The 144,179-nt window shown below is 44.1% G+C and overlaps 3 protein-coding genes across 3 annotated transcripts; all 3 read left to right on the top strand.

The window, feature by feature from the left end:
• Positions 1–38,781: 38,781 nt before the first annotated feature.
• On the top strand, positions 38,782–42,343 carry LOC130124560 (cAMP-dependent protein kinase inhibitor alpha-like). Its single transcript, XM_056293965.1, has 2 exons — positions 38,782–38,992; positions 42,270–42,343. Exons 1-2 carry the CDS (start codon positions 38,830–38,832, stop codon positions 42,341–42,343), a joined length of 237 nt encoding a protein of 78 aa, XP_056149940.1. The 5' UTR covers positions 38,782–38,829.
• A 2,812-nt stretch (positions 42,344–45,155) lies between these two features.
• On the top strand, positions 45,156–113,283 carry lyn (LYN proto-oncogene, Src family tyrosine kinase). The gene is made up of 13 exons (XM_056292630.1): positions 45,156–45,289; positions 58,708–58,842; positions 60,595–60,649; positions 60,973–61,078; positions 63,629–63,727; positions 63,986–64,089; positions 64,595–64,744; positions 67,419–67,571; positions 94,949–95,131; positions 98,600–98,676; positions 102,890–103,043; positions 107,195–107,326; positions 109,789–113,283. The coding sequence occupies exons 2-13, from the start codon at positions 58,717–58,719 to the stop codon at positions 109,989–109,991; spliced, it is 1,542 nt and encodes a 513-aa protein (XP_056148605.1). The 5' UTR covers positions 45,156–45,289; positions 58,708–58,716; the 3' UTR covers positions 109,992–113,283.
• Positions 113,284–121,630: 8,347 nt separating this feature from the next.
• On the top strand, positions 121,631–133,542 carry urod (uroporphyrinogen decarboxylase). The gene is made up of 10 exons (XM_056293281.1): positions 121,631–121,792; positions 123,909–124,021; positions 124,805–124,884; positions 125,585–125,647; positions 126,695–126,892; positions 128,688–128,849; positions 129,744–129,878; positions 130,251–130,351; positions 131,275–131,341; positions 132,230–133,542. The coding sequence occupies exons 1-10, from the start codon at positions 121,752–121,754 to the stop codon at positions 132,392–132,394; spliced, it is 1,125 nt and encodes a 374-aa protein (XP_056149256.1). The 5' UTR covers positions 121,631–121,751; the 3' UTR covers positions 132,395–133,542.
• The last annotated feature ends 10,637 nt before the right edge of the window (positions 133,543–144,179 follow it).

Genomic DNA, 144,179 nt, shown 5'->3' with positions numbered 1-144,179 from the left:
CTTGAATTAAAAAAAAACTCAGCTCATCCTTACTCATGAAAACACATAGGCAGATTAAAACCAGTTCCAGCCAGTCCAGTTTTTTTTTTTTTAGCAAACACAGACCAGTGGCCAGAGAGATTCACTGTGATTGGCTGGTAGTCTTCCTTAGCGTTGCCATGGGTGACCCCTGCTGGCCGGTACACGGCACAGCAGCAGGAACCGCTGAGGACAGGAGGAAGGGATGGAGAGAGAGAGAGAAAGAGGGAGAGAGAGAGAGAAAGAGAGAGAACGACAGAAAGAGAGAGAGAGGGATATGAGGGGAAAGAATTGGGGCAGGGAGGCAGCATAGGGAGAGAAAGATAAGCACTATGAGGGTGAAGAGGCAGGAGAGGAAAAGGGAGAACAAGAGAAAAGGAAAGTGTGTGAGAAGGGGAGAGAGGAAAAGAGAACGACAGAAGCAAGCCCTGCGCACCGTTTATGTCAAACTAGCTGTGTAAGTAAGTGACCTCCACACAATGCAGTTCACTGCTAATTTCCTGTTATTGATAACCACACACACACACACACACACACACACACACACACACACACACACACACACACACACACACACACACACACACACACACACGTTCATTAAGGGCACCAACGTCACTTGGTGATAAATCTCTGAAGTCACGCATCCATGAGAGGAAAACACGCACACAGATCAGCGTGTTTACTTCCTATGATTCTGTCTGTCTAAACACAATCGCTTCTATGCAAGTTTCAGAACATTGCAAATAAGAGAATAACACTTCGCCAAGTTTCTTAATAATTAAACGAGGGGCTAGATTAGCACTTGACTATACTGAAAAGAACACATTGGACTATTTCTGTCTAATAATGCTACAAAATTTAACAAGTCTCTGATCACCACTGCGGTACCCCGCTTTAATATTGTAGCGAGGGGCAGCCGGGAACCGCCATATCCGGGACGCGAACCCCGATCTCCCGCACCACGGGCGACTGCGCTAACCAATCAACTAAAGGGTCCGACCCGTTAGCCAACGGGCTAGCAACTCTATTCATCCGTGGTCGTTACACGACCCTCCTCCTTCGGGAAACGCGTCAGCATACCAGCTCGCGCACGCGCTTTCGATGGCCTCACGGTCTCGCCATCCCACTTCTGACACCAATGTAGCGAATTCAGGGAGCAGCCGGGAACCGCCGCAGCCGGGACGCGAACCCCGATCTTCCGCAGCACGGGCGACTGCGCTAACCAGTCAACTAAAGGGCCCGACTCGTCAGCCAATGGGCTAGCGAGTGTATTCATCCGTGGTTGTTGTTACAATATCAAAACGTGGACCTTTTCACTATCAAACATGTGTAATGCAGGCAAATGAGAGAAATGATGATGATGTGAGACATTCAAGTTTAGGACGGGGATGTTGCGGCCCAACCCGGAACACCACAAACCTAGCCGATATGTGTACACTGAGAAAAACAGTAGAGATACTAAAGATAGCTAAACAATATGTGCATGATATTGACCTTGGATAAAGACGGAGCTAATTCCGTTAGCTTTGAAAACACTTAAGCAGGTACTTGAGAGGAAAACAGAAACACTCATCGCAACCTCCCAACGGACACCCTTAAAATTCAAAGGGGGAGAGAGAGAGAAAAACAAAGCCTTTTTTCACCCAAGGAACATCTACCGGGTCTTCGTTATGAAGTAGCCCTTTAACGATACATATCCATCTCCAAACAACAAACAAGAGCGCCTGTAATTAAGACCAACATCATGAATTAAACATGCTTCCCGGCGGATGCTGTGGGGGGGAGACGGTGGATGCAACGCGCCCGCCGGCCTCGCCGCGCACAGTAATTACAGAGGTTACAGCGGCGGAGATAAACACAGGGCAAAGACCACTTCAGATTTGATGGCTTGAGGTCCGGCCTCCTTCCTGCCAGACCAAAAAAGGAATATAAACCCCTTAATGTCTGAAGTGGCAAAACAGTGACAAAGCAGTTTGGCAAGTGAGGGAAATAAAATCAAAAACGCACTTCCAAGTTAATACAGCTGACGTCGGCGTAACTGATCATACTGCAGTGTTTCGTCAACAACCGACGAGGAGGCCTGGTGTCACAGATGTGACGCACAGCTCTTAACGAAATACCGTGTTCTGCTGTTTGTGTTACACAATTCTGAGAGCTTTCAGTGCATTTGCCCCGTTATCTCATATGTGCGCGCATAAACTCACACTCACACACACACACACACACACACACACACACACACACACACACACACACACACACACACACACACACACGAAACAGTTCTAAACAGTTTGTGTTTGTTGTGAGCAGAACGACACAAGATCACTATCTTAAGTTTGTATTTGGAAGCAGGTCTGCAGTATTGACGGCGTATTTTCATCCATCCATTTTCCAAGCCGCTTATCCTGCTCTCGGGCTCGCGGGGATGCTGAAGCCTATCCCAGCAGTCATCGGGCGGCAGGCGGGGAGACACTCCGGACAGGCGTATTTTGAGTTGAGTAGCCAACATTACTGTCATGGCCGCTCCCGGTTCTGGCCACTCCAGCCCTGGTTTCTACATCTCCTGTCTTGTCCTGCTGTGACAACCCCATCCCAGTCCGGAGTCCTGCCCAGTTCCCCTCTTGTTACCCATTTGCCCCATTATTCAATCAAGTTTCTGTGTATTTGTTTGCCTGTTTAGTTCGTCCGTTCGTTGCCGGAGCGCACCGTGTCTCCGTCATGTTCTCGTCACGTGTGTTCCTGCCTCCCCCGTGCTTCCTGACAAACAGTAAGTCTTTTGTTTCAGCTGTTACTGCGTCTGTAATTGGGTCCTCAATTGTTGCTCCCGCCGTGACAATTACATATAACTGACATCACATCCTGACTGGACGCTCAACATTGACGTTTGCTGCGGTTCAACAGAGCTAATGTTAGCTAAGCTGAATCGTGCCCGCCCACCCCCCGTTTTCTTCCCAATTGTATCCGGCCAATTACCCCACTCTTCCTAGCCGTCCCGGTTGCTGCTCCACCCCCTCTGCCGATCCGGGGAGGGCTGCAGGCTACCACATGCCTCCTCCGATACATGTGGAATCGCCAGCCGTTTCTTTTCACCTGACAGTGAGGAGTTTCACCAGGGGGACATAGCGCGTGGGAGTATCACGCTATTCCCCCCAGTCCCCCCCCCCCCGAACAGGCGCCACAACCGACCAGAGGAGGTGCTAGTGCAGCGACCAGGGCAAATATCCACATCCGGCTTCCCACTCGCAGACACGGCCAATTATGTCTGTAGGGACGCCCGACCAAGCCGGAGGTAACGCGGGGATTTGAACCGCCGATCCCCGTGTTGGTAGGCAACGGAATAGACCGCCACGCTACCCGGACGCCCCCATCTGAATCATGTTTTTAGCTAACCAACGACCCAGAAAAAACAGGCTGACACATTAGAAACACAAACTTTTATCCGAAGATTGATTTGTTCGATCATGTTAAAGGTGACAGAGAACGTCTAACTTGCATCTCTTTCGATGGCGTTTCTGTGAAATCCTACCTCGAATGAGACCACATGGACAATAATACCAAGTGGTACTAGAATACAAGGGTCAGACTAAGACAGAATAGTGGTGGGCATGCAATTTTCTCACCAATAAGGATTATAATGTTAATTGGAAAAAACATAAAATCTCAAAAGCCTTACAACAGATTATACATATATATATTTTAGATACACTCACACACATTTCTGGAGGGGTCACAACTTCCACTCCCAATGCTACACAGATCTTCTTCTTTCTGCTTTTTCCCCTGTTTTTCAGGGGTCGCCACAGCAGATTTTATAGTTTCCATCGGTACAATGTGAGGGCACAACACCAATGGGGGCCGTTGTTAACCCAGGCCTCGACTGATCCGGTATGGTCTTGTCAATCCGCATACTGATTTGGCAAAATTTTACGTCGGATGCCCTTCCTGACACAACCACTAACCCTATGGATGGGGACACAGGTTAAGTGCTGGATGTCATCCCAGTATTCATGGACTTGTGCCCATGCTTGTCGCATTACCTGATTCTACACAGATGGTACAGCCTAACTTTAGACTAAATATCGTTTTGTGAGTAAACAAGTTGGAGGTGCAGCATATGAGGTACTCAGCATATAAAATCGCCACCAGACCAACTGTTTGGGTTGTCTGAGCCAGAAAATACGAGGATCTTCTATGTCATGAAGGTAACCTGGTGTGATGGGATTTGCCTTGTTATTTAGAGAGAGGGACTCTACTGTAGAAACAGTTTTCTGGCATAACAGGATATAATTACGTGTTTACCTGTGTTCAGTCAGAGGCTGACATTAAATCTTCAACATCCACAAACGTTACCTGAGGCACGGGACTCCTACCAGCCAAAGCAGCGCTGATCTGCAGCTGACCTTGTATTTCACCCTCCAACCGGTACTCGCCGATCCCATTCCCACTCCCGTTATATCATGTACCACCCCGGGCATGAGGAATGATACAAGTGTTACACCAGATGAACATTTTACAGTATATTAACATTTTACACATTTGGCTGATCGTCTTGTCCAGAGAGAGTTAAAATGTCTGTATCGCTCGAATGGTGAAACAACTGGTCTGTTAACTCCAACTGTAGTTCTAACCACAGGTACCAACACGCATTCACTCCCAAGGGTTTCACTATTGACAAATATGGTCTGGCCCTATGTGATGATCGATGGGCCACATTAGAAACTAATGCTGAGAAATAGTATAGTATTGCCTTGAGCAGCACTGAGAAAAATACAACAAAATCAACGTGAAAGAAATAACAAGATCATAAAAGTACTGTTAGTCATAGTATTTGTCCAACTATTTCTCAATTGCTAAATTTACCATTTTCACTGCCACAGGTCTACAAAAGTGCAAAATATTTGTAATAGAGATTGCCCTACTCATTGCAGGTATGGCGCTCAGTAACATCATGATAATTATTCCACTTTTGCATTCAAAACACCATAAATAAGGATTACAATATAAAGTGTTTCTGCTGCAGGTACATGGTGTTTTCAGCATGGTCCATTACTTGCTCTCTATGATGCACCCTCAACAACAGTGTCATATTTCATGCATAACTAAGTCCCCCATACATAGAAGGGGGGGGGGGTCGACCAACGCCTGTAGTACAAAGATAACCCATTGCTATTCTCATCGCTTCATGCATCAACCCTTACCACCACGGAGCACTACTAACACACTAGCTAGCCACTGTAGGCCCATACATAATACATCAGCCTGACTTTGAAGGGCTTTTCTCTGAAGAAATGACATCACTGAAGAAATCTCTTCTGAGGCAGCATCAAAGAGACACATCCACACTATACCCAGCTTTGCCTTGGACTATAGCTAAATTACACTCAGTGCAAAATAACAACATCATTAATGGCACTTGAGATAGTGGACAGGGCGGCATAAGAAGATGAGGAAGGTGAGCTTGATTTTATTCTGTAGGAGTAAAAGGTTTGCCAACAAAAACATGCACTACAGGTAGACGACACAGAGTTTCAGCATCGATGTCGCAATGTACACATGCGCATTAATCACATCGCAGAGGATGCAATGTAATGCAAACTGGGTCCACTTTGTAACTGCTTGCTAGAAAAGGAACACCAACGAGACTCACATTTTTCATTGCTAATCTTGAAGAAAAGCAGTCTAGTCCATCCGATCAATAGCATAACTGAGTCATTCAATTCTTCTTGGTTACTGGTCTTGCATGCATGCTCTGCATTGATTCACAGACAAGTTCCCTTCCTTAAAGGGAAATTTCACCCATTTTCAACCACATCTCTAGCTATCTGCAGCAGGGATGGCACACGAAAGACACCTGCAGTTGTTCTGGATCGTTTCTGTGCAATGTCAGTTTTGTTTTGTTTTTTTTGTTGTTTTTTTTTACAATACCAATCAGCCCTAATATTCACCCAATTGGCACTAGTGTTGCTATGTTGGAAAAATCTAATTAGAAATCTAAACAAAAACTCATGTCGACACTCGTCTCAGAAAGACAAACCAAACGTTTCACCCACGTCCACAATCTGAGTAAGCCACAAACTAAGTTAATTAAAATGCACCTGCATCCAGTTGTATGGGGAATGGAGTGGATAAGATGGAAAGGCTGTGATAGCATCAGCAACAATTTCCTTATTTTCAAAAGACTGGGTCCTTACCAATCTGGGACTCAGAGGGCTGCAAAACGAGAAAGCTCTTTTTTATGTAAAAACTTGCACACAAAAAAAAGAAAAGAAAAAAGCTTTACATAGAGTCACATAGTCACTGTCAGGGTGCCTGCACCGGTCTATATCTTAGTATGACAACACAGGTCAGAGTTTAAGCTGTACATCCAACATGACGTCCCTCCTCACACTAGCTTTGCTCTTTATTTTTGAAAGTTTGGACACAGTGTTGGACATACCGTCCCAAAAGCATCGAGACATCCAACCGCTGACCGATATCACAATAATAATTTTACACAATATATATCACTATATCTGCTTAGATATGCAAAAATACTATGTCTAGCGGTCTAGTCTGTTGCCTACCAAAACGGGAATTGCCGGTTCGAATCCCCGTGTTACTTCTGGCTTGGTCGGGCGTCCCTACAGACACAACTGGTCGTGTCTGCGGGTGGGAAGCCGGATGTGGGTATGTGTCCTGGTCGCTGCACTAGCGCCTCCTCTGGTTGGTCGGGGAGCCTGTTCAGGGGGGAGGGGGAACTGAGGGGAATGGCGTGATCCTCCCACGTGCTACGTCCCCCTGGTGAAACTCCACACTGTCAGATGAAAAGAAGCGGCTGGCGACTCCACATGTACCGGAGGAGGCATGTGGTAGTCTGCAGCCCTCCCCGGATCGGCAGAGGGGGGTAATTGGCCGGATACAATTGGGGAGAAAAAAGGGGGGGAAAGCCAAAAAAAAAAGTTTTTTTTTCATCACATTGAACTGTGTGGTAATAAGGGAGTACAGTATAAAAACAAAAGTACTTTTCAGATATTACTCCTCAAACATTTCAGACTTCATTTGGTGAAGAAATTCTTGTTTTTGTCAGTTTAGACAGCAAAATGATGCATCATGATTTGACAGTTTCCAAATTTCCACTGAAAAACGACAAACGATAATATTGGATTATTGCCCGGCCGCAAGACATCAGCATCTTTTCTAGCAGTCAGAGCACCAGATGCTAAAAATTACAATTACTTTCATTTTGAGCAAAACAGCGCTGCTCCATTAAATAGTCACATACCAACAACAAAAACCATATCTAGCACTTCCCTCCATCTGTTTAGCACAGACTGCTAACAAAGAGGTGCCTGTCAGGCACGCTGGGATTAGTTGTGCAGGTTGTAGTTTTGAGAAAAGTTGAACAGGTCCACACACAAACAGTGAATCCTGAACTAATACTGCCCTGTACCATAAAGCACAAGCATGTGTGAATTCTAAGATTTTGGGTGCCACTCTTCTTCAGCAAATGTGAAAAATGATGCCAAGCCTCCTTGATGTGGCTGCTCTCTCTCTCCCTCTCTCTCTCTCTCCCTCTCTCTCTCATGCTATAAATAGTGGAGAGTGCCGCTGTCTCTCATATTTCATGTGTCAGTGGCTCCCATACTCACTAGCGAAGAATGTTAACTGCACACATAAAGCCGCTCCTCCCTCCTATGTGAGACAGAAGCGGCTATCTCGCTCTATCCACTCCTATCCTCCAATCTCCTCCTCCTCATCTCTATCCTATCTCCCTTCCCACCTCTCCCCTTTCTACGTTCCTCGGCTCTTCTCCCTTTGCCTCGCCCCCCCCCCCACATCCCTTCTCACTCCTCCTGCACACCAAATAATATACGGATAATTACCCGGCTATTATTCTCGATTTCATTTTTCATAGGAGACGTTTACAAAGTGCTTCACAATGCAGGGCTGCAGGATTATGACCCAAAAATGCCAATCCCAATTATCTTGCTAAGTATTAGCAGCAGGATTATAAATCATGATTATTAGTCTCGGTTTCAAAAAGAGAAATTACTTTGTCATACGTTTGCAATTTATCATAACACCGGGCCTATCTGTTCTTTTTGACACTACAAATCAACATATTTTCCAAAAATTCACAATCTTGGGGCGTCCGGGTGGTGTAGTGGTCTATTCCGTTGCCTACCAACACGGGGATCACCGGATTGAATCCCCGTGTTACCTCCGGCTTGGTCAGGCGTCTATACAGACACAATTGGCCGTGACTGCGGGTGGGAAGCCGGATGTGGGTTTATGTCATGATCGCTGCACTAGCGCCTCCTCTGGTCGGTCGGGGCGCCTGTTCAGGGGGGAGGGGGAACTGAGGGAAATAGCGTGATCCTCCCATGCACTACATCCCCCTGGTGAAACTCCTCACTGTCAGGTGAAAAGAACCGGCTGGCGACTCCACATGTATTGGAGGAGGCATGTGGTAGTCTGCAGCCCTCCCCGGATCGGCAGAGGGGGTGGAGCAGCGACCGGGACGGCTCAGAGGAGTGGGGTAATTGGCCGGATACAATTGGGGAGAAAAAGGGGAGAAATAAAATACACAATTTTGCGCCCCGTTTTCTGACCTTTCTCGTTTTGGTCACATGGTAACAATCCCTGGAAGGCTATGATTGGTCAAGCAGAAGAAACGGGGACTTTCATAGTCATTGAAAATACAATTTAAACACTTCAGTATCGCCCTATTACACAATTAGAATATTAATTGTAGAAAAATAATCCGGATTTCTGAATATTTATGATTAATTATGCCACCCTATTCACAAGTAAGACCAACATAAGAAACCGCAACAACGGTGGTAAATACACAGAAATAATACAAACACTGGTTAAGGTGAATATCCTATGATTCCTTTATGGCTTCATCGTTCCTTTTTCTTTTCTCCACACGTCCGACTTTTTGCACTCCTCTTCTCTACTTTCATTTTCAGTATCCTCCTCTCTACCTTTCATTGCTTCCGTCCATTCCCTGTGCCGCCCCCTGTCCTCCGTGATGCTTCCCTTTGTAATAATCAGGCCTGACCCACCGTGTCCTTGTTTAGAGTTAGAGAGTCGCCCCTTAATACAGGCCAACAGCCACACCACATTATTAGCAGGGTTAGACTTGAAATGGGGGTGTCACTGAGACTGGGCAATAATATCATCATTTGTCCTCTTTCAACGGTATTGTGTCGACATGGACTTTGGATATTGTCATATCATGATACACAACTCTGTTCTCTATATGAATGACAACAAGAATCTATTGCTTAAAATTTCTCACAGAATGAGATCTGAAATATATAAAGAGAGTTTTACTCAAAACTAGCATTGGTTTGATATTATACTTTACCAAACAGTTCTGCATCTGCAAGCATATATAATAATAATAATAAATTAAACTTATATAGCGCTTTTCTAATACTCGCTTCACAATAAACGGAGTGAAACAAGACGACAAATAAACATAACACAGGCCTACAGGGGTGGCTGGGAAGGGGGGCTACGAGAGGGAGAAGCGGTAGCCACACACGACGATGTGTGTATATATATATATATCCAGGCCCACCCACAGAAATGCCTGGGCCACTGAAAAGGTCCAGTCAATGCCCCCCCCCAAAAATCTGTTTTACTCATATCAACGCATGCGTTCTCACTCCTACTAAACACATACATGTAAACTGAGGGAGACTTACTCACTAATGGGGGCTACACAGGCATAGGCAAACACACACACACACACACACACACACACACACACACACACACACACACACACACACCATAATAGAACTCTTTAACACACTTAAACACACCAAGGTGAACAAAGATCTGCTATACTTACACCACACATTTCTTGGTACAAAATGCAATTCTTACCATATGACTTCATCTTTGCCTCATACAGCCATCTTAATTGACTTTTAAGTCCTTTATGATATTTTTAAGGCCCATCTATTTAGCCAGTTCACACTAGACTTGCCAGTATCATTGCTTATATTTAGGATGAACATGATTATCGCTGGCTTTCATAGGCACCCCCCCTTGCAGCTGGGCCCTAGAAAGCCCCCCCTTTATGGGCGGCCCTGCATATATCATGTAAAATTTCGTAGAGGTTATTGTGATAATGTGGCAATATTTTCCATATCACCCGTGTCACTTCATTCATGACATTCCTCTTATTTCACATGAGAAACACCAATGACCTACCTCCTATCACCTTCCTCTACAATTTGAGATGATGCACACACCCAGCATACAAAACACCCATGACTTGACTCTGCATGCTTGAAGCTCAGATTCATCATGCAATACTTAACCAAGCTAGTATTTCACTACTCAAAGGCTTGTTGCAAGCTTCTAAATCACTGGGTTATTCAGACCTCAGTTATGTTACTTTTGCTTCCAAAAAAACAAACGAAAAAAGGTCTCATACACTGCTTTAAGACATGCCCGGCCCTGACTCAAACACCCCAACACATGGAATGCAGCATGTTAGCCAGTGGAGCGAATTTGTATCTGACCTTCAGCCAATAAACCGAAAGCAACCCTGACATCTCAGGCAGACGCAAAGCTCAGTCAAAACACAACCTGACGAATCCTCATTAGACGAGGGGGTAAAAAGGGTCTCAGAGGAGATATTTAGGTTGAACCCTGTTGGGGAAGCTAATTGTGTTTTACAATTCTGCATGGAGGCTTTTGTGTGACATTTACTATCAACAACTGAAATACTGAAAGCTGTTTTGCCTAACTGGCTCTTGGCAATAAAAAAGCCTGACAACCACAGTCGCATTTCATCGGTCTGACAGAGCTGTTTCACCGGGCAGATGGGGGAGTACCAGATAGTTGATCCACACCAGTCATAAAAATACAGGCATCTTTGATTTCGTTCCATATGTATCTCGCTCAATTTCGCCAAGTGGAAACGGCCCATTTTCTTTCTCTGCATAAAACTTCATGAAGGCACCTCAATCCTTTTTGTTGTGCAAAAATTGAGAAATACCGACCGTCTTTCCTTGCTGTCCTGATGCATGCTCAATAAGGGGCGGGGATACCAGCAGTCAGTTTAGACAGAAGCTGTCACTTAGGTGAGTGATGAAACATATCTGTCAAGAAATGTTGCATCCAGATGAACTGATTCAACTTTCTTTGAGATTCTTTCCTTGCTGTATCATTAAAATGAAGTCAACCCTCAAAGGCAATACGTTTCCAAAGGTGCAGAGTTGCCCACATCATGCTTCTCCAAACAAGCTGGTGCTAGCATTTTGGTGTGCCGTGATTCTTTTAGAAACCAAAAAGAGAAAAATCTGAACGAGGTTGCTCAATTTTGTGTAGCTTTGAATACGACTGCTGAAAACGGCATGTCTTCAGTGGGCATGCAGATAAAATTAGGATGGCTCATCTGGACTATAAAGGGACACCTGCAATCATCTAAAGAGAAAAAATCATGATTTTCAACATTACATTTATATATGTTGTAGTGAGGCGGCACGGTGGCGCAGTGGTTAGCACGGTCGCCTCACAGCAAGAAGGTCCTGGGTTCGAGCCCCGGGGTAGTCCAACCTTGGGGGTCATCCCAGGTCATCCTTTGTGCGGGGTTTGCATGTTCTCCCCGTGTCTGCGTGGATTTCCTCTGGGGGCTCCGGTTTCCTTCCACAGTCCAAAGTCAGATGAATTGGCCATACTAAATTTTCCCTAAGTATGAGTGTGTGTGTGTGTGTGTGTGTGTGTGTGTGTGTGTGTGTGTGTGTGTGTGTGTGTGTGTGTGTGTGTGTGTGTGTGTCTGTCTGTCTGTCTGTCTGTCTGTCTGTCTCGGCCCTGTGGTGGCCTGGCGACCTGTCCAGGGTGTCTCCCCGCCTGCCGCCCAATAACTGCTGGAATAGGCACCAGCATCCCCGTGACCCTGAGAGCAGGATGAGTGGTTCAGATAATGGCTGGATGGTGATGACACTTCATTTGCTGCCATAATACTGAGCAGTCTTCTGTGAGTCTCCATCAAAATTGTGTCCGCCAAGGAGCGTCCGGGTAGCATAGCGGTCTATTCCGTTGCCTACCAACACGGTGATGGCCGGTTCGAATCCCCGTGTTACCTCCGGCTTGGTCGGGCGTCCCTACAGACACAATTGGCTGTGTCTGCGGGTGGGAAGCCAGATGTGGGTATGTGTCCTGGTCGCTGCATTAGCACCTCCTCTGGTCGGTCGGGGCGCCTGTTCGGAGGGAGGGGGAACTGGGGGGAATAGCGTAATCTTCCCACGCGCTACGTCCCCCTGGCGAAACTCCTCACTGTCAGGTGAAAAGAAGCGGCTGGCGACTCCACATGTATCGGAGGAGGCATGTGGTAGTCTGCATCCCTTCCCGAACCGGCAGAGGGGGTGGAGCAGCGACCGGGACGGCTCAGAAAGCGGGGTAATTGGCCATGTACAATTGGGGAGAAAAACGGGGGGGGGGGACTGTGTCCGCCGCTGACGTCACTGGCAGACAATCCATGAATATGAACATTTACTTTTTGGTTTACCAATAGATTGCATTACGTTATTATTAGCATTTTCTTACTTGCATAAAAATGCTAAATAGCATTCTTATTCACATTTTTTTAGATAATGCAGTCTTATCAGCAAACCAGGACATTCAGATTGTCTACCAGTGGCGTCAGTGGAAAGCACTTTTTTTGCGCATTTCCAGCAGCAGTTCGGAGACACACAAAAGACTGCTCAGTATTATGTCTGCTAATGGAGTGTTATCCCTATATAGAGCGATATAGAGATAATGCTGAAAACCACGATTATTTCCCTTTAACATCAGCCTATTCATAATATGCATGTTTTTCGACGATGATGACGTTGACACAGTTTTGTGCCTTATGCTGTATATTGCAAAGGGTCTACTCTATTCTTTCTCTGACAAGAGAAATTGTATGACAGAGCGGCAAGTTTCCAAACGACGGCTGTGACTCATAAAAACTGTTAATTACATTACCCCAAGTCTGTTTTTGCACCCAAAGTGCCTGAACTGTTTTACAGCGTTAATTTACAAATAAAGGGTCATTCCTGTTGCCACAAATGACTCTCGGTGACGTCCCTTTTACAAGCTATAGACTTGATGGTAAACGGCTTCTTACCTGCCACCGACCCCCTTGTTGAGGAGGAATGAGTCACAGCACTTCTGCAGGCTTTTGTTTGCAACTGCAAACAAACACGGGGTACGGAGTCCTGCAGGTGGAATGGATGAAGAGAGTAGCGGAGAGACGAAGAACCAGGGATAAGCGGGCACCACATGAACCTCCAAATGTAAAACTTTGTTAAGGCCGATATACACTGTGCGAATTTGGGCCGTCTCGGACAAAAGATGACTAAACGTGGCGATATCTTTGGTCGTGGCTCCAAAACGGTGGTCCTACGCCGCCCTGTGACACAGGTTCAAAGACGGCCGTTATTACGGTCTTGCGACCGAAGGTAACCTGCGGCAAAAGCCTGTCAGTGTCAGAAATTTAGGACGACTATCTCACAATGCGACTGCTGCTATGGCCTACGTCTACTAACCAACCAATAGAAATGCAGCACGAAATGACGCACTGATCAACGCGACGCAGAATCTTTGCTGGTGCTAAACACAAACAAACAGGCTGCTAGCATCGGTGACCCAAATAAGATGGATTCAACAAAACGAGCTGCGGCGACTACTGAAAGGACGACTCCTGCTTGGCGTCACGTTGCTCTACCAGCGGCGTAGATTAATTACGCGCGCTGATGCGGCACGCACGCTGGTGACGTTTTTATGGACTTGCGTCATGCCTGCGATTCAGTAGGCGTTATCGTAGTCTACATACGTCAAACTTGATGTCGTACCCAAGTTTATTAGCTCCATATCGCAGTGTGGCTTGCAATACACTTATAGGATTGCTAACGTCACAGTTTGTAGGAGGAGGCTTAGAAATGAGCCGTTTGATTATTGAATAAATAACACATTAACTAGTACGAAAGAACTCCTTGAGGCAAGATACTTCATGGTTAGCAGAGAGTATGTCTTTTAATATCGACAACGAAAAAGTATTGGATTAGGCCTAGTTGTTTTTACTTATTTATTTGCCCCCCCCCCCCCCAAGTGTACCCGGCCAATTACCCCACTCTTCCGAGCTGCCCCGATCTCTGCTCCACCCCTTCTGCCGATCCGGGGTCTCCTCTGGATTCATGTGGAGTCGTCAGCCGCTTCTTTTCACCTGACAGCGAGGAGTTTCACCAGGGGGACATAGCGCGTGGGAGAATCACGCTATTCCCCCAGTCCCCCCCCCCCCGAACAGGCGCCCCGAGCCACCAGAGGAGGCGCTAGTGCAGCGACCAGGACACATCACAGAGAACCAGCATTTCTGACATTTCCATGCCGTCGGTGTATGGCGTGCGTGCGTGTGTGTGTGTGTGTGTGTGTGTGTGTGTGTGTGTGTGTGTGTGTGTGTGTGTGTGTGTGAATTAATTAATTAATTGTAAAGCGCCATGAGTGGCTGTTCCAGCTAGAAAAGCGCTATAAATGCAACTTGATTGATTGATAGATACCCACATCCGACTTCCCACCCGCAGACACGGCCAATTGTGTCTGTAGGGACGCCCGACCAAGCCGGAGGTAACACGAGGATTCGAACCGATAATCCCCGTGTTGGTAAGCAACGGAATAGACCGCTAAACTACCCGGACGCCCCCTGGTCTAGTTGTTTTTAAAGACCACCCCCCCTCCATGTTCCCTGACGAATCTGCAGTATTCATAAATATATATCCAATAAACGTGGGATGTAATTTCATGTGATTACATGTTTTTGCAAGGGGACAGTCTGAAGGAGCAGTTTTACAGGTTTGGTTATGGACCGCTCACTTGGTGAAAAAAAATCCAATTAGAAAAATGACTATCCTCCCTTTTGAAAGGAGAACTGGCCCTCGTGCTTTTAGCAACATGACGTCATCTCTACCACCGGGTGGCAAAGTGCGGTTAAATGGAGGCTCGGCACCCAGCTAACATGTATCCCAGAAATGCATCTGGCAACAGGTCACAGACATCAATGTTAAAAACGTCCTCTACATACTCAACAAATCCTTCCATCACACCAGAGGACAAAAATATGACCGTATGATCACTGAGCAGGTACAGAAAAACACGCTGCCCCTGTTGGCCCACCGCTTGTAGATTCCAGCCTAGGCTAGTGTTAATTCGTCCTCGCCGGTCAGAAGCACAATGAGGTAAATTAAGATAGCACGGGGATTGGCAGCCGACTAGACATGCTGGGCCACTGCCCAAAACCCGCCACTTCCGTCACCGTTTGAGCTGGACACCAGACTGCTGAGCAGGCCTTTAAGATAAAGAGGAGATCAGCGGCTGTCAGGGTGCTGCGGAGATTTGAACAGGGTGAATAGAGAGGTATTAGGACCAGACAATAGCGAGACTCCACTGACCAGACGCCACTTCCCGCGCCGCACATGCACACACGTGTTGCACACACTGTCACCAATGCAAACGTGCATGCATCCAAATTAACCCTATTCTCTCCCCCAGCAATTGAGAGCAATACAGTTTTTATTAAGTAATAGTTTGAAATTTTTGAAGTCTGTCCCTATTTCATGCTCCCCGCTCATGCAGTACATCGGTAGGTTTCAATTTCATAGCCATCCATACTCGTCTTCATCCTATTGATGCAACAAAGGAGGGGAAAATCCATAATCTTCGTTCAGGGCAAAAAGGCTCTCCACAATTCAGCCAAAGGTAAAACTGGGCTACAACGGTGTATAATAGTGACTTTTTTGTGCTCAGTTTAAGTATTTACAGTTTTACGATCGGTCACACTTGTTTCCTACCGTGTTATTTCCTGCAATACAGCCTACACATGATTACCAGCTGAAGTCGCTCTGCCACTGCGCAGCAAAGCAGACACTAACAATATAAATGGACGTAAATGTTTAAAATGACCAATCAAATTCGCTATAATAGACTCCTGTAGCACCGTGTTAGCTTTGGCCGAGTGAATCACAGCAGACGAACGAATTGTTATTCAACTTTATTCAGCAACACCTAACCTCAATCGCATACGTAGCTTCCATCCAACTTTTTGTCATCGCTATACTTGTTCTTCTTCTGTCTCTTCGCAGCAGTCTTTTCCCGCTATCCACCGTCTCACAGAGCCACCTGCTGGTGATGGAATGTAGCGTCTATAAACGCAACAGGACTAGGAATTCCCCCCCCCCCCCCCCATTAAAAGCACTGAACTCTGGATCGTAAACTGGAGCTGTGTGTCCAGTAAGGAGAAAAGGATGGATGACTGTGTCAATGCAACCTAACTGTGTACTACTTGAGCGGTGGGTATAAAACGGGGAGATTTTTCAAAACTTCCAAATAATGAGGAGCCAACAAGACGCAGACAGAGAGGTATCGCAGGCTAAGAATTGTGATTTTTCAGCATAGTGAGAAGTGATGAATGCGTGTCCAACTGCCATGCTCAGTAATTTCTAACTTCACAGCTAAAAAAAAAAAAGACTCTGCAGGTCATCCTGGCCTTCCCAGAGGGGAGCTACGGTTTAAGCAGCTCACTTATAATACACATTAAATCATATGGGCAAGCAAAATTGTAAAAGCCTGGGAGAACAAAGAACAGTGGCTGTCCAGCCCCCAGTGATGCATCCACACCAAGACACCATGAATACTAACACACAAATGACCAGAGAAAGGACACAAAGAAACACACCTAGCCTTGGGTGTAACATAAATCAGGACTGCTGTTTGTGTAACATATTGTCCCCAGATGTATGCAGGGGAAAGCTCTCATCTCTTTTTGTTGTACGTCATCTTTTGAATTCCCCTCAGTGCTTATGAGGAAATGTTAGACTGTTTAAACCCCGACCATGTGACAAAACCTCGTGCACTATTGCAATTCAAACAGAGTGTACATACATTCATGCAAGTATGAACGAACACACACACACACACACACACACACACACACACACACACACACACACACACAAAGGCACTTGGGGTGGGGTAAACTGTGCCTTTCAGCATACCTCGCTTATTCCGGTAGAAGGGCTCAAAATGAGATGGAGAGATAACAAGGGAGATGCCACTCTGCGACCTCAGACACAATAAAGCCCCCCCACCATGACAGCGGGACCTTGCTCGTTATCACGAACAAGGAACCGCCTTGTTAAAGTCAAATCTGCCAGACTACACCTGGCTGACATCACACGAGCCCAGAGTCTCTGTTACCGCAGCAACCACAACTTGGCATCCGCAGCTTGGCAACATCCCTCTCCGCAGGGCATTGATTGGGCGAGGAGCTCGGTGAGAGGTGGATTAAGAGGAGTATTATCTTCGCCGGAGCAGGAAGACACACTGAGGTTTTGGATGCTGACAGACATTCAGAAGATGCTGGTGGGCAACTCGCTGAAATTAGGACAACCTTGGCCTGAACTTCAGTTCTTGCAAAAATAAAATACATCCTTCGTTATTGAGAGGAAAGGGGCTGGGGTGCTCTTTGGGCTGAACAATTGAAAAACATGTTACCCTGTAATTCAGGGCTGCGCAAGTACGACTTAAAACGAACCATACGGTGAGAATGTGTGTCCCTAACTGTTGGCCATTAATTAACTTTACTGCACATATTGCTTTTTATATCTCATTCCTGGTTGGTTTGAACTACAGTGTGCACTTGGCAAAATATCCTGCAGTGATTTATCGTAGAAGGTAAAACCGTGATACACGATGATACAGGGCAAATAGTGCCACTCTCATTAATTTGCATTCAAATCTGGACCAACGCATGTCTTCCACCTCCCATCTCTCCCATCACTCTTCACTTTAGCTGTTGTATTAGCTACCGAGAGAAATAATAATTTAACTTCTAATGGAAGCAAAACTGCCGCAAATGAATGTTGCTTTTTAAGATAGCTCACTTGCATTTGCTTAACAAAGGAAGGACATGTCCATCCGGTGTCTCTGTAAAACCAGTCTGGCCACACCCTGCTCGCATCACCCGCATTTTATGAACTATGACACGTGGAAAATCTCAAGAAAACGTGCACTGTTTAGTTAGTAAAGTGATCCACCAGACGCCACCCTACATACAAACAATCAGATGCAATTTTACTAAAAAAATAAACAACAAAAAAACAGGCTTTTAGTATACAATCAAGCTGCAGCCCCCCCCCCCCCAAAATATATGGGCATGTGAGCAGCTTTGCCCGCTGAAACTTTTCCTGTCATATTTCACCATATGCACTCAAAACGTACAACCCCCCCCCCCGTGTTTAAAAAAAAATCCCATCCACTATATACAACCATTACCTTCCTCATAACTACCACTCTCCTTTCTCTACCACCTCTTCTGGGTGGAGGCAAAAACCACTTGGGTGCCCAAGAAAGAGTAGCAAAGTGCAGCTGTTATTTACCACCATCCATTATTAAAGGAGCTATAGGCCAGAGAGCGCTAGTTTCGGAGACAGGAAATGGTTGTTGGGTCGAAAATAGTCGGTTTGCACACTTGGAGTTTGCACTTGCCCCAGTATGTGGTTATATTCATACAAAAGGGAATGAAAAAATAATATCGGGGGGGGGGGGGCAGCACAGTCATTGCACCTCACAATGTCTGACTCCCATCAGCCATGTCCGCCACTCGCCCTGTGCTTCTCTTCCCCTTTCCAGGTGCCTGCTTTCGCTCTTTAGCTGCTCAAGTAAGAAATAGGTTGTTGACCTGGCTACCTATCTTCCCCATCTGTCTGCTGAGAAAGAAAGAGAGAGAGAGAGAGAGAGAGAGAGAGAGAGAGAGAGAGAGAGAGAGAGAGAGAGAGAGAGAGAGAGAGAGAGAGAGAGAGAGAGAGAGAGAGAGAGAGAGAGAGAGAGAGAGAGAGAGAGAGAGAGAGAGAGAGAGGGTTACTGACAGACAAAAGAGACAAAGACAGATGGAGATAGAGAGAAGGGGAAAAGACCGAAGCAAGCTGCGATATAAATCAGACGCTGCCTTGATTGGAATATAATGACGTGGCCACACAGACAATCACAATCCTTCTTCTTCTCTCCCCCCCCCCCTTTCTGAGCAAGCTTATCATAGTAGCTCATCGGGTTAGGACAACGGATGGCCGATACGACTGGTTTAGTGAGGTGGCTTCAACACAGAGCGTTTAGCAATCAGCGCATATGTGCAGCCACGCTCTCCGTCTTTATATGGGAGCTTGGTGGGATTTTAGAGACGTGAAGATTAAAACAGAATGAGAAAATAAACACATCATATTTTTTCTATACTTGAAAAGTATTGCTTCTTCTTGCAGTACTCAGCGACAAACGGTAAATTGTGCACACTTGCAGATATGGTGCGCATGGGCGCATTTAATGCACGGGCTTACCGGGGCTTAAGTCCCGGGGCCCCGGGGCCCCGGGGCCCCGGCCGAGGACCAGCCGCCTCACGAAGCATGTTTTCCCAGGCAGGATGTCGGAGTATTTTAACCTGCTCGGTGATGTGCCTTTTACACGTAAAAATGAATCAAACTGGGCTCGTTTACAAGGCGGGATGTCTGAGCACGTTAACTCGCCATGTGATGCTGTTTGCACACTCGCAGAGTGAATAGAGCCGTGTTCGTTAACATGGCGGGATGCTGGAGCACGTCAAACACGCTCAGTGATGCGCTTTTACGCGTAACAAAATGAACAGAAATGGGTGGCTTACAAGTCGGGATGTCAGGTTATTTGAAACGAGCTTGATTCCGTTTCATTATGCGTAAAAAATGGATTGAACCAGGCTTATTTGCAAGGCGGGATTTCGGAGCATGTTGACCACGCTTGGTGATGCAGTTTTCCGAGTACAAAATGAACCGAACCGGTTTACGAGTCGAGATGTCGGAGCATCGGGTGGACACAGCTAGCTTCATGTGTAAAGATGAATTGAACTGGGCTTGTTTACAAAGCGGGATGTTGGAGCATGTTGACACGCTTGGCGATGCGCTTTTAACACATAGAACAAGGATTATTTAGGGGGGGGGGGCTCCAAAACATCCGTAGCCCCAGGGCCCTAAATAATGTCAAGGCGCCAAGATGGTACGGTACTTTAACTGTTAGGAAAACTACTCCAAGTATCCTTTTCTTTTGGGGGGGGGGTTTCCCCCCTTTCCCGCCGATCCAGGGAGGGCTGCAGACTACCACATGCCTCCTCGCATACATGTGGAGTCGCCAGCCGCTTCTTTTCACCTGACAGTGAGGAGTTTCGCCAGGGGGACGTAGAGCGTGGGAGGATCACGCTATTACCCCCAGTTTCCCCTCCCAAACAGGCGCCCCGACCGACCGACCGACCCGACCGACCGACCGACCAGCGGAGGCGTTAGTGCAGCGACCAGGACACATCGGGCTTCCCACCCGCAGACTTGGCCAGTTGTATCTGTAGGGACGCCCGACCAAGCCGGAGGTAACACGGAGATTCGAACCGGTGATCCCGTGTTGGTGGGCAATGGGAATAGACCGCTACGCTACCCGGACGCCCCCATGGGTACAGCACCTTTAACAGGTTAGGAAAACTAGGTTCGGATCCCATTTTGGCCGCTGCTGCCCCCCCCCCCGGATATTAGTATTGTAGCCGAATTCATGGGGCAGCTGGAATCACCGCAGTCGGACACGAACCCGGGTCTCCGCACCGCGGGTGACTGCGCTAACCAGACAACTAAAGGGTGCGACCCGTTAGCCAAGCGCTAGCGAGTCTAGTCATCTGTGGTCGTTACAATATAATCTCATTTTTCATACACACAATATTTTTCCTGCCTTCTGCGTCCCTTCTTGTGCAACAAAACCCGCAAACCCCCAAAACAAAAACAAAAAATCCGTCATCACACAAGAAAAGGTCACCAAAGTAATACTACCACAATGTGTCTTGCTGAACAAGCGATGAACAGGGTTGATGAAGAAATGAACAAGCACCCTAAGACTTAAAGTGTCAGTTCAATTAAAAAAACAAAAAAACATGGCGAGACATTTCATTTTGCAGAGGTATCCACAATCGTTTTCAATGATTCATGATTAAGCTAACGATAAGCTAACCAATCGTGTTTTTCCAGGCCTTTGACACTCACACTTACAGCAAAAGTGCAGCCCATGTTTTGGATCCAGCTCAGAAAGTCGTTCTTAGAAGTTTTGTTGTATATTTATCCCCCCCCCCCCCACACACACACACACACACACATCACATGTATCATCTTCCTAATCTAAAAACTTAATGAGCCCTGTCGAGGCTGGTGCAGATGAGGCGGAGCTATTGAAGAAAGATGATAACCCGCTCTTAACACTTTCTCCCAGAGGTGTTGGAGCGCAAGGCTTTTAAAACTTTTCACCAGATGATGTAGCTGTAAGACACACACCCCTCCCCACCGCCAACACCACCTCCATCTCCAACCAGCATGAATCAATGTAATTAGGCTCGGAGACAGGGATACTACATTATGCACGACGCAGGGTAAAGTGGTGGACGTACTGCAAAGACTGCCTACCGTACATCTGTAATAGTAGTGCACATGGTTGCATCTACAGGAAGTCTCACACACACACACACACACACACACACATTTTTCAAAAAATATGCTTTTTGATCCACTCAATGCTGCACGGCCAGAAGATTGGTGGCAGATTTGACCTCAGTGCCCCAGCGGTATGTCTTGATGCGTGCTCAATAATCCAGGTGAGAAGATCAAAGGGCGGTTGAATCAGTTTCATCTGGATACGACGTGTATTGACAGGTACGTTTCATCGCTCAACTAAGTGACCTCTTCAGAACCTGTCACTTAGTTGAGCGATGAAACATATCTGTCAATAAACGTCGTATCCAGATGAACTGATTCAACCTTCTTTGAACCCCCCACCGATATGATTCAGCGGACGACGCAAGTCTAGCAGGTGCCGTCCACTGAATAACACACCGGGGGTACATTCAAGAGTTAGCGTTCCCTGTAGGGGAGCGGACGAACACTGGAGATGAGTCTGACACTATTCTTATCATCGCAAGGGCGGTGGGATGATCAAAGAGCAGGCTTGCCAGAAAGTCGGTCTATTCCTTCGACACTGGAGCCTGGAAAGCCCCTGATATCACCTCTAATTAGACGGGGCTGGGATCAGGTGCGTTCCCCCCCCCCTCCCATGTGAAATGTCAGTGGTCTGACGTAGGACATTTGTAGAAGACAAGTCAATTCAGATGCGCCTTGCGTGCTCTGTCTTTCTGTTTTACCTTTCCTTGAAACCGGGAGAAGATAAAATATCATTCTGGAAAAAAAAACCAAAACATTACCGCCATATGGACAATGGGTATTTGTCATGTGATAATTGCCCAGTCCTCTTTTATACAGACTCCAATGGGCTCCGTGACAATTGGGAGCTATGGAAACCTCTATTGACCCAATGGCAGACGTCTGGGTTCATCCACAGGGCCAAAGGTCACAGTATGAAAAATGATGCTTTGGCCGTGTTCCTCTTTGAACAGGACACAACCATCACAAAACGTGATTTCCTGAGGATGGTTTTCTCGATTCATACTGACCCCGGCCATGCATATGCATTTTCATCTTTCCAAACCTATAATACATACCTAACACATACCCTCTGGTGAATATGATGATAAAAGCTTACCATCAACAACATATAGCATGAGCAACCAAGTGATATAACCCATGTGCGGCTTCACCTATCATAGATGTCCATCCCACCACAACCTAAGCACTCCATCTTGGAAGGGATGGGATTTACAAGATGTGAAAGATGCTAATTATTTCCATTCAGGCATCGAGGATACGGCTATCATAGCTAATTCGGCAGGCACGCGAAGGCCTAATTTCTGTCAGGTCACAGAGCAGAATTTAGCACAATTAACACCAGCAACAATATTATGATGTACTCTCTGGCAGCAGCCATGCTCGATATTTAGTGTCGTTGAAACACAGTAATTGTGCAACATCGCATACAACAACTGTGGCAATTTGATGAATGAGGTTAATTACTACGTGGGTAAAGACAGCCTTGAGCCCAACAGAAATCTGCTATGGTCCTTTGGCGATGAACACGGGACCGATTCGCAGCACAGAATAAAAGGGCTGGGGTGTAAACGAGACACTCTTCATTCATTCACATGCAAAAGCATCATATAGAAACAAACATTTTTATGACGGCGTCATGCGTCCATTTGTTTGAGCACTGCCCCACAAAAGACGTGAAAAAGATGGTCATGGGGCGAGGAGCTGCTGTCGACCATCATAATCTTGTAAATATCGTTGAAAATGTAGGTCAATCGCAAAGTAATACGTTTTCGCATCAGCCCCCCCCCCCCCACACACACACGTCTCTCTCTCTCCCCCTCTCTCCCCCCCCTCTCTCTCGCTCTCGCTCTCTCTCTCACCACACACACACACACACACACACACACACACACACACACACACACACACACACACACACACACACACACACACACGCACAGACATGCGCCGCCTTTGGGTGGTGATTCCAGCCGAAACGGTGCTCCATTTGCAGCACACAATCAATGCAAGCGCACCACAGCCCTTTTAGCGCACAATGGAGACGAAAAAACCCCTTCTGCTCGCCACCTCTCAAAAACACACAGCTGTCAGACACGCAACCACGCAGAAACTAAACGAACACATTCTATGACGCTGTGTTGGCGGAGTGAAAAGGATGACTAACACTGTAAAGGAAAGCACAGCTGGAATGACATTGCGCTATGTGGCTTACTGTAAAAATTTCCCGGGGATGGAAAATCTCTTCCCTCTCGACTCCCCCTTCGAATCTGCGGGTCCCCGGAATTCAAACCATGTAAAACAGGTAGTCACTCATTTCCACCTCCGGAATAACTGTCCGCCAAAGAGAGAGAGAGACAGAGAGAGAGACAGAGAGAGAGACAGCGAGAGGGAGAGGGAGAGGGAGAGGGAGAGAGAGCTCTATATGGAGAGAATATGGCAGCCAACATCCGTCTAATAGAAAGTAGATGGGAAGAAGGAGCGGTCGGGGCAGCGCGCTGCGCACGGGAGGAGGCAAGCGAAGCGGCAGAGGTGCTTTCTCTCTCTTCCCTTCCCTTCCCTTCCCTTCCCTTCCCTTCCCTTCCCTTCCCTTCCCTTCCCCTCTCTCTCTCTCTCTCTCTCTCTCTCTCTCTCTCTCTCTCTCTCTCTCTCTCTCTCTCTCTCTCTCTCTCTCTCTCTCTCTCTCTCTCTCTCTCTCTCTCTCTCTCTCTCTCTCTCTCTCTCTCTCTCTCTCGCTCTCTCTCTCTCGCTCTCTCTCTCTCTCTCCTGCTTCACAATAATACAACATCCCCCATCCCTGCCAGCCAAACGGACGTAGCATTTATACCAACAGCTTGGGTACCAGCGTCGGCAGCGACACCCGCTGGTGATGAGAGGAATTGCGCGAGGTACCGGCATAGCTGTGTTTACTGACCAAAGACCCCCACCCCACCCACCACCATGTCTAGAAATAGGATGGATAGAGTTGCCAATCTCATAGTCTCGCGATACCAGGCCACAAGACGATGAGACGACTTGGTGGTCTCGTCTGGTGGCAGTTTCATCAGACTGGGCAGACCGGACAGAATGTGCAAAAAATAGAAGAGAGGTAGGTTTTATTATTCAATATAAGAGACTGTTAAAGGCACAATCTTTGATTCAAATGTAAATGAAAAAGGTCGCCCACTTCCAAAATACAAAACACAGGATTGGAGCCTGCTATCACTTCTAAATTAATTGACGGGTCTCTTAACACAAGGACTAACACTAAACAACAAATAAATCTAAGTTTCTAATGTCTTCTGATGCTGTGGAAGGGTTGTTTACCTCGGTAATAGCTGTAACCATTGGGGTAAAACAGGCCTACTACTACTACTTTTGGCTGATCCCTTTAGGGGTCGCCACAGCGGATCGTCTGTTTCCATTTCTTCCTGTCTTCTGCATCTTCCTCTGTCACACCAGGCACCTGCATGTCCTCCCTCACCACATCCATACACCTCCTCTTTGGCCTTCCTCTTTTCCTCTTCCCTTGCAGCTCCATATTCAGCATCCTCCTCCCAATATACCCAGCATCTCTCCTCCACACATGTCCAAGCCATCTCAATCTTGCCTAAACAGGCGCATATTTTCAATTATGATTAGTTAAGAAAGATACAAAATGTGTATTTTCAAACTGCAATGTAAACTCTTCAGTTGGGTATGTAAACATACCTCACATTTATATAGTCAAACGAATCAGTCATTGGGCCTTCAAAAGAAAAAGTATATGGGACTCAACAGGAAAGATGCAGTTAACCTAACTAGACAAACAGGCTAGCTGTTCAGGAGTAAACATCCGGGTGGGCTGTGTAGTAGTCCACAAACAGTGCAGCATGAAACATACGGCAAAGAGATAGAACAGTTTAATATGGAGTTAACAGACTTAGGAGTCCCCTCTTTTTCTTTTGAATCTCTGCTGTCTCGCAGAAAGTTCCACCAACTTATTGAAAAAGCAATTTTATGTTATTTGCACTGCACTGGCCTTCATTCAGCAACCCAATGAAGAAATGACACACAGTGAATTTTGTTGACTGAAGAGGGCAGCAATACCCCCTGCAGCGTCTAGCCCGCCGGAGATAAATTAGAAGAAGAAGAAGAAGAAACGTTTCATTTTGCCCCGTCGCTTCCTCTCGCTGGACAGCAGCAACATTTTGATTTCAGGGTGCAGTTCACATAAAATGCTCTTTATGTGAACTGCACCCTGAACCTATGCTGCACCTGTTCTGGCAATGTCGTTATACTGTCAAATTCTGGAAAGACCTATCACGATATGTTATTGATAATTTTGACCCTGACTTTTCTCTTTATTGGAAAAATGTATTGTTAGGTATTCACGTTAATAATAGTAACAAAAGTAAAGAATTCTATATCATAAATTTATTATTATTATTATTGATTATTTTAGCAAAGTACCACATTCATAAGTCTAAATTTTGCCATTTTAAACACCACCCCATTTGAAGGCACGATCAGCACTTTAATTGCAGACCCAAGAAGAGGTCCGCCAATCTCATTGAGTTTAGCAAAGATGGCTGCCGTATCACACTGTCATCAAAAGGAGTCGAAAATTAAACTGGTACAATTACCCAACTGAGAAAAACCCATAGTAACTTTTATTAAAATGCATATATCTAGTCGTGTTTCAAGGGTAACAGCCTTTACTTCTATTTATTGGCTCTTGATTTGCTATAGTTAATCATGGTCTCTTGTGTTCTAATCGAATCCTTGTTATTTTGATTCATGTTATTTTTTTCATCATTCTTTGACATTTTCCCCTCTATCTCATTAAGGTTGCTTTTAATAATCAATTTCTTTATCCCGTTATCGTTTATCACTGCTTTCTTTTTATCGGTGCACTTTCAGTTAATGTAAAGTCCAATACATTGCATTTTAATGTACCTATGAAATTACATCGTATGATTTATTCACTGATTGATAACACCACGTCCTTCAGAGTGTTTTTTAAACACGTGATTTTTGTCTTCACATGGGCCTCATAAGCAAAATTCAGAATCAGAAACACTTTGTCATTTAATTTCATGCACTTGCGCACATGAAATGAAACGAAACGTCGTTTCCCCCAGCCCACAGCAGTACAACTCAAAGACAAAACAAGAACACATATATCCAAAACTAACACATGTATCTAAACGAAACAAAGAAACAAAAAAACAAAAAATTACTGTCCAGGAGAACCAACGCCAGCCAGGATGACCGTCGGAACTGCCGGTCTGCGTGGGCTAGCATTTAGCTTAGCCTGCCCCACTTCTGCATCCTGTCAGACTGCCCTCGGTGTTTCCTCTTTGGGCGCAGCTCCAGTCAGGGCCGTGGTCCTTGGGCCCACAGGATGCAGCAGACCAAACTTCCTCAGCCGGTTCAACGCCAGCTCTCCTAGCCAGACACATTTGACACACCTCCCCGCACTCCACATGACGACACTGAAAACATAGTAAAGGCTAGGCGAGGCCGCCGCTAGACCGCCCTCGGTGTTGTCGGAACTGCCGGTCTGCATGGGCTAGCAGTTAGCTTAGCCTGCCCCGCTTCCACATCCTGTCAGAACGCCCTCGGTGTTACCTCTTCACGCACAGCTCCAGGCAGGGCCGTGGTCCCTGGGCCCACAGGACGTAGCAGACCAAGCTCTCCCAGCCGATCCAGTGCCAGCTCTCCCAGCCATTAGACAAAAACAAACTTAGACGCAGATGTGGACAAAGGCACTGTATGGACAGAACTGGGTGCGGCCGCCACAAACGTGAATTCGCACTGCCATCTTCCCACACCGGTACTGGGCGAGGCCGCTGCAAATGGGAATTTGCACCACCATCTTCCATCATCATTAGGCAACTGATATAAAATTTTCCATATAGATTTTGCAAACAAAGATAACAGGATGCCGTAAGCTACTGGTGCATCTATTTAAGCGCGATCTGCATAAGTGTTCTTTCTGCATTGCTTTCTTGCATAATTGACTCCGTCCTTGTCATGCCGAATGGCACAAAAGCCTCAAAATGTCTTTATGCATGCTCAATAATCCAGGTAAGAAAACCACAGAAAAGTGAATCAGTTCATCTGGACACAACATTTATTGAGAGAAAAACGTTTCACCACTCATCTAAGTGACCTCTTGAGTCTCAACTGGCTGCAGGTATCCCCACCTTATAAACAATACAGTGGCATGACGACCAAAACTGCAGTCAGTTGATACCGAAGAGGTCACTTAGATGAGTGATGAAGCGTTTTTCTCTCAATTAACGTTGCGTCCAGATGAACCGATTTAACTTCCTGTGAAAAGCACCAAGGTTCCACAGCTTTCCCTATTTTAGCAACTTCCCTTCATCAAGAGCGTCGGTCTGAAAGTCATATTTAAACCCAGCCGCAAACCATCCATCTATGTGTTCATGGACATAAACACATGCAACTGAATTGACTCACCTCTCATTCCTCCCCTCTCTCACTCATCTCCCTCCTTCTCTCTCTCTTCCCTGTCTGCATGTCTTTCTCTCCACTGCCCTCCCTATCCCTCTCTGTTCTTCCCCTTCCCTCCCTCTCTGCCCCCCCCCCGTTCCTCTGTGTATAACAGACTACTGTTCAGTCAACCATAAACTATTTCCAAATGCCACAGTCAATATAAATAAATCCCCCACATAGTGTTGTTGCATGGACCACTTGCCTCTCAGTGAACAAATGAAATGTTTCAATCTTTTGCATGCTGAGACCATCTACAGATCATGGTCAAAAGTGCATGCATTCGCAGCAGAAGTGGTGGCATTTAACTGATACTAAACCTTTAAAAAGGGGGGGGTGCCCCCAAAGCAAGCAAAGGGGCTTAACTGTTTAGTGACCACTAGTTGGAGAGAGTGGTTTAACCGGGCAGATGCCAGCAGATCTAAAAGTGTGTGTGAAAGAGGAGTGATTTTCTTTTAAGGATATTTGTGAAAATAAAGCAAAATGTTTGTTGTCATGTATAAAATGCATTTAAAAAGGTTGGTGGTAATGCACGAGGTAAGGTGAGATACTTGTCAGTTCTCTGCACAGCAGCCTTGTCTGAGCGGAGCCCGCCGACAAAACAACAGCATAGCACCCACCCACCATATCAGGCTGGTATCATGTGATTTGAAACTTCACCCCCCCCCTCACACATACACACACTGAAGAGAGTAATCCTCAGCTGATCATCTGGCAGGCGCCCAAGTATTGAGGTCTCCTGCATTGAGAGAGAGAGCGGGGGGGGGGCGTAGATTAAATCAGTTAACCCCCAAGAGTTAATGCATTTAACCATATCTCTCTCTCTCTCTCTCAGCTGTCTCTCCCTCTTTCTATATCGCTCTCTTTATCTATCTCTCTATTCTATCATCTATTCTGCTTCCTTCTCTCTGCCCCTTTATCAGACTCTTTCCCCCCCTCTCTACAATCTCTGTTCATTCATTTGAAACCTCGTAGAAGAAATTAAAGAACAAAAGGCCAAGGAATAGACCCATCTACAGATTATGTGTGCAGTTTGCCCATCCATCCATCCATCCAATCCATCCATCCATCCATCCACCATCCATCCAGGTTAGAGTGGTGTGAGTTCAGGTGTTGGATTTGATTTTGAATATTTAGTTTCTCTGGTGGTTTCTCTGCTCTGTAGGTGTTTCCTAGAGTGGGGGATGTGGTGAGGGCAAAGCAGATATCATCAGTAAAGTTTCATCCCCCAACAGTTTGTGATCATATCTCTCTTCTCTCTCCCTCTCTCTCTCACACACATCCACTGTATCAGTGGCAGCTATCCCATCTGGACTTGAATCAAAACCTGTTGTACACATCTATTAATTAATTATTGTTGCATATGACGGGTTGTAAATTGCATTATTATATCAACAAATGCTTACAACTCATCTGGCGAAGTTCTGCTCAATTTAGTTTTCAATGGGTTTCCCAGTACATCGAGAATCAGAAGCACTTTGTCATTTCATGTAATTGCGTACATGAAATGAAATGAAATGTTGTTTCCCCCAGCCCACAGCAGTGCAACACAAAGAAAAAAAACACATCCAAAAACTACAAGAACACACATATCCAAACTAACACATATAGCCAAACTAAAAAAAAAAGAAAAAAGAAAGAAATCACTGTCCAAGGGAACGGATGCCAGCCAGGACGACTGTCGGAACTGCCGGTCTGCATGGGCTAGCAGTTAGCTTAGCCTGCCCCACTTCCGCGTCCTGCCAGACCGCCCTCGGTGTTACCTCCTCGGGTGCAGCTACAGGCAGGGCCGTGGTCCCTGGGCCCACAGGACGCAGCAGACCAAGCTCTCCCAACCGATCCAGCGCCAGCTGACCCAGCCATCAAACGAAGACAAACCTTAGACGCAGGCATGGACAAAGACATTGCATGGACGGTACTGGGTGAGGCCGCCACAAATGTGAATTTGTGCCGCCACCTTCCCACATGCACATTTTATAAACTTTGAAGAAACTTTTCCTCGTGAAAGCCTCTTTAATTTCCTCTGCAGGAGGAGTGGCTCAGCTGGGCAACGAGAGCCACGAATGTCACTAAACTGAGACAGGAAGACAGACACGCAGAGATAGAAAGAGAAGCCTGGCGAATCGCGGACTGGCTGGTGTGTTGTTTTGTTTTGTTTTGGTAAAGGCCATTTTGAACTGTTTCTTCAAGCCAATGCAAAATGTTATAAAGCACTGTGCCCTGTACCTGTAAAGGGGATTTTGACTGTGTGAATGCTGGATCTCTGACAGTTTTGTTTCATAAATACTATGTGGCTCCAGAATGCTACCCATTGTTGTGTTCGTCCATTCATATTCTGTTCTTTAATTGAACCAAGAGTAAAATGAAAAACAACAAAGCAAGAAACAGGTATTTGTGCCAGTGAGGTAAAAACTCTGGAGTGGCTTATGCACAAACTTTCCTGTAATTTTTCAGCTAAAACAAAATAATCCATCTAAATATATGCTTACACGCACATTCATGCATGAACACACAAATATACAAATACAGGAAAAGAATATCAAATAAACTCTAACATCTTATAATTTTACAGAAGCGCACATTTCCATGCACTGTGAAAGGGGGGGGGGGGTATATGCTTTGCATGCCTACATATAACGCCTTACACCACCGCATCATTCTCTGCATCCAATCCATTCCAACATTACACCACGACCGTACTGTAAGTCTATCATCCGTTGTGGATCTGCCATAAACGTCAATACAAAAATCTGTTATGTTTTTTGTTGTGTATTGATAAATGTTCTATCATTCACTGTTGATACGGAACTACTTATTGTTTACATGTTGTTGACCGGATGTAACCCCGCCCAGAAAGGAGATAAATATTAGGTGCAAAAGCGCCAAAACCCAGAACTGCGCTCTCCAGTGCCTTGACAGTCAGGTGGACATGTACAGCCGAGAGATATGAATAAAAGCTCATTTACATAAAGTCATCTCCGGGTACTTTGTCAATAAGAATGCAACATTTTTCACTATGACAAGGAGCCCATCCAGTCTCGAAAAAGAGGTTATGCTGCAGCAAACAAAACCTCCCCAGGGAGTAACAGAACATATCTGAAATAATAACTGCAAACTCTGCACTTCAGCTGGTTTCTCAAAAGTTTACAGTACAAGAAGTTCTAATATTTGTCCACCTGCGCCGGTACTTCTTATTGCACAGAGGCACCCCTTGTTTCATCTAGGTACTTATTGTTGGATGTTCCCTTTATACGGGAGTATTATACTGCACCTAGCCTGATATATCAGCACACACGGTCATTTGAGAGTTTGCTAGTGCAAAATAATCACTGTTTGAAATATACCCCTTCTGGACAAATGCAGGTGCACAGGTATGATTTGTACAGAGACTGCTCAGTAACTACCTTTACCCATGCGCAGCCACAGCCGCTGATAAACAGTACAGAGTGCCTTTGCATTGATTAAAATGAGAGGCTGATGATGCAGATTGCAGTTTTAAAACATTTTATAATCTCCATTCATACTTGAAATTTGCTGAGAGTAGATGTGCATGTTCCACGGAAAAATGTGCTGCATGCAAATTTTCATGAATTTGTGCAATCCCTTGAATATCATCGAATCGAAGATGATTCAGACCGGTTTGGGAGCATTGTGGGTTTTTTTATTATAGCTTTATAGTAGCATCGAATATTTGTCAGTGCAAGCCCAGGCTTGTGTTTTAAATAAATGGAAAAAGCAAAAACTAATTATTCCATCATTTCCACATAAACGAAACAGTCTGGGGCCACATTTTCCATGGGGAAACAACCATTTTTGAAAACCATAGCGTTTTCCATCCATCCATCCATTATCCAAGCTGCTTATCCTGCTTAGGGTCACGGGATGCTGGAGCCTATCCCAGCAATCATTGGGCAGCAGGCAGGGAAACACCCTGGACAGGCCGCCAATTTAGTACAGCCGATTCACCTGACATACATGTCTTTGGACTGTGGGAGGAAACCGGAGCACCCGTAGGAAACCCACGCAGACACAGGGAGAACATGCAAACTCCACACAGAGGACGACCCGGAACAACCCCCAAGGCTGGACAACCCTGAGGTTCGAACCCAGGACCTTCTTGCTGCGAGGCGACCGCGCTAACCACTGCGCCACCGTGCTGCCCACCAAAGCATTTTTTTTTAAATCACACATGTACAAACTTACGGAGCCCCTAAGCGGACATGGGCGAATTTTTTTGTTAACTATCTCGTGCTCACAAGATAGTAACTTGTGCTCACGAGATAGTTAACAAAACAAAACAAAATTCGCCCATGTCCCCTTAGGGGCTCTGTACTAACTTGTTGCGTAACGAGATTTTGCCCTTCAGTCCTGGGGATTTTTCCAGATGTGGTGAGACAGGTTTTCAGGTCAGAGCTAACAGTATTTATTTGAATGAATTAACATGCCGTTACTTTTTTACAAAGGTTATACGCCGAGTCCCGCCTGTTCCCTCTTTTGTAGACGGAAAGCTCATCTTTCCCAGAGGGACCTCGCATAACCCTGCACCCACTGACTGAAATATCCCAACTACTAGCTCTACCTGCCAGCCAGAAGTAAAGAAATAACATAAAATGAAACAAACAAAAAAGTCTTCATATCTCTCCTGAGATTCTTATTCTCTCTCTTTTCCAACACCAATGTCATGACATACAGCAGTCATTCAATGCACAATGTAGTAATAGACAATGTGTATAGCAAGTCATTTGTCTAGAGAGTGAGACTTCGTGCCATCTGCAAACCAAAGCACTGGGAGGACGCCTCTTGTTGGTAAGTCATGAATGTGATGTCCACAGAGGATGTCTTAGCAGGTGACTGCAGGCTCCATGGAGTCATTGTAAATCATCACAAACTGTCTGTTTGTCTGAAACAGCACACATATAGGAGTTCAGCTCAGACGAGGGTGCTGCTCACATCCCTCACAGCCTTTGGATTTGAAAATGCAGAATTTTGATTTGTTTTGCTCTTTCCCCGAGATGACACAGGAAAATGCTCCTGAGACGGGGGGAAAGTTATTCTGGACAGAAAAAGAAAACACATCAAACAGCTGCGACCTGCCCTAATGGTAGGACTAACTTTTCACCTAAGGACTGATAGATGATGGTTGTTTTACGATTCAAACCTGTGTTGTTGTTTTTGTGTGTGGGGGGGGGGGGGGGGGTATTCAGTCCAAGTTATCAATGGAGCCAGTAAATCATGAAGATTTTTGACCCCGTACTAGAGATGGACAAAAATGCATCGGATGAATCTTCCTGCAAATGATATACACCGATCAGCCAAAACATTAAAACCATTGACAGGTAAGTGAATAGCACTGATTATCTCATTACAATGGCACCTGTCAAGGGGTGGGATATATTAGGCAGCAAGTGAAGAGTCAGTTCTTGAAGTTGATGTGTTGGAAGCAGGAAGAATGGGCAAGCATAAGGATCAATCAATCAATCAATCAATCAATCAATCAATCAATCAAGTTGCATATCTGAGAGACTTTGACAAGAGCCAAGTGATGGCTACACGACTGGGTCAGAGCATCTCCAAAACATCAGGTCTTGTGGGGTGTTCCCGGTATGCAGTGGTCAGTACCTACCAAAAGGGGTTCAAGGAAGGACAACCGGTGAATCGGCGACAGGGTCATGGGACCCAAGGCTCATTGATGTGCATGGGGAGCAAAGGCTAGCCTGTCTGGTCCAATCCCACAGAAGAGTTACTGTATCTCCAATTGCTGAAAAAGTTAATGCTGGCTATGATAGACAGGTGTCAGAACACACAGTGCATCACAGCTTGTTGTGTATGGGGCTGTGTAGCAGCAGACCGGTCAGAGTGCCCATGATGACCCCTGTCAACCACCGAAAGCACCTACAACGAGCACATGAGCAATGGAAGAAGGTGGCCTGGTCTGATGAATCACGTTTTCTTTTACATCATGTGGACGGCCGGGTGCAAGTGTGTCATTTACCTGGGGAAGAGATGGCACCAGGATGCACTATGGGAAGAAAGCAAGCCAGCGGAGGCAGTGTGATGCTCTGGGCAATGTTCTGCTGAGAAACCCTGGGTCCTGGTATTCATGTGGATGTTACTTTGACACGTACCACCTACCTAAACATTGTTGCAGACCAAGTACACCCCTTCATGGCAATGGTGTTCCCTGATAGCAGTGGCCTCTTTCAGCAGATAATGCGCCCTGCCACACTGCAAACATTGTTCAGGAATGTGTTGAGGAACATGACAACGAGTTCAAGGTGTTGCCCTGGGCTCCAAATTACCCAGATCTCAATCTGATCGAGCATCTGTGGGATGTGCTGCAAAACAAGTACGATCCATGGAGGCCCCACCTCGCAACTTTACAGGACTTAAAGGATCCGCTGCTAATGTCTTGGTGCCAGATACCAGAGGACACCTTCAAATGTCTTGTGGAGTCCATGCCTCGATGGATCAGAGCTGTTTTGGTGGCACATGGGGGACTTACACAATATTAGGCAGGTAGTCTTAATGTTTTGGCTGATCTGTGTACAATAAAATTAAATATAAATGATATGTGAATAAGGGAGTAATATGTACATATATGTAATATATACATTTAACAGGTACGTTTTAGCATTCTTTCAACTCAAATATTTCCACCAAACTTTAAAAACTTACATATGAAATTTGGCAGAGGAATTATTGAATCAGATCCCTCTATGCTACAGCAAACTGTGCATTTCTGTTCCTTTATGGGCTTCCCAGTGCTAACGGTGCAGCCCATCTGGTTTGGATTTGACCTTTTGCGTTGCATTTGAAGTACAACTTGAGGTAATATTTGCATTTATAAGAGGACATGCTTCTTTCAAGAGGTTTACTGAGTAGTGCTGAGTAATCTGGGTCAAGTACAAAAATAGTCCTTCCAAAAGTATCATGAAACACAACACCCCCCCCCCCCCCCAAACCACCACCACCACCACCAGAGCTTAATATAAATGATAAAACACTAGTTATCTCTGGGAGCAAGTGAGCAAAAACAAATGTAAATGAAGGGTAAAAGAGTTTGAAAATGATGCTAATGAGCACCAGAATAGTCTCACGTTTGGCTGCGAATTTCAATTTATCATGAAGAGATATCAAGTCTGGAAAAGTGAGGACATCTGGATTAGCACTGATGCAGGCAAGAGGAGGAGGAGGAGCACACAAACAAAGCAGTGGAATTTTTCTTTGGAAAATTACTGCAATGGAAGTCAAAAGCTGCAGCACTGATCTTAAGGCTTCAGATCTGACAGCCACACACACACACACACACACACACACACACACACACACACACACACACACACACACACACACACACACACACACACACACACACACACACACACACACACTGAACGATTTGAGCTCTCAGGATGCTACTGAGCGGGCTGTCAAAACAGTCTCTGACTCAACTGCAAATCTTTTTAATAATTCACTCCCGGATTCTCTTCCCCTTCCAATTGGTAGTACAATCTGTCTCTACAGTGTGTAGATTATAAAACGTATTTCTACTATATAGAGGAGCAGGGTGAGAGAATCGCCATTAAGGATGATTCATGAATTATCGCAATTAAGAATCACAGTGCCATCCCAGAGCACCAACCATGAGTCCACTGAGATTTTCAAAAATAGACTTTTTGGGAAAAAAAATCAATACATTTATTTCCAACAAATAAGTCTATTGATGATGATAATACTCGCCGATGTGGATTTCATTGCACGATACAGTATGAGTCTTCAAAATTAAGTTCAGACATGGGGTTTCAGAGTTCAGGTGTTTGCGAGCAGACGTTTAGTTTAAATTGTGCTTATACAGAGAGTGGATGGTTTGATTTGCTAGGTGAGACATGGAATACACTGACAAGCTCGTGGTACGTCACAAACGCTTGTATACTTGAGTAACGAGGTACATTTACATACATTTATATGCAAATGTATCCAGTTACATAAAACTGTAACTGGGCACATTTTATAGGCTTTTTGTCCGCCGTAGACTATACCAATAATTTATTTTGGCCCAAAGGGCTGTGTGTCAATTTATGGGCATATTAGCGCCACCCTATGGTTTAAAGGAGTAGGCTACTGCAAAGAAACATGGCATTACCTCATTATCAGAATCACCTACCGTTTCTGATCTCTGAAACTGATTTGGTATAACGGGAAATCACATTCAGCATTACACACTGATATCAACACATGCGGCACCTCCGTGTCAGCCTGCTATCATTAAAACAAACTACCAGCATGGTTTTAACACTCAGTTTGTTTATCATGCAGAGTATTATTGCCAGCTATGGGGATTTGAAAAGCAATTTCTTCATCGTTGCAGATTAACGAGAAGGGATGCTGGGGAGAACGGCTGTAACTAAAATACTCGGAACTGTGACTTGTGGAAAAAGTCCGATGAAAAGAGATTAGCTATTAAAACTAAAGCATGACAAAATAAGATCCGTCGTTATCATTTCATTGCCGACATGATTTTTTTTAGGCGGCCTTGGCGCTACCTTAGCGCTCTGTTCTGCCAAATGTCGTATCCCCAAAGTAATATGTAGGCCTACCAAGATGGGCGGTGGGCGTGATCACGTGGCCGCGATGGGCGTGGCCTCTAGTACAAGACATTCAATGTCAACGAACAGTAACAGTTACGGTATCGCAGGTGAAAGTCAAAACTCAGCGCTAAAATGTGTTATTTGTGTTCATGAACATGAAGTTGACGGTCCGTCATTAGGAGAAAGAAACACAATCACTGTGTTGTATGTAACAGTGTGTAAATCATCCGTTGCATAAAGTTAAATTTATTTATTCGTTTTTGTCAGTGCGATACCTGTCACATCTCTGCGCGACGCTGCGTGCTGCTATTCTTTCCTGTCTCGTGACCTCAACTTGCCATGCGTAGTCGTTTAGCGGCGCTACTGTACCCGGCGGAAAAAACAAAAAAACTACAACAACCATAATTCATGTTGGCGACGGCCGCGACAGTGCCCGTTTGCAGGCGACACCAAAATAATGTTTCACAATGGTCAGTATTTAATGTTTTATTAGGCTATAACTACTAACAGGTTAAGTCTAATTTTCGGGACGAAGAGGGCAGGATTCGGGATTCCTTGTTGAATTCGGAGAATCTGTTACCTTTCCAATGCCGCTGGTAGACCGCATCTTCGCAATGCTAGAATTTTAAAACGTGCCGATGATCTAAAATTGTGAGGGGAAAAAATAATTGATGCTTCTGTTAGCATGATGCTAACATGAAATGAAAATCTATATTTAATAATTGAGTGGCGTTCGCTTCGTACGTTCCGGCGACGCCGCAGATATCTGGGCCAGGCCTGGATATTCTGTTGGGGGTGCTACATTTGCCAACACACCTCACTCCTCTCATCCCTTTGTGTCTGCGGTCCAATGGCCGCTCAGACGCGGCTCGCTTTGTCTCCCATTGGTCGCAAATGAGGAAGATGCGACGGCAGTGAGAGGTGGCTGTTCCTCATCATTTTAAAAATCATCTTACACTGATGTGCACGGTGTTATTCTCGAAACACGTCCAGGCTTTGATTTGTGTCGGGGGTTTTTTTTCCATTGGTGGCTATTTTTTAAGATTTGTGCATTGTTCATTTCGGCTGTGTTTCGGATGATGGGACATTATCAGGCCCACCGCACTTCTTTGTAGGTGTACCTCCCTCCATTGGACATATTATATTATAGGTTCAATTTGCAACGCTGGAGGAGTTGTCGCTAGAGGTAAGACAGTGACAGATACCCTAACAGGACTTGGCCAACGAATAACGAAGTAAATGACTGAATAGGCCTAAATATGAAAAAAAAGATACCATAGTGAGAATCCTGTTTTAGGTGTGGTCCTTACTAGATGATGTTTTTGGCCGTCTGTCTTGTTTTAAAATGGTGTTTACTTTCACATAAAGTAGCACACCAGGACCCTTCACAGTCTGAATTATTCAAACATTAAATAATTCAAACGCCTTCGTAAAGTAGGCCACAACTGCTCGCCAGGTCAAATACAGTGTTCGCTGTTCGGCTCAGTGTGAGAAAGTGCCTGAGTGGCTCACCACATTTAACTTAGGGATATAAAACTATTTTGTGGTTGCTTTGATTATCTTATTGCATGATGTATGTCTCATAGTGTTCAATGAACACCTTACCCGAAGAAGGGTGACTATGAAGTATTGTTTTTTCCCCCATCTAATCAATCAGTCAGACAATCAATCAATAACTTCATTGTCCAGACTGAGAAACTTGATGCAGAACTAAAAAACATACAAGAGATGCAGTAAAAACCAGCACCCACAGATCAACATATTATAATTGTTCACAGCACATTTTTATAAATGTGTGCAAAAGTGTATTATGTGCAACAAAAAAATGCTATTTTATGTGCAAAGGGTCAAGGACAGTAGAAGTGAATAGGCTCATTTACCTTTTTTGGGGGGGTTGACATCTTGACAACTGTCAGAGAAGGGCGTTGATCATTAAGTAGAGGTATCTAAAATAAATAAATAAATGAAATCAAGCAGAACCCTAGCAAATACATTTCAATTCCCAATCATCAAGTCAATAATTTTCAATGGTAAATTTGCAGAATGCATAAATGATAAATATCAACCATGTTTGCATATTTCATGGCTGATGACTGAAGACAGGTGCAACGCCTTCATGTGTTACGTGTGCGCCGGGCGGCTGTAGACTCGCACCTGTTCTCCTTCCTCCCGGTGTCCCAAGGTGCCGCTGTGTGAACAATGCACAAGCGATGGCTGACATGGAGGCCACGTATGCGGACTTCATCGCCTCTCGCAGGACGGGACGTAGGAACGCCCTGCACGACATCCTCGAGAGCCCAACCGATCCCGAGGGGCGACAGCTGCCCCTCACGCTGTCCCTGTCCCAGCTACACATCAACGCCGGAGGAGGAGGTGAGATGCTGCCGAGTCGTAGTACACTGCGCTATTTGCTGAGTAATGACAAAGCTGTCACGTCTAAAAGCGTCTGGAGAGTAACTTCTATCAAGGTGCTTTTTTTGTGTGTCTGGATCATGCTTCTTCTCAGTCTCCAAAACAAATGACTGTAAACATCAGTCCCCCCCCCCCGCCATCTTTAATGACTTACACACACACACACACGCACAGAGCGAGAGAACATATGGCGGTCATCTCCACACACATCCACCAAATCATTTATTTAAAACTTAAAGCTTGGGTCTGTGATTTCCCCTGATCTGTCTCTCTTTCTGGAAGTGATCAGCCATCGTAAAAATGTACCCTGAGACCAAAGCTAACACAGACAGTCTAGTGTATGACCAACTACATCAGACTACATGGGAACACCGTGGTACAGTCCTGTTGATTGTAGAAAAGGTAGATCAGCTGTCTAACAGGAGCATCGTCACAGCCTCATCACGTTCCAACCCTGCTTCCTGTTTGAGTAGGAACGTGTTTGCTGCTGCGCCAGTGTCCAAAGTAAACAAAGCTGTTGAAACCGAACATTTCGACACTGGTGGAGGGAGAATGTCTCCGAGCCTTGTAAAGATGCCAGTAAGCATTACGTAACCTGCCTCCATGGTCCAGATGGATAAAATTGTTATTTATTAATGGAGAAAAATCCCAGATTTTCGCTTTAATAAGTCAAACTTTGCAATGCCTCATGGGTAATCCCCACTCCAGCTCCACAGTACAGTTTAAGTAGCGTAACGTGGATGGATAAGTAGACACCCTGGTCCTTTATTAGCGGGTCGGACCCTTTAGTGGACTGGTTAACGTTGTCGCTTGCGGAATGGGAGACACTGGTTCGCGTTGCGACTGTGGCGACGATCTCCCAAACTGCCCCCCAAATTCAATACAGTATGTTAGCCAGGAGAAGAGCTTTCTGTCAACCTGCCTCTCTTTCATCGTGTTTTAAATGTTAAATTAAGTATTGTGGTGACCCACATCTATATAACGAGAGACATTCACCTAAGAGGACGGTGTACCTTTAAGGGAAGAGGCGAGGGGTCAGATAATACACTTCCGCTTCCGGTTCACAGTTTAGTGTCGTTGTCGAATGTATGACATGCTAAGTTGGAGCTAGTAAACTACCTCGACTACGTCTACTCTCACGTCTCCTGTCTCGTTGTTTTCTAACTCCACAGTATAATAATAATAATAGTAATAATAATAAGAGGTGAATACACAGCCCACTGAAGCCCGTTTCCGCCGCATTAAAGAATAGTTTGGTTAATTCTCAGAATTCTGACTTTATTTCTCACAGTTGTGGCTTTACTTCTCACAATTGCAGATTTATTTCTTGGAATTCTGTCTTTCTTTCTTTTTAGCCAATCAGGCAGCATCACCTCCTCTCTGAGGATTAAACTTTAACTTACTCAGCCCGGGGTTGAAAACTCACATTACTCCATGTCATAAAGGTTTTAGTATGTTGTTAACCATAGGCTGAGTTTACTTTAATATTTTTACTGCTGTTCTTATCTTCGCATAGTTCAAGCACTATAATCGTCCTTATATTGACAATGACGTTTTTTTATGACTGTTCTTTCCTGTTCCAGAGATGAGGATAACACTGTGAGGGAAGCCCATCATTTCAAAGTCTATTATTCCAGTTTATTACAACCTGGGTGGTATCTTTGCAGTTCTTGCCATCTTGCATATTGGTTATGATTTTATTTTCCTGCCTGGCTTCATTGTGTAGATTTTGGACAGGGGACCACGGCTGGACTCAGCTTTACAACGGTGTCTTATGGGACAAGTGAACAGGAGTGTTACATGTGTCCTTTTAACAACAAACCCACCTAGTGTCTCAGTCAGACTGTGTCGATGACTGTCCATTATCTATGACTTCTCTATTGTGCTGGCCGGCTAGTTTATGGATGTTACTACCACCTACGGTAAGTACAGGTGGCTCCTTCCTGCAGGTTGAACCAGGAAGTAGATCAGCAATATCATCCACCATTGATCATACTGGACATTTCACATCATAACTTTTAACTTGCACTTTTTGTTTTCACTTCCAAACGCGTGGTTTGTCTGGGTCAGGACCCATGTGGGTCACATTATGTCCACAATAAACACATTTTGTTTGGAGACAGAGAGAGAAAAAAAGCGGCACATTTGTCTTCTTTTTGTGATCAGATATCTTTTTTTTAATTTGAATGAAAAGAAAGGAAAGAAAACATCTGCAATGAGTCAATGCAAACAGTGTAAAGATCTGATTATATTCCAAAATATCATTTAATGTTGACAAGCTTTGTCTGTTTCATTTGATCATAAGCAGTGTATGACTGAAGACTGAATTATTATTTAGCTCACTTTTTGACAGCTAATATGAATTTATTATTTATTTTACTCTACAAGTGCGGCATGGCGGCGCATTGGTAAGCACGGTCGCCTCACAGCAAGAAGGTCCTGGGTTCGAGCCCCGGGGTAGTCCAACCTTGGTGGGTCATCTCGGGTCATCCTCTGTGTGGAGTTTGCATGTTCTCCCCGTATCTGCGTGGGTTTCCTCCAGGTGCTCCGGTTTCCTCCCACAGTCCAAAAACATGTAGATCAGGTGAATCAGCCGTACTAAATTGTCCCTAGGGGTGTGTGTGTCAGCCCTGTGATGGACTGCCGGCCTGTCCAGCGTGTCTCCCCGCCTGCCACCTAATGACTGCTGGGATAGGCTCCAGCATCCCGCGACCCTGTGTAAGATAAGTGGTTTGGATAATGGATGGATGGATTTTGCTCTGCAAAATACTTGTTGGGTTGGCCAAAGAGTACCTCCACAGGTGGGTGACTGTATGAAAATGAAAATCACTGATAGCACATTAGATAATTGGGTTGAATTGGACTTTGTGAAACATGTCTTGTGTTACTTGTAAATCGGTGCTGTTGAATCTAAAATCTATGACGAATTTGATGAGTAAAAAGGTGTCATAACCAACACACATGATGGCAAAGACTACGAAAATAAGGCCCAGGTTGGAAAAAAATTGGAACTGTCCTTTAATTTGGCCCTCGAAGGGAGCAACACAACCATAACAGACCGGGAAATGTGCCTGGTCACTAGCTGCTTAACAAGAGGCCGTCGATGATTCCCCTTTGTCGCCTACACGTGTGAAAAGTCTGATTAGGGCTGAGGTCCAATTTTACTGCCTCATTACTAATGGCCTGTATGCTGAAACCTTTCTGTCTTATCTCCTTCATCTTTTCCTTGTATCCGCAGAAGGAGGCGACACCGAGGACAGCCAGACTTCCTCCACCGCAGCCCAGAGGGAAATGGAGCAGGGCAACAGCTAACCTACTGAGCATCTGCGTCGGCGCATGGAGGGATGCTAGTACGAGCCCGGCCACCGCCACGAGGGTGGTTCTCAAACGGGGTTTAGTGAATGGAGGATAGCCTGTGTTATTGGTCGCCCACCACCATGGCTGAGACGCCCATGAGCAAGGCATAGAGCCCCCAACCGACTGTACAGGAGCCGTGCTAAGGAACACCCAGGGCTGTGATATTTATATAGTTGGTTGTATGCAAAGAGGTGGTTTGTATTTTAGATTTCGGGTGCGAAAAAGAAGAACATTTGCCACTCTTTGGCGAGGGACGGAAAGTTGAGAGCGATGAGGGAGATTTCATGTTTGTTTTTGTTTTTTGTTTTTTTCGTCTTCTTCTTTGTCTTTTAGTATCTATACAGAAGGGATCAAAGAAAAATGCCTGAGCAAACTTGTTTACCGAAGGCCGGAGTGAAGGACTGAGTTTTGTGGCATTGTGGGTCAAGTAGGAGACCTCCGCTGTGTGTACTAATACTGTATGATAAGACTTTGGTGCGGACACGTCAAGGTGAATGGAGATGCTGTTACGAGCCAGACACCTCAGGTGAACAGGGTTTTTATTTCTCCCTTCATCCAGTCATCAAACGTTGCAAAATCAGTATCTGTTGCAGAGGGACTTTCATGGATTTTGACGTCTAAAACATCATATTAGATATCTCCTTTAAAACAGGCATGTCTATATATCAGTTACATTTTCCTTCACAGTGGAGTGTGTCTTTGTGAGTTTTCCCCGTTTCATCCTCATGAATATCTAAATGGTTGGTAATTTACAGAGGGATCCGTCAGAATTTTATTGTGAAATATTCATAAAACATTATGTACATGGCACAAAAAAAAAATCATTTTTTTTACAGATTTTTTTCAACATGCTAGACCGTTAAAACAAAATGACATAAGAATTTACTTGACTCACTGGATTTTATATAAAAATCCAGTGAGTCACGTAAATTCTCTATGAGACAGTACAAGCCTGTTTCATGTTTATATATATATATATAAACCAGGAATTTGTCTGAGGAAGCTCCATGCTGAATTTGGTGGTTATATCTACAACCCAGATTTCAAAAAAGTGTTTTGCATACATACAGACAGTATGTTACTTTGAGAAAATGTCTCAACAGTTTTATGTATTTGATAAAGGCAGACTATTGGAGCCAATACAAAAATGTTTAAAAAAAAAAAAAAAACCACCGTTTGCTGTTTTTGATGACTGCTTGGTGTATTTTATAAAATAACAGAACTTGTCCATGCAAAGTACTGCGATGTTTCAGAACTGATGGTGGCCAACCAAAATTGTCATTTTCACCTGGGGTGTCTCACTGTCAGTTGCAGGAAAATAGCTGGTTTGAGTGTTTGATGACAGAAACAGAATCTGATGACAAGCAGTTAGCTTACTTATATTACGTATATACGAGACCATGCTATTGAAGCGGTATGTAGAAAGCAGGACTGTAGCAAAGTGCTGGTGTTGACACTTATACTGTACATTTAATATGGATGATTACTGTTTGTTTCCCCAAAGTGGTGCTCTCTAACTCGGGTTCAGCAGGATCACTGCACATCACTGATTCTTAGCGGAGCCTGTGAGCTACTATGGACGCCTAATAGAGACACGTGTGTGAACTTCCCCACCCGCATCGCTGATATATATCCCAAACACTTTCCCCTCAACTCTCCAACATGGTTTAGAAATGGATGAAGCATCATACTTATTTAACCTTCAACGATTTGTTATCACGATCACCAAATTTACCGAGTAGAGCTAAACTATTTTGCAGGAGCCTATTGTGCCATACTGTATGTTCGTATGACGTTTGTACAGCTGCCATTAGGACTGAGTATCCGAATCTGATGTGATTGGGAAATCGCACGGTCCTCTTAATAGGACGCCAGATACTATGCATGGTAACAAACACCTTACATACTACATCTATTTAATCCAGTTTCACAGAATTTCACCATGTATTTTCATGGCTATTTGCAGCCTTGCTGTGACTTATTCTTTCGGCTCTCTTACTGAAATGTCTTCCAAAAAGGAGAATTGTCATGTTGGGACTATAACTGACCCAAAATGTTCCTTTTCCCATTTTTGTAATAGTCATAGGTCCCATTTGAAATTTATCATATGCCACGTGATTGCAATGATTTTCTCTTTACAGTTCAAATTATAGTTTGCATTTAGCGTGCAGAAATGCGACAGGTGCATGCATTTGCAAAAGGGTGTTGTTCTTCATTCATTTCCATTTTTTCCAGTCCTCGTGCTGATTAAACAAATGAACTATAACATTAGACAAATAATCAATGACTGTTATGTTTTCTGTATTTCTGCAACTCATCCAAGAGGTGGCGCTGTGAGAGACTATTGAACCCAAACTCAAACCATCTGTATTCAACACTTGTGTGACCTAAAACAGTTCTCTTGTTGACTGGTGTATTTAATAAAATGCTTTAAAGGACCCCTTTGTCTTAATAACAGTGTTAACAGTAATAAACTTGATCATTAATTAAAAACATATAAGGCAGTGTGGTTCCTCTTTGTATGTTGTGCAAATTGACTTTGTGCATCCTTTTACATTAAAAAAAACAGTTCTGCAAGAGAAAAAACAAAATTTCAACAGTGCTGTATGAACGTGGTGTGTACCCTGTATATAGGTGTTGCTGGGTATGCAAATAATCATTAAACAACTGTACCAGGAAGTCTTAGTAGAAAAAAAAATCCCCCAGCAAGTCATACAAGTTCCTCATTCTGATGGGTGAGCGTAACAGTCCGTGTCTAGCAGTGGGACACTCAGCTGAGTCCGTCAGTCAGTCAGTTCACGGTCTGATGAAAAAAAAGCAGGGACTGGAGGACGCCTGGATTTAAACTTAGCCGCTTTGGATGTACGACTGTCCACACTCCTCACCGGGAATACAAGAAAGGTATGAGCTGGGATGGGAAACTGTGATTCTAAGGCCACTCTCTACACATTGGTCCTTGTTGTGCTGCTCCGACCCCCCCCCCCCCACACACACACACACACATACACACACACCATTTTCATTGGTCAGCAGCTATAATTCTTGCAGATATGTCAGACATGAATGACTGTGTGTCTGACAGAAGATGCAAAGTTTGCTTTTTATTTTGCCTTTTTGAATCCTGTTTTTATTCTGTGCGCTTCTCTCTGAGCTAAAATGCTCTGAGCTGCATTCCAGTGTGGGGAAGGTGGTATATTATCATCATCTTTATCATTAGAGTTACTTAAACTATGGCATTCAGTGCATTTAACATTGAGATTCACCTGTTTTCCACTTGTGCTCCTCACATCCGTGCAACTCAGCCAGCTTCATGTGCTCAGCCAGTACTCTCCAATAAACTCAGTTTATCTGGGTTTTACAGTGATAATATTGGGGGGGGATAGAAATTTGTATTCAATAGAGTTTTTTTCTCAGTGATTTTTGTTGCGTTCAGTGAGTTAAAGTTCAATTTGAATGTGAAGTTATGGATGTTTTATGCAACTTGAGGTGATAGTTGCATCTGGCTGTAGATGATATCTGAAGTATTCAGTGATGTCTTAGGAATGTATTTAATTCATATGGATTGGCAGTTAGGATGTCTTAAAAACTATCTGGGGTTTAATTGCACTCTTTACTGAGTGATTTTCTATTGCCCAGCGATCATAAGGAAGGTATACATTTGTGCGGTCATGTGGTCGGTCGGGGTCTCTATCCGTTTATCTCTCCTACATCTGACAAGCTAAAGTCTCATCTGTGTCCTCTTCTGACCTCCTCTCAGTGCCGGTCATCTCTTTCATCATCTTCTCTCTATCCCAACACTTCTCCTCCCCCTCTTTTTCTTTTCTTCGCTTCCCTTTTACCAAAACACCCAGCAGTTCATGTACACTAACACTTGGGATCAGAATGGTTGGTAGCAGCTCCAGGATGTTTGTTGTTGCCTCTGATACTAATGCTACTACATCACTTCCTGCAGTTTGTACACTTTGGTAAGGGAGGCTGCATCTGTTGAAACACTTAACAGGGCTGGTTAGTGTTGTGCTATCTATCTATCTATCTATCTATCTATCTATCTATCTATCTATCTATCTATCTATCTATCTATCTATCTATCTATCTATCTATCTATCTATCTATCTATCTATCTATCTATCTATCTATCAATCTATCTATCTATCTATCTATCTATCTATCTATCTATCTATCTATCTATCTATCTATCTATCTATCTATCTATGTCTGTCTGTCTGTCTATCTATCTATGAACGCATATGAACAGGAAAAACAAGAATGAGGGGGTGTGGCATTGTATGTGGATAAAAGCTTAAATTATAAGCTGGTGGAAAGCGTGACAACAGCGATTGATGACGTGCTAGAATGCATTACAGCAGAAATCTGCATGGAAAAAAGAAAAAGAAAAATGTAATTGTGAGCCGTTTATACAGATCACTGGGATCAAATATTGAAATATTTAAGGACTGGATGAAAAATATTCATTCAAAAGCAATACAAAAGGATATGTTCATATGTGGGGATTTCAATGTTAAATCTAAATAATCACAAAAAGACTGAAGAGTTCATTAACACAATGTATAGTTTGGGTTTATATCCTAAAATCACTAGACCTAGCAGACTCACACAATAATACACAATATATTCGCAAACATTATGGAAGGCAACACAGAGAGCGGGCTTTTAATAAATGACATCAGTGACCATCTACCAGTTTTCACTGTCCACGACTGCAATTTTAGGAAGAACAAAGTTCCCAACGACAAAAACAGAGGAATCCATGAATGCTTTTAAAGATGAATTACTAACACATAACTGGAATATAGTATACAAAGAAAAATACATTGGTAAAGCTTACGATTCATTCCTAAACATATTTCAACCCTTATGTGACAAAAATTGCCCAATCAAACAATTTAACAGTAAACGGAAATATGGATCACAAAGGGTCTACATAACGCTTGTCATAAAAAATAAACTCTACAAAGAATTCATAAAGCACAAAACTATAGAAGCAGAAATGAAATACAAAAAAAATATATAAAAACAAGCTAACTAACATTTTGAGGCTATGCAAGAAGGAATTCTACAACAAAGAATTAGAGACCAATAAAAACAACACCAAAGGTATATGGAATGTGTTGAATAGTATTATTAGAAATGGATCTAGAAGCCCAAGCTGCCCTCAATACTTTACAGATAAGGATAAGACTATAAATAACTTGGAAGATGTGGTCAATGGCTTCAACAGATTGTTTGTAAATGTGGGCCCAAAACTGGCAGAAAAAAAAAATCAATGACACACAATCAAAGGGGAGTGATTATGGAGACAGATAACCAAGTTCCATTTTTCTTAGAGCGGCAGAAAAGAAAAAAAATCATGGACATTGTAAAAAAAATGCAAGAACAAAAAATCTACTGTCTGGAATGATATTGATATGACCATAGTTAAGAATGTAATCGAATGTATTACTAAACCACTAACTCACATCTATAACAAGTCCTTTCAATCATGTAAAGTTCCAAGCAAAGTGAAAATAGCAAAAGTTATACTTCTATATAAAACCGGGGATAGACACCAATTTACAAACGACAGACCAATTTCATGATCGTCACATTTCTCCAATATACTAGAAAAGCTAGTTGCTGTTAGACTAGACAAATTCATTGAGAAGCACAATCTGTTGACTAATAGCCAGCATGGGTTTTGACCAAATAGATCCAACATCTCTGTTGCTCATTGAATTCATTGAAGAAATAACTAATTGCATAACCCCCAAAAAAGTTTGCTGTGGGAATATTTATAGACCTAAAAAAAGCCTTTGACACTATTAACCACAATAGATTAATAGATAAATTGGAAAAGTACAGTATCAGAGGGGTGGTACAGAATTGGCGAAGAAGCAGTTGGTAATGATAGGTGAACATAAATCGTCATGCATGGATATTACTTATGGTGTACCCTAGGGGTCGGTTTTAGGTCCAAAACTGTTCATTCTGTAATTAAATGCAAGATATCATAAATATTGAAATTTGTTCTATTTGCTGATGACAATAATATATTTTGTTCTGGTGAGAATTTACAGCAGCTTTTGGAGGTGACCACAATAGAAATGGAAAAATTAAAACGGTGGTTTGACAAAAACAAATTATCCTTAAATCCCGACAAAACAAAGTTTATGTTGTTTGGAAATCAAATAATAAATACCAAAGTAAAAGCAGTCATAGACAATGTCCAACTAGAAAGAGCATATGAAAATAAATTTCTAGGTGTGATACTAGACCACAACATCTGCTGGAAATCTCACATAACATGTGCGAGCAAAACTGGCAAGGAGCATTGCAGTCATAGGAAAAGCAAAGCACATTCTGGATCATAAATCATTGCACACTCTGTATTGTTCAATTATTTTATCATAACTGAACTACTGTGTGGAGGTATGGGGTAACACCTACAAAACCAACCTACAACTATTATGTATACTACAAAAAAAGAGCCATAAGGATAGCTATAATGTAGGATATCGTGAACACACCAACAAGCTACTTTTAAAGGCGACTGTGCTAACCACTGCACCACCGTGCCACCCTTAAATCTCTCTCTCTCTCTCTCTCTCTCTCTCTCTCTCTCTCTCTCTCTCTCTCTCTCTCTCTCTCTCTCTCTCTCTCTCTCTCTCTCTCTCTCTCTCTCTCTCTCTCTCTCTCTCTCTCTCTCTCTCTCTCTCTCTCTCTCTCTCTCTATAATATATATATATGTGTGTGTGTGTGAAACAGGAAGCTGATTGGGTGCAGGTTCTCTCACATTAACCACAGTGCCACCACATATACTGACTTGTGATCAGGTCTGTAAACTGTGGAGTCCAGTGTGAAATTAAATGGGCTATAATTGTATAAATCATTTTATTGGTACGATTCAGTCCCAAGTTGGAAAAAGTAATGGAAAAAACATTATTCACATGGACTGCAATGATAACTGGATGTGGTGCACTTTGCTATACGTACTACTGTATCATAGAAAAGGGGAGGAAAACATGTTGCCATGTTCATCCATCCATCCATTATCCAAACCGCTTATCCTGCTTTCAGGGTCGCGTTGCCATGTCATTTGCTTTTCTTTTTTTTCCTTTTTTTTTCCAAATTTGTGGTTTTAGTTTTACTTTTTGCTGTTCTCTTTTTGTGGGTTGGCCATTTGCATTGTGTTTGCATGTCAGTGTAGACAGTACGGTGGTTATCTACAATATCACCGAGTGTGATTATGAATTTTAAAGTGCAACACTATGGTGATCAGTGTGTGCAGGTGTTTAGATGGATGGCATTCTGCTAAAAGCCAAAATGGTTTCTGCCAGCCAAGACCTTTATGAAACCTTTAAAAAGACTGTTCTCATATAGCAGGAGCTTTAAATGTTAAATCACGGGGTCTGGGCAGTGTAGCGGTCTATTCTGTTGCCTATCAACACGGGGATCGCCGATTTGAATCCCTGTGTTACTTCTGGCTTGATCGAGTGTCCTTAAAGATACAACTGTCCGTGTCTGCAGGTGGGAAGCCGGATGTGGGTATGTGTCCTGGCCACTGCACTAGTGCCTCCTCTGGTCGGTCGGGGAGCCTGTTCGGGGGGGAGGGGGTACTGGGGGGGAATAGCATGCTCCTCCAATGCGCTACGTCCCCCTGGTGAAACTCCTCACTGCCAAGTGAAAAGAAGCGGCTGGTGACTCCACATGTATTTGAGGAGGCATGTGGTAGTCAGTCTGCAGCCCTCCCCGGATCAGCAGAGGGGTTGGAGCAGCGAGCGGGACAGCTCGGAAGAATAGGGTAATTGGCTGGATACAATTAGGGAAAAAATAAAATAATAATAATAATTTAAATCATGGGTATTGATTTTAGAAAATAAAAAAGTCAGTCTTATAATAAAGTACTGAGGCCTACAGGGTGTCAGTGCGAGACAGGAAGTTAGCCTGACGGTATCCAAATCCAGCATTACCAGGGCAAAGGAACAACATAATGCACAATATAAGCAATAAATAAACCCTTATAAGGTGGTAACTGGTCACTTAAATTTGTCTCTTGCGTCAAAGCTGTTAGAATATTCTCGGTTGGGCCCAAAGTCATGAGAAAAGCAGAGCTGTGACAGGTTTCCTCAAGGAAGGAAACACGACCGCTTCTGCCGGAGGTGAATTCAGATAGGAATCCATCATGACTGTCAAACAAAACCTCCTCGACACAATAACGACTCATGCGGACGTCAGCCCAGCCCTTATCGCCCTCACTTTATCTCTTTTTTCTTTTTTCATCTACCTGTCGCTCTGTCCTTCTTTTCACTCTCTCTCTCTCTCTCTCTCTCTCTCTCTCTCTCTCTCTCTCTCTCTCTCTCCTCTCTCTCTCTCTCTCTCTCTCTCTCGCTGACTTTTCCAGGAATTATATGGATTCTTAAGTGTGCATGTGCAAATAGTTTCACTGCAATGTGAGATACTGTGTGTGTGTGTGTGTGTGTGTGTCTGTGTATGAGAGAGAGAGAGAGACAGAGAGAGAGAGAGAGAGGGGAGAGAGAGATAAGATAAAAGATCAGAGAAAGAGCATGATAGAAAGAGAGAAAGATCACCTCAGAATCATGGTTATCAGAATCAGAATCATGTTTATTGGCCATGCAGGTTTGCACAGACATGGAATTTGACTCTGGTTTCGTGGCTCTTTCAGTGTACTTAACATAGAATAACAACACTACAACACAACCATCTTCAGATATATATACACAAGGATTGATTATACAGGTGAAATAAGAGGTGATAAAGTGCAATGTGCAGAGAACACATCAGATGCTGAGATAGACATTAGCAGGTTACTGATACACATGCCTGATGTAGATGGACATGACAGAGCGTGCCAGTATACGTACAATGTACAGTACAGCATATACAAAATGGTTGGATTTAAAGTGTTAATTTGAATGACAGCCCACAGAAAGAAACTGTTTTTATATCTGGGTGTTTTGGGGTACAGTGCCCTGTAGCGCCTACCAGAGGGGAGGAGTTGGAACAGGTTGTGACCAGGGTGTGATGGGTCTGCAGTGATGTTGCCTGCGTGGTTCCTGAGTCTGGAGGTGTATAAGTCCTGAATGGAGGGCAGGTTGGCGCCAATGATTTTCTCTGCAGACTTAATTGTCCAATTGTCCGTTGTCATCTGTCCCTGTCCTGTTTGGTGGCTGAACTAAACCAGACAGTGATGGATGTGCAGAGTACAGACTGGACAGACACCTGTGTGTGTGTGTGTGTGTGTGTGTGTGTGTGTGTGTGTGTGTGTGTGTGTGTGTGTGTGTGTGTGTGATATAGAGCTTCTTGCTGGGCAATAACACATACCACAAAAAAACAAAAACAAAAAAACAAGGGACAAAAACGCAGTAAATCCAGTTTTATGAGCATTCAGTTCTCCACAATATGTCCTGGACATAAACGAAGTACACTGGGATAGAAGACGAAACCAGACGACGACATGAACAGAGTTAAAAAGGATTGGTTCTCTAATATGGAGCAAAACAAGTAGAACACAGATGACCGCAGTGCAGAACAGCCCACATATTTGTTCTCCAGTTTCACTTTCACTGAAATACTCTGACCTTATCATTACTTTACGTGTTAGCGCGGCTTGTTCACCTGCTATTTGCGTTCATGTATTCACATGCCATCCCCGTTTATCAGTTGTGTGATTGTTTGTGTCGTCGTCATCTGACAAACCATCAATAAGAAAAGACTCTTTGGATTTATGGGAGTTCATTTGTCAGAACTGATCGCCCTTAATTAATTCAGCTGCTGGCTTCACTAATGTTTTTCCATCGACTTTGCATTGAGAAGTGGGCGTTTGTTCAACTCATTTTGCCTCTGTCTTCCGTGTGTGCTTGTTTGTTTCTTACAGGTAAAGCTAAGGTCACACAATACAGTCAGGAGATGGATTATGATGAAACTCACGCTTTATGCAAATGCTCACAGTGTTTGACAAGACCTTCATTCAGAGCTTCATTCAGTGTTGTGGGGAAGCATTGTCTGCACAAAACAAGAACAAACTGGATAGGGTTGTTAAACCGGGTGGCAAGATAACTGGGGAACTAACGCGCAGTATTATGTACACCATGTACCATGACCAGTATAGCATGAATTTAGCTCACAAGGTCATAGCAGATCCACTGCACAGTCCATGGTCTGAATATGCGCTTTTACCTTCAGGGCGAAGGTACAGCAGCATGCCCAGGATGTGGACTAAACGAAGCATCATGTGTGTGTGTGTGTGTGTGTGTGTGTGTGTGTGTGTGTGTGTGTGTGTGTGTGTGTGTGTGTGTGTGTGTGTGTGTGTGTGTATGTGTGTGCGTGCTTTGTATATTTTGATATTTGTACATTCTGGACCAATTCCTTCATAACTGCATTAACACCTGTTGATAAGCCTATTTATTCTCCACATTTGCACTTTTATGATTGTGTTGCGATTGTATTGTCAATTTTTTTATATAGCACGTTTCATACACAGGGCAACAAAATGTGCTTTACATAAAGTTTGACTTGACTTTGTCCCACGCAGCTTTCAGCTGCTTAACAAGCTCTGATCACATGGTCTGAATTTGGCACTTTCTGGCACGTCATGAACTTGCACGTGATGTCCATCGATTTCTGCAATGATGCCTTGATGCTTTTCAAATGCTTATGCTTATGGTTGATTTTCTTTGGTTGATTTTTTTTATATTCTTTTATGCTCTTTGTGCAAAACAAATTCTACTTGAAAATAGAGAGTTCATACAACTAACATATCTGTCCTGAAAGTCAATTTCTATGCAGAATTGGCAATTTCATGTGCAATTTCATGAACGCCGCCATGTAAACTGTGTGAAGCTGTCAGAGAAATGCCCCGGATCCATCCATCCATCCATCCATTCTCCCAACCACTTATCCTGCTCTCAGGGTCACAGGATGCTGGAGCCTATCCCAGCAGTCACTGGGCGGCAGGCGGGGAGACACCCTGTACAGGCCACCAGTTCAGTTCTTTCCTTCTGGATGGTAGATTGTAGTCTTGATGTGTTGGATATCTCGTTCTTCCAGGAAAGAAGACATTTCAGAGGAGATTAGCTGTGGGCCATTATCAGTCACCAGTCATGGGGTTTCCTTTTTGTGAAGGCAATTACCGTAGCTGTAGTGCATTGTGGAGCAAAACACACCTCTGGCCACTTTGAATAATAATCCACCATGGTAATAGCGAATTTACAGTCAGGAAGACCAGTCTCAATTGGGCTAACTATGTGTAGTGCCACTTTTTGCCAGGGTCCATCAGGCAAAGGGACTGGTGTCATTGGTGCAGGGGCTGTTCTTGTAGTCTTATCATTCAGCTGATAAGGCACACAGGAGGCAATGACGGACTGTACCAGCGCATCCATCTTAGGCCACCAATACAAATCTCTCAGTCTGTGTTTGGTGCGCACAATACCTTGGTGGCTCTCATGTGCTAGGAGCACCATGTGGGGACGTAGCCTTACTGGCACCACAAGCCTGTAGCTCCCTCTCAGGATAAGTGAGTAGTGCACTGATAGCTCATCCCTAACCTGGTAGTAAGGGATCATGTCAGCAGGCAGACCTTTTGGTGATGCAGGCCACCCTTTACTCATGTATGTGTGCAGCTTACGTAGCTCTGGGCAGGAAGAACATAACTCTGTGAAGTCAGATATGGGCACAGCAATCAAAAGCGTGGAGACAGCAGCAACAGTCTCTGGTTCCATGTTTGTGAAGCCATCCTGTTCATATGGCAGTGGCAAATGGGAAAGACAATCTGCTGCATGGTTCTGAGCACCAGGCCTGTAGATAATATCATAGTTGAAACAGAGCAGTCTGGCAGACCAGAGTGCTATTCGCATACCAGCTCTACCCATGCCTTTGGTTGCCAGGAGTGTAGTTAAAGCTTGGTGATCAGTTCGTAAGGGGAACTTTGCTCCCCATAAGTAGGTCCTCCAGCGCTCTGTAGCCCAGACACAGGCCAACGCTTCTTTTTCCACCACTGAGTATTTCCTCTCAGCCACACTCAAGGAACGAGAAGTGAAAGCCACTGTTCTTTCAGAGTTATCTGGATGTAGTTGTGTAAGGACACCACCTATGCCATAGTCTGAGGTGTCTGTAGAAACTATAGTGGGCAGTGAGGGGTCAAACAGGGCAAGTGCCTGACTGTCAGTAATAACTTGTTTGACTTGCTGGAAGCTTTTCTGTGCATCATTAGGCCATGTGAATGTAGTGTTACGTAGCACATCCCTCATTGGCTCCACAACAGTTGCACAGTTCTGTATGAATCTGGAGTACCACGCCGACAGGCCTAAGAAAGACCTGAGAGACGTGGCATTGCAGGGTGCTGGAGCATCATGGATAGCTACAACATGGTCGTCATTTGGCAGCAGACCCTCCTTACATATGGTGTGGCCCAGGTAAGTCAGCTTATCTTGATAGAATTTGCATTTGTCTGTATTTAGGTGTAGTCCAGCTTCCTGTAACCTGTGTAGTACAGCTTTCAGTCATGTTTCGTGCTCAGCTCGGCTGGATGAGTATAAGATTACATCATTGAGGTAAGCTTAAACTACAGGCAGATCTTGCAGCACAATGGACATCATCTTTTGAAAAGCACAGGGCGCTGATGCTAGCCCATAGCAAACTTGCTTGTATCTGAAAAGACCCTCATGCGTTATGAAGGTGGTCAAATCTCTGCTGTCCTCATGCAGAAGAACCTGGTGATATGCATTAGCAAGGTCAATGGTTGAGAACATGGTTGCTCCTCTGAGTTCAGAAAAGAGCTCCTCTATGTTTGGAATGGGGTAGCAATCAGTCACTACAGCCTTATTGGGCTCCCTGAGGTCTATGCACATCCTAATTCCATCTGAATTCTTGTATTGAGTCACCACGATTGGTGACACCCATGGAGACACGTTGATTTTCTCAATGATGTCAGCATCTAGTAGGCGTTTTAACTGCAGAAACTGTATCCCTGACAGACAATTTCTGTTGCACTGGTTTTACATCATCTCTCACTGTAACTTTATGTACAAAATTCTTCACACAGCCTATGGTTGGAGGCGAAACGGTAGCGGAATATGAAGGAACGGCTGTAGTAGCAGGTGGAGGTGAAACTGTAGTAACATGTGGAGGTGGAGCTGCTATCACCCTAACTAGCTGTTCTGATTTGAGGATCACTTTGTTTCCCACTATAACCATTTTTAATGCCTCAATTAAGTCCAGCCCCAGAAGTAGTGAACCTGACTCCACAATGTAGAAAGAGGCTGGGGCAGAACATCCATCATGAAGTACATGTGTACCCAGTCGGCCTAGTATAGGAATTCTCTGTCTGGAGTATGTCACCAGGGGAATTTCTGCTGGTTTTAAGGGTATTCCACTAAATTAATGCTCATAAACATGAATAGGCAGCAATGAAACCGAAGACCCCGTATCTACTATCATCTGAAATGGCTGCCAATTGGATGTGCCTATTTCTATAGTGCACATTATTTTCTTCTCTACTGGGGCAGCATCTTTCAGCAGTAGCACTGTCAGTTCAGGAATAACAGTGTCCTTCACTTCATGTTTTTGGCTTGAACGACATGCTTTTGAAAAGTGCCCAGTGTTTCCACATGATTTGTATGTTTTGTTTATAGCAGGGCATTTTGTAGAGTTTGCAAGGTGCTTATCTGAGTCACATCTGTAGCATTTGCGTGTCCCACTTTTTCTTTGGTTACCTGCACTGGTGTAGTCATTTCCCACACCAGTACATCACTGTTTGAAAGTGCACTAGCATTGCGCATGGCCGATTCCACTTGATTTGCAATTTGAATGGCTTTATCCAATGTCTACTTATCTTCAAGTAGCAAGCGTTCATGTACACGTCCATTGTAGGCTTTTTCCACTATTTGATCTTGTAGCATATCTTGTTCTGCAGTTCCGAATTCACACAGTGTAACCATTTCACGTAGCGCGGAGATATATTGTGCAATAGTTTCATCATGTCTTTGCCCTTGTTGGCAGAATTTACGTCTTTCAGCAGTCACATCTACCTTTGGCACGAAGTACGCTTGCAGGGCAGCATAAACACTGTTTTGATTAAGGTATAAATCAATTTATGGAGAAAGACTATATTTCCCATGCTTCTCAGGGGTCATGAAAAAAAGAGAGGGGGGGATCAAGGGAGAATATAGACTACGTACAGAAAAAGAAGATGGACTGCGCCCTGTTGCGTTCGTCAGTCTCTCACTCTCAGAAAGAAACTATCCTGCCCATAAATTGGAGTTTCTGGCATTGAAATGGGCCATTGGGGACAAGTTACATGATTATCTTTATGGGGCAACCTTTGAAGTGATAACCGACACCAATCCCCTGACATCTTGACCTCCGCGAAGTAGGATGCCACTGGACATCGATGGTTAGCTGCCCTTTCAATCTACAATTTCACCTTAAAGTACAGAGTAGGAAAGAAAAACATAGATGCTGACTCCCTGTCTAGACGCCAGCATCCCTGTAATTCTGCCGATGATGAATGGCTTCAGGTGTTAGAGCCCTCTGCCAGATGCTGTCCACTGGAGGAATTGAGATGCTGCCTGGTCCTGCTGTTGAACAGCTAGGAGCACCCTTGGAAGCAATACCTGAGGTCTACTGTCACCTCACTGCTGTGGGAAGCAATGAGCTGCCCAACCTCACAATACATGAACTGCAGGTTGCCCAAAGAGACAACGCCAGCATGGGAGAAGTGTAGAGGGCTCTTACACATAATGATCCTGCAAGTAGCATTCTCACCATTCTACTTCTGACACCAATGTAGCGAATTCAGGGGGGCAGCCCGGGTACCGCCTCAGCCAGGACACGAACCCGTGTCTCCCGCACCACGGGCGACTACGTTAACCTGTCAACAAAAGGGTCCGACCTGTTAGCCAAGGACTAGTGAGTCTATTTATCTGTGTACATTGCATAAGAAAGAAGCACAGAACAGAGAATACTTTCACGTAACCTTACTGCGTAAGCTCAAGATTATCACACACTAATTCTTCTCCTTCGTCTCTATTATCCCCATAGGATCAAGAAGTATCACAAAAGTTACCTAGTGCAACCTATAGGCTTGGAATGGAATAGCATTCAGAACACAATAAGATCTACCTAAAACGACCATGAGCCGTCAAAAAGACCGCTCGTAATTTGCGCGTCATCGTGCACATCATGTCACTATTTACGTGTTTTGCTCGCATCATTTCCTTCGTGAAGTTCATTGCTGTGTCCTAGAAACACACTAGCATTCTAAAGTGCAGAAAAATAGTCTAAATTTGATTTTTGATTATTGCCAACACGTCTGGTTACAGACGCCCTTTCAGACGCACCATGACTACGACCGACGTGTTGCAGCATTTACAGGTGTTGGACAGAGGCGATTCTAAATTGTTTGAAAAATAGAATTAAAGTTGTTAAGATTTTAATTTTGGTGTCAGTCGTTTCTTAACAGACATACTAACATATACAATGCATTAATATCTCAATTGGGTATTTATCTTGACACAATATAGCGTTTAAAAACCAGTGGTTGTTTGGGACTGTTTCAGCGGTTATTTTCAGTTCTTTTTTTTTTTACATTTCACATTTTATAGGCCTTGTTACGTTTGTTCGATTAGCAATATGTGTTTTCCATTCTGTTTTTCAGGTAATATTTTCACTTTTTCGATTTTGCTATTCAAGTTCAACCATGTCTCTCTGAAGTTTGAATTGTTTAAAGATAGTATTATAGTTGTTAAAATGTTAATTTTAGTGTCAGCCGTTTCCTAACAGACATACTAACATTTGCAATGCATTAATATCTCTACTGGGTATTATCTTGACAGAATATAGAGTTTAAAAACCGGCCATCATTTTGACCGCCCATGGTCGTTTTAGGTAGGATTGAAAGCCCGGTCGTTCTAGTTAGTCTGATTCATACAGGCTTGCCACCATCTGGTCAGTGGAAGTTGATTTGGGCTTTACAGGTTTTGTCTCTCCTGTATTGAAGCGTGACACCAGTGGAGTTTCTCAACATTGAGTCTATGTGACCTCACGCATCGCTCTTCCAGCAGACTGTATGGCGCCTCCTAGTGGCATTACAACAGACATGCAGAAGCAATCTCTCAAAAATCTTCAAACACGCCCGAAACTTTTCTTACTGCATTTCAATATTACAAGCTACCAACCCATGCATGTGTATTTACATTACATTTACTATCCCATATTAATGTCAGCCCCATCTATTTCTCCTTTTACTCTCCATTTCTCTCATCTCATCTCATCTCATCCCACCTCTTCTCTTCTCTCCTCTGCAGACAGACAGGATGGGATGTATGAGGTCCAAGCTGAGCATGAGCCTGAGCGGAGGTGTGGAAGTGAAGCACAGCCAGCAGCCTGTACGTACTGACCACTATGTCAGAGATCCCACCTCCAATAGACAAATGTTCATTGTAAGTAGTCAGATGTCTGTTAGATAGACGATCAAGAGATTTTCAACGACTTTACAATTCAACGTAGAGAATATTACAAGTTTTGCCGTTTTGCTATTATTATTATTCAGCTCATCTTATAATACAAAGACTTGCATTCAAGTAAAATTGAAAGACAAAAATAGTAAATTAGGGGCATGCAAGTTGTTTTTGTGGGTTCTTTTTAATCTACTTTTTTTTAATGCATTGAAAAATCAGCCACTTGCTGGTTCAGGAGAAATAAAGCTTGTTCATTCAACAGGTTAAAAGTTTCTTAGTGGGTGTCCAGGTAGCGTAGTGGTCTATTCCGTTGCCTACCAACACGGGGATCGCCGGTTCAAATCCCTGTGTTACCTGCGGCTTGGTCGAGCATCCCTACAGACACAACTGGTCGTGTCTGCGGGGGGAAGCCGGATGTGGGTATGGGTCCTGGTCGCTGCACTAGTGCCTCCTCTGGTCGGTCGGGGCGCCTGTTCGGGGGGGGGGGGATAGCGTGACCCTCTGACGCGCTACGTCCTCCTGGCGAAACTCCTCACTGTCAAGTGAAAAGAAGCGGCTGGTGACTCTACACGTATCGAAGGAGGCATGTGGTAGTCTGTAGCCCTCCATAGATTGGCAGAGGGGGTGGAGCAGTGACCAGGACGGCTCAAAAGAGTGGGGTAATTGGCCGTATACAATTGGGGAGGAAAAAAAAGGGGGGTTCTTAGTGAGTTAACCTCTATCTTAATGGGAACAAAATAAAAAAAGAGATGCATGTTAGGGTTAATACTCCTGTCTGTGCCCTTGACCGAGGCATGTCAAGACAAACCGGAGTTGGTCCCTGGGTGCTGCACGGCGGCTGCCCACTGCTACACGGCTTGGATGAGTTAAATGCAGAGCAGAATTTCCCCACGGGGATCAACACAGTATCTCAAAAAAAACAAAAACAAAACAAAAACCTAACTCTTTAACCCGTTGCATGAGCAAGCTTTTCCTTTTGTATAAATCAATCATATTTTATCATCTATTCGGATAAATACTGGCAGACAATTGCTTATTATTGGTAATTAATTGCTTAACATACAAATGATTACAAAAAAATCAAAACAAATAAAATGGGCTATATACAACAATAACACAGACAGGCAGACTGATTAGATAGCTAGATCTATAGACAGATAGATAGATAGATAGATAGATAGATAGATAGATAGATAGATAGATAGATAGATAGATAGATAGATAGATAGATAGATAGATAGATAGATAGATAGATAGATAGATAGATACTAGAGATAGATAGATATGATAGGGCATGGGTCATAGCAGCAACCCCCATTTCTATTTGTGTGTGTGTGAGTGTATGTGTGTGTGTGTGTGAAAAGCGAAAGATTAAAACTGGACTGTTTGTTGAAAGTTTCCTCAGTTTTGCTGAGTGCTGAGCTTTTGAAGTGTGTTGCCTTATGAATATTATGAGCAAAGTCTCCAACGTTGGACACCACTGGTAACAAGGTTCAGGCACTTTAGGAGGAAGGACACGATGAAGACTACTTCAATTCACAAGATTCATTCAGAAACATGCTTCAGAAGACTGGCACTCAGTCAATACATGAAGCAGCGTGTCAGCTTTCAGGCTCCTCTGGGCTTCATTCTCTCTGCACGCGCGCACACACACACACACACACACACATACATATAGTGAAGACCTTGGTAAATCCCTGATGTTCTCTCGTATGCCTCCTGACGTGTCTGCAGAATGGCTCCCAGTCTTCAGTGTTGCTGCCTGGTCAGATCATTCAAAATATGGAAGGTAAGGGACATTATTAAGGGACATCAGCATGCAATCTCATTTTATTTACCGTTTCTCTCCTGAGCCTAGTCCCCCCTTTTGTTCTTACTCTTTCATTTGCGGCCGTTTTTATTTTTTCAATCTCTTTTTTTTTTGTTGCTCTCATTTATTTTTTTCCATCTTATATGCTCTCTTTCTACTGTCTTGTGTTTGTTGTCTCTCTTCAGTCCTTTGTCTTCCTTTCCGTCTATAAGAACAACACTGGATCACTGGGACATTGAAGTTGGACAGTAACTGTTCTTATCGGTCATTTCTTTATTTCTGTCCTTAATTTCCTTCTCCAGAGCAAAATGACTGTGCTAACGTCATGGTTGCCATTTATCCATATGAGGCCACCCACCCGGACGACTTGGGATTCAAGAAGGGAGAAAAAGTCATAATTTTAGAAAAGTGAGTGTCGATTGTCAGTGTCAAATCATTGTCAGTTATTATAAGCAACATGCGTTTGGCTCAGATGGCAATGATGAAGGAAAATAGACAAATAAAACACTTCATTGGCCTAATAAAGTCAGAGTCTTGGTTGAGATGGCATCCTGACAGCGAATATCTACGGTTGGATGCAAAAGGATATAAAGGGGTGTAGATGTGGAGGACAGTGATGGAGGTGTCCATGTATAAAGGATATAAAGGGGTGTAGATGTAGAGGACAGTGATGGCGGTGTCCATGTGTAAACGATGTGGAGGACAGTGATGGATGTGTCCATATATAAATGATATAAAGGGTGTAGATGTAGAGCACAGTGATGGAGGTGTCCATGTATAAAGGATATAAAGGGTGTAGATGTAGAGCACAGTGATGGCGGTGTCCATGTGTAAACGATATAGAGGGTGTAGATGTAGATGACAGTGATGGCGGTGTCCATGTATAAAGGCTAAAAAGGGTGTAGATGTAGAGGGCAGTGATGGATGTGTCCATGTATAAAAGATATAAAGGTGTGTAGATGTAGATGAAAGTGATGGCGGTGTCCATGTATAAAGGATGTAAAGTGGTGTAGCTGTAGAGGACAGTGATGGCGGTGTCCATGTACAGTGCATCCGGAAAGTATTCACACCCCTTCACTTTCCCCACATTTTGTTATGTTACAGCCTTATTCCAAAATGGATTAAATTCCTTTTTTTTTCTCATCAATCTACATACAATACCCCATAATGACAAAGCAAAAAAAGGTTTTGTAGAAATTTTTGTAAATTTATTAAAAATAAAAATATTGCATGTACATAAGTATTCACACCCTTTACTCAGTACTTGGTTGAGGCACCCTTGGCAGCGATTACAGCCTCAAGTCTTCTTGGGTATGAAGCTACAAGCTTGGCACACCTATATTTGGGGTATTTCTCCCATTCTTCTCTGCAGATCCTCTCGAGCTCTGTAAGGTTAGATGGGGAGCGTCGCTGCACAGCTATTTTCAGGTCTTTCCAGAGATGTTCAATGGGGTTCAAGTCTGGGCTCTGGCCGGGCCACTCAAGGACATTCACAGACTCGTCCCGAAGCCACTCCTTCGTTGTCTTGGCTGTGTTTAGGGTCGTTGTCGTGTTGAAAGGTAAACCTTTGCCCCAGTCTGAGGTCCTGAGCGCTCTGGAGCAGGGTTTCATCAAGGATCTCTCTGTACTTTGCTCCATTCATCTTTCCCTCGATCCTGACTAGTCTCCCAGTTCCTGCCGCTGAAAAACATCCCCACAGCATGATGCTGCCACCACCATGCTTCACTGTAGGGATGGTATTAGCAAGGTGATGAGAGGGGCCTGGTTTCCTCCAGACGTGACATTTGGCATTCAGGCCAAAGAGTTCAATTTTGGTTTCATCAGACCAGAGAATCTTGTTTCTCATGGTCTGAGAGTCCTTTAGGTGCTTTCTGGCGAACTCCAAGCGGGCTGTCATGTGCCTTTTACTGAGCAGAGGCTTCCGTCTGGCCACTCTACCATAAAGGCCTGATTGGTGGAGTGCTGCAGAGATGGTTGTCCTTCTGGAAGGTTCTCCCATCTCCACAGAGGAACGCTGGAGCTCTGTCAGAGTGACCATTGGATTCTTGGTCACCTCCCTGACCAAGGCCCTTCTTCCCCGATTGCTCAGTTTGGCTGAGCGGCCAGCTCTAGGAAGAGTCCTGGTAGATCCAAACTTCTTCCATGTACGAATGATGGAGACCACTGTGCTCTTCTGGACCTTCAAAGCTGTAGAAATTTTTTTGTACCCTTCCCCAGATCTGTGCCTCGATACAATCCTGTCTCGGAGGTCCACAGAAAATTCCTTTGACTTCATGGCTTGGTTTCTGCTCTGACATGCACTGTCAACAGTGGGACCTTATATAGACAGGCGTGTGCCTTTCCAAATCATGTCCAATCAATTGAATTTACTACGGATGGACTCCAATCAAGATGTAGAAACATCTCAAGGATGATCAGTGGGAACAGCATGAACCTGAGATCAATTTTGAGTGTCATAGCAAAGTGTGTGAATACTAATGTACATGCAATATTTCAGTTTTTTATTTTTAATAAATTTGCAAAAATGTCTACAAAACCTTTTTCACTTTGTCATTATGGGGTATTGTGTGTTGATTAATGATCAAAAAAAGGAATTTAATTCATTTTGGAATAAGGCTGTAACATAACAAAATGTGGGGAAAGTGAAGGGGTGTGAATACTTTCCGGATGCACTGTATAAAGGATGTAAAGTGGTGTAGCTGTAGAGGACAGTGATGGTAGTGTCCATGTGTAAAGGATATATGAAAAAGTACAGATTTTCTACCTCTAAGCTGCACCTTATGTAATATGTCTCTTTTTTGTTGTTGTTGAAACTATCATCTATCATAACAGCTATCAGTTCTACGATGCTAGACCCATCAAAAAAGTGCCTTAAGCTCAAGAAAAGGAAATGTAAAAAAAGGTTTACTGCCAATCTAAATAAGTGTTGACTGTAATAAGGGCTCTCTTGTCCCCCAGACATGGAGAATGGTGGAAGGCCAAGTCTATGACAACCAAGAAAGAAGGATTCATCCCATCTAATTATGTTGTACAAGACAACACCTTGGAGACACAGAAGTGAGGAACCTCAACTGAATAAGTGACTTTTCTATTTTCTGCACAAAGAGCTGCCCCCCCCCCTTTCTTTCTGCAGAAATTACTTTTGGTTTGACCACATTTGATAGCATCTGAAGAAGTCTGTTGTACATCAACAACTTTTGTTTTTGGCTTTTTGCAAATGAACTAACAATAATTTATGTTAATTTCAGCATTGGGAATCATCACAAGTTCTTCACTGCACTATAACTGAATATGTCTTGATTATTTTCCTCACAGATGGTTTTTTAAGGACATCACAAGGAAAGATGCAGAGAGACAACTGTTAGCACCGGCAAACAAACCAGGAGCTTATCTAATCCGGGAGAGCGAGACATCAAAAGGTGTGGAAATAAGATAGATATTGCAAAGTACAGTACATGAGAGAGAGAGAGAGAGAGAGAGAGAGAGAGAGAGAGAGAGAGAGAGAGAGAGAGAGAGAGAGAGAGAGAGAGGGTTGCTACCACTCTCACAGCAATACCTATCCTAGAATGGAATGCACACACACACACACACACACACACACACACACACATGATAAACTCGGGATTATTTGTACAACCTTAAATCATAGTTATGGTCTCAGAGGGCTTTATATTCATGTTGCATTCAAATTAGATACACTACAATTAGATCCATACATGCATATTATTTACATACATTCCTACATACATTCATACTTATTTATACCGTCCATCGGTATATGTACCATTAGAAACGTAGGCAGGATGAGGGAACACACATCACACGTTTATTTAAACACTCTAATGTAGTCTCTTGTCCTGGTGTGTTTGTGCAATCATTTGTGTCTGTGTGTTGGTTCGTTTATGCTTTGTCTTTCTCTGACAGGAAGTTACTCCTTGTCCATCAGAGATATGAACACCCAGGGGGCAGAGACAGTCAAACACTACAAGATCAGAAAGATGGATAACGGAGGTTTCTACATTTCTCCCAAAATCACCTTCATGGACCTCAGCGAATTGATCAAACATTACCACAGTGAGTAGGACACTGACAGTCATTCCCAATCTCACAACCCAGAGCCTAAAGAGTCTGATGATGACTTAGCCTCTGGGGACAATGGCCAATATTTTGGGGCTTCCGATGTAGCTGTTCGCTTCCGTTTCCTATGAAGACTTCCTCTTCCATGTGCCTGTCATTGTTTACAGTCGGATTAGCAATTTGAGATGCAAAAATGGACTTGGAGTTGAGAGACGATGTCTACGACCGGATTGTTTCACAAGTAGTGAAACAAGTTGAACGTTTCTCCACAAAATACAAAACATTGGTATATATATATATATACACTACCGTTCAAAAGTTTGGGATCACCCAAACAATTTTGTGTTTTCCATGAAAAGTCACACTTATTCACCACCATATGTTGTGAAATGAATAGAAAATAGAGTCAAGACATTGACAAGGTTAGAAATAATGATTTGTATTTGAAATAAGATTTTTTTTACATCAAACTTTGCTTTCGTCAAAGAATCCTCCATTTGCAGCAATTACAGCATTGCAGACCTTTGGCATTCTAGCTGTTAATTTGTTGAGGTAATCTGGAGAAATTGCACCCCACGCTTCCAGAAGCAGCTCCCACAAGTTGGATTGGTTGGATGGGCACTTCTTTGAGCAGATTGAGTTTCTGGAGCATCACATTTGTGGGGTCAATTAAACGCTCAAAATGGCCAGAAAAAGAGAACTTTCATCTGAAACTCGACAGTCTATTCTTGTTCTTAGAAATGAAGGCTATTCCATGCGAGAAATTGCTAAGAAATTGAAGATTTCCTACACCGGTGTGTACTACTCCCTTCAGAGGACAGCACAAACAGGCTCTAACCAGAGTAGAAAACGAAGTGGGAGGCCGCGTTGCACAACTGAGCAAGAAGATAAGTACATTAGAGTCTCTAGTTTGAGAAACAGACGCCTCACAGGTCCCCAACTGGCATCTTCATTAAATAGTACCTGTTAGAGCCTGTTTGTACTGTCCTCTGAAGGGAGTAGTACACACCGGTGTAGGAAATCTTCAATTTCTTAGCAATTTCTCGCATGGAATAGCCTTCATTTCTAAGAACAAGAATAGACTGTCGAGTTTCAGATGAAAGTTCTCTTTTTCTGGCCATTTTGAGCGTTTAATTGACCCCACAAATGTGATGCTCCAGAAACTCAATCTGCTCAAAGAAGTGCCCATCCAACCAATCCAACTTGTGGGAGCTGCTTCTGGAAGCGTGGGATGCAATTTCTCCAGATTACCTCAACAAATTAACAGCTAGAATGCCAAAGGTCTGCAATGCTGTAATTGCTGCAAATGGAGGATTCTTTGACGAAAGCAAAGTTTGATGTAAAAAAAATCTTATTTCAAATACAAATCATTATTTCTAACCTTGTCAATGTCTTGACTCTATTTTCTATTCATTTCACAACATATGGTGGTGAATAAGTGTGACTTTTCATGGAAAACACGAAATTGTTTGGGTGATCCCAAACTTTTGAACGGTAGTGTATATATATATATATATATATATATATATATATATATATATATATATATATATATATATATATATATATTGATATTCCGCTCCTCATTTGTTGAGCACTTGTATCAACACCATTGGCGGTTTCTGGAAGAAACCCCCCCTGCTATTTTATATATATATATATATATATATATATATATATATATATATATATATAGTCTCCCCCCTTTTCTCCCAATTGTACTTGGCCAATTATCCCACTCTTCCGAGCCGTCCCAGTCGCTGTTCCACCCCCTCTGCCGATTCAGGGAGGACTGCCGACTACCACATGCCTCCTCCGATACATGTGGAGTCACCAGCCACTTTTCACCTGACAGTGAGGAGTTTCACCAGTGGGATATAGCGCATGGGAGGATCATGCTATTACCCCCAGTTCCCCCTTTCCCTCCCTGAACAGACGCCCCGACTGACCACACGAGGCGCTAGTGCAGCGACCAGAACACATACCCACATCTGGCTCCACACTCGCAGGCACAGCCAATTGTGTCTGTAGGGACACCCGACCAAGCTGGAGGTAACACGGGGATTCGAACCGGCGAGGTCCGTGTTGGTAGGCAACGGAATAGACCACCACGCCACCTGGACGCAACATCGGTACATTTTGTAGGTGTTTTAGGTCCACACATTTCAGCCAATGTGTTTCGCCTCTTTCGCTCCCCACACGGACTGTTACCAAAATGCAACCAAAGCATGTTCCTGTAGAACTTGGCACCTGCTCACATAACTGGTCAATACTACTCGGACTAAAAAGGGAAATGGAAACCAGAACGCTTCTGATACCAAAATCTTGTCCCATGCCTGCAGAATCATTTGTAACCCTAAAAAAAGTTACTTACGATGAAAGAGATCTAATAATTCAATCAGTAGTGTCTTTAAAAGACTGAGCTGTTGAAATCAGATGACATTTCGTTTTCCAAAATGGAGACACTGTTGTTTGAAAGTAAAGCTGAACTTGTCTATCTTTTTAGTTATGACCAAGAAATTCTGAACACTAAAGCAATGATGCTTTGTTCGCCACTTTATTTTGATTGTGTGTGTGTGTGTGTGTGTGTGTGTGTGTGTGTGTGTGTGTGTGTGTGTGTGTGTGTGTGTGTGTGTGTGTGTGTGTGTGTGTGTGTGTGTGTGTGTTGTAGAGCAAGCAGATGGCTTGTGCTGCAAGCTGGACCACCCATGTATGAAGCCCAAAGCTCAGAAACCTTGGGACAAAGATGCCTGGGAGATTTCCAAAGACTCTATAAAGATGGTGAAGAAGCTGGGGGCAGGGCAGTTTGGAGAGGTCTGGATGGGTGAGTACCATTAGAAACAAACTGTGACAAAAGCGGTAGATACACGCCAAATTTAAAAATGAGAGAAATGATTGGTAACTAAAAGATATATATATATATATATATATATATATATATATATATATATATATATATATATATATATATATATATATATATACACTACCGTTCAAAAGTTTGGGATCACCCAAACAATTTTGTGTTTTCCATGAAAAGTCACACTTATTCACCACCATATGTTGTGAAATGAATAGAAAATAGAGTCAAGACATTGACAAGGTTAGAAATAATGATTTGTATTTGAAATAAGATTTTTTTTACATCAAACTTTGCTTTCGTCAAAGAATCCTCCATTTGCAGCAATTACAGCATTGCAGACCTTTGGCATTCTAGCTGTTAATTTGTTGAGGTAATCTGGAGAAATTGCACCCCACGCTTCCAGAAGCAGCTCCCACAAGTTGGATTGGTTGGATGGGCACTTCTTTGAGCAGATTGAGTTTCTGGAGCATCACATTTGTGGGGTCAATTAAACGCTCAAAATGGCCAGAAAAAGAGAACTTTCATCTGAAACTCGACAGTCTATTCTTGTTCTTAGAAATGAAGGCTATTCCATGCGAGAAATTGCTAAGAAATTGAAGATTTCCTACACCGGTGTGTACTACTCCCTTCAGAGGACAGCACAAACAGGCTCTAACAGGTACTATTTAATGAAGATGCCAGTTGGGGACCTGTGAGGCGTCTGTTTCTCAAACTAGAGACTCTAATGTACTTATCTTCTTGCTCAGTTGTGCAACGCGGCCTCCCACTTCTTTTTCTATTCTGGTTAGAGCCTGTTTGTGCTGTCCTCTGAAGGGAGTAGTACACACCGGTGTAGGAAATCTTCAATTTCTTAGCAATTTCTCGCATGGAATAGCCTTCATTTCTAAGAACAAGAATAGACTGTCGAGTTTCAGATGAAAGTTCTCTTTTTCTGGCCATTTTGAGCGTTTAATTGACCCCACAAATGTGATGCTCCAGAAACTCAATCTGCTCAAAGAAGTGCCCATCCAACCAATCCAACTTGTGGGAGCTGCTTCTGGAAGCGTGGGGTACAATTTCTCCAGATTACCTCAACAAATTAACAGCTAGAATGCCAAAGGTCTGCAATGCTGTAATTGCTGCAAATGGAGGATTCTTTGACGAAAGCAAAGTTTGATGTAAAAAAAATCTTATTTCAAATACAAATCATTATTTCTAACCTTGTCAATGTCTTGACTCTATTTTCTATTCATTTCACAACATATGGTGGTGAATAAGTGTGACTTTTCATGGAAAATACAAAATTGTTTGGGTGATCCCAAACTTTTGAACGGTAGTGTATATATACACATACATAATGGTATGTTTGTCTGTCAGTGGTATTAGTAGTATAAGGGAGTGGATGTATTTGAAATGTGGTTTGAGTATGATGCATGAGGTTAAACAGAAAGACAACTGACAACAAACCAAAAGATGTGCATGAGGCGAGAGAGTGGCAGACTGAATGGCCCAGATTTTAAAGATCCCATCCACTGGTTTTAATTGAGCTAGACAAGTTTTATTGTAGAATATTAGTGTTATGAATGTCATTATTGCAGCTTCCGAACCATCATTTGATTTGTTAGAACTGCTGTAGAGCACCATCTCTGAGCACAGTCAGTTCTCGGGAGGCTGAGGGGGCGTGGCCTTGACTTCACAAGACTCTTTATTGCTCGCTAGCTAGCTCGCTAATTTGCATGATGTTGCTAGTGTAACGGGGGCAGTCCTATGCTGTTCTATGCTGGTCAGCCTGCTGCATGCCCGTCACTCTCATCATTAGCTCTGCGTTGTGTTCTAGTTGGGTGGGGCCCCAGGTGTTGTGGGGGCCCTCAGTCTCTCATCATCATCATCATGATCAAGGAAGGAGGGGGGACACACAGGACTCTATTTGGCCCACCTTGCCATTTATTTTGGTTTCAAACCCTTCGACAAACGTCCAGTCCTCCAGCGGGAGCAGTGTTTCTTACGGACGTGGGGGTCGAAGTTCAACCACTGCCCGGACTTCACTCGTGTGCGTTAGAAGGAGAAACCGTCCACGGGACTCCGATGTAAGAAAGGATAAACAAGTATTTTATCCCACAGCTTGCAGTATCTTCTTACAGGGATACTCAAGGTTACGTTCTCCTCAACCAGCAAACTGTCCTACGGTAAGAAATACGTGTGGCTCGGCTCGATTGCTGCTTGAGACTCCTCCCACAAAACAAAAATGGCCTCTCCCGCGTTCCCTCTTCCGTGTATCCACAAGACCTCTCTCTTAAAGCGACAGTACATGTATATGACGGTCGTTGGAAAACATACATAAAAGTAAATAATGACATAAAATAAAATGTAGTAAACACAAATAACAGCACACAGACAGGATTTGGTGATATTTCATACTCAAACAAAATAAAATAAAAACATTAATTTTAACCTGGTTACATTCACCCCTCCTGAAATTCACCAACATCCTGACAGCAGGATAAAAAGAGAAAGAGGAAAGGAAAAGTCCATCACTGACTACTGGCACAAGTGAAAAGAAGGACCTAGTCTTCCAGTCAACTTAGGAGCTACCTCGGTTACGAGGTCCAGAAAATAATGAGGTTGATCAAGTCTCAGAATTCCCTTAGATCAATGTGACGCCTGATACGCCACACCATGCACTTGGCCCAAAACAACCCTGTCTGATAGACACCTAATAACTCACATTAAACTAGTTTGAATGACTCCAACCTCCATCAAAGTTCAAACCCTCACATTCCGTAGAAATGGCATCTGAGCCATAGATTCTATTAACCTGTTCACTGACCTCACCACCCTCCCTGTGCGTGTCCTAACCCGACCATCGCTCTCTACTTGTGTGCGTGAGACAGTGCGAGCTGCAACATCTGTATCGAGTGAGGGTGGTGCCCCTGTGTGCGAATCAGTGTGAGATATAACACCTACATCGAGTGAGTGTGATGCCTCTATGTGTGGTGCATGTGTGTTGTGTGGTGCGTGTGTGTTGGGTGGAGACTGAGCAGTGGCCCCCACAGGACTGACTACCAGACTAGACGGAATGAACTCTTCCGCTTCTGCCCACTCAGATCTAGGCGAGTCTCCAAGTGATGAGACTGCTAGCCCCACTGCATCCGCTGAGACCGTCAGGCCATCTGCACTGTCCTCCTCATCGGACTCTGCGCAGTCAAGCAACTGACTGGTTGTACTGGACTCCTCACCCTGATCTAACTCAGGAAGGGGCAAGAAGTTGACCTCCAACAAACGGTTCCTGTGCACCACTCTGGTGTGCCCCTCTGCATCCTGAATCTTGTAGACGTGGATATTGGGGTTGACACCGACAACCGTGTACACTCCGTTCTCCCATTTGTCAGCCAACTTTCTCTTCCCTCGCTCACTCTGGTTCGCAACCAAAACACGATCCCCGACAGACAGGACAGTGCCCTTGGCATGTCTGTTGTACTGTCGCGCCTGATGCTGCTGCTCAGCTGTGGAGTGCTTCTGAGCGATCTCCATTGCACTCCTTAGACAGGAAAGCAGAGACTGAGCATAAGAGTCATAGTCAACAACGTGAGGATCATGCAAAACCTGCCTGAACATAACATCCACCGGCAGTCTTGGGACAAGCCCATACATCAGGAAGAAAGGTGCATAACCCGTGGTCTCGTGAACAGTGGCATTGTACGCGAGCGTGAGAGAATGGATCTGCTGAGGCCACTGTTGCTTCTGCTGAAGCGGAAGGGAACGGAGCATATTCCCCATCGTGCGATTAAAACGCTCTGTCCCGCCATTACCCATAGGATGGTAGGCCGTCGTGTGGGACTTCGCTACACCCGCCAACTTGAGAAGCTCTGCAATCAGGTTACTCTCAAAGTTTGTGCCCTGGTCAGAATGTATTCTCTCTGGAAACCCGTAAACACAGAATACATGATCCCAGAGTTTCTTGGCGACCTGCTTCGCTGTCTGATTGGTGCAGGGGAATGCGTGAGCAAGCTTAGTGAAGTGGTCAGTAACCACTAAGACATCGACTGACCGCTGCTTACTGTCCTCAGCGGACCAGAAATCCATACACACAAGCTGCATCGGTGCGGAAGTTTTAATGCTCTCCAGGGGCGCGCAAGCAGCTGGCTCTGGGGTCTTCCCAAACACACATCTCCGACAGCATCTGACATATGCTCTGATATCCCTCTCCATGTCAGGCCAATAAAAACGCTGCCTTGCAAGAGAGAGAGTACGGTCCTGGCCCTGATGACCAGCGTGATCGTGGATGCCAGACAGTGCCTTGTCTTTCAGACTCAGAGGTAAAACATACTGAGACCTCCTCTGCTTGGACACTGGGTCCTTTGTCACCCTGTACAAGACACCATCATTGACTTCCAACTTCTCCCACTGTTTCAGCAGCCTGAGGACTTTCTGGTCAGCACCATGCCTCTCACGTCTCGATGGCCGCTTCGGAACAGCGACAAAGGGCAACACCTTGGAGACGCAGGGATCCTGCTCCTGACTCAACCTGAGCTCCTCGGTGGATAACATTGGCAGTGTATCCTGACCACCCGACAGATGCTGAACGTGCTGGACCAAACTGAGTGCTGTGAATACTGATGCATCAGGCCAGTCACATTTGGCTTGACAAAAAGCCCTGACCTCAGCTGCATCACAAGCAAACCCAGATCGCGCACTACTCACTGTTTGGGACTGGCAACTGAGTCTGAAAACATCCTGCACAGAGTCCCCCTCAACCCCGTCGGCTTCCTGAACAAGGGCCGGGTAGGGCTCCCTAAGTAGCCTCTGACTGACGGGCTTGGAAAAAGGGTCGCGACTCAAGGCATCCGCCACCACGTTTTTCTTCCCTGGCAGGTGTTTGAGATCGAAAGTGTAAGACGCCAACTTAGACACCCAGCGGATCTCACACGCGTCAAGCTTCGGCTTCGTTAGGAGATAAGTCAGCGGATTATTATCTGTCCAAACGGTGAAGCTTTGACCCTTCAGCCAGTGGCTGAACTTTTCACAAACACTCCACTTCAGCGCCATGAACTCCAGTCTATGAGCTGGATACTTCCGCTGTGAGGCACTGAGGGACTTGCTTGCAAAACCAACAGGTCTGGCCTTGGACTCTCCTCGGGGCACTTGAGACAGCACCGCGCCGAGTCCGTCCAAAGACGCATCGACCGACAAAATGAAAGGCACCTCAAAGTCTGGATGGGCAAGCACCACACACTCCAGTAACATCGTCTTCAACAGATCAAATGCTTCCCCACATTCCACCGTCCAGTCTGCGGAGGTAAGCTTACGGAAGCTGCCATGGGGCTTCTTATCCTTAGCTGACCTCCCCCTCCTCTTTTGTCCAGCTGTAAGGGCGAACAGGGGCTTAGCCACGGAGGAGCAGTTCGGGAGGAAATGCTGGTAGTAAAATACCATACCAAGGAAAGATTTGATCCTACGAACAGAAGGCGTGCATCCATCACCTTCCATGAGATCCTGCACTGTCATGTTGGAGATGACCTCTACTTTGGAGGGATTGACAGACACACCTCCGCCATCAACCACGTGGCCCAAAAATCGCACCCGCTTCTGCAGCAGATGACACTTTTTCGGAGCCAGTTTCAAGTTGTTCTCCCTCAACCTCTGAAACACAGTGCGGAGCCTCGACAGAGCCTCAACCTCTGACGGCGCGAAGACAAGAAGATCATCAAGATAGCACAAAAGCTTCGTGAAGTTCAGATCCCCAAAGATCCCAATCATCATTCTCATGAAGGCTGCAGGGCTATTACAAAGGCCCTGTGGCATGCGATTGTATTCATGCAACCCAAGGGGAGTCGTGAAAGCAGTGTACTTTTTGTCATCTTCATGCATTGGGATGTTGAAGAAGCCAGAGGTGAGGTCCATCGTACTAAAGAGGCAGTTACCACCCAGCGCGGCAAGACAGTCCGACTGGTGTGGCAAGGGATGAGCGTCTTTCAAGGTCCGAGCATTCAGCCATCTGAAATCAGTGCAGATCCGAAGCCCGCCATCCTTCTTCCATACCATAACCAGCGGTGAAGCGTATGCGCTCGAGGACTTCCGGATAATCCCTTTCTCCTCCATATCAGTGAGAACCTGTCTCAACTTCTGATAGTGGGCTGGGGGAACCCTCCTGTAGGGCAAGCGAAAGGGGCGCTCATCCACCAGATGGATGCGATGTGTGTATCCTGTGACCTCGCCACAGTCCAGAGAGTCCCTGGAGAAGATGTCATGGTACTCGGTGAGCAGCTGAGTGAGCTGGGACTTGCATGCCTCACTAACCTGACAGGAGCTGAGGTCAATGTCACTGAGTCCGAGCTCTGACAAACTCCTAGCCGGCTGGACAGGGGGACAGGCACTATCTGTGGCGTTGGACTCATGCCTCCCTGCAACTGATTGCAGTCCCTGGAAAACATTAAAGTCCTCAATCGCCAAGCATGGAAACACATCAGCCAACTTGCAGTTCCTTTTCAGTGTGATGGCTTTGTCAGATGGATTGACAACAGTCATGGGTACCCACCTATCACCCCAGAGCGGTGTGACAAGTCGACCTACGAGGACACTGCGTGGCATGGCCTTGGAGTCTGTCGGCTCCACAACAACAGTGCTTCCAGCTGACATAGGCACCTTAGCAGGAAGTCTGCCCCAGACTAAGTGCTCGTGCCTCGGTAAGAGTGTCACGGCCTGGGTGAGCTTAACAGTACCTATCTTCTCAGGAACTGCACCACCCCTCCAGCGCTCTACATTCGTGAACATGGACAAGAACTGTTCAACGTCAGGACTAGACAGATGTTCCTGTCTGGACGCGATGTCCCAGTACTCAGTACCACTCTTGAGTACATGGGCCACATGTTTAATGACGTTTGTGCCGACTATCAGATCATCATGCTGACCGGGCACAACCAGAGTGGGTATGACAAAGGAAACACCATAAAGCTGCATGTTGAGGTCATAAAAACCATCAGGCCTAGTCTCCAGACCACCGCAGCCAATCAAGACAATGTTCTCTTCAGGCTGCTGCTTCTCAGGTAAAACACCCCCAGAGCGGAGCTTCTCTACTGCATTTTCACTGATACTGCATGACATAGAGCCAGTATCCAACATGCCATTAAGCTGCACACTCTGGTTGACAAGAACAGGAGCATAGAACAAGTCACTGAAAGCCTGAATCCTCTGTGTCGCCTGAATGACCATACGCGAACCCTGAGGTGCTTTGGCACACTTGTTTTCATACAAGTGAGCCAGGTCGGAGACATCAGTGAGGGATACATCTACATTACCCACACCATCCCTCTCTAGGTGTGGGTTTAGTAGTTTAACGGACGAGACTGACGACCAGCTCTTCCACCAGGCTGAGAACGGAGCTGGTTGGGCGGCTGAGGGTGAGGACAGTCCCTCTTCCAATGACCAGGAGACAAACAGTTTATACATCGGTTCTCCCGGCTGCAGTGGGAAAATGTGGAGTGATCCGGAGACTTACAAACCCTGCACAACCTCTGTGGTGCGTCTGGCACCCGCCCTGCGGCGTTAGCTGGCGGTTGAGTCAGCGTCGGTGTCCGGACTGCAGCGCTAACTGGAACCTGAGTCTGCATTGTGACCAAACGGTCTAGCAAGCTCACCAAACTCCTCATATAGTCATCACCGCCAGAGACAGGTGCGGGAGACGGTGCGGGAGACGGTGTAGGAGACCTTGCACAAAATGGTATAGGAGATGACGCATGAGCCGGGACGGGAGATGGCACCACCGGCACGGTCGTGTTCAAGTCGGGAGCCATGTCGACTACAGGGACATGAACCTGTGAATGGAACCTACGCTCTACCGCGCCTGCTTCACGTTGTCCACCTGCAGCAACACGGGACTTCCTCTCCAGCATGTGCTCATCAAGCCTCTCCTGGATCTCGCTAGCAGACCATTTCCCTGAGGACTTGAACTTAAAAACATTGGCAAGAGACTGATCTGGACATTGTTTGATAAACATCATGCTTACCTCGTGGCTTGGCTCTTCAATACTACGGCCCTGCCACTTCAAGCATTCGTCAGCCACCTCCACTGTTTTATTAAGCCTAATCCAATACTCCATAGCGTCCTCACCTGGCTTGGGCAGCGTACTGTAAAAGTCCGCCAGGGGCATGCTCGAGTATGTGAGGTCACTAAAGTGTTGCTTCAGTACATCAAAAATAATGTGGGGGTTCGCTATGTGGTCGACAGATGTGTTGCGCAGCTTTATCCTCACCACGTCCCCTGCTTTCCCCATAAGCTTAGCTAGAATCTCATGTGACTGCTCACTAACTGGAATGGCTCGCTTCCTCAAATACAAAGTCATAAGGCTCTCCCACTCATGAACTGTAAACTTATCAGAGCTGTCGCCCCTGAAAATAGGAGGCTCCCTAGCGTCTGTCTGCATTACTACTCTAACACTAGGCACTGTCTCCGAACACTGTTCAGCAGACCTAGCACTGTCTGTGTGTGTGTTTCTAAGCACTTGTGTTTCCTGCAGCTTAGCAGTGATTGACTCTCCTATCTTCTCTGCTAACCGAGTAATGAGCATGGCTAACTCACCCACTGGCTGCTCGCTGTTACCTAGCACAGCCCCTTCGCTGATACCTGGCCTGGCCCGTTCTACGTAGCGTGTGGAGGTGAACTGAGGAGTGCCAAATGTGGTCGGGTCTCTAGGTCCTGGTGCTCTGGTGTCTGGTTCCCCGCCCTCTAAGAGCTGCCCGAAACTCCTACCTACACCTAGCCGTAAACCCCCACCCACATCTAACTGGTACCCCCTCTCCATAGCACACTGGCGATCCAAAAGATCCTGATCAGCAATGTTACCCCCACCTACGTACGAACCACCCTCTGCCATGTTCCTACCTCTAACACTCAGATAAAATAAAAAAATAAAATAAAAAAGTGAAAAGCTCAATTCATTTAAATAATTGAATCTAGAAATCACTAAGAGATTGAAACAATCACACACAATCAACAAATTCACCAATAGATTAATCACATATGCACATATCCAGTAGTTTAGATCAATAGATTATTCACACGAGTCCTTCAATCACATCAACATTAACCTTTTTTTCCTTTTTTTTTCGTGTGTTTTTCTTCCTTCAGTATATACAAATGTCCTGTTCACAAGCCCAGTCCATGGTAACCACAGCTATGACTGTCCAGTGTCCACACAGCTCAACTCTAGTCCACTGTAACATGAGTGTACAGTCTGTAGAAATACCTGAGGACGTCTGGGGCTTGATGACGACAGCAGCCTCCCGCGGCGAGCAACTGATGTCACTCTCAGAATCCAGGAGGGTGACGTCGAGGATGTAGGACACGTTTCTCTATTGCTCCTGAGTTAGTGACCAAATTTATATATTTAATCTCGCTAAATCGTGCATGTCTTTGGTGGTCAAGCGTCTAAAGAGTCCTTTAAACGATTCACCCTATATTTGAGGACTTTGAAGGTGAAATGACATCTAATCGACCGAAAACGGAGTCTGCAAGAGCAGGCCGCAATAAGCCTGCGCCCTCTCCTGAATCTGATCCGCTCCCAACATCGGATGCTACAGCTAGTGCTGACAGCATGACAGTACTGACCGCGGAAATGCTACAATCCATGATGGGCTCCCTCAAAACCGATATTTTCGGTAAGATTGACACTTCAGCTACCACTCTCAGATCAGAGATGATACTGGTCAAAGACGAGCTTAAAAGATCTATCGAGAGGATCCAGAATAAACTCGACGCACATGGAGTCGTTTTATCAGAGCTGGAGCGCAGTGCTACAGATCACAGCACTCGGATTACCGAGCTAGAGGCGAACGTCGGCTCACTAACAACTAGGGTGACATACCTGGACAACAGATGCGAGGACCTGGAAGGTAGAATGCGGAGGAACAACATCCGTCTTCTGGGAATACCGGAGGGAGTGGAGGGCCCGCGACCGACAGAATTCGTAGCCGGGCTGCTTCAGGAGCTGCTCGGCCTGGATGAGAAGCCGCTGCTAGACCGGGCCCATCGCACCCTGCGGAGCCGGCCCGGGAGGGTGAACCTCCGCGACCATTTGTCATCAGGGTGCATTTCTTTCACGTCCGGAACGACATGCTGTAGAGATCTGGAGATGCGTCTCCTCTCCTCTACAAGGGCAGAAGAGTCTCGATATTTCCGGACTACACCACGGCTGTGGCCAAGAAGCGGGCTAGCTTCGGAGATGTTAAGCGCCAGCTGCGCGCCTGTCCCGGCGTGAAGTATGGTCTCATCTACCCTGCGGTTCTGAGACTGACCCTGCCGGACAGCTCCACACACAGGTTTGAGGACCCGGCTGTTGCGGCCGATTTCATCAAAAACAGGGTGAAAAAAGCTGTCATGCCACCGCCGGGTCTGTAGCTCAAAATATCAGTTGGCTGGTCTGGTTAGCAGGCTAGTTAGCGGGCTGGCTGGTAGGCAGATTAGCTAGTGAAGTTGGTCTTGCAGTGCTCATTGTTGACATTTGAACGCAGCTGTTTTTTTATTTTCAGTACATGTTGGAGAGTGAAGCTAGCCTTGCAGTGCTCATTGTTGACACTTGAATGTAGTGGGTTTTTTATTTTTATTTTCAATACATGTTGATGAGTATACAGCGGACTACTCACATTAAGGTGATATAATGTGGAGATATATTTTATTCCACTTACATTACTGCCTACTATTTGTGTCATTCTCATTTCATTTTGTTTTGATCTGAGCTGCCTGCACTGCCAGTATTTGGTTGTTTACATGGTTGAAGTTCAATTTTGCCACTTTATAGATTTTGTACCTCTCTTAACTGAGTTAGTTTTCCTCGGGTCCTAATGTTATTGGAGACCGACTTATGCACATTTGCTTTATTCTAGTTCAATGGTCACAAATCTCAGGTAGCTAAGAGTAAGCTAGCTAATGTAACGGGGGCAGTCCTATGCTGTTCTGTGCTGGTCAGCCTGCTGCACGCCCGTCACTTCCATCATCAGCTCTGCGTTGTGTTCTATTTTCGGTGGGGTCCCAGGTGTTATGGGGGGCCCTCAGTCTCTCATCATCATCATCATCATCATAATCAAGGAAGGAGGGGGGACACACAGGACTCTATTTGGCTCACCTTGCCATTTATTTTGGTTTCAAACCCTTCGACAACCGTCCAGTCCTCCAGCAGGAGCGGTGTTTCTTACGGACGTGGGGGTCGAAGTTCAACCACTGCCCGGACTCCACTCGTGTGCGTTAGAAGTAGAAACCGTCCACGGGACTCCGATGTAAGAAAGGATAAACAAGTATTTTATCCCACAGCTTGCAGTATCTTCTTACAGGGATACTCAAGGTTACGTTCTCCTCAACCCGCAAAACTGTCCCACGGTAAGAAACACGCGTGGCTCGGCTCGATTGCTGCTTGAGACTCCTCCCACAAAACAAAAATGGCCTCTCCCGCGTTCCGTCTTCCGTGTACCCATAAGACCTCTCTCTTAAAACGACAGTACACGTATATGACGGTCGTTGTAAAACACATAAAAGTAAATAATGACATAAAATAAAATGTAGTAAACACAAATAACAGCACACAGACAGGATTTGGTGATATTTCATACTCAAACAAAATAAAATAAAAACATTAATTTTAACCTGGTTACATTCACCCCTCCTGAAATTCACCAACATCCTGACAGCAGGATAAAAAGAGAAAGAGGAAAGGAAAAGCCCATCACTGACTACTGGCACAAGTGAAAAGAAGGACCTAGTCCTCCAGTCAACTTAGGAGCTACCTCGGTTACGAGGTCCAGAAAATAATGAGGTTGATCAAGTCTCAGAATTCCCTTAGATCAATGTGACGCCTGATACGCCACACCATGCACTTGGCCCAAAACAACCCTGTCTGATAGACACCTAATAACTCACATTAAACTAGTTTGAATGACTCCAACCTCCATCAAAGTTCAAACCCTCACACTCCGTAGAAATGGCATCTGAGCCATAGATTCTATTAACCTGTTCACTGACCTCACCACCCTCCCTGTGCGTGTCCTAACCCGACCATCGCTCTCTACTTGTGTGCGTGAGACAGTGCGAGCTGCAACATCTGTATCGAGTGAGGGTGGTGCCCCTGTGTGCGAATCAGTGTGAGATATAACACCTACATCGAGTGAGTGTGATGCCTCTATGTGTGGTGCATGTGTGTTGTGTGGTGCGTGTGTTTTGGGTGGAGACTGAGCAGTGGCCCCCACAGGACTGACTACCAGACTAGACGGAATGAACTCTTCCGCTTCTGCCCACTCAGATCTAGGTGAGTCTCCAAGTGATGAGACTGCTAGCCCCACTGCATCCCCTGAGACCATCAGGCCATCTGCACTGTCCTCCTCATTGGACCCTGCGCAGTCAAGCAACTGACTGGTTGTACTGGACTCCTCACCCTGATCTAACTCAGGGAGGGGCAAGAAGTTGACCTCCAACAAACGGTTCCTGTGCACCACCCTGGTGTGCCCCTCTGCATCCTGAATCTTGTAGACGTGGATATTGGGGTTGACACCGACAACCGTGTACACTCCGTTCTCCCATTTGTCAGCCAACTTTCTCTTTCCTCGCTCACTCTGGTTCGCAACCAAAACACGATCCCCGACAGACAGGACAGTGCCCTTGGCATGTCTGTTGTACTGTCGCGCCTGATGCTGCTGCTCAGCCGTGGAGTGCTTCTGAGCGATCTCCATTGCACTCCTTAGACAGGAAAGCAGAGACTGAGCATAAGAGTCATAATCAACAACGTGAGGGTCATGCAAAACCTGCCTGAACATAACATCCACCGGCAGTCTTGGGACACGCCCATACATCAGGAAGAAAGGCGCGTAACCCGTGGTCTCGTGAACAGTGGCATTGTACGCGAGCGTGAGAGAATGGATCTGCTGAGGCCACTGTTGCTTCTGCTGAAGCGGAAGGGAACGGAGCATATTCCCCATCGTGCGATTAAACCGCTCTGTCCCGCCATTACCCATAGGATGGTAGGCCGTCGTGTGGGACTTCGCTACACCCGCCAACCTGAGAAGCTCTGCAATCAGGTTGCTCTCAAAGTTTGTGCCCTGGTCAGAATGTATTCTCTCCGGAAACCCGTAAACACAGAATACATGATCCCAGAGTTTCTTGGCGACCTGCTTCGCTGTCTGATTGGCGCAGGGGAATGCGTGAGCAAGCTTAGTGAAGTGGTCAGTAACCACTAGGACATCGACCGACCGCTGCTTACTGTCCTCAGCGGACCAGAAATCCATACACACAAGCTGCATCGGTGCGGAGGTTTTAATGCTCTCCAGGGGCGCGCAAGCAGCTGGCTCTGGGGTCTTCCCAAACACACATCTCCGACAGCATCTGACATATGCTCTGATATCCCTCTCCATGTCAGGCCAATAAAAACGCTGCCTTGCAAGAGAGAGAGTACGGTCCTGGCCCTGATGACCAGCGTGATCGTGGATGCCAGACAGTGCCTTGTCTTTCAGACTCAGAGGTAAAACATACTGAGACCTCCTCTGCTTGGACACTGGGTCCTTTGTCACCCTGTACAAGACACCATCATTGACTTCCAACTTCTCCCACTGTTTCAGCAGCCTGAGGACCTTCTGGTCAGCACCATGCCTCTCACGCCTCGATGGCCGCTTCCGAACAGCGACAAAGGGCAACACCTTGGAGATGCAGGGGTCCTGCTCCTGACTCAACCTGAGCTCCTCGGTGGATAACATTGGCAGTGTAACCTGACCACCCGACAGATGCTGAACGTGCTGGACCAAACTGAGTGCTGTGAATACTGATGCATCAGGCCAGTCACATTTGGCTTGACAAAAAGCCCTGACCTCAGCTGCATCACAAGCAAACCCAGATCGCGCACTACTCAGTGTTTGGGACTGGCAACTGAGTCTGAAAACATCCTGCACAGAGTCCCCCTCAACCCCGTCGGCTTCCTGAACAAGGGCCGGGTAGGGCTCCCTAAGTAGCCTCTGACTGACGGGCTTGGAAAAAGGGTCGCGACTCAATGCATCCGCCACCACGTTTTTCTTCCCTGGCAGGTGTTTGAGATCGAAGGTGTAAGACGCCAACTTAGACACCCAGCGGATCTCACACGCGTCAAGCTTCGGCTTCGTTAGGAGATAAGTCAGCGGATTATTATCTGTCCAAACGGTGAAGCTTTGACCCTTCAGCCAGTGGCTGAACTTTTCACAAACACTCCACTTCAGCGCCATGAACTCCAGTCTATGAGCTGGATACTTCCGCTGTGAGGCACTGAGGGACTTGCTTGCAAAACCAACAGGTCTGGCCTTGGACTCTCCTCGGGGCACTTGAGACAGCACCGCGCCGAGTCCGTCCAAAGACGCATCGACCGACAAAATGAAAGGCACCTCAAAGTCTGGATGGGCAAGCACCACACACTCCAGTAACATCGTCTTCAACAGATCAAATGCTTCCCCACATTCCACCGTCCAGTCTGCGGAGGTAAGCTTACGGAAGCTGCCATGGGGCTTCTTATCCTTAGCCGACCTCCCCCTCCTCTTTTGTCCAGCTGTAAGGGCGAACAGGGGCTTAGCCACGGAGGAGCAGTTCGGGAGGAAATGCTGGTAGTAAAATACCATACCAAGGAAAGATTTGATCCTACGAACAGAAGGCGTGCACCCATCACCTTCCATGAGATCCTGCACTGTCATGTTGGAGATGACCTCTACTTTGGAGGGATCGACAGACACACCTCCGCCATCAACCACGTGGCCCAAAAACCGCACCCGCTTCTGCAGCAGATGACACTTCTTCGGAGCCAGTTTCAAGTTGTTCTCCCTCAACCTCTGAAACACAGTGCGGAGCCTCGACAGAGCCTCAACCTCTGACGGCGCGAAGACAAGAAGATCATCAAGATAGCACAAAAGCTTCGTGAAGTTCAGATCCCCAAAGATCCCAATCATCATTCTCATGAAGGCTGCAGGGCTATTACAAAGGCCCTGTGGCATGCGATTGTATTCATGCAACCCAAGGGGAGTCGTGAAAGCAGTGTACTTCTTGTCATCTTCATGCATTGGGATGTTGAAGAAGCCAGAGGTGAGGTCCATCGTACTAAAGAGGCAGTTACCACCCAGCGCGGCAAGACAGTCCGACTGGTGTGGCAAGGGATGAGCGTCTTTCAAGGTCCGAGCATTCAGCCATCTGAAATCAGTGCAGATCCGAAGCCCGCCATCCTTCTTCCATACCATAACCAGCGGTGAAGCGTATGCGCTCGAGGACTTCCGGATAATCCCTTTCTCCTCCATATCAGTGAGAACCTGTCTCAACTTCTGATAGTGGGCTGGGGGAACCCTCCTGTAGGGCAAGCGAAAGGGGCGCTCATCCACCAGATGGATGCGATGTGTGTATCCTGTGACCTCGCCACAGTCCAGAGAGTCCCTGGAGAAGATGTCATGGTACTCGGTGAGCAGCTGAGTGAGCTGGGACTTGCATGCCTCACTAACCTGACAGGAGCTGAGGTCAATGTCACTGAGTCCGAGCTCTGACAAACTCCTAGCCGGCTGGACAGGGGGACAGGCACTATCTGTGGCGTTGGACTCATGCCTCCCTGCAACTGATTGCAGTCCCTGGAAAACATTAAAGTCCTCAATCGCCAAGCATGGAAACACATCAGCCAACTTGCAGTTCCTTTTCAGTGTGATGGCTTTGTCAGATGGATTGACAACAGTCATGGGTACCCACCTATCACCCCAGAGCGGTGTGACAAGTCGACCTACGAGGACACTGCGTGGCATGGCCTTGGAGTCTGTCGGCTCCACAACAACAGTGCTTCCAGCTGACATAGGCACCTTAGCAGGAAGTCTGCCCCAGACTAAGTGCTCGTGCCTCGGTAAGAGTGTCACGGCCTGGGTGAGCTTAACAGTACCTATCTTCTCAGGAACTGCACCACCCCTCCAGCGCTCTACATTCGTGAACATGGACAAGAACTGTTCAACGTCAGGACTAGACGGATGTTCCTGTCTGGACGCGATGTCCCAGTACTCAGTACCACTCTTGAGTACATGGGCCACATGTTTAATGACGTTTGTGCCGACTATCAGATCATCATGCTGACCGGGCACGACCAGAGTGGGTATGACAAAGGAAACACCATAAAGCTGCATGTTGAGGTCATAAAAACCATCAGGCCTAGTCTCCAGACCACCGCAGCCAATCAAGACAATGTTCTCTTCAGGCTGCTGCTTCTCAGGTAAAACACCCCCAGAGCGGAGCTTCTCTACTGCATTTTCACTGATACTGCATGACATAGAGCCAGTATCCAACATGCCATTAAGCTGCACACTCTGGTTGATAAGAACAGGAGCATAGAACAAGTCACTGAAAGCCTGAATCCTCTGTGTCGCCTGAATGACCATACGCGAACCCTGAGGTGCTTTGGCACACTTGTCTTCATACAAGTGAGCCAGGTCGGAGACATCAGTGAGGGATACATCTACATTACCCACACCATCCCTCTCTAGGTGTGGGTTTAGTAGTTTAACGGACGAGACTGACGACCAGCTCTTCCACCAGGCTGAGAACGGAGCTGGTTGGGCGGCTGAGGGTGAGGACAGTCCCTCTTCCAATGACCAGGAGACAAACAGTTTATACATCGGTTCTCCCGGCTGCAGTGGGAAAATGTGGAGTGATCCGGAGACTTACAAACCCTGCACAACCTCTGCGGTGCGTCTGACACCTGCCCTGCGGCGCTAGCTGGCGGTTGAGTCTGCGTCGGTGTCCGGACTGCAGCGCTAACTGGAACCTGAGTCTGCATTTTGACCAAACGGTCTAGCAAGCTCACCAAACTCCTCATATAATCATCACCGCCAGAGACAGGTGCAGGAGACGGTGTAGGAGACCTTGCACAAAATGGTATAGGAGATGACGCATGAGCCGGGACGGGAGATAGCACCACCGGCACGGTCGTGTTCAAGTCGGGAGCCATGTCGACTACAGGGACATGAACCTGTGAATGGAACCTACGCTCTACCGCGCCTGCTTCACGTTGTCCACCTGCAGCAACACGGGACTTCCTCTGCAGCATGTGCTCATCAAGCCTCTCCTGGATCTCGCTAGCAGACCATTTCCCTGCGGACTTGAACTTAAAAACATTGGCAAGAGACTGATCTGGACAGTGTTTGATAAACATCATGCTTACCTCGTGGCTTGGCTCTTCAATACTACGGCCCTGCCACTTCAAGCATTCGTCAGCCACCTCCACTGTCTTATTAAGCCTAATCCAATACTCCATAGCGTCCTCACCTGGCTTGGGCAGCGTACTGTAAAAGTCCGCCAGGGGCATGCTCGAGTATGTGAAGTCACTAAAGTGTTGCTTCAGTACATCAAAAATAATGTGGGGGTTCGCTATGTGGTCGACAGATGTGTTGCGCAGCTTTATCCTCACCACGTCCCCTGCTTTCCCCATAAGCTTAGCTAGAATCTCATGTGACTGCTCACTAACTGGAATGGCTCGCTTCCTCAAATACAAAGTCATAAGGCTCTCCCACTCATGAACTGTAAACTTATCAGAGCTATCGCCCCTGAAAATAGGAGGCTCCCTAGCGTCTGTCTGCATTACTACTCTAACACTAGGAGCTGTCTCCGAACACGGTTCAGCAGACCTAGCACTGTCTGTGTGTGTGTTTCTAAGCATTTGTGTTTCCTGCAGCTTAGCAGTGATTGACTCTCCTATCTTCTCTGCTAACCGAGTAATGAGCATGGCTAACTCACCCACTGGCTGCTCGCTGTTACCCAGCACAGCCCCTTCGCTGATAACTGGCCTGGCCCATTCTACGTAGCGTGTGGAGGTGAACTGAGGAGTGCCAAATGTGGTCGGGTCTCTAGGTCCTGGTGCTCTGGTGTCTGGTTCTCCGCCCTCTAAGAGCTGCCCGAAACTCCTACCTACACCTAGCCGTAAACCCCCACCCACATCTAACTGGTACCCCCTCTCCATAGCACACTGGCGATCCAAAAGATCCTGATCAGCAATGTTACCCCCACCTACGTACGAACCACCCTCTGCCATGTTCCTACCTCTAACACTCAGATAAAATAAAAAATAAAATAAAAAAGTGAAAAGCTCAATTCATTTAAATAATTGAATCTAGAAATCACTAAGAGATTGAAACAATCACACACAATCAACAAATTCACCAATAGATTAATCACATATGCACATATCCAGTAGTTTAGATCAATAGATTATTCACACGAGTCCTTCAATCACATCAACATTAACCTTTTTTTCCTTTTTTTTCGTGTGTTTTTCTTCCTTCAGTATATACAAATGTCCTGTTCACAAGCCCAGTCCATGGTAACCACAGCTATGACTGTTCAGTGTCCACACAGCTCAACTCCAGTCCACTGTAACATGAGTGTACAGTCTATAGAAATACCTGAGGACGTCTGGGGCTTGATGACGACAGCAGCCTCCCGCGGCGAGCAACTGATGTCACTCTCAGAATCCAGGAGGGTCACGGCACCAATGTAACGGGGGCAGTCCTATGCTGTTCTGTGCTGGTCAGCCTGCTGCACGCCCGTCACTTCCATCATCAGCTCTGCGTTGTGTTCTATTTTCGGTGGGGTCCCAGGTGTTATGGGGGGCCCTCAGTCTCTCATCATCATCATCATCATCATAATCAAGGAAGGAGGGGGGACACACAGGACTCTATTTGGCTCACCTTGCCATTTATTTTGGTTTCAAACCCTTCGACAACCGTCCAGTCCTCCAGCAGGAGCGGTGTTTCTTACGGACGTGGGGGTCGAAGTTCAACCACTGCCCGGACTCCACTCGTGTGCGTTAGAAGTAGAAACCGTCCACGGGACTCCGATGTAAGAAAGGATAAACAAGTATTTTATCCCACAGCTTGCAGTATCTTCTTACAGGGATACTCAAGGTTACGTTCTCCTCAACCCGCAAAACTGTCCCACGGTAAGAAACACGCGTGGCTCGGCTCGATTGCTGCTTGAGACTCCTCCCACAAAACAAAAATGGCCTCTCCCGCGTTCCGTCTTCCGTGTACCCATAAGACCTCTCTCTTAAAACGACAGTACACGTATATGACGGTCGTTGTAAAACACATAAAAGTAAATAATGACATAAAATAAAATGTAGTAAACACAAATAACAGCACACAGACAGGATTTGGTGATATTTCATACTCAAACAAAATAAAATAAAAACATTAATTTTAACCTGGTTACACTAAGTTGGTATGCGTTGCTCTAAAGGTTTTTTGTATTTAGGGGTTTGCTTGCATCTCAGTTGGGGAGATGCTTCGGCAAGAGGGATTTTGTGGGAGGGTTTTTTTCCTTCTGTATTTGTGTTTTGTTTTCTTGTGTTTTGTCACTTGTTTTTGTTTTTTGAATTTGCACTATTGAGGTCAGCCAAAATATTTAATTTGCATTATGCCTTGTCCTTAACATGTACTCTCTCTCTTAAGACATGACTCAGCCTGACGTAGCTCATCCTGCTGGAGGGAATGGTTTTAATTTTCTCACTTGGAATTGTAGGGGCATTAACAACCCAGTTAAACGCAGTAAGGTTCTCCACCACCTCCATCAGTTGAAAGCTCACATTATCTTCCTCCAAGAAACTCATCTCAAGGTACCACAACACTCAATACTTAGGTGCAGATGGGTGGGTCAGGTGTTCCATTCCTCATTTCAGAGTAGGTCAAGAGGGGTGGCTATCTTACTTCACAAATCAGTACCTTTTACATGTTCTAATGTGATAGCTGATCCCAATGGTAGATATGTAATTGTCAGTGGTAGGTTATTCGATACGAAGGTGGTTCTTGTTAATGTTTATGGTCCTAATTGGGACAATGGGGATTTTTTCAAATCGGTTTTCTCCACACTCCCTGATATGTCCTCCCATATGCTGATCATAGGCGGTGACTTTAACTGCTGGTTGGACCCACATTTGGATCGATCCTCCACTAAATCTACTACTTTATCAACCTCAGCTGGGGTTGTCCGTACCTTTATGTCTGATTTCGCTGTTTCAGACCCTTGGAGAACATTTAATCCATCTGGGAGGGCATACTCTTTTTTCTCTTCGGTACACCACACTTTTACGCGCATAGACTACTTCCTTGTAGATGATAGACTTCTCCATTCCATATCTTCGTGCTTATATAATCCAATTGTGGTTTCGGACCATGCCCCTGTCACTATGGGAGTAGTCTTTCAAACAGCTAATAATCAGAGACCGCCTTGGCGGCTTAACACTCAATTACTCAGTAGCGAAAATTTTATTAACTTTGCTTCGGCCCAAATTGACTTTTTTATGGATACAAATAGAACCCCAGGTATCTCTGCGTCTACCCTATGGGAAACTTTGAAAGCTTATCTTAGAGGTGAAATTATTTCCTACACCACATATGAGAACAAACTTAAAAAAGATAAATTGTCCATGCTAACACGCCGCATTGCCCAATTAGATAACGCATATTCCGTTTCACCATCTCCAGATATTTATAAGGAGCGCTTAACTTTGCAAGCAGAATTTGACACTTTGCTAACAGATCAAGTTACTGAGCTGCTTGTCAAGTCTAGGAGCACCTACTATGAACAGGGAGACAAAGCCAGTAAGTTATTAGCACACAAGTTGCGTCAAGTTTCATCATCACATCAAATTCCCAAAATTCATACATCATCCGGAATATCATTAGACCCTAGGGAGATAAATGATGAGTTCAGAAGTTTCTACCAGTCTCTATATACTTCTGAAGGTGATGCTGATTTATCAGAATTTGATGACTTCTTCCACTCCCTTGATGTACCTTTAGTCAACCAGGATTTGGTTAAAGAATTAGAACAACCAATCACTGTTGAAGAACTGTCTAGAGCTGTCAAATCCCTTCAATCCGGGAGAAGCCCAGGGCCTGACGGTTACTCGACAGAGTTTTATAAAAAGCTTCTCCCCAAAATAGCCCCTATTCTAATTGAAATGTATAATGAAGCATTTGTTAATGGTATTCTTCCACAGACTCTCACTCAAGCGACTATCTGTTTAATTCTTAAAAATAATAAAGACCCTCTTGAATGTGCATCATATCGTCCAATTAGCCTGTTAAATGTTGACTATAAGATTTTAGCCAAACTTCTGGCAACACGCCTGGAAACAGTTCTCCCATCGATTATCTCTCCTGATCAAACAGGATTTATTAGAAATAGACATTCATTCTTCAATCTTAGGCGACTATTTAATATCATGTACAATTCCTCTGACACCAACACCTCGGAGGCCATTATATCCCTGGACGCGGAGAAGGCGTTTGACAGGGTGGAGTGGAAGTACCTTTTCTATACACTAAATAAATTCGGCTTTGGTTCAAAATTCACTACTTGGGTAAGACTTCTGTATGCGTCCCCCCAAGCCTCTGTCAGGACTAATAACACTCAGTCAGGCTGTTTCCCTCTGCAACGGTCAACACGCCAGGGTTGCCCTCTAAGCCCTTTATTGTTTGCTCTCACCATAGAACCCCTTGCAATAGCACTTCGTTCCAACCCTCTTATCAAAGGTATAGTTAGATACGGACATGAGCACAAGGTGTCTTTATATGCAGATGACTTATTGCTATACACATCTAATCTTTCTGTTTCTGTTCCTGCTGCCCTTGCTACTATTACATCCTTTGGTCATTTATCAGGGTATAAACTGAATCTCAGTAAAAGCGAATTGATGCCGCTTAATGTGACTGCGGAAAATTTCCCATTACATACCTTGCCATTCAAAGTTGCTCATAGTTGTTTCACTTATCTTGGTGTACAGGTCACGAGTCGATTTGAAAACCTTTTTCGGGCCAACTTTTCCTCGCTTTTAACCCGCACTAAGGATGATTTTGAACGCTGGTCAGTGATGCACCTCTCTTTAGTAGCGAGAATTAATTCTGTTAAAATGAACACACTCCCTAAATTTTTATATCTCTTTCAGTGCCTACCGATTTTTCTTCCCAACACATTTTTCAAAAAAATAGACGGCCTAATTCTACCTTTCATATGGGATAAGAAGACTCCTAGGATACGAAAACAGCTCTTGCAGAGACCCAAGTCAGACGGAGGTATGGCGCTACCAGATTTTAGATTTTATTATTGGGCGGCTAATCTTAGGGTCATTCAGTTCTGGTTGCGAGGTGGAGAGATGTCCCCGTCCCCAATTTGGTTAAAGATGGAAGCTGCTTCGTCTGTACCGGCATCATTGTCTTCCCTCGCTCACTCCTCCATTACAGGCCCTTATTCCTCTTTCACCAAGAATGTGTGTGTCAAAACAACATTGAGGATCTGGAATCAATTTAGACGCCATTTTGGGTTTCAGACAACCTCTCTTTCTGCTCCGATGGCCTCGAACCCTGCTTTTGCCCCATCTATGGTTGATAGTGCTTTCTCAATATGGTCTAGTCTTGGTATAAAAAGGTTTAAAGATCTCTACATTGACAATACATTTAGTACGTTTGAGCAACTAGCAGTTAAATTTGGTCTTCCCAGGCATCATTTTTTTAGATTTTTACAGATCCGGAGTTACGTCCGCAATTTGGATCCTCATTTCCCCACCCTTCCTGGTGAAACACAGTTTGACACCTTTCTTACCCCGCTTCCCACTCTGAAAGGTACCTTGTCAATAATTTATAGACAAATTTGTTCTTTAAGAATTGCCTCACTTAATGACATTAAATCCTCATGGGAGGAGGAACTGGGGGAGGGAATATCTGATGGGCTGTGGGAGAGGGCACTCGGAAGGGTACATACCTCTTCGGTCTGCGCCCGACATGGTCTCATTCAATGCAAAATCATTCATAGGGCTCATTGGACCAAAGCGAGACTAGCGAAAATTTACAAAGACATAAATTCTAACTGTGTGAGGTGTAACCAGTCTCCTGCTAACCATGTGCACATGTTTTGGTGTTGCTCATCTCTTGATGGTTTTTGGAAAGATATTTTTAGCACACTTTCAGAAGTATGTGACACACAGATCAAGCCAGACCCTTTTATTGCGCTATTTGGGGTGCCCTCGCCCACATTGCAACTGACCAATATTAATAAGGATTTTATTGCCTTTGTTACCCTGTTGGCGAGACGATTGGTTTTGCTTAGTTGGAAATCCTCTGCACCCCCTTCTCATGCTCTTTGGATTAAGTCTGTTTTAAATTGTATAAAGCTGGAAAAAATTAGGCACACCCTCAAAGGGTCCCTAAACAAATTCTGGGCAATGTGGACCCCCTTCTTTTCTTATGTTAAGCGACTTCATTTCCCTGTTATTCCAGAGTGATGTGTGTGTATATATATATGCATATTTTTTCCTTTTTATTGATGTCCTTGTTGGATGGAGGTGGGGGCGTGGCAAGCTCCGGTGATGAAGGAGGTAGGGTGTATGTGTACATGATGTCTGTGAGGGACTGTGCTGGGTTGGCTGGCCTGTGGACAAGTGCATTGGAATATGTGTACTTGTATTTATTTAGTTATTTTTATTTATTTTTTATTTTTTAAATTATTTTAGTTAATTTGTTTTGATTTGATTTGATTTTTTTTTCTCCTTTGAGGGTGTGTTTTTATTCCTCATTGTATTCTGGTGTGTTAGTGTATTGTTGGATGTGTTTTGTGTTCATGCTGTACAACTTACGAGGACAATTATTTTGTAAATGTTGATTATGCGGAAAATTCAATAAACAAAGTTATAAAAAAAAAAAAAAAAAAAAGAATCCAGGAGGGTCACGGCACCAATGTAACGGGGGCAGTCCTATGCTGTTCTATGCTGGTCAGCCTGCTGCACGCCCGTCACTCTCATCATTAGCTCTGCGTTGTGTTCTAGTTGGGTGGGGCCCCAGGTGTTGTGGGGGCCCTCAGTCTCTCGTCATCATCATCATGATCAAGGAAGGAGGGGGGACACACAGGACTCTATTTGGCCCACCTTGCCATTTATTTTGGTTTCAAACCCTTCGACAAACGTCCAGTCCTCCAGCGGGAGCGGTGTTTCTTACGGACGTGGGGGTCGAAGTTCAACCACTGCCCGGACTTCACTCGTGTGCGTTAGAAGGAGAAACCGTCCACGGGACTCCGATGTAAGAAAGGATAAACAAGTATTTTATCCCACAGCTTGCAGTATCTTCTTACAGGGATACTCAAGGTTACGTTCTCCTCAACCAGCAAACTGTCCTACGGTAAGAAATACGTGTGGCTCGGCTCGATTGCTGCTTGAGACTCCTCCCACAAAACAAAAATGGCCTCTCCCGCGTTCCCTCTTCCGTGTACCCACAAGACCTCTCTCTTAAAGCGACAGTACATGTATATGACGGTCGTTGGAAAACATACATAAAAGTAAATAATGACATAAAATAAAATGTAGTAAACACAAATAACAGCACACAGACAGGATTTGGTGATATTTCATACTCAAACAAAATAAAATAAAAACATTAATTTTAGCCTGGTTACACTAGCCAACAATTCAAAAACAGACCAACCGACAGACTGGCGGTAATTCATTGACTGTCCAATCAAATCAGGATATTAAATAATATAATTTAATGGAAGCAGATTGGTTTTCTGAAATTGTTTAATTACGATGAAAACCAGGAGATTCTCAAGGGGATTGAGTTATATTTTCACCACAACAGCAGACCTAACATTTTGGGTAAATTTACATTAACAAGCGTTCTGATGGGGGGAAAAAAAGAAAAAAAGATAACAAGATTAGAAAACATGAGTTTCATTGGACTGGATCTTTAAAATCATAGGACACACCAGGCCCAGGTATATCCAGTCAGTACTGAGGTCCCTTCCAGCTCCAGCTACCATAGAGGAAGACAGCAAGCGTTGGTAGACAGAGTGGACGGCCTTCCACAAAACGAAAGATGAACTCCTGTTTTATCAGGGAAGTGGATTTTAGTATAAGGTGTGTTGAACTACAATAGGGAAAAAAAAGTATTCAGAAAAAGAGAGACGCCAGTCTTCTAGGATGACATTATTAGATCCTTTTTGCTTTGCTCATTTTCCCCTGCAATTTACTTGTGAAAACTCTTAAAGTTCACGACTGTCAGTAACTTCTGTCTGCCTACACGATATGAGGTTTTACAGGGCCCAGGGCTCACGACACTCACTGTAAAAGCATTTTGGAAGTACAAAAATGCATGGATGTCACTGTGACTGTTTGTCTCTAAAAAGTTAAATATTCTCAAAACCATACAGGTTTTCCTCGTCACAAAGGAAAATTGATAATGTCTAAAGGAATGAAAAACCCCAAAATTACATTAATGTTGGCTGCTCTCTTTGTTCACCGGATCTTTTCAGTGTCTCGGTTCTCAGCGGACATGTAGAAAGCAGGAATGAGGAGAAGTCACCATCCACCATTCCTTCTCAAACATCTGGATGTGTTCATGTCACTGTTCACTAGCGTGCATGTGTTGTGTCTGTTCTGTCTGTTTTGTGTGCTGGTCACATCGGCCTGAGTTCCTCCTTACGGCTGAGAATCAGGAACTAATCACATTCGCAAATGTTTAAATACACGTACTACAGCCACGGGCCCTAAGCTATTCTGCTCCTCTCCACCCACACTTCCTCTTTTTCGCATCAACTCTTTCAATAATCCTTTACACCTGTTTCATACTAACTGCTATGACTTGTTCACCCAACAGACCGATGTCATAACAATCCAACCAACCAACCAACCAACCAACCAATCAACTGACCAATTGATCAATCAGTCAATAAATCAGTCAGTCAATCAATCAAACTTTGGCTGATAAAGCACATTTTGTACATTGAAATGCAATGCAATGTGCTTTACATTAGGTTTAAGTGCACATATAAAAAGAAAGTAATGGATAAAAGAAGAAAACAGACTAAATGAAAAAAACAAACCTAGAACAATTTTTTAGATTACTAATGAAACAACGAGCTTCATAATTGCAATATTGAAAAGCTTCCTGCCAGCGGACAAAGCGTACTCTACATTGCTGTTAGCAGTGCGAAGCATCAAAACATCCAGCTGAATGCTGCATTTGTATCATATTATTGTTAACCAAGCTGTGCAGGAGCACACCTCCCCAGAGAGGTGGGTGACAGATGGCATCTGCATGGTCATCACAGCTTGAAAAAAACATTGCAGTTTCACTTCCTGCATTTAAAAAAAAAATTTTTTTTTTTACCTTCCAAACAAGTTCTCGTGAGTTTAAAATTGAGCCATTCTCCGACGTGGTAAACTGTAGAGAATCAGAGTTGAGAAATGGGTGCTGCCCGCAAAGTTTTATCAGCCGTTTGTCCTATGTGTCCTACAAGCGTCTGGCAAACTGCATCTGTCAAATAATCCAACTGCACATAAACCTCCAAACGTCTGAAAGAACTAAACTACATTTAAATATATACACATTAAACCAAAGAATGGGGATATAACGGAAAATGTCACCGTCTCACACGCACAAAATCAAATATTTATTCGCTATCAGTTCATAGAACAAGGGAAAGAACCGTTTACAGAAACAAAAATAGTCCAAAAGACTGAGTAAAGTGGAAGACTGAAGTCATGTTGAAAAACTAAAGAGCCTTTATTCTAAAGGTTTACCGGCAGGTACCAGAGCTGAATACCAATTCAACACATATTGTGATTCTTCAAACATCATGATATAATAAATATTGTGATTTAATATTACATTTTTAAGGCTCTGTCTCCTTTTGATTTATGGTAAAATGAGAAAACCGCATTAATCCAAAAAAAAGAGAGCAAAAAAGCAGAACAAAATGCATTTATTCTAAGCCCTGTGTGTTACAAAACATTAATAATAAGCCTCGCTGACTAAAACATTAACACAATTCATATTCACATGTATAAATCATGACGTCAAAGCTCTTCATTTCATAGCCTCTGTTCATAGTGTTTCATCAATGCGATTTAGGGAAAGTGCTGCAATATTAAAACCGTCACGGATGAGTATCGCGACTTCGCACTCAATCGATTTTTTTCCCTTCACCATGAGCAGGTTTATGAGAACACCGACATGTTTCATGGAAAGTTTCAGACGTCAAATACAAAGGCTGATGTCTGAAACTTCTGCTGCACAGACCTGACAAAGAACTCCTTTGTCGATGCAAAATATTGTTTGTTTTTCCATAGTATTTGTTTTAATCCGTAGAGGTGATGGCTTCCTGTATGATGACTTTTATTTTCCCTTCTCCTATTTTTTCTGCATTGCTTTGTTTGTCTCTCCACCCTGTATTTCTGTAGAAGTCATGCAACAAACACGTCAGTAGACACTTTCACGCTTCGATAGAGACGCAATAATTTTCTGTTTCCACTTCTCTGTCTCTCTCTCCCCCTCTTTCTCTCTCTATCTGCCTATGTCTTCATCAGCCTACTACAACAACAACACCACGGTGGCGGTAAAGACGCTGAAGGCAGGCACCATGTCCGTCGAGGCCTTCATGGAGGAGGCCAATTTGATGAAGACTTTACAGCACAACAGGCTGGTGCGGCTGTACGCTGTCGTGACCAAGTCAGAGCCCATCTATATCATCACCGAATACATGGCGAATGGTGAACCCTCTCTCTCTGTCTTTAACACACACACAATAAACACACATGCACATAAACTCACACAGACGCTCTCTCTCTCTATCCATCTACCTCTGCATGCCTTTGAATTGAAATCCAATAGTACTTCGGCAGATACGTCTTCATTTCTTCGATTATACATATATAAATATATATCATATTCTTACATTCAAACAAAATGTGATATTCACCCCCCCACCCCACTGAATTATCACTACATAAAGAGCAGGTCCCCTCATTCCTACTTAAACTCTTGTATCTTCCTGTTATTTTTGGGATTATAGTATAGTATAATTAGTATAGTATAATTGTAAATAGATCGTCTCTAGCTACTGTTTTCATGCAATTGCATGTTCTTCCCGTGGCTGCGTGAGTTTCCTCCGGGTGTTCTGGTTTCCTCCCACCATCAAAAAGACATGCATGGGGCGACCGGGTAGCGTAGCGGTTTATTCCGTTGCCTACCAATACGGGGATCATCGGTTAGAATCCCCGTGTCACCTCTGACTTGGTCAGGTGTCCCTACAGACAGAATTGGCTGTGTCTGCGGGTGGGATGCCAGACGTGGGTATGCGTCCTGGTCGCTGCACTAGTGCCTCCTCTGGTTGGTCGGGGCACCTGTTCAAGGGGGAGGGGGAACTGGGGGGAATAGCATGATTCTCCCACGCGCTATGTCCCCCTGGCGAAACTCCTCACTGTCAGGTGAAAAGAAGCGGCTGGCGGACACCATGTGCATCGGAGGAGACATGTGGTAGTCTGCAGCCCTCCCCAGATCGGCAGAGAGGGTGGGGCAGCGACCGTGATGGCTCGGAGTGGGGTAATTTGCCAAATGCAATTGGGGAGAAAAAAGGGGGAACACCCCCAAAAAAAGACCTGGGAACACCTCCCCAAAAAAGACATGCATGTTAGAGTTAATACTCCTGTCTGTGCCCCTTAGCAAGGCAATGGAAAGAAGAACTGGAGTTGGTCTCCAGGTGCTGCAGCTGCCCACTGCTCCTATACAATAGGATGGGTTAAATGCAGAGAACATATTTCACTGTAACTCTACCATGAAAAAATAAAGTGGCTTTCATTCATAAGTCACCTTGTATAAGATTTATAGCTATATTTTCCTTTAAACCTGCAGTGCAGAACTTTTGCTCCCCCCTCTGGAAGTGAGAGTAATTACATAACCACTGTCGGCACGCACTTAGTTAATAGTTACAAAAATACTTACAAAAATACAAAGACATTTCCACAGTTCTAAGACAATAATCCATTATTTAGGCAGATTAAATGTAAGAGCTATATAAACTACTCCAGATATTTGACAAATACCAATCTGTCCAAGAGCAGTAACATGACATCCATGTCTGCCCTCAGTCCCTTCTCTTCTTTCAACACTCTCCAACAAGGAAAAGCTACACCAATAGTTATCCGTGTTTGTCCTCACCATCAATTGCTTTATTTTTTTTACTTTAATTCTTCCTCTGAACGCCGAGTATCTTTTTCCCATGGTGCCGCGCAACTGCTACCATGGGCTATGCGTCACAAATTGTGGTCACTCACTCATTCATGGGCGACCTGCAAGGGACATTTCATAGGGATGTTTAGTAGGACGCACTCGCAACTCACAGCAAGCGCGTTGTGGGTCTGGACGGTTTCATGGTTGTTTCTCTGGAGCATCAAAAACTACCCTGTTGCTACTTCAGCTCTGGGAAAGCAGTAGCATCTATCGTTTTTCCAAACAACTTTAGATCCAACTTCCTTGTGACCCCACCCTTAGCAATAGGACCACCCTTAACACTGACCAAGTGTGTCTGCTCCTGAAGCTGAGTCTTCAGTCCACGTACTTCACATACAGGGAGCAGTATGAGAAGTATGGGTGTGCTATGGGTTCCCCAGTCTCACCTGTAGGGGCCAATTTGTATATGGAAGAAGTGGAAAAGAGGGCTCTGATGTCCTATCCAGGGACACTACCTAGCCATTAGTTCAGATTTGTGGACGACACCTGGGTTAAAATTAAATGTCAGGACGTATCACATTTCACCGACCACATCAACTCTGTGGACAACCACATCAAGTTCACCAGGGAGGATGTGAAAAATTACAGATTAGTCTTCTTAGACTGTGAAATTGCAATTGGTGATGGGGACATTTGATTGTTGAAGTTTATCGTAAACCAACACATACTGATCAGTACTTACGGTTTGACTCTAATCATCCACTGAAGCACAAACTAGGAGTCATCAGGACACTGTACCACCAAGCTGACAACGTCCCCACTGACACAGCGGCCGGGGAAGGGGAGAAATCCCACATTAAACAGGCCCTGGTTAAGTGTGGTTATCCTAACTGGGCGTTTGTCAAAGCCAAGAAGACACCAAACAGTGCACCAGCTGATCAAAGACAGGGGAAGGACAAAAATTGCCTAAGCATAAACCAGTGGTGATGCCATATGTGGCGGGAGTGTCGGAACAGCTGAGACGCGTATTTTCCAAACACCGCATCTCAGTTGCTTTCAAACCCCAAAACATGCTGTGCCAGGGATTGGTCCACCCCAAGGATCAGGTCCCCCGGCACAAACAGAGCAATGGAGTGTACATTGTTAAGTGCCGGGAGGATTGCCTTGACTTGTACATTGGGGGAACCAAACAGACACTGGCCAAGAGGATGGCACAACACAGAAGAACTAACATGTCTGGCCAGGACTCCAAAGTCTACACCCATCTACAGGCCAGTGTCCACTCTTTCAAGGATGAGGATGTGCACATCCTTGATAGAGAGGAACGCTGGTCTGAATGGGGAGTCAAAGAGGCCATTTATGTTAACAGGGAATGACTGTCCCTGAACTGGGGGCGGGGGGGGGGCTTAAGAGTACATCTGTCACCATCTTAAAATGCTGTGAACTATTCCCCAATCATCTGTGAATAGTACACATGGCCATTGTAACTAGTTAACGGTCACGGTAATTTGTATATGAAACCGATTGTTGTTTTCAGTTGTTATGCCACTGTATTGTTTATAAGGGTGGAGATACCTGCAGTCAGTTGAGACTGAAGAGGTCAGTTAGATGAGTGATGAAACGTTTCTCTCAATAAATGTTGTGTCCAAATGAACTGATTCAACTTCCTGTGATGTTGTGTGATATGCATTTTGCCAGAAGTTAAATGGTAATAGGTTCTTATAGGCAGATGGGTGTGCAGTGTGTAAGTGTAGGGATAAGTAAAAATGCAGTGAATGTGGCAATTTTGTGGGCTAACACACCTCATCAACAATATTTTAGGTTAAATCAGAGGACACAAACTTGACTTGATATTGACTTGTGGTTCTTTTACAGGGAGTCTTATTAGGGCATTGGACAGGGAAAATGCTTTTGCACGTATACAAACACTAATGCAAAAACAAACACACATTTGAAAAAAACCCAGCGATGATAACATTTTATCCACTTTTGTCTGCTCTTTTATCTAGGCAGCTTGCTGGACTTCTTAAAGAGCGAGGCGGGATGCAGATTGCAACTACCAAAGCTCATCGATTTTTCCGCACAGGTGATTTCCACACTGACTGATGGAAAAATGCATGAGATTTATGAAAAACGCTTGCTTAACTTTGTTGTTGTGTCATAGGTGGTGTCACTTTATACGTGGCTGAACTAAAATACGGAAGGCTGACATAACGGGAAGCTTGTTGCATTACGTGGTTTCTTCTCAAGCACAAATCTTTTGTGATTCTGTGAGAAGACCAAAGTTCTCTAAGGTTCATTGAACGGAGAAGAGCAAAGCACACACTGTCAGGATTTAGGGGCCCCAGGCCCTGTGTAGCTTAGTGAAAGAAAAATAATAATAAAAATAGATTAAGCACTTGCACTATGGTATGGTAATGGGATGATTTTCTCAGAAACGGCCCTGGACTCTACTTTTAGTCCTGACCTTCGGTATTTAATAACTCCATACCAGCACTACAAAGTGTTATGACACAAGTCTCATTAAGCAAACTATCAGTCTCAGTCTCAACACTTTTGATAGAACTTTGATAGAAGTCTGACATAGACAGACTATGTCAGACTAAACACCCGTCATTGAAAACCTAACAGCTTAAAACTGTAGTCTAGTTTTCCAGTCATTGTTCACAGTTGGAAAATGATAAAATTGACTAAATGTCCAGGAAATATTATTGAGGTAGTATAAAATTGTAGTCAGGTTAAAAACAATCATATTATTGCCAGTTGAGATGGCATTTTTAAACCATATTTTAGCTGAGATTGCTCATCCGCACTTGAGGTTTGCATGGCATGTTGAGTAAGCAGCTAAAAGTTACACAATCTGGAGACTGTTGAGACTTCCACTGATAGTTAATACTGAATAATATGACCAGTGGCAGATTCAGGCTGTTTGAGGGATGGGGGTGAAAATAATAAAAAGGGCACCAGCTGTATGCCGTGTGGCACCAGAGCACAGAAAGTTGTGATGCATTTATGGTGAAATAGTTACAAGGGCAGCCTAGATGGCACTTTACCATGTTTTGTCCACTGGAATGGCACCCTAGAGAGTACTACATCACGTTGTCTTGCACATTGGGCCACCCGAGAGGACACTTTATTATGTTTTATCGACCATAGGGGCATCCAAGGGGGCACATTTGCGGCACTTAGTGAACAGTGAATATGTCTTCTGTGAGCAACAATTGTCATACTATATCCATGCACTAATCCTGGAAAATGTCCTTGAAAAGTCCTGGAAAGTGACTTCCTAAAAAGATCAGTAACCCAATAATAAGTGAAAAGTGATATTGGTGTTGACTACCTTAGCTGAGTCTATAAAACACCAGGGTTGAGTATACATAAATCTGGCACAACACTTGGACAAATGACAGGTTGAGTACAAATTGGGGCTTGGGAAATCACATGCTATGCAAGACAAATGCTAAAATAATGAACATGCATCCCAGGTAAAAACTAAGACACAACAGGATTAAACCACAATAGGTACACTCAAAATGCTGTTTGGAGATTGGACTCAAGGTTTCAAAGTTTGGAAAATGCAAACACTCAAGGAGAGGATTGTGACATTACAGACCGGAGTAGGCCGACGAGTAGAATTGTGCAATGCCATTTTATTTACCCACTTCATGGAAACAAAAGACCTAAACGCTTGGTGCAGATGCCAGCCCATAATATCTTATTACTTTCTTATATTAACCTTTGAGCCACCCTCACTTTACCATCAGCTATTCTTTTGTCACACTGAAAATGAAACATGATGCCATCTGGAAAATGAAATAGCTGACGGGAAGTATTTTGTTCCTTTTCTTATTTGTATTCACACTACACTGTTAGCACTCATACTTCGCTTTTAGTACACACACTTTGCTTTTAAACAAAGTCCCTCAATTCTAACTTGTTACTTAATTAGGTGACCTGGCATATGTTGAATAAAACTGTAATAACATTGTTCTTTATGTTATAATTGAAGACTTGGATTTGCTGCAAACCCTTCTACAAATGTATTTGAAGAAAAATTACGAAAAAATAGTATAGATAAAATACAAATTTGGAACACACACACAATCATCATCATCGGTGGTCACTTGGGGTTGAGTATGACTGTACTCCCTCTGGGTCCTGGCGAGTTGTCAGATGGGTATAGAGGCCGATCCTGGTGCCGCATATATTGGCAAGGGTGTGAAGAAGTGGTTGAGGATGTGGTTTGGACATTTCTCGTAATTTGCTTTTTCTGAGTCTGTGGTTGTTTTCAGCAGTACGGTGGAGGTCATGGTTGTAGTGTGCAACAGCCTCATGGACAGTGAGTCTCCAGGCCTCCCTGTTTTTTGCTGCTTGTTCCCAGGTGTTAAGGTCAATGCCAAACACTTTGACATGGGCCCTGATATTATCTTTATATTGCTTCTTTGTCTTCCTGGGGCATGGCGTCCTGTCACTAGCTGAGAATAAGGGACTTGTTTCAGGACGCAGGAGGCAGGCATGTGGAGGACATGGCCAGCCCATCTCAGCTGATGTTGTACCATGGTGTCAGTTATAATAAGCATGCTGGCCTCCTTAAGGATGCTGAAGTTGGTGCGCTTATCCTCCCAGCTGATCTTAAGGATCTTCCTGAGCCATCACAGTTGATATGCATTGAGTGCCTTCAGGTGCCTGCTATATGTGGTCCAAGTTTCTGACCCACACAGTAGGGTTGGCAGCACTACCGCTTTATACGCCAGAATTTTTATTCTGGCCTGAAGGTCCGTTTTCAAAAACCCTTTTACTCAATGTTGAGAAGACCAGGCTGGCACAACTCAGACGATGGTGTATTTCAATGTCAGTGTTGGCTGTGGGGGAGAGAAGGCTGCCAAGATATGGGAAATGTTCCATGTTTTCGAGTCTGGTGTTGTCTACAGAGATGGATGGGGGCAGAGCAGACATTTCTGTTGGGTGAGGGTTGGTAGAGGATATGGGTCTTTATTATGTTAATGGCCAGGCCAAGCTACTTGTATGCCTTTCCAAAGGCGTCCAGTATGCTCAAGTTCCTCTTCTATGAGGGACATTAAGGTGTCATCAGCTCAATGTAGTGGTGGTTTTATTTTTAGCCCTCAATCTGTTAATGTTCTGAAGATTCCCATCAGTTTGTGATTTCGACTGCCTGAGGCAGATTGGGACCCGTGAGGTGGAGAATGGTGGCAGTGAAGACAGAAAACATTGTTGAGGCAATGACACAGCCTTGTTTTAACTCCTGTATGGACCTTGAAGGACTCTGTCTCATCTCCATAACTGCCGAGTACTCTAGCTGACATATTGTCATATTATAGTCATAGTACGCCGATATATGTGTCAGGGCAGCCTATTGTTAACAGAACTGGCTAGGGGGCCTGACAGTTATGGAATCAAAAGCTTTGGTTAAGTCTATAAAGGCCATCCACAATGGTTGAGTCTGTTCCTGGGCTTTTTCTTGAAGTTTGCGAATGGTAAAAATCATGTCCATGGTGCCTCCGTTAGGATGAAAACTGCTCTGGGATTCCGGCAAAGTTTCCTCTGATATTGGGAGGAGTCTGTTGGCTAAGGCCCTAGCCAGAGCTTTCCCTGTGGTGGAAAGCAGGGAAATACCACAGTAGTTTCCACACTCAGCTTTGTCCCCTTTCTTAAAGATAGAGACAATGAGTGCATCCCTAATTTGCGCAGTGATTTCCCATGTTTTTTCCATATTTTAAGTAGCAGGGCATGGACATGTCTCAGGAGTGTAGGGTCCACCTGCCCTCGGTACTTCTGCTAGTATTCCATCAGGACCAGCAGCCTTGTTGATTTTCATCTTCCTGATGGCATCCTGAAATTCTCTTAGACTAGGTGGTGCTGCCACGTCCTCCTGTTTCGGTTGTTGAGGCAGTTGTTGGAGAACATCCATCTCAGGGCGAGAGTCCCAGTTTAAAAGGTGCTGGTAGTGCTCTTTCGACTTCTCTTTGATTGACTCATCTGTTAGCAGTGTGTGCCCATCTTTGGGGCAAAGGGGGGTTAGATGGCAGTGGCTGGGACTATATATTGCTTTAGTAGTATCAAAGAGTCAAAATGTGTTTTCATGGCCTACTGTGATCTCATATTCCTGAGCATCAGTTCTCTCTCTAATTCACTGAGATTGGATGACTCATAAGCATGAAAATAAAGTATGTTTTGATAGGTGTTGGTCCCGGAATGCCCGTATTACCCTATACCTCACATAAAGGTCTGGGCTCATACACAACCCTTGCTTGACACAATGTCATATTGTTTCACTGCAGATAGCAGAGGGCATGGCGTACATTGAGAAGAAGAACTACATCCACAGAGACCTGAGAGCAGCCAATGTTTTGGTGTCTGAGAGTCTGCTCTGCAAGATTGCCGATTTCGGATTGGCAAGGGTCATCGAGGATGATCAATACACAGCCAGAGAGGGTATGTTTGTTTGTTTGTGTGTGTGTGTGAAGTTGTCGATTTTATTTTTATAGCCCAATATCACAAATTACAAATTTGCCTCAGGGGGCTTTACAGCAATACAACATCCTGTCCTCTGACCCCTCGCATTGGATAAGGAACAACTCCCTAAAAAAAAAAAACCTTTAACGGAGAGAAAAAAATAGGAAGAAACCTCATGGACAGTTGTGCAATGTATGTTATGTGTACAGAATAAAACACAATTTACAGAATACAACATTGAAAGAGGATAACAGAATTATAATGGAATTATAAGATATAAGAAGAATATGATGAGAAGGATGCCAAGCAGAGTACATATGCCACCGGAACAGCCCAGGACTGAGCCACGTGGCCACTATCACCATGTAGACCTGGCAGGAAGACAGACTACACATGCACACAGGGGAGACTCACAACACACCATTCACATACAGGAGAGAAAAGACATTAGGCACACATTGGAGAGAGAGAAGGACACAACATTGAAACAGGATAACAAAATGATATGGGTTTATAAGGTATATAAAGAATGTGATAAGGAAGATGCCAAGCAGCGTCCAGGTGGTGACCCCCACCACCATGAAGACCTGGGAGGAGGACAGACTACAGGTGCACACAGGGGAGACTCACATCACACCATTCACAGGAGAAGAGATAGGGGAAAAAATCATTCAGAGAGAGAGAGAGAAAAGACACGTGAGAACAGTGCTTGCAGCATTTTGAACCATTTGAAGACTTTTAGTATTAACACGTAGCAGACCTAAAAACAGAACATTACAATAATCAAGTCTGGATGAAACAAATGCATGTATTAGTCTCTGGGTCAGCCATGGACAGGAAAGATCGAATTTCAGCTATGTTAGGCAAGTGAAAAAAAAGGCAGCTCGCCATTTACATTCCAGTCTCTTGCAGGCCTGCTTAATAGTACATGTCTCATCATTAAACCAGGGTGTAGGCCTCTTTAGTTGCCTATGGTAGTGAGAGATGCAGCTGAATCAAGAAGACTAGAGAGGGCTGCAATTAAGTCACTGTGAGATTTTCAACAGAGTCTATCTCTACACTGAAAGGAGCTGGTCCAACGCAGGCCAAATGCAGCTATAGTGAATGGACCAATGTGGCAAGTGGCAATAACATCTGTGCTGACACTAATAGGACAGGCCAATGATGCTACAAATTTAATGAAAAAATTATCTGACACAGCAGATGTGTTTGGCAAGAAAGTCCAATCAGAAACAGCTATCCCTTTAGATACAACCAAATCAAGGGTGTTACCACTGCAATGAGTCGACTCTTGAACAAACTGAGCGAACCCAAAAGTATCAACAAGCATCACAAAGGCTTTACTTAAGAGGATCAGTAGCCTTATTCAGATGAATATTGAAATCACCAAGAATTAGAATCTTACCAGAATGAGTAACAAGACCTGAGATAAATTCTCCAAATTCTTCAAGAAATAGTGAGTAAGGGCCATGGGGTCGATAGAATATCAAAATCTGGACTGAGCAGAGTTAGACTAAGAGCCTCAAAAGGCCTCCGCGGTGGTGTAGCGGTCTAAGCATCGGCTTTGTGTCGATGCAGTTGCCCACTGGGGACCGGGATTCGTGCCCCGGTCTCGTCAGATCCGACTATGGCTGGACTCGATGAAGCAGCAATAATTGGCAACGCTGTCTTTGGGAGGGGGGCAGAGTCGGCTTGTATTCATCACATGAATGCGTCTCTGTGTGTGTCAGAAAAAGCAGTGGTTCGGCCTGGAGTCGCCTTGTCACGAAAGCGGCGAGGGATCTCCTTCGAGACTGCCGGCCGGAGAGATGCCGTTGTCGAAGGCATGTAGTATGAGGGTGGGTGTTTGAACTAAAATAGGGATCGATTGGCCACTAAATTGGGAGAAAAAAAAGGGAAAAATCCGAAATAAATTTGTAAAAATAAAATAAAAGAGCCTCAAAAGATTTGAATTTGGCTTGAAGTTCAGAAGTTAAATTGAATATTGTGGCGGACACTAGGGGCTATGCCTCTCACCCAGAAGGGCTGTGAGCTGGGGGCGTGGTTTACGTTCCCGGGCTCTCTGGTGCAAGGTTGTTCCCGTTTCAGTTTGGTTTTGGAGCTGAGGAATAAAGTTCAAACTCGCCTTCGTCTCGTGTGTTTTTCCTCATCCTGTCACAATATAAACTTAAATATTAAGGTAACACCCCCACCTTGTTTGTTTGCCCAAGCTACATGAGCGTAAGTATAGTCAGGTGGGGAAGCTTCATTTAAGGGAAGGAAAACATTTGGTTTCGGCCATGTTTGACATAACCCAGTCATATCAAAACTATGTTCAAGAATCAGATTATTTATTAGTAAGGCTTTAGTAGACAGTGATTTGATATTTATGAAACCAAATTTAAGCATCTTGTTGAAGTGATCAGGACTAGACAGAATTTAAGAGCTACCACTAGATGAATTATCAATTGGAATTAGACACCCTGTATTATTAGTTGACAATTTAGAAGACCTATGCTTTGGATGATGTGTGGTCACACTTTTGATAACATTAGATGTTTGGTTATGAAGATTATTAGGTGCTTCGTTGCACATTTCACCATCACCAATAGTAGGAATAATTATAAGATTATTGTGATTCAAATATTTAGGAGAGGGGCTCTTGGGAGCAATACAGCAGGAAAGGGAGACAGTCTCAATGTTATAAACCAAGCTGTCTGTCTGATAATTTATGCTATGAGAAATTCCCTGACTAAATATATTAACTAGTTGATGCCACAGCCACACAGGCTCTCTAATCACCTGCGACCCTCTGAATGATAAGTCACTAGTAATAAGTCGCTAACTAAATGTAGACAGCTATCTATATTGCTAGACAAAAGAGAGGCACCTTCCCCAGTAAGGTGAATGCTGTCCCCTTTCAGCAGGTAAGGGTGGTCCCCAGAAAGGCCAGTTATCAACAAAACCTAATCCCTGCTCATTACAGTAACGGACCAGCCAGCGGTTCATTGAGGTGAGCCTACTGTACATCTCATCATTAACCCTCATGGGTAAGAGACCAGAGACAATTAATCAATGCTGATACATCTTTCTAGCCAACTCAAGCGTTCTGACTAGGCTGGCTTCTGTGACCTCTTGATTGCTTCATCCTAGCATTATTGGTGCTGACATTAACAGTGTTGCTGAAAGTAGTGGTGCTGTGTGCCTGGGTTCCCCGATTCTCCCCCTGTGAGGCCAGCACCCTAATGCCCCTTTTCCAGCAACAAGGAACTGGTTCGGTGCCAGTTCGCAAACCCTTTTTTGAACAGTTCAGAGCATTTCCACCAAAAATAAATTGGTTCCAAACCCGAAAAATTAGTTCTGAACCGGCACCAAAAAATAGCAGGTTCTTCAGCGCGAACTGTTAAACTAGGCTAAGCTAGAAGCTAGTAAACAGACTAGGAACAAAGGCTGCCTACTAACACAAGAGTCATTAGAAAGAAAACTTGTGAATCTAGCAATGAGTGAACTAAGCACAGAAAATAACAAAATCAATAGGACATTTAGAGGCAAGTAAGAGAATAAACAGCAGTTGTCGATCTCACGAAGATGAATCTCATGAAGGCGAAAATCGGATGCCGACGACCTAAAACTCTGTGTGTGTGTGTCTCCTATATGCTTATTAAAGCTGATGCTTATTAAAGGTGAGCCGTGTCATTTCTATTCCTCTAATAGGACTAGGAGTGCTATTACCACTGTCACTGTTATGCTTTTTTGTTTATTTCATGGATAAATATGAAACAGCAGAGACATATGAAACAGCAGAGTCCAACAAGAAGTGCTTTTCACAGTCTTAAAACGGCTAAAGTCCAAGCATCGCAACTATGATATGGTGATTTACATTTATGACATGACATTTATGGTGATTGATGACATGACACGGTGATTTACATTGTGTTCCATGAGAGAGGGGTGAGATAAAGAGAAAGCAGAGGAAAGGGAGGAAGACAGAGAAAGAAAGGTAGAAACAGTAAGAGACACAGTATAGCCATGTTCTTGTCAGTAGAGATGGTGTACCTTTTTTGCAACAAAATGTCATTCTTGTTAATAAGTCTAATTGTGATTAACTATACCTGTACATTATATGCGTTTGTTTTTTCCTATATTCCCAGGGGCCAAGTTTCCCATCAAGTGGACGGCCCCAGAGGCCATTAACTATGGCTCCTTCACCATCAAGTCAGACATGTGGTCCTTTGGCGTACTCCTTTATGAGATTATCACCTATGGAAAAATTCCTTATCCAGGTGAACATTGATTGCACTTACCATTATTATTACTAACAACCACATATTGTATATGTGCCATTTGGTCTTGACATTGTCCTTCTAGGAGCTTGAAATCATTTGAAAGCCTCAGCAGTAGTAATTGTAGTAGTAAAATTAAAGCTGGAAGTGGTATTCATAGGCTAGTTGCTATTATAGCAGCTTTAGTAGTGATAATAACATCGATAACACTTGGTCCAGATGACATACCTGTGGAGGTAGGGAGGTGTTTAGGAGAGATGGCAGTGGAGCGTATGACTAGATTGTTTAATACAATCTTGGAAAGTGAGAGGATGCCTGAGGACTGGAGAAGAAGTATACTGGTACCGATTTTCAAGAATAAGGGTGATGTGCAGAGCTGTAGTACCTACAGAGGTATAAAGTTGATCAGCCACAGCATGAAGATATGGGAAAGAGTAATAGAAGCTAGGTTAAGAGAGGAGAGGTGATGATTAGCAAGCAGCAGTATGGTTTCATGCCACGAAAGAGCACCACAGATGTGATGTTTGCTTTGAGAATGTTGATGGAGAAGAAGTCAGAAGGAGTTACATTGTGTCTTTGTGGATTTAGAGAAAGCATATGACAAGGTGCCGAGAGAGAAGGTGTGGTATTGTATGAGCAAGTCAGGAGTTGCAGAGAAGTATGTAGGAGTGGTGCAGGATATGTATGAGGGAAGTGTGACAGTGGTGAGGTGTGCAGTAGGAATGACAGATGGGCTCAAGGTGGAGGTGGGATTACATCAAGAATCGGCTTTGAGCCCTTTCTTGTTTGTAATGGTGATGGACAGGTTGACAGACAAGATAAGGCAGGAGTCCTCATGGACTATGATGTTCGTGGATGACATTGTGATCTGTAGCAAGAGTAGGGTGCAGGTTGAAGAGAGCCTAGAGAAGGGGAGGTACACACTGGAAAGAAGAGGAATGAAAGTCAGTAGGAGCAAGATGGAATACATATGCATGAATGAGAGGGGGAACAGCGGAATGGTGAGGATGCAAGGAGTAGAGGTGATGAAAGTGGATGAGTTTAAATATTTGGGGTCAACTGTTCAAAGTAACGGGGAGTGCAGAAGAGAGGTGAAGAGAGTGCAGGCAAGGTGGAGTGGGTGGAGAAGAGTGACAGGAGTGACTTGTGACAGAAGAGTACCAGCAAGAGTTAAAGGGAAGGTTTACATGATGGTAGTGAGACCAGCTATGTTGTATGGTTTGGAGACGGTGGCAATGTTGAAAAGACAGGAGGCGGAGTTGGAGGTGGCAGAGTTGAAGATGCTAAGATTTTCATTGGGAGTGACAAAGAAGGACAGGATTAGGAACGAGTATAATAGAAGGACAGCTCAGGTTGGACGGTTTGGAGACAAAGCAAGAGAGGCAAAATTGAGATGGTTTGGACATGTCTGGAGGAGAGATGCTGGGTGTATTAGGAGAAGGATGCTGAATGTGGAGCTGCCAGGCAAGTGGAAAAGAGGAAGACCAAAGAGGAGGTTTATTTATGTGGTGAGGGAGGACATGCAGGTGGCTGGTGTGACAGAGGAAGATGCAGAGGACAGGAAGAGATGGAAACAGATAATCCACTGTGGCGACCTCTAACGGGAGCAACCAAAAGTAGTAGCAGTAGTAATAACACTGGTAATAGGAGTAGTTACATCCATTTTGGCTTATTTGTGCTTGTTTGCTTCCTTCAGGTTTTGTGTTTGATAACTGCATAACTAAACAATTAATGATTATTTGAATATTGTCCGGCTAGCAGGGTCAATAAGCAATTCATTTGTTCTTTACTGTCATCTGCTGGTCATTTTTGGATAATGCATAAAAGCAGTTGGAGTCAGATTCTGTTTTACAGCCACATTTTTGCATTTTGGGAATTTGACTTGAGGCACTGTTCACTGTGATATTAAAAATAACAAATAGACATAAAACACAAAAATTATAGGTGAAATCCATCCATCCATTATCCAAGCTGCTTATCCTAATTAGGGCTGTGGGATGCTGGAGCCTATCCCAGCAATCATTGGGCATCATATAATAACCTATATTATAGGTTTGTTTGTTTTTTTAATTAAAAGTAACAAAGTAAACAGTAATTGTATAATGTTGGCTCTCTCTGTGTGCAAAGATTTATTGCATTTGACAGTTTAGGAAATAGAAGTGGTGCTGCTTTTACACAGCATTATACGGTTCACTTTATTATCACTCATAGATCCTATTTCTTATTGTATTGACGGTTTGGTAATTTGATATCGAATTTATTGACCAAATCTTCACTCTGTGCATACGTGTGTATGTGTCTGTTTGAATACACGCATGCATGTGTGTTCTAAACTTGGATGTATGTGTGCATGTGTGTGTGTGTGTGTGTGTGTGTGTGTGTGTGTGTGTGTCCCTCTGTTGTGGCTCTCTTTGAGTGCCTACGTGACACTGACTGCACACCCAACTCACTATTTACCCCAGGTATGACCAAAGTGGATGTAATGACGATGATACAGCGCGGCTATCGAATGCCGCAGCCTGAAAACTGTCCCGCGGAGCTCTACAACATCATGATGTCATGCTGGAACAGCAACCCAGACGACAGACCCACCTTTGACTACATGCAGAGTGTCCTGGATGACTTCTACACTGCCACAGAGGGACAATACCAGCAACAGCCTTAGAGAGAGAAGAGAGAGAGAGAAACTCAAAAAGGCATCATACATATTTCGGAGAGACTGACTAAAAGTGGTAGAAATGGGGGATTTTGGCTTCAGGAAAGTCTAAAATCAATTCTTCATTCTTATATTGTCACATTTCAAGACCTAACATATCATTATCGACGTCATAGCTCCATATCGATATTGGCACAAATGCAAGGGATATGATGTATTTTTCAACCCAAAAATTATTTCTGCACAAAGACTAAATGATCCGCCTAAAAAATGTTTCACAATGTGTGCAGCTTGTGTAGAAACCACCAGTTAGGTGTAGGACAGAATAGACTAATCTCCACTACCCAGAGCTGTGGAGTGAAGGGTCCAGTAAAGCCCAGTTGGGATATTGTGGAACTAGTGGCGCTGGGATGCTGATATGACACTGCTTTAGAAACAAGACTGTCGGTTGTACAATTTATTTCCTCCTGGCACTGCAAAAAAAAAAGGCTAAACCAGGGGAAAGCAAGGTGTAGCTCTCTTCACGACAACACAGACACAGGCCGGTTCTTTGAAACGGGCATTTATTGCTTGGGCACGTCTTGTTTCTCCGATACATCCACGCCTTAGTAACGCCGTGACAACCCGTTGGCCGCTTGTCATGAAAAGAGGTTCTTACGTTCTTGGGAGTCTTTTGAAACTTTCTTTTGACTGTCTGCTTTGGCTTCAGACGTCAATAATTGACCTTCAATACAATATATGCAGCACCTGAAAACCTTTTATTCTAAGAAATAATCTCCGTATGGTTCGTCAGCATCAACAGGAAAAGCACCTCTCCCATCGCAGATACCAGGACCCAAGCATCGTGTTAGGCTGCCCTTTATGTGCCTGAGCGTGTGCCCTACTGCATTAGACCCAAGCTTTAACCTTACACCAAACAAACTATTTATTTATTGTATGAAATTATGGGATTATGAATAATAAACATAGAGCATTTATGCAGCAGTACTTACACAAGGTATACCAGCAACGGCTATGTCGCCAGTATCACGTAACGCTACTTTCCCCTGCTGGGGGTGTTTATTAGCTTAGCTGGCGTTAGTAATTGATTTTATATAATGCTATGCTAATTTGGGAAGAAAAAGTTAATTCACTCCGCCGTCCCCCCCCCCCCCCCCCCGTCGATTAATGTGGTCTCTCATCCAGTCCAAAAAATGGCCATCCTCTTCCTGCCCGCTTATTTTAGCTAACTAGAAGTGGTCTCTATGTTTTTGCCTTAATTTCACTCTCGATGACGAGGTGCAGAACAGCACTCAACAAACTCAGAAACTCCACCAAATCCACCTCCATGGTGAATTACCAAACTGCGGCTGATTTGTTGAAAAGTTACTCCTTGGTTTGCACTGAACTTGTCTGTCAGTTATGCTGACATCAGCACTGAGTGACAGTTAAGGGACTAATCATGAAGGAAATCTTATTAAGGCCCGCCCTCAAGATCCATTATCCGAAAACCTTTTTTTTTTCTTTCTAATTTCCCCCCCTTTTTCTCCCCAATTGTATCTGGCCAGTTACCCCGAGCCATCCCGGTCGCTGCTCCACCCCCTCTCTGCCGATCCGGGAAGCGCCCCGACCAACCAGAGGAGGCGCTAGTGCAGTGACCAGGACAAATACCCACATCCGACTTTTCACCCGCAGACACGGCCAATTGTGTCTGTAGGGACGCCCGACCAAGCCGGAGGTAACACGGGATTCGACCTGGCGGTCCTGTGTTGGTAAGCAACGGAATAGACCGCTACGCTACCCAGACGCCCATATCCGAAAACCTTATCCGAAAACCTTATCCGAACCACTTATCCTGCTCTCAGGGTCACGGGGATGATGGGGCCTATCCCAGCAGTCAATGGGTGGTGGGCGGGGAGACACCCTAGACAGTGATGTCAGGCCAAATTGTGTCCGGGCTGCCAAAATGTGTCCGGGTGACGTCATCGCAATGCAATCGCCCTTTTTTTGGATTGCTGGCAACCTAGCTAACTAATTTGTCATTGATGTAAAAAAAAAACATAATAGCAAACATTGGACGTTTCATTTCAATGGAAAATAGGTTTATAGAACATCGTTACTGAAAATCTCGTCCATGCTACATAACATTAGCTAGCTAGTTTGCTAGCTAGCCAACAAGGTGATCAACCAGTAGATGAACTCTAGCCTCAAAGTACGCTTTTTGTGCTTTTCGAAAAACATATCCTAATATAAACAATTGCACGTCGAATAAAAAAGGTGACCCTGCGCATGTATTGTATGATGTAGCTAAAAAGAGTACACTATTAAACCTGCTTTTGCCTGCAATATTACGTCTCTATGAACTACAGCGAGAGAGGAACGCCAGGAATGCGAACTGTCACGATTGCATTGCGATGACGTCACCCGGACACATTTTGGCAGCCCAGACACAATTTACCCTCACAGAGCCAGCAGCAGGTGGCGAGCAGGGCTGAGAGGATTGAAATCTTTCAGGGCTGGAATCTGCCCAAGTGGGCTGTTGAGGTGGAAAATCCCAGTAGTGGTCCTTTCAGCTGATTTCTTCCCTGACAATTCTATTCAACAATGTAGGAAGGTGAGGAAAAATGTTTTGCTGTTGTTGTTTGTTTTGTTTTTGTTTTTTTCAGATATTGTGCTGTACAATTCATAAAATGTTCTATCAATGACAACTCTCATCAAACCCTGTGGAATTAGCAAAAGCAATTTCTCATTTGCATTGCTTGTTGTTTAATTACAAAGGGAAGGGTTGATTGCCTATGAAGTCAACTTCATATTGAAGTCTTGTTGCTGATCCTGCTTGTGCATCGTTTTTTAAGCGTTGGTCTGTAAATTTTTACCAAAACTACTTATTTTCAGAGCTTTTGTTGTTGTTTTCCTGTAGGATTTATTTCTTTCAAGCGCACATTTGGGTAAATAATTTCAAGTGCAACTATTGTTATCAATGTTTCAATAAATGTATCTGATATTACAGTTGGTTTGTTTAAATGACATTCTACTACTACTCCTACTACTTTCGGCTGCTCCCGTTAGGGGTCGCCACAGCGGATCACCCGTTTCCATTTCTTCCTGTCTGCATCTTCCTCTATCACACCAGCCGGCATTTCTTCCTTCACCACACCTATAAACCTCCTCTTTGGCCTTCTTCTGTTCCTCAGCCCTGGAGCTGCCAGGGAAGATGGAAAAAAAAGCTCTGTAAATTAACATAACCCAATAGCACTTATTTGAGATTCAGAGCACCCACATATTTCACTGTAGTTTGATCATTACATTTTGTCTACTTTTGTAGCCAAAAATACAGTTTATTTTTTATGATGTAAAGTTTGTAAAGAAGTATTAAACATGTATTTCTGGTCATGTTGCATTTGAAATTTTTTATTTTTCTTAGCGTTTTTGAGAAATGACGTATGAATACTGAATGAGTAAACTGTAAGATTCGACTTAGAGACGAGAGAGACATTGGTTGTAAATGAACTCTTTACGTAGAACTTAGCAAAGTTAGGATACTCAGCCATCAGGCTACATCTGCGTTTCCTCCAGTTCAGCTCATACTTAACATTACTTCCTAGTCTCGCCTTGCGAGAGCCCCCCATCAAAGACTAACCTGACAGCATGCGCATTAACATAAGTCCCAATACATTACACCCCTTTCCCCCAGTCAACAAAATCTGCCAAGTAGCGTGGAGGGTGCCGGTCTCTTGCCGGACGCTGTAGAGCGGTAGTGGGCACAGGAATGGCCACAGGAGCAGAGGGATCTTCAACAGACCTGCTGGTCTCTGGTCGTGGCGATTCAGATGAGGTAGACTCAAGCGGCCCATCTTCAGGTGACTGCTCACCAGGAACAATGGATTCTCCAGCGACCACATCCGTACGTGCAGTCGCTCTATCACACAGCTGATCCACATGGCGTCGATGCATTTGCCCATCAGGAGTCTGCACTCTATATGAAACTGGGCCAGTAGGATCGGCTATCACGCCAGGGACCCATTTGGGTCCCCCAGTGTAGCTCCTCATGTACACAGTGTCCTGTGGCCTAAAACATCTGTTTGGGCCTTGCAGTTTTTTTGCAGTCACCTCCTGCTTGAGGTGCATCTCATTTTCATAGTCAGGATGAAGGCGATCAAAGGCCGTGGTAAGACGCCAGTTCATGAGAAGCTCGGCAGGACTCTTCCCTGTTGCTGAATTGGGAGTCACATGCTGTGACAGCAGAAATCTAGCCAGGCGTGTCTGCCAGTCACCGATAGTGATCCTAGACAGGGCCTCCTTGGTTATCTGGACCATACGTTCTGCTTGGCCATTTGAACGAGGATGGTAAGGGGCCGTAGTCACTGCTCTGATGCCATTCCGTCTGGCAAACTCTTTGAATTCTTCCGATGTGAAGGCAGCACCGTTGTCAGAAACAATGACATATGGCAACCCGTGAGTTGCAGAGGAGCCTCAGTGTGCTGATCACTGCAGAGGAGGACATTGAACTCACCATGGCAAACTCTAACCACTTAGAGTGTGAGTCCACAATTATGAGAAATGTCTTCCCCTGGAATGGACCAGCAAAGTCAATGTGTAGCCGGGACCATTTCTTAGTTGTCCACTCCCAAGTGTGCAGCTGTGCTGTTGGTGGTGCATGACGATTTCTCTGGCAGGTTTCACAGGATTTTACTGTCTGTTCTATTGATAAATCCATACCTGGCCACCAAGCATAACTCCTCCCCAGGCCCTTCATATGCATAATGCCTGGGTGTGCATCATGCAGCATGGCTAGTACCTCCTCCCTCGCCAGGTTGGGAATAACTACACGACTCCCCCATAATAGGCAGTCCTTGTGTGCGGACAGTTCATGGCGCCGGGTGAAAAACAGCTTGAAACGGCTGTCAGGTGTATCCACTGGCCAGCCATGCAGGACCCAGCGCAGCACCCGGGACAGAACTGGATCCTTCCGAGTAAGGACGGCAATGTGTTTTGCATTCAGTGGGGCTTCAGACGCCATTTCCAGTTAGAGCACCTCCATGGGTGGAGGGGTCTCACGCATACCAGCGGGCAGTGGTAAGCGACTGAGGGCATCAGCATTTGCTAGCTGTTTGCCAGGGCGGTAGCACAATTCGTAATCGTAGGCCCCAAGAAGAACACTCCAGCGTAACATGCGTGGGGACAGGACAGGTGGCATGGGCTTAGAGTGGTGCAGCAGGCCCAAAAGAGTTTTGTGGTCAGTAAAAACCAAAAAGTGGCGACCAGCAAGGTACTGGTGAAAATTTTTTACTGCAAAAATGACCACCAAGGCCTCCTTATCTATTTGGGCATAATTTCTTTCAGTGGAGGATAGTGTCCTCGAGGCAAAGACGATGGGAGCCTCCCAGCCACCGGACTCCATATGGAAGAGCAGTGCTCCCAAGCCATAAGGCGAAGCGTCACAAACAATGGCTAATGGCTTTGTTTCGTCATAGTGCATGAGCACGCCATCAGCTTGAAGCAGTTGTTTTGCAGCAGTGTAAGCTTTTTTATGTGCGTCAGTCCACTACCAGGGTGCAGACTGATCCAGGAGGCAGTGCAGCGGTTCTAAGATGGTAGCCTTGTTTGGCAAAAAACAGCTGTAAAAATTGAGTAGGCCTAGGAACGACTGAAGCTCCGTTTTGTTCCGGGGTGAAGGCGCCTTCTGAATAGCATCAACTTTCTCCATAGTCGGCCACACGCCATCCTTGTCCACACGAAAACCGAAAAATTCAACTTGGTCAGCAGCAAACACACTCTTCTCCTTCTGTAGCCGCAATCCTGCTTCTGCGAATTGTTCCAGCACTGCACGAAGACGGTCATTGTGCTGGTCAACAGTCTTTCCCACTATTAAGACATCATCCAGGTACGGTTGCACGCCTGGTATACCGGCGAGGAGTGTATCCATGAAACGCTGAAATATGGACACAGCTGTCGATACTCCAAACTGCAGGCGGCAGGCCTGAAACAGCCCGCGATGGGTGTTTATAGTGAGAAGCTCTGCAGCCTCGTCGTCCAGCATCAGCTGCTGGTAAGCTTGTTTGAGGTCCAATTTACTGAAAAGCACCCCCCCTGCCAGTCTGGAAAACAGTTCAGCCACTGTAGGAATGGGGTATACATCAGGTTTCACAACTGTATTCACAGTGCAGCGATAGTCACCGCAAATTCTTAAGCTGCCATCCTTTTTAACTACTGGTACGATGGGTGTGGCCCACCTTGAGTGTCTCACGGGTTCAAAAATACATCAATAGCAATTGGAGGAGTTCGTGAAGCCCTGAGGTCCTGGAAGACTTCTGCATATTCCGTTAAGATGGACTCCACGGGTGTAAGCATACTTGGCACACCCCTATTACAGAAATGCCCAGTGCCTCAAACCAGTCCCTGCCCAGTAGACTTGCCCCCTGACCTCGAAAAATAATCAGTGGTAAGGTCTTGTGATTGCCTTGATACTGCACATCCACAAAAATCTTCCCATTAACTTGTAGATCAGCTTGTGACCATTGTCTAAGCACACTACTGTCCTTGTGCAGTAAAGGCGGCTGGTCAGGCCACAAGGTGTTGTAACTGCCCTCACTGATCAAGGAGCATGCGGCTCCAGAGTCCACCTCCGTTACATGTGTTTTATTATTCAGGATCACAGTGGCTTGATATGGCTTTTTTCCGTGAGCATACAGCTGCCTGCCCATGGTGTAAATGTCATATTCCTCATCTTGTTGCCTAACAGTGTGTGTGTGTTGTTTGGATTGAGGAACTGTGTCAGAAGAATCTGCTGATGCGACATCCCTGCTCTTTTTAAAACAAACACAAGAAATGTGCCCCCTTTTTTTTGCAATAGTGGCATACAGCAGAGGTAAATTTGCAATGTTGTTGGTTGTGTGTCCATCCACAACGAAAACATGGCTTTGCACCATCTTCTGCTACTGTTTGTTTCACTTTCAAAACAGTTTGACTTTGTGCAGTCTGATGAACTTCTGCTGACTTTGGTGGTCCCAGCTGGTTTGGTTGTAGTATTCGCGCATTTAACGTGGCTGTTTCCGCTGCAAGGGCTTTTTCCTCTGCTGCTTTGAATGAGTCCCTTTTCAGCCAGCAGGCGGCGCTGCAGCGCTTCATCTAGCACCCCACAGACAATTCTGTCACGCAGCATGGCTTCCAGTTGGTCACCAAAAGCGCAATGCACTGAGAGTTTACGGAGTTCAGCAATGTTGCTGGAGATTCCTTGGCCTTGCTTTTGTTTGCAATTGTGAAACTGAAAATGCTGAACAATTTGTGATGGAGGAGGACTGTAGTAGCGCTTCAAGGCCGATACTAAGTTTTCAAAGGTGACGGCCGTAGGAAGGACGGGAGCGACCACCGAACGTAGTGTAGAATACGTTGCAGCACCACAGACTAGGGTGGCCATATGTCCAGCTTTAGGCCGGACAGTCCGGCTTTTCAATGTCCTGTCCTCCGTCCGGAACAGCCTCAAGCCAGACACCCAATTGTCCTCCTTTTTGGAGTTGCACTGGAACGCAGCATAATGATAAGATCTCCGGTCTAACAAATGATGGGCTGAAAGCCGTGTCAAATAAATACCTGATATATCATTGGTTAAAAACGTAAACAAGGCCTCCATGTGCTGGCTACGTCACATCGTTACTTTAACAGAACAGAAATGCCGAAACGGAAGACCTCCTTTAACCTGGAATAGACGAAAGAGCACGGTTTCATTGGCAAAAGCAGCAAGGACAAGTTCCACGGTTTTTGCGCGCTTTGTTGTTGTGATGTGGACGTGAGCACCAAAGGGAAATGCGCCATTGAAAGACATACAGGTACTGACAAACACAAATACAACAGACGAGCCGCAGGTACCTCGTCCATGAAGTTGTTTTTTCGAGAAGCTACATCGCCACAAGATGACAAAATCTCTGCTGCAGAACTTTGTAAAGTCTATCATGCAGTCAAGCATCACCAGTCATACAGGAGTGTGGACTGTGGAGTGAAGGTTGACCGAGAGATCTTCAGTGACTCATCTACAGCTAAGGGGATGACCTGTGGAAAAACAAAAGCCAAGGCTTTGTGTGAGAATGTCCTAGCACCCTACTCTGTACAGATACACGCAGATTACATCAAAGAAAACAATCTACCTTGATCAGTGGCAACCGACGCATCAAACAAAGGTACGACCCCGATTGTACTGAGATATTTGCACTTAGTGGAAGGCATGCAACATGCACTGTTGGATTTTTACAGTCACAGCAACGAAACGTCAGAAGCTATAACAAACCGACTGCTGGCTAAACTGGAGATGTCTGGTCTGGATGTGAAAAATATGTCTGCATATGCAGCAGACAACGCCAGCGTCAACTATGGAAAACACAACAGTGTTTATCAGAAGTTGAAATTAGCTCACAAGGATATGCTAGCTGCAAACTGTTTAGCCCATATTCTACACAATGCAACACGATATGCAGCAGGCAGCCTGGATTTTGATGTTGAAAATGCAGTGCTTAAGGTTTACAGCCATTTTAGCATGTCAGCCAGCAGAACGGCACAGTTGAAGGAGTTCTGTGAGTTTGTGGAGGTGGATGAATGCAACCTGCTGCGGCACGTCGTCACAAGGTGGTTGTCCCTGCTTCCATCTTTAGACAGAATGCTGAAGTACTGGAAGCCCCTGACCAGCTACTTCCAGAGTCAAGGTGAGGAGGAATGCACCAAGACTTTGTGGAAATGCTTTGGAGAGGAAAGCACCGAAGTGTCTGAGACATATTTCCTTTTTCTCAGTCACATTCTAAAAGTGTTCTCAGACAACATCTGTGTTTAAGGTAATGACTGAACTGAAACAGAAACTTGAGAGGAGGCTGAAAGACAGGTTCTTTGGCTTCACTGTGAACCACAACCTCAAGCAGCTACCTCCTAACCTGGCGAAGAAATGTGAGGCAGATTTTCTTGGTTTCTATGAAAGAGCGAAGAAATGCATAAGTGAAAGATATGACTTCCCTGAGAACAGCTTTCATAGCAAAGTGGCAAAGCTTGGCCTCACAACTGCTGTGTCATTTGAAGAATACAGTGATGCTGTCCAGGCCTGCACTCTGAAAGACATTGATATGGATGGACTGTATGAGGAATATGCCATGGTGGAAGCTTCCTTCAACTCTCCGGAAATGGAAAGTTGCCACAGTGAGGAGCGATATCTGAAACTGTTTTCCACAGCAGATGTACCACTTGTGAATCTCAGGAAGGTCAGCGCCTATATTTTCTCCATCCCATGCAGCAACGCACACACAGAACGAGTCTTTTCAATGATGGCATCTGCATGAAGAAACGAAAGGAATCGTCTGGATGTGGACAGTGTCAAGGCAGAGCTCCAAGTTTGTGTCAATTTCACCTTTCCCTGCACAGACATGTACCAGAAGTTCCTTGGAAACAAAGAACTCTTGGATGCAGCCAGGAAAGGGTAGAAGTATTGCAGATAGACATTCAACTATTTGGTGAGTACATAAGTCTTATGTGTTATTTAACAAATCAGAAATACCACTAAGATAATGTTGTGTCAGTGGCATCCACATGATATGAATGCACTTGATATTGATCGCAGTTTGTTTGTTGTGTATTGTATTTAATTAAGCAAATATACACTAATTTCCTGTAGGAAATTCTTAAGCCAAATTGATTCTAATGCAGCATTTTGATTTTATGAATGGGCTATATGAAATATGTGTATGTATTTGGTTTAAAACAACACAGTTTTTTGAAGGCTGATAAAAGTATTTTGCTGTGTTTTTATGTGTACCACTCCCTGCAGGAGTGGCTATGATGACCCTGGAGGTGCTGTTGTGTCCTGAGCTTCTGCAGAGGGTGAAGATGGAATTTGCTGAGGCCAAATTGAAGAACAGGATATGAGGACAGGAACTTAAAAAGCAATTAAAATACAGGTGGACTGCTGCACACACACAGACACACAGACAAAGACACTGCAGACAAGCCCCCAAAAGACTGAAACACAGTGGTCAAATACAACCAGCGGTGACTGGTAAGAAATACTTAACTCTAAAATGTCCACCAGTGGCATGATTGTTGTTTTTTTCTCTCTCATTATTTTGTTTACATAAAACAAGTTGTTTATTCTTGTTAAGAACTGAAAAGTGTATTTTTTTGCATTTAGTTGTTTCATTTATTTTATTATTTTATTTTATGTGAACTTAATTTGCACTGACTGAGAAGATGAGGCATAGTTTTATCCCTCCTTTATTTTATTTATTTTATGAGTGGAATACTTGCACAGGTTGCACAAGTTGTAGTCAGTGTGTTGTTATATTGTCAACTCAGTTGTCAGTTTTGAAACAGACACCACAATGAACAGTAGTGAATAAATACAAAAACTGTGAACAAATACTCTTCGCCTTTTCAGGAATATTTTGTCCTCTTCTGTTACACATACATCATGATATATCATAGATTAAATTGTCTTGCAATGAATAGAGTATCTCAGAATCACTGTATCATGATACCATCATTATCATGGACAAAATTGTATTGTAGTGGGGAGTGTACCAGAGTCCTATATATTGTGATTATTCTGGCTTCACTAAATGCCGCAAAGTGTCCTCCTTTTTGGTGTTATGGAAATGGCCACCCTACCACAGACGCTAAGCAAAATGGCGCGTTTCTTCTCCTCCCCATCTACTCCATTTGCCAGGAAAAAACATTCCAGTCTCTCAATATACTCCTCAATGGCAGTGCCGGAGCCTTCATCAAACTCTTCTATGCGACCCAGCGTAGTCATGGTGATGTCGTTAGGCTACTCACAGATTCCTCAAAGCTGTAGTAGAATATCGGAGGTTGCTGATTTCCATCAATCAACTGTTCGGAATTGTTGGCGTTCGGATCCGCTTCATCGTCAGTGTAAGATTCGACTTAGAGACGAGAGAGAAATTGGTTGTAAACGAACTCTTTACTTGGAATTTAGCAAAGTTAGGATACTCAGCTATCAGGCCACGTCTGCGTTTCCTCCAGTTCGGCTCATATTTAAGATTACTTCCTAGTCTCGCCTCGCGAGAGCCCCCTATCAAAGACTAACCAGAGAGCATGCGCATTAACATAAGTCCCAATACATTACATAAACTTTGAGATATAAACTATGCTAGACTGAAATTAAACCGCTATAGTTTATCTTGGATATCTTTGACTCTGAAAGTTACAATGCTGATTTACAACAGGAGCAGAAAACTTAGATCAGTTTTATCTGAGTTTATTTTATTTTTTTAATTCTATTTTTACTTCTATTTTATCTCTAAATACCCGTTTTTTAAAAATACCTTTCCTGTGATCAAGGGCATATGATATACATGGATGAGATCGGATCGTACCGGGTTAAATAATACATTGTTGAAAAGAAAGAGACAGATTGAGCGATAAAAGTGTACAATTTAAAAGATTTTTTTTAGAAAATCATCAAAGGTTGTGTGTTGTGTTGTTCATTTCTAATTCCATTTTTTTTCCAAGTCAACATGATTGGTTTGAATATAGTTCTGCATTTTCTCGAAGTTCCCCGATTCCGACTTCCGTTCAGTTGGTGGCGGTAATGGTTCAAAATTTTCAAAATGGTTCAAAATCTACCGCCATAGACAGCTGAGGAAGAAGAAGAAAAAGGTCACATGACGTGTCAAAGATGGCGGTGACCGTAGCTAGGAAAGGGGTGTAACACTTTCAAAATGTTGTGCAAGCTGGTCCGAGTAACAGTTTAGAAACCGACAAGAATAAAGAAAGCATCGCTCCTGAGTCGCTGCCAACTTTATGAGCCCTGTCTTCATCATGAACAAGGACGATCTGATACTGTAAGTTGTTATTTCACGTCGTATTAACAGGCTGGTTGGTACCTATCGAAGTATTATGTATTTATAAAGCAATTTATGTCATCCTTACGAAACACATTTGGGAGGACGTCCGTTAAAGCCAGCATCAAGTCCACAGTTTATGCTGTATCATACAAAGAAGTTTAAACTTTTAATGGGCAATAAGCAGCTGAATTGGAGGGTTTTGTGACATGAAAACGACAGGTGCCGACATCCTGATGCTATTCTTTCTTTTTGTGTTAAATACGCTTCTGGCTTGGAAGACAATCAATCAATCCAATTTTAAATATATGGCATATTTCGTACATTCAAATGCAATGCGATGCGCGTTACATTAGGTGAAAAGTGCACAGACAAAAAGAAGGTAATGATACGCAAATAACAACCAAATCTTTTACCGCTATGAGAGGACCATAGCGTCTTAAGAGTCCATTTTACCTACTCAAAGGTTTTAATCCATGCAAACATGAACGAGAAATCAGCATAACAATAACTTAAACCCTTTAACGCATTCTGTGCATTTTGAATCTAAAGGAAAACTTGCAACAATATGGTCACATTTCAATCCTAAACGTGTTCAATTTGTCCTCTTGAGAATCTGATAGTGTGTTCTTTTACCTTTATCTATCTATCAATCAATCAATCAATCAATCAATTAATCAATCACAGTATGTATGTAACTCGTTTTATACTTAAACATGCAGTGCAATGCATTTTGGATTAAATAAAGTGCACAGATATCATTCCACATCATTGTTGTTATTACGAAAAGCAACTACAGAAATCACAAGTTAAGTTTCTTTGACCAAATCGTCAATTTCTGGGTCTAATGTTATTAACAGGGCTGTAGGCAATCCACCCTAATACTGAGAGGGACAGTGTTTCACATCATTACTCGAACTAGACCCGGTGATGTAATTTTGTCTTTTGGCTGCTGTAGTTTGTCTTTTATAATTATAAAGCAAAGGGCTTGCTTTAATCTGTTTTCATCATCACATCTTTTATTATGGAGAGATGAATAACACATAGCCTCCTTTATATTCAAGTCGAAATTGATATTCACAGTCAGCCTGTCACGTTGATGCCTCCGCAACAAACCATTCTTGCAACCGTTGCTCGACTGCCAGGAGATGATAAGAGAGGAGAGGGTCTCTATCTCAAACCATCAGTCTGTCATTTTCAGCTCCATATGCTTGATGAGGGGAAAGGGATGGGTGGGTCTTTAATTCAGATAAGAAAACCTGGCTTACCTTATTGCAGCCCAGAACCTAATGGACTGATGGATTGAATTTTCCTTCAATGTAATAATAAATCAAACTTATATAGCGCTTTTCTAACACTCAAAGTCGCTTTACATAAACGGGGTGAAACAACACAACAGATAAACATAACACAGACATACAGGGGTGGATGGGAAGGGGGAGCTACGAGAGGGAGAAGCGGCAGCCACACATGACGCCAACAGTACTCTCCCACTTAAACAGATACAAAAGGGCAAGAAAAACAAAAAAAACAACAGCACTGTAGATGTTGATTTTTCTGTAGGGGTTTACTCCCACAGCCTATTCCTCTCCCGAGGTATCTACTTGGCAGTGGCACTATTTAACCCATAGCTGGAGAGTATTGTGTAATACATAAAGGCCCAATCATATATTACTATTATTTTTATGCTCACCTAAACATCTTTTTGTATTTTTGATTTTTTTTCTATCATATTTGTTTTAATTGTCATTGGTTAAAATATTTTGTTGATTACTATGGGTAATTTATTTTTATTGATAGTGTAGAATACTATTGCTTGGTGTAGTCATTAATTGGATAGAATAGACACTATGATTGAAGGTTGTCCTTGCCCATACTACTATGCATAATGTGTACAGATATATTTTTATTTATTTATTTATTTATTTTAAAATGTCACAATTTTGGTTGCTGGTTCAGTTGCAGATTGTGCTGATTTTATTTAGCTACTGTTTGATAAAAACACATTTATTCATCACCAGGGTTTGTTGGTTATTATGACGCATGGTTGTAGTTATGACTGCATTATTGCTGAACAAACAGGACACAGCCTTGCCTTGTTTTCTTTTCTTTCCAGACCGAAGGATTTCCCTCAGTTGCAGAATGACACTTTCCTGCGTGCAGCCCGAGGAGAAGAGACACAACACATCCCAGTCTGGTGTATGAGACAGGCCGGACGATACCTACCCGGTACAGTCCACAAAACACCACTTCTTCCTTTTTCTTCACAAGAATCACTCTTTTTTCTTGAACATAAATATTCACTTGTACCAACAACACAACGTTAAGTATTCATTTTGAAACGATGAAATAACAAGAGTAAAAACCTGACAATATATTGCTATCAGTGTGTAAATTATGCTGTAAAATTGTGATGGACAAATTCTGGAAAGATGTTCTTAAAGAAATCAATGACATAATTGGTCAAACAGGGAACATTCCTCCTTCATCATGCATTCTTGGTGTAGATAATCCCCCAAATATTCCTCCAAATTAATTAAAACTCCTGGAAATCCTCTTCTTCTGTGCTAAACGATGCATTTTATTGAGGTGGGTGTTGGAAGAACCCCCTAACATTGCACTGTGGATAAGCAGTTTGTTAAGAGTTCATGCCTCTTGAAACACTCAGCTTTTATTTAAGAGAGGAATCTTTTCAGTTTTATGAAGTTTGGAGTCCTTTTTCAACTTACTTAGGACTTGATTGTTTGCAGACGATAACAGCAGGGCTCTGTGGGGGGAGTAGATGTTTTATTTTCAATGCATTGTTTATACATTCCTATTTTGTATTGTCACTAGCTTTTTTTATCTGTAAACCTGTTGATGTTTAAATTTTTAAAAAAAATTGTGATGGAATTTGTGTTCCAGACGTCGACATTGTAATTCATTATTTAACCTAGGAACAAACCAGTGACTGCTCTATTTCCACCAGATACATCATGTTGTTGTTGTCTGTCTAACTTGATGTCTGTGCAGAGTTCCGCGAGTTCAGAGCAGGAAAGGATTTCTTTGACACGTGTCGCTCTCCAGAGGCTTGCTGTGAGCTCACTCTGCAGGTAGCGGTTTTCCAAACTTTATCCCTGTAAAACCACATGTTTGATTATTCCCTTATTAAGCCAAATTGCACAGGTTTCCAATCTCAACTATTTATACCAATTCATTACATTTGCACATTTAGATTGTTGTATTTACACAAGGACTGAGACAACTGGCACTGTAGCCCTGTCTAGAGCTGGGCAATATATCAGTATAATATTGATATTGTGACAGGTCATTAGATATGGTGTGGGATTTGTTTCTGGTAATATGGTGATATAACGTAAATGTTGCCATTTCCTGGTCTTAAAGGCTGCATTGTAGTAAAGTGGGACAATTTTCGGGACTTATTCGACGGCTTTAGCTGTGTGAAATCAACAATGAATGTCAGCATATCGACATTACTAATGATAATTTCTTAACATTTTCTTTTGTGTAAATATCTTCTGAAGTCACCAGTCATCATTCCCATAGTGTTGTCACATTATCAAGTTAGTCAGTCAGAAATATTGTGATATTTAATTTTGTCAATACCACATACCAATGTCTATGACTCAATATATTGGAGCCAGGCCTTTGAAACCCCCCCCCCCCTAATATCTGGTCCCTTTTTTTTAAAAAAGTATTTGAATCAAAAGTATTTTGCAGACTGTATCATATGTTAACCTTACAAAGTGATTCTTTCTAATTTCATTTCTTCCCCACTATATACATCTGTAGCCTCTGAGACGTTTTCCCTTCGATGCTGCCATCATCTTCTCTGACATCCTGGTGATCCCACAGGTGAGGGTCCTTCTAAATGAATGCAACCTCCCTTTGTATATCGAATACTCTATATTGTCTACATGTGTTTTCCCCTGGAATTGGAACATATACACTGATCAGCCAAAACATTAAAACCACCTGAGCCCACTGCCACCGGGGAATACCGTTGCCATGATGGGTTGTACCTGGTCTGCAACAATGTTTAGGTAGGTGGTACATGTCAAAGTAACATCCACATGAATGCCAGGACCCAGGTTTTCCCAGCAGAACATTGCCCAGAGCATCACACTCCGTCTGCCGGCTTGCCTTCTTCCCATAGTACATCCTGGTGCCAGTTCTTCCCCAGGTAAACGACGCACTCGGCCATCCACATGATGTGAAAGAAAATGTGATTCATCAGACCAGGCCACCTTCTTCTATTGCTCCATGGTCCATTTCTGATGCTCACGTGCCCATTGTAGGTGCTTTCAGTGGAGGACAGGGGTCATCATGAGCACTCTGACCGGTCTGCAGCTATGCAGCCCCATACACAGCAAGCTGTGATGCACTGTGTTCTGACACCTGTCCATCATAGCCAGCATTAACTTTTTCAGCAATTGGAGCTACATTAGCTCTTCTGTGGGATTGGACCAGATGGGCTAGCCTTCGCTCTCCATGTGCATCATTGAGCCTTGGGTGCCCATGACCCTGTCGCCAGTTCACTGGTTGTCCGTCCTTGGACCACTTTTGGTAGGTACTGACCACTGCATACCGGGAACACCCCCCAGGACCTGTCAATTTGGAGATGCTCTGACCCAGTCGTCTAGCCATGACAATCTGACCTTTGTCAAAATCCTTACAGTTGCCCATTTTTCCTGCTTCCAATGCATCAACTTCAAGAACTGACTGTTCACTTGCTGCCTAATATATCCCACCCCTTGACAGGTGCCGTTGTAATGAGATAATGTTAGTCACTTCGCCTTTCAGTGGTTTTAATGTTTTGGCTGATGGGTGTATGCTTTTTGTCCCACTTGAGTCATTTTTTCCCCTCTCATTCCCTGTCCCTCTATTACTATCATCTATCAGGCCATGGGTATGGATGTCCAAATGGTGTCTGGCAAAGGTCCCACATTCACAGCACCTCTGAAGGAGCCCGAAGACCTCCAGCTTCTGCAGGCCAAAGTGGACGTCAACAAGGAGCTTGGCTACGTCTTCAAGGCCATCACGCTGACCCGGCACAAAATTGAGGGCAAGGTGCCCCTCATCGGATTTACCGGGGCACCAGTGAGAGAAAATGGAAACACACACACACACACGCTCGGAGACAGATAGGCTGACAAAAAGTAATGGGCAAACAAACACACATGCAGACCCACAAATTTTCTATCATGTAAATTTTTTAGTGTGATTTGTTCTGCACTCTATAAAAAGATACTTATTATTGCTGATGTCCCTTAGATATTCGTAAACTTATATATATATATATATATATATATATATATATATATATATATATATATATATATATATATATATATATATATACACTACCGTTCAAAAGTTTGGGATCACCCAAACAATTTTGTGTTTTCCATGAAAAGTCACACTTATTCACCACCATATGTTGTGAAATGAATAGAAAATAGAGTCAAGACATTGACAAGGTTAGAAATAATGATTTGTATTTGAAATAAGATTTTTTTTACATCAAACTTTGCTTTCGTCAAAGAATCCTCCATTTGCAGCAATTACAGCATTGCAGACCTTTGGCATTCTAGCTGTTAATTTGTTGAGGTAATCTGGAGAAATTGCACCCCACGCTTCCAGAAGCAGCTCCCACAAGTTGGATTGGTTGGATGGGCACTTCTTTGAGCAGATTGAGTTTCTGGAGCATCACATTTGTGGGGTCAATTAAACGCTCAAAATGGCCAGAAAAAGAGAACTTTCATCTGAAACTCGACAGTCTATTCTTGTTCTTAGAAATGAAGGCTATTCCATGCGAGAAATTGCTAAGAAATTGAAGATTTCCTACACCGGTGTGTACTACTTCCTTCAGAGGACAGCACAAACAGGCTCTAACCAGAATAGAAAAAGAAGTGGGAGGCCGCGTTGCACAACTGAGCAAGAAGATAAGTACATTAGAGTCTCTAGTTTGAGAAACAGACGCCTCACAGGTCCCCAACTGGCATCTTCATTAAATAGTACCTGTTAGAGCCTGTTTGTGCTGTCCTCTGAAGGGAGTAGTACACACCGGTGTAGGAAATCTTCAATTTCTTAGCAATTTCTCGCATGGAATAGCCTTCATTTCTAAGAACAAGAATAGACTGTCGAGTTTCAGATGAAAGTTCTCTTTTTCTGGCCATTTTGAGCGTTTAATTGACCCCACAAATGTGATGCTCCAGAAACTCAATCTGCTCAAAGAAGTGCCCATCCAACCAATCCAACTTGTGGGAGCTGCTTCTGCAAGCGTGGGGTGCAATTTCTCCAGATTACCTCAACAAATTAACAGCTAGAATGCCAAAGGTCTGCAATGCTGTAATTGCTGCAAATGGAGGATTCTTTGACGAAAGCAAAGTTTGATGTAAAAAAAATCTTATTTCAAATACAAATCATTATTTCTAACCTTGTCAATGTCTTGACTCTATTTTCTATTCATTTCACAACATATGGTGGTGAATAAGTGTGACTTTTCATGGAAAACACGAAATTGTTTGGGTGATCCCAAACTTTTGAACGGTAGTGTATATATATATATATATATATATATATATATATATATATATATATATATATATATATATATATATATATACTATGCCTGCATATATACTGGGGTACACTCTCTTTGGTGTAGCTATTTTGTGTTGTATACAAATAGAGATTTGTTGAAAGGTTTGTATCACATTGGGGAGCTGATAAGGTACTGCGGCATTCCCCAAAGCAAAGTCTGATTGCAAAAGAATTATGCAGCCTTTCATGATATGACTTAAGATGTGCGGGACTCTGCCCATTTGAAACAAAGTAGACGTGATGATGATGATCAGTCATCAGTCCTTTACCGCTTTTCTCTCTTCTCCAGTGGACGCTCATGTCCTACATGATCGAAGGCGGAGGCTCTGCCACCCAGTCTAAAGCGAAGCGTTGGTTGTACCGCCACCCTGAGTCCAGCCACATGTTACTGAGGATGCTGACTGATGTCATAGTGGAGTATCTGCTGGGACAGGTTGCTGCCGGGGCACAGGTGAGACAGCCTTTTTGCATATGAAAGTAGATTACAGTAAAAGGTCGTAATCCAGTGTCAGAAGCGTTCAGATTTCATCCACTGTTTTCAGCGCCAGTCCAGTCACCGTCTAAGGATCATAAGAAGGATCACACTCTTTGCTTCTATGCATTTTGCCTCTGCCACTATTAGTTTGGACCCCGTTCTCTGTAGCGACTGTCTTTCTTCCAACTAGCCTTTTGAATAATCAATGAGCTTGTGTTGTTTGACTGTTAGTTATTCTTTTCTTTAAGTTACCCAGGCCATACACAACATTTTATCAGGTTTCGTTACAAAATCATTACAACATACATAGGGCAAAATCCTACAAAGTCCCTTTCTGTTTTTCTAAAACTTTACAGATACATACATATACACATATCGCAACAAACAGTAGAATTTCCTTGAGACATCTCCCAAGTTCTTCGTTCATCTAACTTGAAAATGTCTAGTTTACTCATAGCATGTCATATACAAAGAGCACACAAAATAAGTTTCATTCTCAAATTCATCCAAATTACACAGCAGACAGACACAGTAGACTAAAGTCTCTTTTACTGACCGATCATCTAATGTCTGTGAGAAACAATTTTCAAAATGAATGGTTCTACCTGTGTGTTTTTTGATTGTGATTTGCTATTGCAGATATGCTTTAGCCATTTCATGAAGTGAACTAAAAAGTCATTATTTAAATGTGTGTGTTAGGAGCCCTGCTGAGTTCATGCTCTAGTCTACATCTTTTGACATTGTACTGTCTGTTCATTTCCTCTATAAAAGAGGTCATCAGTCTCACCAAGTATATAACCTTTGTCAATTATATATTAATCTAAATACACCCCAAAAAAATGTTTTCCCTTGTTATGTGTTTATGTGCAGGCTCTTCAGGTGTTTGAGTCTCATGCCGGCATTTTGGGACCAGTAGAGTTTAAAGAATTCGCTCTGCCTTACCTTCGAGACATCGCTCGTAGGGTCAAAGACAAGATGAAGGCAGCAGGGAACGATGTACCAATGGTGAGAGAGAGAGCATGTGTCACATGCGCACGCACACATGCATATGCGCACATATACAATGCTTGCACATAAGTACACAAATGCATACTTCCATAGATATCCGCAAAAACAATTTGTGGTGAGGGTACCACTATTTTGATTTTTCTCCAGTAGGTGGAGGCATTTCACTGGCTATCATTCATGCTATTTGTTTAAAAGTTACTGCATATACTGTATCAATACTTGTAACCTCTTTTCTCTTGTACGTGAGAGAAAGAGAGAGAGAGAATTTCAGAAACAAACATGTTGATTGATGAATTTTCTTTGGATGTGTGTATTCTAGTTCACAAGTGTGTGTGGTTAATGTAGAGGTGTTGTGTTTTTGTGTGTCAGATTGTGTTTGCAAAGGATGGCCACTATGCTCTAGAGGACTTGTCTCAGTCTAACTATGAGGTAGTTGGGTTGGACTGGACCATTGACCCACGATCAGCACGGTAATATGCATAAACACACTTCCACTCCAACATTAACAACCAACCCTGCACACAGACACGTTCCAACATTAACTCCCACCTGCACACACACATACACACGCTTCAACATTAATTGCCAGTCTGCATGTACACACACACACACACACACACACACATACACTAAATGTAATCAGAGTAACTTGTAACACCATGTGTTGAGAGAGAAGCAGGATGGATGTAAACCTCTCCTAGCCTCATTTTGCACCAGTCAAATTTTCTGCTCTTCTCTCTCTCTCTCTCTCTCTCTCTCTCTCTCTCTCTCTCTCTCTCTCTCTCTCTCTCTCTCTCTCTCTCTCTCTCAAGATTTTTAATATATTGCCATAGCTCCATACAGGATTGAAATATCTCTAAACCGTATGGGGAAGGATCAGCCAAAGAATCATCACCACTGTTACCTGTTAACAGCCCCTTTAAAATCAGGTGTCAGGTGGGGTCGTGGGCTAATGAACACCATTCTGTCAAGGCTAATCCACATGGTGATAGTGCAGATTTGAATCTTAACTCTTGTTACAAGGTTTAGGGAGAGTTGTTTGTACACCTCAGCCCTCTTTTTAATTCAGTTCACAAGGAACATTGTCTCAATGCATTGGATCCACTGTGCTGGACGGCCACAGAATGAGAGTTCTGACAGGGATTCTGATGCAGAACCATGTTCCTGAGAAACACTAGCAACACGAGCTTCTCCCTAAAGAGTCAGTTACTGCCCTCATTATTCACAGGCTTCAGGTTAACAAACTTGGTTTCCTGGCTTAGTCATCAAATGGCAACTTTACTCTTTACTCATTAACACATTACCTGTGTGTGTGTGTGTGTGTGTGTGTGTGTGTGTGTGTGTGTGTGTGTGTGTGTGTGTGTGTGCGTGTGCGTGTGTTTTTGCAATCCAGGGAACGTACAGGAGGGAAGGTCAGCCTACAGGGAAACATGGACCCCTGCGCTCTCTATGCTCCTAAGGTAACCTCTGCCTTTGCTTTGATATGCACCTTCACATGGTCCGAAATACCACTCTTAAAAATAAAGAACCAGATAAATGAAACTAAAGTTTTAGATAGTCCTGTTTGTGATGTTACTGCTTCTGAAACTATTTATTTAACCCTAGTTGTCAGAAACAGTTTTTTGCCCAACTATGGGCTGTTAGTCTGTACTAACTACAGACACGTATACCAGTGACAAGTTCCTAAAATCTTAAAACTGGGACCCAATTTTAGTGGAATACTCAAGCGCACAGACTTATTAACATGTACAAGTGTTTTCATATTTGGGGCCAGCTATGGTCCATAGCATAACCATTGCAGCACAAAAGGTCTTGTATCGGGGATCGCCGGTTCAAACCCCCATGTTATTTCCAGCTTCGTTGGGTGTCCTTACAGACATAATTGGCCATATCTGCGGGTGGGAAGGCAGATGTGGGTATGTGTCCTGGTCGCTACACTAGCGCCTCCTCTGGTTGGTCGGGGCGCCTGTTTGGGGTGGGGTGGAATAGCATGATCCTCCCACGTGCTACGTCCCCCTGGTGAAACTCCTCACTGTCAGGTGAAAAGCAGCGTCTGGCGACTCCACATGTATCAGAGGAAGCATGTGGTAGTCTGCAGCCCTCCCTGGATCAGCAGAGAGGGTGGAGCAGTGACTGGGACAGCTCAGAGTGGGGTGATTGGCCAGGTACAATTGGGGAGGAAAAAAAAAAGGGGGGGGGGATCCACAAAAAAAAAAGGTCTTGTATGCGTGTCTGTTTATTTTAATCTAATCGTCATTTGTCTCTTCTGCCCCTCAATTTCTCCTCTTTCCCCATCCTCCACTCTGTTTTTCCTCTCTCATACCTCTGTCTCCTCATCCCACCTTCAGGAGCGCATATCAGACATAGTGAAGAAGATGCTGGAGGGTTTCAGTACCAGGGGCTACATCGCCAACCTGGGCCACGGCCTGTACCCCGACATGGACCCGGAAAGCGTGGGCGCGTTTGTCGAGGCGGTACACACACACTCTCGCCGGATGACCAAGCAGCTGTGAAGATGTTAACTTGAATACTGAAATGTGAACACAGACACGTGCTTTCCAGCAAAGATGTCAAAAATAATCACTTATGGTAGATTGTATACAAGGCTGACACAACCATGTACAGTGATGAGATAATTAATGTATACAGTGTGACATAAGAGGTTATGAATGATAATTATGATGTATTGTTACTAGAAAGGACAGCGTTAGGAAGGAGCTTGTATCTGTTGACCTAAAAAACAAATGTACTAACATACAAAGCACAGCAAAACGTAACGGAACCATTTTTCTTTTTTAGTAATTTGAGGAAAGGGCAAGGTGATTTTTTCCCCCCCAATTGTCATCTTGGCATTTTCATGTTTCAGATATACATTTTCATTAAGTTTGATGGCTACCGGGGTCATGAAACATGTAGGTGTGGAAGACGATGTCAGGTGTCCATTCAGTGACATAAAATAGATTAAACAGAAAATCGGGCAGTGAAAGATGCTGCTGATGAACGAAGCAAAGGGCTCAGCAGTACCAGCATGACAGTCGTGTAGGACGCTCACACCAAAGTGTATTTATTTGGACTTTTTTCATACATTTTCTCACCTGTGTGGTATTTTAAGATTAAATAGATAAAAGGATAAAATGATGGATTTTTTTTTTCTAGACAATCTGGTTTATCTCTTGTGTCTTGTCGGGTTGTTTCTCAGAATGTTGGTTTTTCAAGTTCAAAAAACAAAATGTTTTTCTCCCGAAAAGCTTTGATATGAAAATAAAGCCTGTATCGTGAGAAACGCCCGATCAATTATTGATTCTAACTTCAAGACAAATGAATATTAATGGGACAGTGTGTGTTTGCTGCCTAGCATCCCTGGTTTTAACCTGGAAGAAGTCTCTCACTGCGTTCATCTGTTCTTCCATGGGGGAAGCAAGTACAAGAAGACGCCTTTATACTGGTTTTATTTATGTTGTACATCACTTTTAATTTTCCTTCCTTTAAACTTCATCTTTTCAGATGCACTATGGGGACGGTGGGGAATTTGTTTGTGTGATTTGAGTTACTACACCGTACTACAACAACTGTTTTTTCTGAATATTAAATGCTGGCGGACGAAAACAAATGGGTTGTAATAAGACTTATTGTTTCTTTGTATTTCAAATAAAGAGGTCAAACATAATGAAAAGTGGATTTTTTTCATCATGGTTTTATGTCTTGTATTTTACATCAAGTTGGATTAGGTTTTTTTTTTTTCGGTAAAGGCACACCCAGAAAATCTGTTTTGCCTTTTCCTCTTTAGCAGCCTCCTCCCTGTCGGCCGTCTTTCTACACGACAGAGTCAACCCTTTTTTTTAATATGGGCTGGTCATAATCATACATCCTTCCCTCTGATGCACGTTTAACTCCACATGGAAGTGTCTGGTTTTTAGTGTCACTGGGTTTTTTTTGGGTCCATTCCAAAACACTATTTAGCCAGTGGATGTGTATTTGGGAGACACGGTGCCGGAAATGTATGTCACAGTTTCAAAAAACACATGATCCTTTTTTCAAAAACAAGATTTCCCACAACGTGCATTATCATACAGTATATGCAGGAACCATTAAGGTCTTCATTTACATGCCAGCATTCATCTATATATATATAATATATAGATGAGTTATTATGGCTGTAGATTTTAAACTTTTGTTTAAGGATGTTGAATTTACTGAAGTAATAGCGGAATACACTGATACCAGTACTTGCATCAGATAGCACGCTGACACCAAGCTGAAATTGTGTGTCGTATCAGCGATGTACCTGAGAAGACTAAAATCCAATACCAAAAGTCATGAGTAATATGTCTTGGGCCCAAATAAAATCAAAATGGTTTGATTTACTGCGTTTTTGTGCCTGTGGAAAAAAACTGATTTTGTGTCATTTATTTTTGCCCATCGACCCTAAACTGATGATGTAAATCTGCACTGTTAAGCAAAAGTAATGGATAACACCAGAACTTGGTGTTCACTGCCGATACTTAAAGATTTGTACTGGGAATCGTGTCGGCGGTGAAAAGGTGATATGGGTGCATCTCTTGCAATAACATTTGAATTCAAGATGAGTTCCTATAAAAAAGTATTAAGTGTCTAATGCTGTTACTTTTCTTGCATTTCATTTGCTTTGTACTTTGTTTGCCTTTACCTCTCTTCAGCCGTCATACTGGTGGTGAGATTTAGTGAGAACATGTCCGGCGTAGCAGGCCAGCGAGTAGTAAGTATTCCAGACATTGTGTGAATGTGACTCATTAAAACAGATAGTGGGAACTAGTGCACATATTTGGAATATTCACGTTATCTTTCCCATTGCCTTCGATGTCATACAACCACACCTAACCATGAAAGCAGTGTTTGTGCGTATTCGTAGGGCTTGGGGTTGGTAAATTTGGTGCTGAGTTTAGATTGACAGCTAAAATGTGTATTTCTTTGTAAAGAGATAGAATTGGGTGGGATTAGGACACTTCAATTTATAACCAGGGTGGCATGGTGGCACAGTGGTTAGCATGGTCGCCTCCCAGCAAGAAGGTCCTAGGTTTGAGCCCTGGGGTAGTCCAACCTTGGGGGGTCGTCCCGGGTCATCCTCTGTGTGGAGTTTGCATGTTCTTCCTGTGTCTGCGTGGGTTTCCTTTGAGTGCTCCAGTTTCCTCCCACAGTCCACAGACATGAAGGTCAGATGAATCCGCCGTACTGAATTGTCCCTAGGTATGAATGTGTGTGTGTGTGTGTCAACCCTGTGATGGACTGGCAGCCTGTCCAGGGTGTCTCCCCGCCTGCCGGCCAATGACTGCTGGGATAGGCTCCAGCATCCCCGCTACCCTGAGTAAGGATAAACGGTTTGGATAATGGATGGATGGATGGATGGATATATACATATATATATACACTACCGTTCAAAAGTTTGGGATCACCCAAACAATTTCGTGTTTTCCATGAAAAGTCACACTTATTCACCACCATATGTTGTGAAATGAATAGAAAATAGAGTCAAGACATTGACAAGGTTAGAAATAATGATTTGTATTTGAAATAATGAAATAATAATTTGCTGTCCTCTGAAGGGAGTAGTACACACCGGTGTAGGAAATCTTCAATTTCTTAGCAATTTCTCGCATGGAATAGCCTTCATTTCTAAGAACAAGAATAGACTGTCGAGTTTCAGATGAAAGTTCTCTTTTTCTGGCCATTTTGAGCGTTTAATTGACCCCACAAATGTGATGCTCCAGAAACTCAATCTGCTCAAAGAAGTGCCCATCCAACCAATCCAACTTGTGGGAGCTGCTTCTGGAAGTGTGGGGTGCAATTTCTCCAGATTACCTCAACAAATTAACAGCTAGAATGCCAAAGGTCTGCAATGCTGTAATTGCTGCAAATGGAGGATTCTTTGACGAAAGCAAAGTTTGATGTAAAAAAAATCTTATTTCAAATACAAATCATTATTTCTAACCTTGTCAATGTCTTGACTCTATTTTCTATTCATTTCACAACATATGGTGGTGAATAAGTGTGACTTTTCATGGAAAACACAAAATTGTTTGGGTGATCCCAAACTTTTGAACGGTAGTGTATATATATATCAGCTCTGGTGCTGATGACACACGGTGTTAATTCCATAATGCTCATATATGCGCAAGATAAGTGACGTGGCATTTGACAGGACGTGTATGTGACACTTCATCTGGTTTAAAGACGTCTCACAAACACGGACCAGTGTTTAACCAGGTAACTTCATCACTCTGGACTCAACATAGTGTATAGTCGCCATCATGTCACCAATACAAGTGTACTCCCATTAATGTGATGAGAAATGAGAGCTGAGAGCTGAGAGCTGAGAGATCTGGGTGTGATGCAGGTGCTCTGTATTTGAAGCATGCCATTCACAGTCCCTGGGATCATCCCTTTCCATGTGAATATATGCAAATTTTAAAAAATGGGGGGTAAAAAAAAAGCTTATTTGATAATGCAGAATTTGGCTTAAAATCTTAAAGTCACCAGTATTGTTGCTATGCTCATTGTGGAAGCTTTTTGACACGAGGAATTGGGGAGGAAAGAAACAAATCTGATAATCCCCAACGGTGTTTTTCTCTGTGTGGGAGCTAAGCACGCCAGATAAGAAGATCCCAGTAAATCCAGTTGTTGTTGTTGTTGATGATGATGTTTTTGTTGCGATGGGGAGGCTTCCATGAGAAATGCATAACATCATGTGCCCATATCACGGGCTGTCTGTTATTTCTGGGGAGTCTGTCCTCACTGTGGTCATGACAGATTTAACAGCTGGGTTGTTGCTTCTATAATGCATAGGAGGCATATACATTCATATTTTGGCGGCGCTTTACAATAAGATTGTGTGTGTGTGTGTGGGGGGGGGTCTATAGACATCCCCTCACTAAACAGGTGCACAGTTCCTACACACACATTCCCAAATATACATATATACACTAATGTGTTAATCTGCCAAATATGGATCCAATTTAGTTAATTGATGCATTATGTGATTTATTTTCAGGAGATGTTTTTGTTTGCCTTGTTTTCTACTTTGTTTCTGATCTCTCTCTCTCTCTCTCTCTTTCTCTCTCTCTCTCTCTCTCTCTCTCTTTCTCTCTCTCTCTCTCTCTCTCTCTCTCTCTCTCTCTCTCTCTCTGAGGTGATTTCCTGTTGCTGACAAGGGCCTAGTGTGTTCAATAAGCCTCGTTGGGGCAAACCAAGTGGACTGAGGAGGGGGGGGTAGAAGGGTGTTGGATTAGGTTTGCTTTATTGTTTGATTGTTTTAGGTGTGGTAAAGTGGTCCGAGTAAAATGTGAATATTTATATACGGGATTTTGGATGAACTGTGTAAAAGGTGAAGATTAGCTACTACATAATCTATATATTAATTGCAGCCTTTGTTGTAAACACCACCCCAATTTGTATTTGCAATGGTTGCTGTTGGTGCATTATATACTGGGTGGATGGCAGTTTGATTTTTATGTGCTGGTTGTGGGTAGAAGGGGCCTATGGTTTCTGTAAGTGTGTCTGTTTGTAATGCAAGTCAGTAAAAGACAGAAATTTGCCCAGATTTGGATGGTGGGCTTCTTCCTGCTGGTCGTATAAGGGATCTGTATCTCACCATCAAGACCTTACAAAGATGTGCTTTATAAAAGATTTATAAATGGTTGCTAATTATGTTATGAGAATTTGATGAATGCGTCATGAATCAGTGACTAGAGGGGCGTCCGGGTAGCGTAGCGGTCTATTCCGTTGCCTACCAACACGGGGATCGCCGGTTCGAATCCCCGCGTTACCTCCGGTTTGGTCGGGCGTCCCTACAGACACAATTGGGCGTGTCTGCCGGTGGGAAGACGGATGTGGGTAGGTGTGGTCACTGCACTAGCGCCTCCTCTGATTGGTCGGGGCGCCTGTTCGGGGGGGAACTGGGGGGAATAGCGTGATCCTCCCACGCGCTACGTCCCCCTGGCGAAATTCCTCACTGTCAGGTGAAAAGAAGCGGCTGGCGACTCCACATGTATCGGAGGAGGCATGTGGTAGTCTGCAGCCCTCCCCGGACCGGCAGAGGAGGTGGAGCAGCGACCGGGACGGCTCGGAAAAGTGGGGTAATTGGCTGGATACAATTGGGGAGAAAAAACATCTAAAAATAAATGAAGTCAATTGAAATACCATTTGGGTTGCCAGATTGGTAGCCCACTTGAAGCGCGTCTCCGTATACATTCTCTCAGAAACCATGTGAGCAGATGAAGATTGCCAAACCATTACCACAACCGGACCTTAACCCTTAATTTAACCACAGCCAAACCTTAAGCCTTAATTTAAAGCCCTAAATTTAACCACAGCCTTGTCTTAATCTCTTAATCTTGTTTTAATGTGCCCTTAATCGTAAACGTAATGTTTCCCCACTGTCTGAGAAAATGTCAATGGAGAATCTCTCCATGCTCCCAATCTGGCACCCCAAAAAGCCTTTTTTTATCAATGCGTCCTAACTTGATAATTTATTAATTAATTATCCTCTGATTAATTATCAGCCATAACTACAGTAATTCATAACCACTTACAACCCCTTTATAAAGCATGCCTTGTTGTAAACGTTGTGCCCATATTTCAAATTGAGGTCAGTTTGCAGGGCTGCACCGAGGACGTTTAAACCTGCTCTCATCCATCTGGGTCTACATCTGAGTAAAGCCAGGACCACATGGGTGCAGATTGAGTTGGAAAAGTGCGTGCCTCTCCATGTGCACAACTCTGAACACACCATGTGATTGCATGTGATTGGTTCGGGTGTTCTGTACTGTAGAGATGATCAGTGTCAGGCAGCCTGTTGTCAGTCTCTCCAAAGCCAATGAACGCATACAACCTTGACCTTTGACTGAAATAAACCTAACACCTGACTTCAGGTAAGCTCGCTTTGAATTTATTATCTATGCTCTCCTTGTCTATTGGCAAGAAAACACAACACAACACGATCCAAATATTTGTGTTGTAAGGCTGCAGCCATGACCAAAACCCAATCTGCTTATTGTGAACAGGACTTCAAACTTTGTAAGAGGGGTCACCTGAGGAAAAAGTGCACGTTTTTTTGTGTGTAAGTAAAAGACACTTGATGAGGGTGAGGCGCATTCTGGGAGCGACAATGAATCTGTGGCCTTGAAAAAGTTGAAGGTACCAAAGTCCCAATGAATGATATTTGCAAGGTAGTTCGAATTTGGTGTGTGTGTGTGTGTGTGTGTGTGTGTGTGTGTGTGTGTGTGTGTGTGTGTGTGTGTGTGTACCAAAATTACGCGCTGTCTCTCTCTCTCTCTCTCTCTCTCCCTCTCTCTCTCTCACACACACACACACACACACACACGGGACGTGCAATATTTTCACTTGTATTTGTGTCTCTGTCTACACTTCTACTGTTATTTATGTGCTCTAACTGGGAACATGAATTTAATGTGTGTGTGTGTGTATGTGTGTGTGTGTCAGGGAGGTCCAGGTTCAATCTCTCAGCAAATCAACAGGCCTGAAAATCCAATCTGCCTGGAGAGACAGCTGGCTGTACATCATCTGCCATGGATGGACACTATCAGAGCTTTATCAATGACCACAAAAAAAGCACACACACACACACACACACACACACACACAGCCCACAGTGACAGAGATTGATAGGCATTATTACTGTAGTGGCTATGGAGGGCAGTGGAGAGAGCAGGCCTTACTGGGGGCCCAGTCTGAAGACAGGGCGTTGCTGTGAGCTGATGCACATCTCAGCCGCTATCGCCGGCAGTCTTTCCTCATGATAAAACAATATTCCACCACCAATGATTTCCCCCACATTTCTGATCCGCATCCCTTGGCTGAAAGCAATAATGCAACACTACTCCATGGCCTACAAATGTTGCCCATCAATCATTACAATAGTGCCACCTTTCTTACCTTTGTCCCAAAATGTGTAACAAATTCCAGCGATGAAGAGAACACTTTGATTTTATACTCTCAGAGTTGTGTTTAGTTTTCTTGTGTTTTATTTTATCATTGTTTTCTATTTTTTTTTAATTTTTATTTATTATTATTTTATTATTAGCGGCACGGTGGCACAGTGGTTAGCACGGCCGCCTCACAGCAAAAAGGTCCTGGGTTCGAGCCCCGGGGTAGTCCAACCTTGGGGGTTGTCCCAGGTCTTCCTCTGTGTGGAGTTTGCATGTTGTCTGCGTGGGTTTCCTCTGGGGGCTCCGGTTTCCCCCCCACAGTCCAAAGACATGTAGGTCAGGTGAATCGGCCGTACTAAGTTGTCCCTAGGTATGAATGTGTGTGTGTGTGTGTGTGTGTGTGTGTGTGTGTGTGTGTGTGTGTGTGTGTGTGTGTGTGTGTGTGTGTGTGTGTGATGGCCTGGCGGTCTGTCCAGGGTGTCTCCCCGCCTGCCGCCCAATGACTGCTGGGATAGGCTCCAGCATCCCCGTGAACCTGAGACTGGATAAGCGGTTCAAATAATGGATGGATGGATGAATTATTTATTATTTTATTATTATTTTATTTTTCATTATTTTATTTATTTATATATTGTGTGCAGGAGCTTCCTTGAAATGAATGGTGTCTATATGCTATTTTGTCCCGACTAAACATGTTTGATGTCAATTATAAAATATAGTGAATTTCAATTAACGATAATGTTAATTAATTGTTGTTGAATCCTGAATAAAGTGGTCCAGCCATGTGGTCAATGTGAAGTGAAAATGGTGGCTAGCTCACACATTAAATACCTTTTCCCATTAAACAAACAAATTTAAAAAAAATCCCCCAAAATAACGTTTCAATGTTTCACACAAGGTTGAAGTAATACTTGGGGTAGTATTGGTCGAGGATCAATGACCACACCGGGTTATAGAATTCAGGTTTAATCGTGGCTCAGTAGGCAGACGTAATAACCATACATGGTAGTGGTGTAACCATAATAACAGTCCGGGTAGTACATAACACCTAGTGTAGTTCCAGTGTATATACATGGCATTATATCACTACATCCCCCCTGTTTAGTTTTCAATTTTTACAGTATCAAAATACAAACATATTCAGAGCCCTCCTTTTTTGTGTGATTGTCTCTACTCATAGTCCTTGTAGTGAGCTGGTTTGGAAACAGCTCTTCCATATCTTGTGCGTACTGTCTTGTGTGTTTCACAGGTTTGGCTGGAAGAAGTTCCAGCTGCATGAGTGTCCCGTTGAGGTTCTGTGAAGCGGGTTCTTGCGCTCCTCAGTGCATGGGGGTGGTGAATTTCCCGTAGGTGGCTCCTGCCACGTCTGAGTTTGTTCCCATTTGATGTTTGCACAATGTAGCTCCTTGGCCCATCGCACTTTTGTACGACGGTGGCTGGATACCAAGTCTCTTTTTCCTTGTTTAGGACAGATACGTGCTGTCCGGGACTGAGTGGAGGTAGTTCTCTGCCGCTGCTGCGGTCATGATGTTCCTTCATGTTTGCTGTTTTCTGCTCCAGGTGGAGTCGGTTTTCCTCCTTGCCTGGGTCCCCTCGACTCGGCAGCAGGGTGGTGACCGGCCTTCCGAAGATCAGTTCTGCTGGTGATGGTAGTTTACTGTCGATGGGTGTTGCTCTGACCTGTAGTAAGGCCACTTGTATGTTACCTCCTTGTCTCATGGTTTTCTTCACAATGGATTTGATGTGTCGCACATGCCTCTCAATGAATCCATTGCTTTTTGGATAGTGGGGTGAGCTTGTCACGTGCCTGATTCCCTAGTCAGCCATGAATTTCTGGAACGCGTGCCCTGTGTACTGGGGTCCATTATCTGTAAGTATCTCGTCAGGCCTTCCAAAAAGAGACATGTACATTTCCATTTTTTGTGCAACTGCCCGGCTGGACACAGGCATGGGCATTTCATCCACTAGAGGGAACTTAGAATATCTGTCCACAATCAGTAAATACTGATGTCCATCGATCTTGAATAGATCAGAAGCTAGGGATTGCCATGGTTTTGACGGTGTGTTGTGTGGGTTGAGAGGTTGCTTTGGATTTGCATCCTGATGTTCCACGCATACGCTACATGACCTGCAGACTCTTTCGATGTCATCGTTCATTCTGATCCAGTAGACACTTTCTCTCGCCAGTCGCCGTGTCTTTTCGATGCCCTGGTGTCCTACATGCAGCTGTTCGAGTATAGAATCAGTCATGGAGTATGGGATGAGCACCTGTCTGCCTTTGAATATGACTCCTGCTTCAACTGCGAGCTCATCTCTGAATGACCAGTACTCACGTAGTTGTCTTGGTAGAGCTTTGATGTTGTCTGGCCATCCCTGGTGGATCAGCTCTTTCAGTGCATTGAGTCTGGGGTCGCTGGTGGTTTCCGTGCGGAGTGCATTCTGTTTCTCGGGAGAGAAGTTTATCATTGCAACAGTGAGCATCCATGGATCCTCGACTTCTGCTTCTATTCCGTCAATGCGTTCGTCCAGCTCGATGTTGCTGTTGTTCTCAGGGTTGGGAAGTCGGCTGAGTGTGTCTGCCAGGACCATCTGGTTTCCTGGTCGATACGTGACCTCGTAGTTGTATCCTTGTGTTTTTATCAGCATTCGCTGAAGCCGTGGCGGGGCGGCATGCAGTGGCTTTGTGCATATGGTAACGAGGGGTTTGTGGTCTGTAACTACAATGAATGACTTCCCATACAGGTAGGTATGGTATTGCTGCATTCCATAGACTATGGCCAGCATTTCTCGCTCTATGTTGCTGTACCTGGATTGGCAGTCGTCCAGTGTCTTTGAGCCAAAAGCTATGGGTCTTTTGTTCTGCACTAATGCCACGCCCAGTCCTTTCTGTGATGCATCGACCTCAAGTGTCAGAGGTGTGCTTGGATCATAGTACTTCAGGCAGTCATGTTCGTTGATAACTGATTTCAGGTCCTCAAAGCTCTTTTGGTGGTCAGTGTCCCATGTCCAAGGCACGCCACTTTTCAGCAGCACCCTAAGTGTGTGTGCTTTGTCTGCGAACTTTGGGATGTAGGGTGACAGGTAGGTCAGCATCCCCAAGAATCTGCTCAGTTCATCTTTGTTCTGGGGTGTCGGCATTTTCTGGATGTCCCTGATTTTGGCTGGGTCAGGTTTGATACCTTTGTCTGTGTACAGGTTGCCAAAGAATGAGATGCTTGTCTGTTTGATTGTGCACTTGTCACTGTTGAACACAATACCTGTCTTGGCTGCTCTCTCCATCAGGTTGGTCAGGTTCCTGTCATGCTCCTCTTCGCTTGCTCCGTAGACTGCGATATCATCGGCTATGGTGACGACACCGTCAGGCCCTCCAGGATTTGGCCATCTTTGCCTGGAAGAGATCTTGAGATACACTGAGACCAAATGGCAAACGTTTCCAGCAGTATCTACCAAATGGAGTTCGGAATGTGGTTAGCAGTTGTGACTCTTCCTCTAGGTTATTGACCATTATCCAGCTTTTGCGTCAAGTTTGCTGAATATTTTTGCATTTGCAAACTTCGGGTTCAGTTCCTCCACAGTAGGAATCTTGTGTGGGCATCTCCTAAGGCTGGCATTAAGCTTTTGGGGGTCTAAGCATATGCGAAGGGAACCGTCTTTCTTTGTGCTGTATGCCAGACTCGAGCACCAGTCTGTGTGCTGTTCTACTTTTCTTAACACATCTTGTTCGACTAGGTTATTCAGTTCATCTTTCAGTTTGTCTTTGATGTGAATGCTGCACTTACGTGGTGGGTCTATGAATGGTTCAGCATCCTTTTTCAGGAAGAGCTTGGCCTTTCCACTGAAGTTGCCAATTTTGTCAAACTGGTCTGGGTATGCTCTCTTTAGGTCTGCACTGTTAGATATGGTCATTTTGGGTTTTGTCTGTCTTGTGTTAACTTTTTTCTGGTTTGCATGTCCTTTCTCGGTCACTGCATCTACATTGACAGTCACTAGGTTTAACAGTTCACATGTTGGCAGCCCAACTATGGCTGGCCCTGGTACGTCTACAACATAGAACTTTGCATTGATCCATTTGGATTCTTTGTACTGGCATGGAATGTCAATGGTGCCTAGGCAGGGGATGGCATGACCACTGTATGCAGATAGCCTCCTGTTGGTTTTTTTCAGTCGTTTCTGGGTGCATGCATTTTCACCGTACATCTGCTTGAAGGTACGCAATGGGAGTGTGTTGCCTGACGCACCTGTGTCTATCTTCAGACGTAGTGTGTATCCACGACCAGGTAGGTCAGGTGGTGTCACCTTCAGGACTGTGTACGCCTCCTCTCTGGCCGGCTTGCTGTCTATGCTATGCATGCACTTTTCACTGATAGTTATGGAGTGG

The sequence above is a fragment of the Lampris incognitus genome, chromosome 14 (genome assembly GCF_029633865.1).
Source record: "Lampris incognitus isolate fLamInc1 chromosome 14, fLamInc1.hap2, whole genome shotgun sequence".
Taxonomy (NCBI): domain Eukaryota; kingdom Metazoa; phylum Chordata; class Actinopteri; order Lampriformes; family Lampridae; genus Lampris; species Lampris incognitus.
Note: the sequence above shows the minus strand (reverse complement) of the source record. Positions and strands in the feature narration are given on the sequence as shown.

Coding starts and splice junctions, on each gene's coding strand:
- LOC130124560 (XM_056293965.1), top strand. CDS start 38,830: ATGGCTGACATGGAGGCCACGTATGCGGACTTCATCGCCTCTCGCAGG. Junction 38,993..42,269: donor CATCAACGCCGGAGGAGGAG/GTGAGATGCTGC, acceptor TTGTATCCGCAG/AAGGAGGCGACACCGAGGAC.
- lyn (XM_056292630.1), top strand. CDS start 58,717: ATGGGATGTATGAGGTCCAAGCTGAGCATGAGCCTGAGCGGAGGTGTG. Junction 67,572..94,948: donor GTTTGGAGAGGTCTGGATGG/GTGAGTACCATT, acceptor TGTCTTCATCAG/CCTACTACAACAACAACACC. Junction 95,132..98,599: donor CACCGAATACATGGCGAATG/GTGAACCCTCTC, acceptor TCTTTTATCTAG/GCAGCTTGCTGGACTTCTTA.
- urod (XM_056293281.1), top strand. CDS start 121,752: ATGAGCCCTGTCTTCATCATGAACAAGGACGATCTGATACT. Junction 124,022..124,804: donor GGCCGGACGATACCTACCCG/GTACAGTCCACA, acceptor ATGTCTGTGCAG/AGTTCCGCGAGTTCAGAGCA. Junction 126,893..128,687: donor TCGGATTTACCGGGGCACCA/GTGAGAGAAAAT, acceptor TCTCTTCTCCAG/TGGACGCTCATGTCCTACAT.